This window comes from Diplotaxodon limnothrissa, linkage group LG14 (genome assembly GCF_057381915.1).
Source record: "Diplotaxodon limnothrissa isolate DT_005_m linkage group LG14, D_limnothrissa_male_GT1.1, whole genome shotgun sequence".
Lineage (NCBI taxonomy): Eukaryota > Metazoa > Chordata > Actinopteri > Cichliformes > Cichlidae > Diplotaxodon > Diplotaxodon limnothrissa.
The window spans coordinates 9,785,442-9,929,620 of record NC_140609.1 but is presented as its reverse complement, the minus strand read 5'-3'; the positions used below and the strand labels follow the sequence as shown (position 1 = coordinate 9,929,620).

The 144,179-nt window shown below is 42.8% G+C and overlaps 6 protein-coding genes across 6 annotated transcripts in view; 3 read left to right on the top strand and 3 right to left on the bottom strand.

The window, feature by feature from the left end:
- Nucleotides 1-8,966: 8,966 nt before the first annotated feature.
- On the top strand, nt 8,967-19,664 carry LOC146618385 (TRPM8 channel-associated factor homolog). The gene is made up of 11 exons (XM_085371500.1): nt 8,967-9,616; nt 14,777-14,993; nt 15,156-15,447; nt 15,703-16,004; nt 16,108-16,282; nt 16,665-16,759; nt 17,303-17,516; nt 17,964-18,200; nt 18,538-18,755; nt 19,008-19,121; nt 19,422-19,664. Exons 1-11 carry the CDS (start codon nt 8,967-8,969, stop codon nt 19,662-19,664), a joined length of 2,757 nt encoding a protein of 918 aa, XP_085227626.1.
- A 2,680-nt stretch (nt 19,665-22,344) lies between these two features.
- On the bottom strand, nt 22,345-24,141 carry LOC146618384 (endonuclease domain-containing 1 protein). The gene is made up of 6 exons (XM_085371304.1): nt 24,114-24,141; nt 23,848-23,960; nt 23,638-23,738; nt 23,328-23,442; nt 23,018-23,174; nt 22,345-22,736 (listed from the first exon to the last, which is right to left on the bottom strand). The coding sequence occupies exons 2-6, from the start codon at nt 23,923-23,925 to the stop codon at nt 22,345-22,347; spliced, it is 843 nt and encodes a 280-aa protein (XP_085227430.1). The 5' UTR covers nt 23,926-23,960; nt 24,114-24,141.
- A 36,925-nt stretch (nt 24,142-61,066) lies between these two features.
- dpf1 (double PHD fingers 1) lies at nt 61,067-112,329 on the bottom strand. Its single transcript, XM_085370259.1, has 12 exons — nt 112,124-112,329; nt 99,798-99,827; nt 99,090-99,250; nt 95,780-95,887; nt 95,173-95,300; nt 93,787-93,876; nt 92,858-92,936; nt 92,624-92,755; nt 71,528-71,647; nt 62,734-62,846; nt 62,022-62,103; nt 61,067-61,137 (listed from the first exon to the last, which is right to left on the bottom strand). Exons 1-12 carry the CDS (start codon nt 112,327-112,329, stop codon nt 61,067-61,069), a joined length of 1,320 nt encoding a protein of 439 aa, XP_085226385.1.
- Nucleotides 66,634-68,091, top strand: LOC146618383 (uncharacterized). Its single transcript, XM_085371396.1, has 2 exons — nt 66,634-67,115; nt 67,200-68,091. Exons 1-2 carry the CDS (start codon nt 66,634-66,636, stop codon nt 68,089-68,091), a joined length of 1,374 nt encoding a protein of 457 aa, XP_085227522.1.
- Nucleotides 112,330-113,769: 1,440 nt separating the features above from the next.
- On the top strand, nt 113,770-125,476 carry LOC146618381 (zinc finger FYVE domain-containing protein 1). Its single transcript, XM_085370000.1, has 12 exons — nt 113,770-113,952; nt 114,671-114,952; nt 115,177-115,399; nt 115,495-115,712; nt 115,856-115,962; nt 117,811-117,919; nt 118,000-118,097; nt 118,211-118,328; nt 119,127-119,297; nt 119,449-119,641; nt 121,620-121,718; nt 123,385-125,476. Exons 1-12 carry the CDS (start codon nt 113,833-113,835, stop codon nt 123,615-123,617), a joined length of 1,971 nt encoding a protein of 656 aa, XP_085226126.1. The 5' UTR covers nt 113,770-113,832; the 3' UTR covers nt 123,618-125,476.
- Nucleotides 125,477-137,983: 12,507 nt separating this feature from the next.
- Nucleotides 137,984-144,179, bottom strand: part of numbl (NUMB like endocytic adaptor protein) — a 17,375-nt gene continuing 11,179 nt past the window's right edge. The window contains exons 6-9 of the mRNA XM_085370714.1: nt 142,479-142,686; nt 142,100-142,369; nt 139,214-139,393; nt 137,984-139,122 (exon numbers count right to left, since the gene is read on the bottom strand). Of these exons, the coding sequence (XP_085226840.1) occupies nt 137,984-139,122; nt 139,214-139,393; nt 142,100-142,369; nt 142,479-142,686 (1,797 nt within the window). The remainder of the gene's footprint in view (nt 139,123-139,213; nt 139,394-142,099; nt 142,370-142,478; nt 142,687-144,179) is intronic.

Below are 144,179 nucleotides of genomic sequence, written 5' to 3'. Positions count from 1 at the left end.
ACTGGAGGAGGAGCTGGAGTTCGAGCAGGGGCTGTAGCTCCAGCTCCTCCTCAAACTCCAGCTCCAGAACAAAGGAAACCTCGAAGGGTTGTTAGACACCCTCCAGAGGTGGACTTTAAAGGGCTTATCGTGGGGTACCTCCTGTCAATTGACAAAAAGTTAGGGGAGGAGCTTCAGTCAGTCTCGAATCCTTCAGAGACTCTCCGGCTGAGCCTCAGCCTGCTGAGTCAGGACGACTGGTAAAATGATTTTCTACTGTTATCATTAATTATTTTCAATTTAATGTGAGGATATGAGTTTTAAAACTATTTGATCTTCCTACAGGCAGAAAAAGATAGAGGGGCTGCGATACATCCGCACCCTGGCGCGGCATCACCAAGAGGAGTTGAAGTTAAACCTCCGTAGAGTTTTGTTAAGGTTCAAATATTGAGGAGGAGAGTACAAACAACCATTGGTCCAGAAGAGCTTGGTCAAACAATTGATTTTAATGAATACACGCATGGGAAGACCACTCTGTATGCAGACAGGAATTGATCTTCGACTTAATCAAAGCATAAGCAGATATTTATACCATCAGGGTTTGAATTAATGACGCCCCTTCATACGTCACAGATCCATTTCATACATAGGTCACATCAAAACCACAATGACTTTTAACACAGTTTAAAAGAACATTATCTCTGTCTCGTCTGGAACACGAGCCCCACATCCTGCAAGACACTGTTCCTCTTTCTTGCAGAGACAAACATGACTAACCTCTCACCTATAAATGAGTCTAACTAATGTGTGTGTGTGTGTGTGTGTGTGTGTGTGTGTGTGTGTGTGTGTGTGTGTGTGTGTGTGTGTGTGTGTGTGTGTGTGTGTGTCGACCTTACATGCTCTCTCAATTCACCCGTTGCACTTCTGACCTTTTACCAGAACAGAGGCTCATCCTTATGTGTAACAACCTAACTGAAACTGTTTTACTATGTTGAATAAATGTTATAATCAAGAACCTCTACTAAAAGCTTAATAAAAGAATATAAAAGTATAACAGACGCTCTGCAACCCTGCAGTTTCCTGTCACTCTGACTTTGGACAGAGTGTACTCAGAATCAACATAATCATCACATACACACTTAAGATTATAACAAGCATTCAAAAGCATTTAAGATTATAGATTCAACTCAACAGTTTAAAGTGGTTATAACTGCACCTATAACAAAGGCCAATTGGGTACCAAGATGTTTAAACATCTGAATGCACTATCAATGCTGTAGATTATATTATTAATGCAATGGTAATGATGATGATTATTAACAATAGCAGCAAAATATCTCTCCAATCTCAACACTCCCTCTCTCGACCTCTGGAACACCAGAGGTCGCAATACATTGTGTCCTCGCTCTGACAATCTCTAGCTGTCCTTTTGGCTCAGCAAATCAGACAACCACCTCATGTCATCTAAGTGGTCCAGTAATAAACACCAGCTCCCCCTCGAGAACACTCCATGCGTAAGATTAGGTTTTTTCTGCGTCCCTCTCTTGTGGTCCATCAGGCCTCGGGCCTCCAGGATCCTCACCCCCCTGTGGTCGCCGAGATCTTCTGCAAAGGAAACAAAACACCTTTTCCTGCGCCTCCCTATCTTATCATGTTTGGGACTCTTTAATCAAGAGCATGATCCTAATTATGTTCTTTACTTGTTGACTTGTATTTATATAATTCTTCAGTGTTACTCATCATTTAAAACTTTTAAAGGTTTGCTTGGGGGTGACACAAGAGGTATACCAGCAGTTTTTCTCTCTACATCTGTGTTTTTGCCACCCTCTTCTGTCCATGTTTGCAAGCGTGCCCTGTCTCATGCAGTTTTGTAACAGGTTTGATTTCAAACTGCTGAAATTTCCTCTGATTCTTTAGATTAAAAACAATCCCTCTTGTGTGTCCTGTGCGGCACTGGACACTGTAATACACTGTAATACACTGTAATACTGTAATACACCTCAGAGAGCTCACTGTGTACACCTCAGAGAGAGGATGGACAAAGAAGCTGAATGGACCTGTGAGAGTTTACTCCAGGTGTTTGTAAGGGCAAATGCCAATATGCTCATTCAGCAGCATGCCAAGGAAGCTCTGACCGCTCTGGTTCACGGTTGCAGCCCGAGTTGCTTTCTAAACAGCCTGGTGACTATGGGTTTGAAGTAAGTTCACACCTGTGAAGAGTATCTGTGACCCCAGCATCACAATCAGATCAGGTGAAAATCAAACACACTGAGTGGATTTGTCTGTGTTTCCTTCCTCAGACATAAGAGCGTTCTTGTGAGAGCTGGTGCCGCACTGGGGCTCCTTATAATCAATAAATTCATGGAAGCGGAGAAAGTCCTGTCTGCAAGACGGATTTTCACCAAATGCTTCCTGTTGGCTGTCAGTGAACTGTGTCAGGATGCTTCCTCTGAAGTCAGGTCAGTGTGAACTTTTAACAATTATAGGCTGATATTTCTATTTTGACTTTCTTTTGATAAATTCTCTGCATTTACTTAGAAACTAAAGTGCTGATTAAAAATGCTTCTCTCTGCAGAGCTCATGGACAGGCCATCCTAAAAGACCTGGTCAAACACAGGAAATTCAGAAAGATGTGGAAAGAAAGAAAGAAAGAAAGAAAGAAAGAAAGAAAGAAAGAAAGAAAGAAAGAAAGAAAGAAAGAAAGAAAGAAAGAAAGAAAGAAAGAAAGAAAGAAAGAAAGAAAGAAAGAAAGAAAGGAAAATGTGAGATTTGATTTGTTTTCAGTGTGTTTCACCTCTGAGATTTTTGTAGGTCTGAAAGTTTAGATTTAAGATTTTCTGATATCTTAAAAAACAAAACAGTATTTATTGTAAATATATAACCAATGAAGTCTTTTCAAGGTCAATTTACTCAATTTACTTTATTTACAATTTACCTGAGAGTGTGAATCGACGTGCATTCGGTAGAACAATCGGTAGCACTCAAAGTTGCCTAAACTTAGTCTAATTCAAAACAAATGCAAATGCATGCATAAATGTTTTTCTGCATCTGTTGTAATTAAACCTTTCCAATCAGGTGGATCTTATTGTTTTAAACAAGTCAACCTGTGAATCTGAAATACTATAACCTGATATTTTGTATTTAGCTAAAGTTTTACTTAACTGCTGTTTGCATGTAAATTTTAGGTGGCAGGAGAACACTGTGGTGTTCAGTCTTCCAGAAAATCCAATTTAGTTGCAAGAAATATGTTAAAACTGACATTATTACATATGCTGTGTTAGAAAGGCTTTTTTCCGATGTGTATGAAATTTTGCAGTGTGCTGCTGAAGTCCAAGACAGCCTCACAGCAAAGAGAGTCTCTGCACGGCTATCAGAGAGGAGGAGAAAGCCTGGAGCCTGTAGACCGTGTCAGTGTTTCAAGGATGAGCAGGTTACACATCTGATTCTCATATGTTAAATGATAAAATACGTGAATATATTAGAAACGATGCTACTCTGCTTGTTTGATTCATTTACAACACTTGTTTACTTTCCATCAAATCATGAGTAGCAACATAGCACAGCTCATGTTTTAAATCTCTTCTTACATCTTAAGATCTGGCAAATTTTTGAGGGTGATCTCCTGTGAGAGTGGTCAATGTATCTGATGGAGATTTGTCTCTGCAGGATTGTTAAAGGATGTTCTTAAGGATGTTCTTGTGTCTTACTGCCTGTTTCCACTTACAGCACACTCAAGTGAAACGCCAGCGCTCTCCAAATGCAGTCATCCTTCCCCAGAAAAGGAGGAAAACCAAGGTTGTCTGTCTGTCCTAGACTTTCTAGTGTCCTAGTGGTTCTAAATTGATAACAAATAAATGATAGCTATATGTCTTCCACCCCTCAGGCCTCTACCTCAGATGCAGACGACACGTTCACAAGACCATCAGCCACCATCCCTGATTCTGAGCTGCCTCCGGTCTCAAATACAGCCCACAATCTTCGACCCTCTACTGTTGCACCTCGGCCAGACAGCCCTCTAAAGATCCACAACCGCTCAGTAGAAGAGTATCAGCAGGTGTACCATGAAGTGGTTGATGATATGCTGAGGTCAGTGTGGATCAAACCCCTTTTGTCCCCCGCCCGACAAAAAAAATGGCTTAAAACTTTCTATTTCTTCTGTTCCTCACAGAGACGAGAACGGACAGCTCCATCCATACAGTTTGGAGCTGGGACGCCTCATAAAGAAGAAGCTATGGGAGAGACTGAACCGTCCCACCATGATTATGTCTACTGATGAAGACGGCCGCCTTCACGTGGACGTGACTTACGGAGTTGAAGAGTGTCCTCCTGAATTTAATGTGGATACTACAAAAGAACCCGAGTGCTGAGCTGAACAGCTCAGAGAAACAGTGAAAGAAATGAGAACAGTTACTGAGTCTGTGTAAATAAGCTTTAAATAATCTGTAAATAAAACTTTTAAATAAATTCATTAGTGACAAAATCATCTGCAGGACTCAAATTGCTGAGGCACCACCCCTCAGCTCCACCTTCACACTTTGCATTCACCGTAATACTGTCTGCCCACTCGGATAAAAGCCTCTTGCTCCTACAGCCTCCATCCTCTTCTAGAAGTTCTTGCAAAAAACTAAAAAAAACTAAATGTAACCAGAGTAAAGCAATCTCTCTCTCTTCTTATCTCAGAAAGAGCTGTCGTAAAGCTTCTCACCTTTCAATTCATCTGTGCATCCAGCCTTTACATTACTCCCAAAATGTTGCCACAGTTGGCTATCACAGTCAATGAAAACTGTGCTTATGGTCAATCTCATAAAAAACTGTAGTTGTGTTCATATACAGGTGTGTCCCTCTACCCTTAACAATGACTTAAGCTGGGAAAGCTGAGAGGTCAGCAGGCATTTTCTGTTGAAAAGTTGAAAGTGATGCAAAAAATAAAGAAGAAGTTAGAGGAAAAATAAAGATATTTTGAATGCCAGTCACAGCATTTTAAAGAATCATTCCAGTCTTTTCAAAATCTTGTTTCTTCCCAGGTTTTCTCAGATTCTTGCTGCAGACAGACAAATGGACACCTGTCCATTCTTAAGATGAAGATATCACCATAAGATGAAGTAACACAAGATGTCATAGTTTGACTGTCTTCTCAAGATATGTCACTATACTCTGAGCTGACCCATTGATGTTAATGATTCATCAAACACATCCATCAACACCAACGCCCATGTGAACACTCATAGCTACAACTGGAAACCGTTGGTTGAGTCATTGGCCTGATAACCGCCTTCGTTTGACCTCTTAACCTGACAAATATTTGCTGAATTGATGATTTCCATGTCAGGTTTTGCACAATTGCCTTTACTTATACTTCTTTTCGTTTTGCACAGAAAGATTTGACCTTTAGTTGTTAAACATTGGACTGAGCACATACAGACATACACAGCAGAGTGTAAAGTGTCTGTGCATCTTTAGGTGTGTTTGCTGAAAAAGTAGTTTGACCAAATAACTGTAGTTCTGTGTTTCTGTCCTTCTGTGTATGTGCTTTCGTGTCTATTCCATTTATGTAGGAGACAAGAGGAAAAATGCCCATTAAGATTTTGCTACATGCACTAATGTCACGCAACACAGGGATGATGTGTAGTGTAAAACAGACTAACACTGGGTCTCATTTGTTTGGTGTCTCTTGGCTGTTCACAGGTCACTTTTTCTAAAGACTCTAAACTTGATACATGTAAGCTTTAGACTTTTAATACGTCAAAGAATTGCTTTTGTATTAACTTTGACGTGAGTCTAATTAGACTTAAGCAGGTTGTGTCTGATCTAATGAAAAGACAAACATCCTTTTTTTGTTTGTTTACTGATAAAGAATAAGGAGTATCCTCAGCTACAAGGAGTATTGGCAGGATAAGGTCAAAGGTCTCTCGATCACACAGTCACACAGTATTTCATTGTTTTGTCATATGAAGCAACACCAACACCTGTTCTAACTACATCATAGGTAGATTTGGAAACCCTGAGTTGCCTTAAAAACCTGATAACCACTTTCGTGTGACCTCTTGACCTGATCAGAATTGACTAAAATGATGATTTTCATGTATTCACTTTTATTTTGCACAGAAAGATTTGACCTTTAGTTGCTGGACCAAGCAGATTTACATTTTATACACAGACACACACACAGACAAGAACTGCTGTGTGTGAGTCTGATGTTGCTGTTGTAACTATGATGCTTACAGGGAACTAGTTTAAAGGGGCATTTTCAAGGCTAGTCATAAATCTTCAGTCAATAACAACCCACCAGGCTGTGCTGTGAGGTAGCAGTGAGAACAATGAGAACACCTGAGCGTAAAAAGGAAGTACTTTTTGTTTCTGTGAAATAGCTCCAAGCCAGTAGGACTCTGTCTTAACCTGCTTTGGTTTTATGTTTCATTCTGGAGGCATGTGGGTTTTAAACGGCATAAAGTACAGTCTTCCATGGAAAGCTGAACTGACTGACGAATGTCGGTTGGAAAGAATTTACACATCGGCCAACCTCACTGGGTGTCTCACTGCCTCCATCAGGATTTTGGTGGATGAGCCTAACAGAAAGAAGTTTAAACTCAAATAGCAAAGAAAAATAACACATCGGTCTGTGATGGATTGTAATTAATGATGTAATATAAAAGAGGTCACCTAAACACATGAGATATCAATGGAAAGCCCAGGATGTCCTGGACTTAGTACATCGGGACTTAGCAGGATAGCTTAAATAAGTCAAAAGATATAGACCAAAAACAAATGTCCATTACAGAGGACATAAATGGAAAAGTTGGTTCTTAGGAGGATATAACACATCAAAGTTCTCATTACCCATTCTCATATTTACATAACATTTATAATCTTTATAAACATTTGACTCTGTGGCCTCCTTTCAGTGGTCACTCCCCTTGTATGTTTGTCCTCTGTTTTGCGTATCTCCTGATATAAGCAGCACCTTTCCCTGCTCTGAATTGCATTCTTTCTCCTGTTCAGTCACGTAGAGCTCCTGGTGTTTCATCTCTACAGCCTAATACAACAGAAAGGCATCTTTCAGGTAACACAAAAACCCTAAAGTGTTGTGTTTTTAAGTTGTGTTTGGTTGTAATGAGATCAGTGAAGAACAGCTTTTTATTTTTGCAGAATACATCTTAGCTTTTGATTTTCAAGTAGTCAAAGACTTGCTTTTGTATAAACGTTGACTCCAGTGTTATAAAACTTAATCAGGTTCCTTTTGCCTTACTGAGTAGACAGACATCTCTTATGTGTTAAGGTTGACCTATGTACTCCTTCAGGAGAATGCACCTCAGAATATGGAGGAAGAAACATGTTTATTACATTAACACAGACTCACACACAACAATACACACAACTCTGTTCTTAATTTTGTAACTGTGGAAATAGTTTGGGAAGTATTTTATTTCCAAAGAGAGGCATTTTCAAGGCTATTCATAAATCTTGTGTAAATAACAATAGTGAGGTAAATAACAGTGAGGCAGCAGTGACAATCACCTGAGTCTGAAGGGGTACTTGTTTCTGTGAAAATGCTCCAAACCAGTAGGACCCTGTCTCAACTTTCATTGTGTGTTATATTCACAATTGCCACTGTAACCAAATAATAATGGATTGGATTTATATAGCGCTTTTCAAGGCACCCAAAGCGCTTTACAATACCACTATTCATTCACTCTCACATTCATACACTGGTGGAGGCAGCTACAGTTGTAGCCACAGCTGCCCTGGGGCAGACTGACAGAAGCGAGGCTGCCATATCGCGCCATCGGCCCCTCTGGCCAACACCAGTAGGCAAGTAGGGTAAAGTGTCTTGCCCAAGGACACAACGACCAGGACAGAGAGCCCAGGGATCGAACCGGCGACCTTCCGGTTACAGATGCGATTTCCAACCCCCTGAGTCGCCCACAAAATTAAACAAAATTAAAGTTAAAAACCAAAATGTCTCTTCCAGCGAACATTAAAAAAAAATCTTCGATGTAATGTTAAGTCTTTTGTGTGATTTGGTGCTTCTCAAATTAATTAATGAATAATCCAAAAAGTAGCGATATTAATGCTAAAAAAAAACAAAACAAGAAAAGAAAGAAAAATATTTCCTCCAAACAAAGCTTCTAAATTTTAAATGCGCAAATCAGTCCGTGCATGATTACATTGCTCCGCCCATCAAAAAGTCGACTGCGCGATATCGCCTCATTTATTGGAATGACGCATGTCGGTTGAAAACATTTACATATCGGCCAACCATACTGTCTGTCTCACTGCCTTTATCAAGATTTTGGTGGATGAGTGTAATAAAGTTTCTGGCCACACTCTTTACTCCCTCATCTAAAACTGGATGCTGGCCTTACAGAAAGAAGGCAGACACAAGTTGGAATATAATTAAGGACATTTAGACATCTAATGTATTTGGGTATGCAAAATGAGGTACTTTTACTGTTTTCATTGCACATTTGCAGCTTGGTCCAGAAACTGAACTCCTGGTCAGTTACTAGGACCATACTGCCAAATTCACCTGCTTCTTGGAAGATTTTCTTTCCTTCCCTGCTAACCCCGAAGTAGCTGTGACACACTTCCTTTCTTCATTTTTTCAGTGGAAATACATTTTAAAACAATGATCTTTGCCAATTTGCAGAGAACACGTCATATTCTGATTAAACATTCATTTATGGTCACTTTTTGCACCAGTGGTGATAAAAGGAGCTGTGTCTTATCAGTGGTCCCTCCCCTTGCTTTTTCCTCCTTAGCACATAACCTTGTATAACCAGCTCCATTCTCTGCTTTCATTTTTATTCTTTCTCCTGTCCTGTCACGTAGAGTGTGTTTCTCTTAAACTGTTGGGCCACAGCGTAATACCACAGAAGGAAACTTTCAGCTATTTGGCTGTAATGAGATTAAACCTGATGTGTTAACAACTTCCTCTTTCTGCATCCTAACCTTATTCATCAGTCTACAGAGTGTAAATCCTCTACACTATGTCATCTAACCAATCATTCAAAAACCAACATGAAGAGGCCTACGCCTCCCTGATGAAAGGCCTGAAGGAGCTGGACCTACAAGGACCCTATGTTCCCAGTGACCTGGTCCTGATCGGAGACCATGCCTTTCCTGTAGCAATGAACAGTCGAGGTCAGGTGCTGATGGCTGCCTCTCTGTACGGCAGTGGAAGGATTGTGGTCCTGGGTCATGAGGGCTACTTGACAACCTTTCCTGCTCTGGTAGAAAATGCTGTGACCTGGCTGAGAGGTGATGGATCTGATAACCTCTCTGTAAGGGTGCACAGAAAAGTCAGTGCAGTTGCTGATAACCTCCAAAAACCCAGCTTCCAAGTAGAAGTTGTGGGAGCTTTCAGTGACAGACTGGGAGTTGGTGTTTATGTGACCGATGCCTACAGTGTGGGCTCAGACCCAACAGAGCTGGTGGCGTTTCTGAAAGCTGGAGGAGGGGTGCTGATAGCTGGGCAGGCGTGGCATTGGGCTGCAACTCACCCCAAAGAGAACACACTGCATCAGTTTGATGGGAATAAAGTGGCAGGAGTGGCAGGAATCTACTTCACTGAGCGTTATGGTGAGGCGGAGAACCTGCCCGTCTACCCTCAGATCCCGTCCTCCTGGAAGTCATTAGCGTGAGTATTCTATATAGCTCTGTTTTACTGCACGTTTACAAAAGTTCCACTTTCCATATAATAACTTTAAATTTTGTGTGACCTTTTGAGCTTTTGAAAACAGTTTTTCTCTCATTGAAAGATTCTTCCTAAGGTTAAATTTGGGACTGATACCATTTCTTTATTAGCTAATTTAATTTATATTGGGATCTTCCCCTCCCAGCATTCCTGGATCTTGGATGAGGGGAGGATCATCCACAAAAGTCCATCAAAGGACTTAGTTTGTGTGTGTGTGTGTGTGTGTGTGTGTGTGTGTGTGTGTGTGTGTGTGTGTGTGTGTGTGTGTGTGTGTGTGTGTGACTCTATCTTTTCAGAAAAGTCAGTTTATGTCATGTTCCTGGGTCGAGCGACCCAGTGTTTGAGTTTTATGTATCTTTTGTATTCATTTGTGCCCTAGTTTAGCTCATCCAGTTTATTTTGAGATTGCTGTTTAGTCCTTTGTTCCTTAGTTGTTTATGTCATCTCCCCCTGTACTAAGTCTCCCTGGTTCATGCGTCATGTCTGCGTGGTTATGTTTACTTCATGTCATGTCTAATCTCCATGTTTCCTGTTTTTTCCTTTGAAAGTCTGTATTCAATGTCAGTGTATTCAGTTTCACTTCTCCTGTCCTGTCGTTTGGTTCATGTGTGTCATGCTGTGCTCCCATGTGTGGCCACTTCCCCTGATCATCCCTCATGTGTATTTAGTCTCTGGCTGTGTCCCAATTCAGGGTCTGTACGCTTGAAGTACGCATTTTAAATGCAGTTAAGTCACCGCCACGCAACGACGGCTGTCCCAACCCAAGTGTACTTCAAATGCATACTCCAAATGCTCCGTCGATTTCCCCAAATATCAAGCATGGTCCGGTGCACGCTTCGTGGTCCCATATATCCCACAATTCATAGCGCGGCGGTGGGTGTGGAGAAATTTGCCTCAAAATACGGCAGAATGGAGCGGTCGGAGAGGTTTTTTTTTTTTTTCCAAACTTCATTGAAATTATAAAGCGAACAGTCAGTCATTCCAGTTCAGTTTGTACAGTAGACATACAAGGCAAATAAGAGTAACAATATACAGTACAATGAAATAAGAAGGATAAATAAATAAAGGGAAAAAAAAGAAAAAAGACAAAAAGGGGGGGAATGTGACAGACTTCATAACAACTTTGTACTTGAAAGTTGTGACAGCTCATTCGTTAAACATTTCTGAATTAATTTCAATCAATAATAAACCTTTTTTATTGGAAGTTAGAGTAAGAGAGTTTAAGTAATATTCAATTTCAATCAAAAACAAATTAAATGATGGGGTTGAGTTTTGAAATTTACATTTATGTATATGGAATTTCCCTAATAAGATGGAGCGGCCGAAGAGTGAACTGTCAAAAGTACTGAATATGACATCACTTATTTATGTGCGAATGTTTAATAATTAAAGTCAGTCATATATCCACAAACACAACAAGCTGAAAGTCAGTGATATATGTATATGTGTGTATATATATATATATGTGTGTGTGTGTGTGTGTATATCTATATATATATATCTATATATATCTATATATAGATATATATAGATATATATATAAAAACACCCAGCACGCCCCTGCGGGCGGTTTATCCTTCAAGCTCGGGTCCTCTATCAGAGGCCTGGGAGCTTGAGGGTACTGCGCAGTATCTTAGCTGTTCCCAGGACTGCGCTCTTCTGGACAGAGATTTCCGATGTTGTTCCCGGGATCTGCTGGAGCCACTCGCCTAGCTTGGGAGTCACCGCACCTAGTGCTCCGATTACCACTGGGACCACCGTTACCTTCACCCTCCACATCCTCTCGAGCTCTTCTCTGAGCCCTTGGTATTTCTCCAGCTTCTCGTGTTCCTTCTTCCTGATATTGCTGTCATTCGGAACCGCTACATCGATCACTACGGCCGTCTTCTTCTGTTTGTCTACCACCACTATGTCCGGTTGGTTAGCCACCACCATTTTGTCCGTCTGTATCTGGAAGTCCCACAGGATCTTAGCTCGGTCATTCTCCACCACCCTTGGGGGCATCTCCCATTTTGACCTCGGGACTTCCAGGTTATACTCGGCACAGATGTTCCTGTACACTATGCCGGCCACTTGGTTATGGCGTTCCATGTATGCCTTGCCTGCTAGCATCTTGCACCCTGCTGTTATGTGCTGGATTGTCTCTGGGGCATCTTTACACAGCCTGCACCTGGGGTCTTGCCTGGTGTGATAGACCCCGGCCTCTATGGATCTTGTGCTCAGAGCTTGTTCTTGTGCTGCCATGATTAGTGCCTCTGTGCTGTCTTTCAGTCCAGCTTTGTCCAGCCACTGGTAGGATTTCTGGATATCAGCCACCTCCTCTATCTGCCGGTGGTACATACCATGCAGGGGTCTGTCCTTCCATGATGGTTCCTTGTCTCCCTCCTCTTTCTTGGGTTTCTGCTGCCTGAGGTATTCACTGAGCACTCGGTCAGTTGGGGCCATCTTCCCAATGTATTCTTGGATGTTCGTTGTCTCTTCCTGGACTGTGGTGCTGACACTCACCAGTCCCCGGCCCCCTTCCTTCCGCTTAGCGTACAGCCTCAGGGTGCTGGACTTGGGGTGAAACCCTCCATGCATGGTAAGGAGCTTTCTTGTCTTTATGTCAGTGGCTTCTATCTCCTCCTTTGGCCAGCCTATTACCCCAGCAGGGTACCTGATCACGGGCAGGGCGTACGTGTTGATGGCCTGGATCTTGTTCTTACCATTCAGCTGACTCCTCAGGACTTGCCTGACCCTCTGCAGGTACTTGGTGGTTGCAGCTTTTCTAGCGGCCTCTTCATGGTTCCCATTCGCCTGCGGGATCCCCAGGTACTTGTAACTGTCCTCTATGTCTGCAATGTTGCCTTCTGGTAGTTTGATCCCCTCAGTTCTGACTACCTTCCCTCTCTTTGTTACCATCCGACTACACTTCTCCAGTCCGAACGACATTCCAATGTCATTGCTGTATATCCTGGTAGTGTGGATCAGTGAATCGATGTCTCGTTCACTCTTGGCATACAGCTTGATGTCATCCATGTACAGGAGGTGGCTGACAACTGCTCCGTTCCGTAGTCGGTATCCGTAGCCAGTCTTGTTAATGATCTCACTGAGGGGGTTCAGGCCTATGCAGAACAGCAGTGGGGACAGAGCATCTCCTTGGTAGATCCCGCACTTGATGGTGACTTGTGATATGGGCTTGAGGTTGGCCTCTAGTGTTGTACGCCACATCCCCATTGAGTTCCTGATGAAGGCTCTTAGGGTCCCATTGATCTTGTACAATTCTAGGCATTCCAGTATCCAGCTGTGGGGCATTGAGTCATAGGCCTTCTTGTAATCAATCCAGGCAGTGCACAGGTTGGTCTTGCAGTCTCGGCTGATTGTTCTGTCTACCAGTAGCTGGTGGTATTCTTGCCAATTCCTTTCTGTGTCCCGCTCATGTATTGACCCATGTGCCTGTTCATCTTAGCCGATATGATGCCTGACAGGAGCTTCCATGTAGTACTGAGGCAGGTTATTGGTCGGTAGTTGGAGGGGACCGGTCCCTTCTTGGGGTCCTTGGGGATCAGGACCGTCCGACCTTCGGTTAGCCATTCCGGGTGTCTCTCGTTAACTAGCAGCTGGTTCATTTGTGCTGCCAGACGCTCGTGGAGTGCAGTCAGCTTCTTTAGCCAGTAGGCGTGAACCATGTCGGGCCCTGGTGCTGTCCAACTCTTCATACTGGAGACCCTTTCTTGGATATCTGCCATTGTGATGGTTACTGGACCCTGTTCAGGGAGGTCGCTGTGGTCTGCCCTCAGATCCACTAGCCACTGAGCATTGCCGTTATGGGTTGCGTCCTTCTCCCATATGCTCTTCCAGTATTGCTCCGTCTCCAGCCTTGGTGGTGCTGTTCTCTTATTATTATTGTTCCCTTGCCACTGAGAGTACACCTTTGCTGGTTCTGTGGAGAACAGCTGGTTTATTCTCCTGCCTTCTATCTCTCTGGTGTACCTCCTCAAGCGGCTGGCCAAGGCTGTGAGTCTTTGCTTGCCATATGCCATATATATATATATATATATATATATATATATATATATATATATATATATATGGATGGATGGATAGATAGATGTAGATAGATATATCATAATAATCTGACAATACTATAATATTGGCCATATTATTTTTACATTATCACAGTGAGATGACTTTAGTCTCATGAACAACATTAACTAATTGTTATTTACTAACTAATCTTAAATGACTGTTCAGCACAGAAGTGAAGCCCAACAATCATGTTTTACAGTCCCGTGGTCTCAGCCTCAGATACTCAACTAATCAAAGTGATGTCATGACAAAAATGAATGACCAACAAAACATTTTTCTCCTTCATTTCTGTCAAACAATGCTGTATGTCACGTGTCTCGCGGTTAGTAACATGGTTGCTAGGCAACCTGAACAGCGCGACGAAGCGTATACCGTCCCATTTCACAAGCCTCTCACTTCCGCACTTCTCGTACTTATAGTACGCACCGTACGTAGTACGCGTAGTGCGCGTACTTCAAGCGTGCAGACCCTGAATTGGGACACAGCCTCTGTGTTTCATACAGTCTGTGTCACGTCGTCTGTGTTCCCACCCTCCATGTCCTCCCGGCCAGTCTGTACATCATCGTCATTTGACCTTAGAACTGAAGAAGCTTCTCGGATGAGAGGTGAAACGTCTTCAAGTAACTTAAAGAAGTCCAGACGCTTTTCTTTGCAAGCTCCTTTGATCATCGTCATGGTTTTCTGAGTCTCCTTAGTTTATCAGTATCTGTTTCCCAGTTTAGTTTAGGTTCAGTTTAGTCACGGTGTTTCTGCTTTGTGTTGAGACCTGTCATCAGCCACAATAAAGGCTCGCTTTCAGTTTAAGTTTACTTCGGTCTACTCTCTTGTGTTCGCACCTGGGTCCACCACACACACCCCCGCACGGTCTGTCCCCTCAGATCGTGACAGTTTATTTTTACAGAGTTTATATAGTTTTCACAAATAGGTTAATTTACAAACCACTGATTTTTTTTTATATGAAGAAATGTGTACAATTATTCTTAAATCACTTTAATTCTGCACATGTCACTTTTCTATTCCACTTTTCAAATACAGGACAGGCAGGGATTTCAAGGATGACTTGGGGTTCTTACTCCAGGGGGTTTCAGAATTCAACCTCCCCTCTGAGTATCTGTGTTCTGAGGTTCTAGTCCACAGCCCACTAGCCTTTCCCATCGGGACTACAGAAGATGGACGACCATTCCTGGCAGGAGCCTACTATGGGCGAGGACGAGTCCTTGTGGTTACACATGAAAGATGTCTTGAAGTTGAGGTAGAGTCAACATTAAATGTTAGTCATAAAATTTCAAAGTCAAAATCTTAGTTAGGTATTAGACCTCAGGATGATTGAAGTGAAATGTGTGCTGATTGGACTTGTCTTTGATATATCACCAAATCCATGACTTCCTTTGCTGCTGCTTTCCTTTGATTTTAGAGTATGGCTCCATTTTGGAGAAACGCCATTCACTGGTTGGATGAAGGGCGCAGAGGGGTTGTTGGTGTCATGGTGGATCCTGCACTCAAAGTTCTGAGTGAGTCTGGGCTGAAGTGCGAGAAGACAAACTTCAGGAAAGACCTCAGCGTGTTTGTGTGTACAGCGTATATCACTGAGCATTTGGAGGAAATTCAAAACTTTGTGGCAGAGGGAGGAGGCCTGCTGATTGGAGGACATGCCTGGTACTGGGCGCAGACACATGCTGGGCAAAATCCACTTACAGATTTCTCAGGTATGAAAATGCACCACAAGGGTTTCAAAATATACAGAGTAGAAATACCGGTAGTGTTCTTATTTTCCACCTAATTGTCCATGTGTAAAATGTGTTGTATACATGCAGTGCTGTAACAGACTTATACATTATAAGGTGTGATATGTTGTGATAAGTCAAGGATCAAAAAGGAGTCTTCTCATTAGTGGACAAAAACAAAGTCAAGACATTTCCAACCACATGACTCAAAGTCAAACTGGCTTTACTTTTTTTCAGGGAACAAGATCCTGAACCAAATGGGATTGAGCCTGTTAGGAGAAACAATCCGTGCAGGAACATACAAAGCCTTTGTACCCAGCTGGCCGATTAAAGATACTTACCACTTCCGCCACCTTCTACACCGCTTTGCTGCCCATGTGACTACAGGTGTAGAACTTAGCAAGCATGAGGAGGGATGTCTTAAAAAGCTGGGCAATGACTGTGATGCTTATTTGCGCACAAAGGCACGTGGCTGCTTCTATTACACTCAAGTGTTGGCTGCACTCACTGATATGTTAAAGAGGTCAGGCCTGCCACAGGTGAGTAGAGAAAAAACATTTGAACAGCACAGACTAGTGCACTGATGATTATATGGCAGCTGTTAACCACTAAGATGTTACACTAATATGTTCTTCTTTCAAGGTGAGTGACAGCTGCCCTGCAAAGACGCCAAAAGACCATCTACTCCTCAGTTTGGGATCACCTGTATATGAGTTTTGCCTAAATCCTGAGGCCCTCCTGCCCTACCTCATCAAGGATAGGCCACTGATGCCAGACGTCTATAACCACAGGCTCAAGATCGATGTTACCACAGCAGGTCAGATTTCATGTTTGTGGACAAATGTGTCAACTGTGAATATGTCACAACCAGTGTGCAAGCCACACTTAAACACAAAACTTAGTGGGTCAGATTCAGTGAGTTTATTTACAGTCCAAGTGATTTGATAACTGCTTACAAAATCTTCAAGCAAGAGAAAATCCACAGTTTCTATCTACTAAGTCTGTAGGAACTCGTAGTGTTCACTAGTCAAATCCCTAACTTCCGATCCCACATGACACAGAAACGGATTCTCCCCCACAAATTTCTCTCTCTCAGAGATAGACGCCCAGTGACACCTTTTTTTTCAAATTTGTGTGTGTGTGTGTGTGTGTGTGTGTGTGTGTGTGTGTGTGTGTGTGTGTGTGTGTGTGTGTGTTAGATGGGGAAGAGTGGATCAGCACTGGTCTCTACCTCTCTCCTTGTATGAGTACCTACATGGTGATGCCAACTGAGATTATCAACAAGGAGTGGAAGGTGAAACCTACAAAATTGTATAATTTAAAGGTCTTTCTCCTTCTGATGACACTACATGTTCATGAAAACCTCAAGTGAGGTTTGCATGACTCCTTTTTACCCTTTGTAACTGTAACAAGGTCCATTTGTAGTTGCAGCCATTTCAAAGATTGATGTAACGACCATGACATCACCCACAGGTGAAGCTCTGTTTTGAAGCTTTTGGGAGTGTTGAGTTATGCTGTGTTGTGCTGCGTGGCGTGCCGCAACAGCCCCTTAGGTTCTGCCTGTTTGCAGCAAAGGTTCATTCAATCTAAAGGACCAGCCCCACTTGATTTTTTTCTGTCATTTAACAGCTCAAACCATCCCTGAAATCTCTTACTTGATTGGACGATATTGACACAGGAAACTAATAGCACACCACAAGAAAGAAAATGTAATCATGACAACTGCTTTGTAAATCATTCCTGAATGCACTCTGTATTCAGGAATGGGGCTGTTTGCAAAGGCGACGGGTGTTGTAATTTGACGCTAAATCCAATAGATTTTCCATTTTATCTACAGATTCAGATAGGCTGTCAAACTGATGACCTACATGACAAGGATGAGCTGAAGAGACCACCACGTGTTCATGAGCGATTTCCTGTTACATCAGAGATGATGCATGTGTCCAACCTGTGGGGGGGGCTCATCTACCTGGTGGCCCCACCCAACACACAAGTGAAGGGGTTGGAGATCATAGTGCAGAAAGCTGTAACTGTTCCATATTACAAGTCTGGTAAGTCTGTGGTTTATAACAGTGCTGTGTACTTTATGTCCATGGAGTTAATGGAAGATATCTGATAAGTCTTAATCTTATTCACTTGGATCACCTTCATTCTGATCCCAAGTGTTTTCAATGGACGATGCAGGTGAAACAATTTCAGTTCAACATGTTGAAAGTTAAGTAAAGAAAAGTAAACAAAAATCTAGTTAACAGCTTAACCCTCTCGTCTAAAACAGTGTACAAGGTTTGCTTAATTCTTATTATTCAAAGCCTTCAGCTTTACACAAAAGCCTGTTTTAAAACTTTAAAGGCTGTTTGAAGGGTGTAATCAAATGCATATGTGACGCTGAAAAATTACAGAAATACAAAATACAGATACTATAGAAAATGTTTATATTTTTTAAAATGCAGTAATTCAAAGCATTTTAATAGATCTGCTCCTCTCTTTGTTCTTTTCAGGTGCAACAACTGCAGCTGAATGGTTAAAGCTGCGCACGGCTCCTGGGCCCTGGACAGAGTTGGAGTTTGAAAACATCGTCCTCACCGTACCATCACATGTTGTTCGGGGTCTGGAGCACCCCGAGGAGGTGGCTGCTCTCTGGGATGAAATCATGAGGGCCATTGCGGATCTGGCTGCCAAATCACACAAATTTCCCCACAAGGAGCGCTTTGTGACAGATGTGCAGATTTCTGCTGGTAAGTGCACTTTGACTCCCAAGGACATGAAACTAGTCCCAACTCACTGTGGATGACAAACAATTTAACTAAAACATCATGTTCATGCTCAGTGTGATACATTTTTATATTTGTTTTTGACTCTGTTGATGAGAGGATGCAAAGATTTCTAGAAAACAAAATATATATACAAAGAAAGGATGAGGAATATCAACTAAAGTAGAGACTACTGGATTACTCACATACAACAAGATCAAGATGATCTGGCAAAGGGTGGGATTTGGGAACTGACATGTGTCAATTCTGGTAGGTGAAAGAGGCAGGAAAACAAAATGTCATGTATTTTTCTTCTGTTAAGGCTGGATGCATTCAGGTTATCCCATCATGGCACACCATGCCTCAGCTGCTGAAGTAGTTGATGTTAAAAAAGGTAAACAACTGTGGGGCCCCATCCATGAACTTGGACACAACCAACAGAGAAGCTGCTGGGAGTTCCGACCACACACCACAGAGTGTACATGCAACCTGTGGTCAGTGTATGTGAATGAAGAGGTGCTGGGCATCAACAGAGCACAGGTAGAGCAAATCAAGTGTTTTTGACAGTCTCATTTGTTTTATATTAGTCAACATCAAGAAAACTCTTTTTGTATCCTATCACAGCACATCACATACCTTTTTCGCTGTGATCACATGATTTCATAACTACATAACATAAATAGATTTAAAACTCTTCTTTGTTTTACATCAATCATCATCAGAAAACTCATGACTGAGTTTGCTGTGATCACATGATTTAGCAACTATCTCATTCCATGTTCTTTCGTGCAGGCTCATGGTGATTTGACTTTAGCTAAACGAAAGAGTCGAGTAGAGGAGTACATCAAGGGAGGAAGGAAACTCAGTGACTGGAGTGTGTGGGTTGCCCTGGAAACATATCTGCAGGTGAGAAATTATAGAGAAATTTTGCTTGATCCGTAGTAAAGAAAACACTTGATATGAATACAGAGGTGGGTAGTAACTAGTTACATTTACTTGAGCAAGTTTTTGAAAAAACTTTGCTTTTAAAGTATACTCGACCCACCTCTGTATGAATAAGACTGAAAGTCCATATAGACTTGCAGACTTATAGTGAAGCTAACATTAAATGGTAACAGGTTCTAATGCTTTGGTCAAGAGATTATTGCTCCTAACATAAAAGACAGCTAATAGTTTGGCTTGTTGTTATAATTACCTTCTCTGTAGCTCCAGGAAAAGTTTGGCTGGGATGCCTTTAAGAAGGTTTTTGCTGCGTACCACCACATGAGAGACTTTCCTGATGACAATGACACAAAGATGAACCTGTATGCTGAGACTTTCTCGCAGACTGTGGGGATGAACCTGACCGGCTTCTTCAAGGCCTGGGGCTGGCCCATCAAAACAGCCACTGAGAGGAAACTGTCCCAGCTGCCTTATTGGAATGATCACCCCATGATCCAGTACAGATGAACTAAACATGACTGCGGAATAAAGAAATGTAACGAGTGAAACTTTAGTTCATTAAACGCTTTATATTAATCTTTTTATAACATTTATTGCATGCAGAGGAACGTTGTAGCTTTTTTCACAGTATTTGCACTGATCATTTGCTCCAAATTAGTACCCCTCCAATTTAACTAGATTTCTTTGAGTAAACTTGGACATTAACATGTCCTCTGTGCTTATTTTTATATCTGGGATTGTAAGAGAGGAGGGGAAGAACTGTAAGTTGGGTTGCAGTGTAGAGGAGCTAAATATTATTATTGCTGTTCCTCAAAGTGAAGATCTGTTGCCATAATGTCAAAACGGCTTAGCTCTGTGAATTATAAAAAGGTAATTATTTAGCATACACACAGATTGCAGCTAGACTGTGAGCTGTGGTTATGCTGTTGCTTTTTGGTTTAATCAGTAATCATGTTTTTAATGCAGCAAGTAGCATTTCAGTAAGTCTGTAAAATTCTGTAACCCATAATTATCACTCTGTAATAACCATGTAATGCTTTCACTGAACTTTGAACTTGTCAATCGCTATGGGACAACCTGGACTAATTTTTTTGCCTCTAAATTGAGAACTGATGCACACAATAAACAATAGTTGTATAATTAAGTCTGTCGTTTTTTTTTTGTTTGTTTGTTTTTTACTATATACACCTTCCTGCAACACAGGCTGTTTGTTTTTACTTTTCAGACATAATTATGATGAAGAAGCCATCATTCACAGCCTTGCTCCCAGTACTTACTACTTTGCATTTATTTCCTCTCACGCCCACGTCAACGTACTCTTGCCTTCCTTCGACATTGCTAGGTTGTGGATATGATAGAGTCGCAACATATGCTCATTAATCAACTATCTAAATTGCCACATTCTTGTCTTAGCAGGATCAATTTCTTTGCAAAACTACTCACTGGTGCCCGATGCTCAACCTCAAATGAAACAACTGCAGTTCAGATTTTCAGTATGTTAATTACGGTTGAACAAAAATGTTGCATAACAAACACAATCCTTTCATTTCATGGGGTGAAAAGTAATTGGACAAATTAAAGAACTGAAAATAAAATGTTCATTTCTAATACTTGGTTGAAAATGCTTTGCTGGTAATAACAGCCCGAAGTCTTGAGCTCATGGACATCACCAGATGCTGGGTTTCCTCCTTTTTAATGCTCTGTAAGGCCTTTATGCAGTGGCCTTGATTTATTAAACTCCTGACTTCCTTTGACTGCATGTTTTTGTCATTGTCCATCTATATAGTAAAACAACACCCAATCAATTTGACTTTTTTCCTAAACTGTGCTGGCTTTTCTTGGCAACTTAAGGATGGCTTGTTTTTCTGCATGGAGAGCTCTTTGGATTGCATTTTCTCTGGTCACAGTGAACTCTTCCAAATGCAAGCACCACATCTCAAATCAGCTACAGGACTTTTGTCTGCTTAACTGATAATGACATAATGAAGGAACTGCCCACACCTGCATTTGAGTCAATTGTTCAACTACTACTGTTCCCTTCAAAAATAGGGCGGCACATGTTAAGGAGCTAAAACTCTTAAACCCTTCATCCAATCTGAATGTGGACGCTGAGAGTCTGTATATTATGTCCATTATATAACTATAATTGGCATATGTTGCAGTGAACAGGTAATAAAAAAAACTTGTGTCAGTGTCGAAAAATATATGTACCTAACAGTATGTATATGAAGAGCCTCAGCTGGGCTCAGGCAGTTTGAATCATTCATAAGTCTGTGATTGTATCATTATTTCCTCTTCTTTTTTGTCATAGTTTTTTCTTTTTTTTAAATGAGTACAGTCTCCCAAACAGAGGGTCATCCCTGACCTGACCTGAAGTATTTCAGCTGTGCAAGAAACTCAGTATTGGAACATGTGGGTGGCCCCAAAGACACATGAAGCCCAGTGAGCTGGGACTCGTGGATCCTCCAGGCATTCTGGTTCAGCTTGGGATTCTGAGGAACCACATTCGTCTGGGTGGCATTGAGGCTAGGGACTGCAGGTAAGAAGTAAAAGAGGGACAAGATTACAGTTTCTCAGTCCAAATAAAAGGTGAGAGTCTTCAAATATTGTAGAAAATTATTAAATACAAGCATGTCTAGAAAAAAACGTTGAAACATAATGCTGTAGTTCCGAGAGCTGTATTTACGTATGGTAAAGCTGAAGAAGCATTTTAAATGTCTTTAAATAAAAAATGTTAAGCTTTGCCTGGCCTTTCTCATAATGGTAGTCAATCTAAACTTTACTTTCCAAGTCTAAGCTGTAGGTTTATATGTAACATTTTATTATGTCAGCTTAAAGTGTAGCTAATATAACACCTCCTGAGAGTCAGTTTAATCACCAATTTCCAGCTTATTCACTGTATGACAGCATTTACAGTTTAATTACAGGTTTAAGACTCCTGTTGTTGCTCTGTCTTTATCACAGGCCCTCGATTGGGCCGAGTGTGTACATTGAATACAGTACTGTAGACTGCACAACCTTCTCGCCTTCCTTTGCGACACAGTTACTAATAAATAACCACATTATCCTTGTGCTTCTCATTTTTATTCATTTATTTAATATTTAATAGTAAGGATTCATTGGTTTAAAAGCTGTAAAACAACAATGTACAATTAAAAGATCCTTAAATTTACTGCCATCATTGCTTTTATGCTCTGCAATTGTTGTAAAACAACTCTCCCACTGGCTGTGCCGTGAACTGCTGCAAGAATGTTTCCAGTTTATCCAGAGAGAGCTGCTCCACCAAGTTGTCCTCTGTGTTTCTTGCTCTGGCAGCGCCGCTCTGAATGGGTCTGTCGTTGTTGTCCACACAGCAGTAGGCATTCCACAGGTAGTCTGGGATGTTGACACGCTTAACATTGTTTTTAACAATCCAGCTGTCTGCAGAAGGAATGGCACCGACCAGCACGTACGCCTTAGGGCACTTCTCCAGAAAAAGCTCAGTAAGCTGGGACTCGTGGATCCTCCAGGCATTCTGGTTCAGCTTGGGGTTCTGAGGAACCACATTAGTCAGGGTAAAAGTGGCGTTGCGACTAGGGACTGCAGGAGAGAAGGAGAAGAAGGACAAGCTTAAAGTCTCTCTGTCCAAAGAAAAGGTGAGAGCCACGATGAGTCAAGAAGTGGGTTAGTCATTTTCATTCAGCAATTAAAATATTCTAGAAAATTATAAATTTCGAGCATGTTTAGCAGAAAACATTGAAACATAAGGCTGGAGATGCTGCTCGTTAGTTAAGTCTATCTATCCTCAGCTGCTGCAGTCAAAAACAATTCCCCAGTCCTGTACTGCCATCTACTGTCTACCCTCCTGAAAAACATACAACCTGGATGGTGTCCATTGGGGTTGAGGTGACCACGGTCAAAGCCTGAATTTGTGTAGTCCTCATTCAGAGCTTGTCTCTCTCCAAGGTAGACACCAGGGTGATCCTGCCCCAGCCAGTATCCATCTTTCATCTCTCCCTGCCAAGACCGATCTACCAGCTAAGATGCATGGAAACAAGATAGCAAATAATTAATTCCTTACGATCTAAAAATGTCTAAAAGAACAGAAAATGTAAATTTTATGACTCTATATTCTTCATACTTTCTCTCTGACATAAATATATATGCAAAATAAGCTCGTGTGGAACAAACCTGTGGCTCTACAAACCACCTGTTCTCCCTGCCACCTCCATTACTGGGCTGGAATTGATAGGCAGAGTAGACAGCAATGCGATGGATGGTGTCATACAGTGTGGCAAAGTGATACCTGATGGTGCAAATATTAGCAATAGATCAGAAGTGCTACTATGATAAATAAAGAACAAAGAAAGTTTTCGTTCTAAAAGTGATAAGCAGCAGTTGGATTTTCAAAGATACCATAGAAAAACAGTATTCTGAGTACACATTACAATGCTGTGTATGCTGATTCAGTTTTAAAGTATTCTTTCTGCCGGTTTACTACCTGTTGACAAAGCGCTGACAGAGGCGGGCAGCACCAGGTGTGGATGCTCCCAACTCAGGCACCTTTTCTTTGTAAAAGTACTTCATGCATTCTGGTGCATCCTGGGGCAAAATGATAAAATACATAATAATTAATAGTAACAGAAGTGAAGCTATTTGATAAGACACATATTTAATTATTCTGATAATCTGGAATAAGAAACCAACAAACCTCAAAACGTTCCACAACATCTGCGTGGACAAAACAGAGGAGCGGGAGAAGAGCACACAACGTTATGAATGTTTGCATTCTGGATCAGAAGTGTGGTGTCTGAGATTATTGACCTGAATAAAACACAAAGCAATAACACTTTTGTTAACAAGGCGCTACGTTACAAAGTATATGCTGCCGTGTATGTATAGCTCAGGCCATCACGTACTAATAAGCTAATTGCTGCTTTGGACCATCTGTGTTGATATTTGTGTGTTTCCACTCACCTGCTGGTGCACCTGTCTGCTGCCACAGTTCACCCTGAAGAAACTGGCTTTTATATGTGACTTCTCACCACTCCCTTTCACTCTGTTTGTCCAGTTTTATCTGAGCACATGATATTTGTGTGGAATGAACCAGAATCTGCTTACCAAAGAGCGGGTGCGGCTGACTAGATGATGTAGAAAATGGTAAAATTAGCACTATGATAGTGAGAGTGTGAGTAAATCTTAGTCACTTGCTTGAGTACAAATGAGTACAGCGTTCTGTTTAAAAACAAAAGAAAGAAAGAAAGAAAGAAAGAAAGAAAGAAAGAAAGAAAGAAAGAAAACAAGAAAGAAAGAATATATCAGCAGTAATATAGTATTCCAAAATATGTTTTATGCTCTAAATATATTCTGACAAAATGACATTTTGATTAGAAAACTTTTACCTCAAAGTATTCAAAACCCTGCTGTGCATTTGATTTCTTGCCTAATACTCTATGAAATCAAGAATCACATCCAGTAAATATTTTAGCTACTGTCTGATTCCTTGGAAACAAGAACATTTCACTGCATGTCATTCAGAAAGTTGCATGTTTTTAATGATTGGTAGGCGAGACACTGTTTCCCTACTAATAGGCTCATACAACATAAAACACTCTTACTTCCAATGCAGTTATTTGCACTCCAGATCACCTCCTGGAATATTACTAGCATGCGGTTTTGACAGATTTACTTACACTCTCCAACAATCAGTTCTTGGTTGGGCAGCACAGTGCTATCTGTTCATATGCTGATTTTCCCACGATTACAACAGGAGCTACAGTTAAACCTCACATATGGACTCTTCACAGATATCCAATATATTTAGTTCAGCTGATTATTCTAACAACTTGTTTGCATTTTGACTTGTTCCATTTACTCAAATAGGCCAAGAGGTCATCACAGAAAGTTAATGCTGTTCATCTGGAAGCAGCGCTTCCAGAGGTGTGAGAGAAACATTTCATCACCAATCAAAGTGACTTCTTCGGACAGCTGAAACAAAAACTAGCATAATTTCCTAACAATGAGCCATAAACTCAGCTTCATGATCATTAATATGTAAACTGTCTTGACCATTGATTAAAGGCCATGATTACAGTTCAGAGAGTTGGGGAATAGACGCAATCAAAGTATTGTAAGCTTGTGAAAGATGGACTCTTAGGCCAGATTCTTGGTTCCAAAACGGTTGTTCCCTTTGCACATAAATGGCATCTATAGCCTCTTTTCCACATTACCTACTTGGGTTGGCTCAATTCAAGACAACTCTACTCTAGTCAGTTTCAGTTGTTTTCCATTACAATTGATCCATTACAACCAACTCAGTTCACTGAAGTAGGTGCTAAAAAAATAGGTGGTACCAGGTACTATCCAGAGATGAGCAGTAATACTCTTTAATTACTAATTGCTTTTTTCAAGTAACGAGTAAAGTAAGGGATTACTATTGCAAAAAAGTAATTAGATTACTATTACTTTCTCGTGAGATCGCTGCTTTACTGAGTTACTAAACCGTGATTTTTGTCTCATGACAATGAAATACGAGCATGCGATGTCTGTGGCAGCAACACGTGTGTAGATCAAAAATGTATAATAGGGATTAGATTAGATTAGATTAGATTAGTTGAAACTTTATTAATCCCTCGGGTGGGTTCCTCCAGGAAATTCGGTTTTCACAGCACGGACAGAAGTTACAGAATGTGAGCAGAAATATACCATATATACACATATATAAATACAGAGTATACAAAAGGGATAAATAGAATAAATAGGAATACAAGGGAATTGCACATTTCAAGTATGTGAGTCTATTGCACCGTTGGATATTAACAAAAAGTATTGCACAGTGAAGAGGCACTACAGCTTAGTTGTTCCCCACTCCTTTGTCCTCCTGTCTCTCCTCCCTCTCCCCTCCAGAGGGGAGTTAAACAGTTTGATGGCATGTGGGACAAAGGCGTTTTTAAGTCTGTTGGTTCTTGACTTTGGGAGAAGCAACCTGTCACTGAACAGACTCCTCTGGTTGTTTATGGCCGTGTGCAGAAGATGCCCAGCATTGTTCATAATGTCCAGCATTTTCTTTAGTGTCCTTTTCTCTGCCACTGTCACCAGAGTGTCCAGCTTCATGCCGACCACAGAGCTAGCCTTCCTGATCAGTTTCTCCAGCCTGGATGAGTCCTTCTTTGCTGTGCTGCTCCCCCAGCACACCACAGCATAGAACAGTACTCCAGCAACCACCGACTGGTAAAACATCCTCAGGAGCTTCCTGCAGATGTTAAAAGACCTCAGCCTCCTGAGGAAGTACAGTCTGCTTTGGCCTTTTTTATACAGGTGCTGAGTGTTGCATTACCAGTCCAGTTTGTTGTCCACCCACAGCCCAAGGTACTTGTATGTGTTGACCATCTCCGGCTCCTCTCCTCTATCTGAATTGGCAGTATACCTGCTCTGGACATCCCGAAGTCCACAACCAGTTCCAGGTGGTTTGTGTGACTCCATGTGACAAAGTTCATCACCAGACTCCTGTATCCCTCTTCCTGATCATCCAAGATACACCCCATAATGACCGTGTCGTCTGCAAACTTCTGAATTCAATTCAATTCAATTTTATTTATACAGCGCCAAATCACAACAAAAGTCGCCTCAAGGCGCTTTATATTGTACAGTATATCCTATAACAATATGTAACCCACATAAAATGGGGGTACCACTTTAAGGACTGATATGAGGAGAGATGGACAGCCTGCCCAACCAATCGAAATGCACAGGTCCCAGTATGTTTTGACCAATGGGAGAGCAGTCTGCCGCTGTATGTCCCACCTACGTGCTCTGTGTTTGCTGCTATGTGTGGAGGTAGTCGCGTGCTGGCAGGAGAAAAGAGAGACTGAAGCTTTTGAGCTGGAAAAAAAGTATTAGATATAAGTTGCAACCAACTGTGTTGCACATAAGTTCACTGGTTATCAGCTACCTTTCATGTTAAAAGTAGCCACAGTGAGTAAGCAGGCAAATGCTGCATTTTTCTGGTGACTTTAAAAAGTACCGCGTGGAGCTAAACTGTTAGCCTTTGTTAGCTCTGGTTGCTATCAACTGCCTGGAAGTTCATCTCAATCTGCTTCCAGAAGTAAGGTAACACTTGAAGCGCAACTTATGTTTATTTTTCCTTCATGTCGTATTACGGTTATTAAAGAGAAAACATGTCCTGTTACGTTATTTAGAGCCCTGCATTTTCCGACCGAGAGACACTATGCCATTGTCTTCGGCCGTGATGCGCTGAGATCGGTGAGCACATGTTGTATGTCTCAGTTAGTTCATGTCTGTTTCACATTTTATCGTTGAGAAACTGAATTAATCTCAATTGTTTGATTAATAATTGTCGCATATGCGACATATATGCATATGCACTGACTTTACTTGGTTTAATGCATAGTTTATGTAAGAGAGATGTTTTATTTTTGCAAAATTGAGTATTTTTATTGCAAATTTATGTTGAATGTGATTTAAACAAAATCCTAAGTTGTGAATTATAGCTAGAACAGCATAATTAATATTTGAATTGCTCTTCTGATCCTGTCTGTTGACAGGTCAGGTTTTTTTTGTATGCTGAATTGTTCCTGAGGTGGATTCCTCCAGTGAAATAGGATTCCTCCAGTGAAATAGATGGCGAGCCTTCCCACCTGGACTTAGAGAGACTGAGATTCGCTTCTTTTCCACTTGATGATCTGCTGCACCTTGCGGTGTGGTAGGACTGTATCACTCACACTTTCACGCACAGCTGGTTATACATAAGACCACTGACTGACATTCTCTCATCCCTATTCTCTTTCACACCCTGGGAATTTTTTGGACTTTACCCCTTGGACATTTTTTATTTGGGACTTTAAATAATGAGCTGTTGTGTAGAGCATTCTCCACATGTGAAAAGAGTGTGAAATTTTCATTTGAATGTGCATTGGATTTGTGTAATCTGTTTCTATAAGAGTTAAGGAGTCAGGTTACTAGGGTGCACCCGAGCATTGAAACCCGAACATTGAAAACCAAAAATAACACTTGGCCAAGTCATTGCTTTAGTAGTTTGTGTTTTACTTTTCTTTTAATTTTTGTAAGTTTCCTTTCTACCATTGTAAAGTGTCTTTAACCTGTGCTTGTCAACCTTATGGTTTATGTCACTAGAGTTGGCTGGTTCTTTTGAGTTACATTCTTGTCTCTGTGTCTCATTTGAACACACCCCTGTGCTCCTATAGTCGAGCCTATTGGCCCATTGATATATTCTTTTCAACAATTCCCCTTACTGTGTTACAGTGAGAGCTTTGGCGAGCCAGCCAGGAGCATGGTTGTGTGTGTTTAAGTGCTAGACAATTTGTGTGTGGTGTTTAAAAGTGCTTAATCTGAGCTATAACTTCTAGAGAGAAAATGGATGTTGTGCTAAGTGAATCCGTCAGAATTCCCAATTCTGTAGTTGTTAGTGGGATCACAGGATCAGAGACTGATGAGGAAGTGTCCACTTTCCTCCAAAAATATGGTTCCATCAACCGTTACTTTCGTCTAGACGATCCTGAGTCAGATTACCATAAGCACATGATCATCGAGTTTACACATGAGACTGCCATGCACACATTGGAGCCACTGTTACCTCTGCGGCTTCCAAGTACAACCCAAGCAGGCATCGTGTATGAGTTAAAGGCCTTAGGAAGTGTTTACTCCCTTGATGCCAGAAACAAAGCCACTAAAATGTACATGGAACAGCTCCGTGAAATTGCCAAACTGAGTGGAAATTCATTAGAGGAGATGTTAAAGGAAGAACTTAAAAATCTGGTTTCATCGGCAGGAAGTGCTATTTCCCAGTCATCTCAAACTGGTCCAGAATCCTCAACTGTACAGAGCCCACTTCCACAGAAAGACTTAACCAGCAAGGGAGACGTTTCATTTTCTGAGGACCCTCAATCAGGTGTACCTCTAGACTCCACAGTTTTGACATCACCAAATAACGCAAGTAAATCTCTTACCTCTCCCAATTTCAGTGAAAACCTGACTGATTTCAGCCCCTCACAGACTCTTCCAGCTTCTTCTGGGGCCGCTTCTAGCCCCATAATTGATGTTAATCCAACTGCTGTTCAGCGAGTAGTTGTTGAGCATGTAGTGCGCAGCAATGAGAGCTCACCCCAGTTCGCATCATCTGGTAGACTCAGGGCTTATTCGGGCAAGAGCCCACGTCCTAGCCATGAGGCAGATTATGATACGTGGCGAGCTAGTGTTGAAATCCTTATTAGAGATCCTTCTGTGTCTGATCTGCACTGCACACATCGTATACTTGACAGTCTGCTTCCTCCTGCTTCCGAGATGATTAAACATCTGAGTCCACAGTCTAGACCCTCTGCCTATCTTGAGTTGCTTGACTCTGCCTACGGAACAGTCGAAGATGGTGATGAGCTGCATGCTAGGTTCATGAGCACATTTCAAAATGATGGAGAGAGAGCTTCTGTTTTCCTGCAGAGGCTGCACACTGCATTAAGTAGAGCCATGAGACGTGGTGGTGTGTCCGCTCATGATTTTAACCAACAGCTCTTAAAGCAGTTCATTCGAGGTTGTTGGGAGAATGCACTAATAATCGATCTTCAGCTAGAACAAAAAAAAGAAAACCCACCTTCCTTTGCAGAGCTGCTGCTTCTTCTTAGGACAGAAGAAGATAAACAGGCTGCAAAACTGAGCCGCATGAGGCAGCATTTTAGTCATGCTAAGTCTGCCCAAAACTCTAGAAAGCAGCACGCCACGTCACACGTGCAACTCGCACACACCACCAATAATCTGGTGGACAAATCTGATCTTGAGACGCTAAAGCAACAAGTTGCTGACCTCAGCATTCAGCTTAACAGTCTTGTATCTGAGAATCATAAGACGAAACAACCTAAGCAGCAAAAAGCGAGGTCCGTCACACCTGACACCCACGGTGTGAAACCAAAAGTGGCCAGTCAGCATCCCTCCACATTTAAAGCTAACAGTAGACCACGTCCATGGTACTGTTTCCAGTGTGGGGAGGATGGCCATGTCATCTCAGTTTGTGATAAAGCGCCAAACCCTTCCCTTGTAGCAGCTAAGAAAAGACAGCTGAAAGAAAAACAGGCTGCTTGGGAAGCCTCTAATGCTTCTCGAAGTGAGGCACATTTAAACTGAAGCCTACTCCCATAGAGGGACATATGGGAGTGGAGTCTCGCAATGTCAGTCCCAAAATCCTGAAACCTGCCATTAAAAACGTTAAAGTGGAAGGATCAAAATTTCCACATGGCCTTGTAGGAACTAAGACCACAGCTCAAGTAACTATTGCAGGAAGAGACACAAACTGTCTTTTGGACACGGGTTCACAAGTCACAACTGTACCCCAGTCTTTTTATGAAGAACATCTTGCAGATCTGACCATTCATCCCTTAAATGAGTTGCTTGAAGTGGAGGGTGCCAATGGCCAGTCTGTCCCTTACTTAGGATATGTTGAGCTTACCATCACCTTTCCTAAAGAGTTTGTAGGCTCTGATATTGATGTTCACACTCTGGCCTTGGTTATCCCCCATCTCCGCTCTACAGCCCATGAGCAGGTACTCATAGGCACAAACACCCTTGATGCCCTCTATGCTAATTACCAGAAGCTTTCACCCTTTCAGCCTTTGTTTAATGGGTATCAAGCAGTTCTCCAAATACTTGAGATGCGACAAAGAAACTTTAACTCTGGTAGCCTTGGTTGTGCAAAACTGACAGGTAAGATGCCTGCAGTCGTTCCTGCAGGACAGACTGTTGTCCTGGAGGCCTCTGTCAATGTAAATCCCGCGAACATGCAAAGAGATGTTGTCCTTGAACATCCTTTAGCCTCTTCACTACCAAATGGCTTGCTAGTTTCAGCAATTGCAGTCACTTTACCACGCAAACGTCAGTGTCTTCTCCCTGTCGTAGTGAGAAATGAAACCAACCATGACATTGTCATACCCCCCAAAACACCTTTGGCAGATGTTAATGCTATCTTGCAAGTGCTACACAAAGAGCAAACTGTCAGAGAACCAGACTGCTCTAAATTTCAAGCTAAGTCTTCCTCAGAACTGAGCTTTGATTTTGGAGATTCGCCCTTACCCACTGAATGGAAGGAACGAGTTACAAACATGTTAAACGACATGCCAAATGTCTTCTCTCAGAACGAATTGGACTTTGGACACACTGACAAAGTCAAACACCATATCAAACTCAGTGATAAGACACCCTTTAAACAAAGAGCACGTCCCATACACCCCAATGATGTGGATGCTGTGAGACAACATCTACAGGAACTCCTTGATTCTGGTGTTATACGAGAATCTGAGTCCCCGTTTGCTTCCCCCATTGTTGTCGTTCGTAAAAAGAATGGCTCTGTTCGTCTGTGTGTAGACTACAGAAAGCTGAACCTGCAGACCATCAAAGATGCTTATGCCCTTCCAAAATTGGAAGATGCATTCAGTGCTCTTGCGGGTTCTAAGTGGTTTTCGGTCCTAGACCTCAAGTCTGGATACTACCAGGTTGAGATGGAGGAAGCAGACAAGAATAAGACCGCATTTGTTTGCCCACTTGGATTTTGGGAATTTAATAGGATGCCCCAGGGGATCACAAATGCGCCTTCGACGTTCCAGAGATTGATGGAGAAGTGTGTAGGAGATATGAATCTCAAAGAGGTTCTGGTGTTCATTGATGACCTGATTGTCTTCTCATCATCCCTGGAGGAACATGAACAGCGTTTGAAACATGTCCTGCAACGACTGATGTCATATGGCTTGAAACTGGCACCAGAAAAGTGCAAATTCTTTCAGACCTCGGTAAAATACCTTGGTCACATTGTTTCCGCAAGAGGAGTAGAGACTGACCCTGACAAAGTTGAGGCCTTAAAGACCTGGCCTATCCCCACAAATCTTAAGGAACTTCAGTCCTTTTTAGGATTTGCTGGATATTATCGAAGGTTTATTCAGGGCTACTCTATCATTGTCAGACCACTTAACGAACTAACCTCGGGCTACCCACCAATTAGGAAGCGGAACAACAAGCCAAGGACACACGCAAATTCAGAGTATCGCAACCCAAAGGAACCTTTTGGTCAGCGTTGGACACCTCAATGTCAGGAGGCCTTTGACCAAATAATAGCAAAGCTAACCTCCGCTCCAATCTTGGGATTTGCAGACCCCCAGCTTCCATATGTTTTACATACGGACGCCAGTACCATTGGCCTTGGTGCTGCCTTATATCAGGTACAAGATGGACAGTCCAGGGTCATAGCTTTTGCAAGTCGTGGTCTTTCAAAGAGTGAGAGGAAGTACCCAGCCCATAAGCTGGAGTTTTTGGCCCTTAAGTGGGCAGTCACGGAAAAATTCTCTGACTACCTATATGGTACAGACTTTGTAGTAGTGACTGACAGCAACCCTCTTACATACATCTTGACCTCTGCAAAGCTTGATGCAACAGGGTATAGGTGGCTGTCCAGTCTTTCCACCTATTCATTTAGTCTTCAGTACAGAGCGGGAAAACAAAATATGGATGCTGATGCGCTCTCGCGTCGTCCTCACAGTCCACCAGAGGATGATTATGCATCTAAGAAGGAGAGTGAGAGAATCCGGCAGTTCACACTGTACCATCTGAGCAACCCTGAGAGTCCAGAGACTGTTCCCTTGGATGTAATTCAGGCTATTTGTGAGCGCCATATGGTCACCTCAGCCGTAGCTAATGTTGGATCCACCACTTCTGGGTTGACCTTAGTTGAATCCCTCACTCACCAGTCCACAGCTATTCCCGACTGCTTCCAACAGGAGCAAGTGGATGGGCTTCCCATTGTCCACTCAATTTCTGAGAAGGAGTTGAGGCAAAAGCAGACATTGGACCCTGCTATCAATGCAGTGATTGTACTCTTGGAGACTGGCGAAACTCCACCTCCCAGCCTTAGGTTAGAGCTACCAGAACTTCCCCTGTTACTCAGAGAGTTAAATCGGCTTGAAATACAGAACGGGGTGCTCTACCGTAAGCGGCAAGATGGTCCCAACACCTCATATCAGCTTGTGCTCCCTGAGGAGCTAAGAGCCACAGCACTTACAAGCCTTCATCATGATATGGGCCATCTTGGAGTCGAACGAACAGTAGACTTGGCAAGGGCCAGATTTTATTGGCCGAAAATGCACATGACCATAGAAAAAATGGTCAAATCTTGTGAGCGATGTATTCGTCGAAAAACACCTCCAGAGAAAGCTGCTCCATTGATAAACATTAAGACCTGCAGACCTCTCGAACTAGTGTGCATGGACTTTTTATCAATAGAGCCAGATCGCTCAAACACGAAAGATGTATTGGTCATAACTGACCATTTCACAAAGTATGCTGTGGCAGTGCCAACTCCAAATCAACGAGCACAGACTGTAGCAAAGTGTCTCTGGGACAACTTCATTGTCCATTATGGTTTTCCCGAAAAGCTTCTTAGTGATCAGGGTCCTGACTTTGAATCAAAGACCATCAAGGAACTCTGTGAACTTACTGGCATGAAGAAAGTGCGTACAACCCCCTACCACCCTAGAGGGAATCCGGTTGAGAGATTCAACCGCACTCTTCTCCAGATGCTTGGGACACTGGATCGGTCAGATAAACTCCACTGGAGAGACTTTGTCAAGTCTCTGGTACATGCTTATAATTGTACGAAGAGTGACGTGACTGGATTTTCCCCCTATGAATTGATGTTTGGGAGGCAACCAAGACTGCCCATTGACTTAATCTTTAGGTTGCCCACTAATGCTACTAAGCAGACTCATTCCCAGTACGTCGGTAACCTAAAATCTCGTTTGGAAGAAAGCTACCGGATTGCCACCAATAATGCACAAAAGAATGCAGGTCGCAACAAAGCCAGATTTGACCGACGAGTGGTTGAATCAACATTGCAGAGTGGAGACAGAGTTCTTGTACGAAATGTGAAGCTGCGTGGAAAGCATAAGCTGGCAGATAAGTGGGAAACGGATGTTTACATTGTCCTTAAGCGAGCTGGAGAAATGCCGGTCTACACAGTTAAACCTGAGGGTAAAGATGGACCTGTGCGGACTCTACATCGTGACTTGCTTCTCCCATGTGGATTTCTGTCAGCAGCTGCAGAACCCGAGACAGTCAAAACCCATCCAAACAGGAGACCCAGAACAAGGCAGTGTTCCGTTGTCGAGGGTGAAGATGAAATTCCCTCTGATATGGATGATGTATCTGATTGGACATTTCGCCCTCTCATTACATCAAAGTCCGACGTATATGTCCCAGTACATGAAACTCACAAGTTGAGTAAACCTCCTTGTGTGGTCAGACAATCAGCAGAACCAGAGGTGCCTACAGTTTCACTTCCACCTGATCCTCCTGCCACTAAATCCCTTGTAGAGGAAGGTGAAGGAATGATTCAGGATGTACCTGACCGTGACAACTCACCTGAACGTGACAACTCACCTGACCGTGACAACTCACCTGACCGTGACAACTCACCTGAAGCAAACATACTGCATGGGCTTGACTCAGCCAAAGGACTTCCTCAAAGTTCAGAATTGCAGCAGTCTGAGGAAGCTCCTCAAGATGATGGGATGAGCTCTGATGCAGCATGTGAAGAAGGATTAAGTGATGTGAACAGACCTGTTACTGAACAGCCTGAACCTGTGATGACCCAGAATAATGGACTTCAAGATACTGAGCCATCTCTTCGTCGTTCTAACAGATTGCAAGCAAAGCCCAAGAGACTGCATTATGTGACACTTGGGAATCCTCTGATAACGGTGGTGAATTCTCTTTTTCAAGGCCTAAGTGAGGCATTGACTAGCTCTTTAAATGGATTTGAAGATCCAACTAGTAATTATGTTGGAAAGGTCAAAGCAGTGTAACTCAGTGCCACCCTGCAGATGCCCAGGGACGGGCATACCATCAAGAGGGGAGGGTGTAACCCACATAAAATGGGGGTACCACTTTAAGGACTGATATGAGGAGAGATGGACAGCCTGCCCAACCAATCGAAATGCACAGGTCCCAGTATGTTTTGACCAATGGGAGAGCAGTCTGCCGCTGTATGTCCCACCTACGTGCTCTGTGTTTGCTGCTATGTGTGGAGGTAGTCGCGTGCTGGCAGGAGAAAAGAGAGACTGAAGCTTTTGAGCTGGAAAAAAAGTATTAGATATAAGTTGCAACCAACTGTGTTGCACATAAGTTCACTGGTTATCAGCTACCTTTCATGTTAAAAGTAGCCACAGTGAGTAAGCAGGCAAATGCTGCATTTTTCTGGTGACTTTAAAAAGTACCGCGTGGAGCTAAACTGTTAGCCTTTGTTAGCTCTGGTTGCTATCAACTGCCTGGAAGTTCATCTCAATCTGCTTCCAGAAGTAAGGTAACACTTGAAGCGCAACTTATGTTTATTTTTCCTTCATGTCGTATTACGGTTATTAAAGAGAAAACATGTCCTGTTACGTTATTTAGAGCCCTGCATTTTCCGACCGAGAGACACTATGCCATTGTCTTCGGCCGTGATGCGCTGAGATCGGTGAGCACATGTTGTATGTCTCAGTTAGTTCATGTCTGTTTCACATTTTATCGTTGAGAAACTGAATTAATCTCAATTGTTTGATTAATAATTGTCGCATATGCGACATATATGCATATGCACTGACTTTACTTGGTTTAATGCATAGTTTATGTAAGAGAGATGTTTTATTTTTGCAAAATTGAGTATTTTTATTGCAAATTTATGTTGAATGTGATTTAAACAAAATCCTAAGTTGTGAATTATAGCTAGAACAGCATAATTAATATTTGAATTGCTCTTCTGATCCTGTCTGTTGACAGGTCAGGTTTTTTTTGTATGCTGAATTGTTCCTGAGGTGGATTCCTCCAGTGAAATAGGATTCCTCCAGTGAAATAGATGGCGAGCCTTCCCACCTGGACTTAGAGAGACTGAGATTCGCTTCTTTTCCACTTGATGATCTGCTGCACCTTGCGGTGTGGTAGGACTGTATCACTCACACTTTCACGCACAGCTGGTTATACATAAGACCACTGACTGACATTCTCTCATCCCTATTCTCTTTCACACCCTGGGAATTTTTTGGACTTTACCCCTTGGACATTTTTTATTTGGGACTTTAAATAATGAGCTGTTGTGTAGAGCATTCTCCACATGTGAAAAGAGTGTGAAATTTTCATTTGAATGTGCATTGGATTTGTGTAATCTGTTTCTATAAGAGTTAAGGAGTCAGGTTACTAGGGTGCACCCGAGCATTGAAACCCGAACATTGAAAACCAAAAATAACACTTGGCCAAGTCATTGCTTTAGTAGTTTGTGTTTTACTTTTCTTTTAATTTTTGTAAGTTTCCTTTCTACCATTGTAAAGTGTCTTTAACCTGTGCTTGTCAACCTTATGGTTTATGTCACTAGAGTTGGCTGGTTCTTTTGAGTTACATTCTTGTCTCTGTGTCTCATTTGAACACACCCCTGTGCTCCTATAGTCGAGCCTATTGGCCCATTGATATATTCTTTTCAACAATTCCCCTTACTGTGTTACAAATAGATACAGAGAAAAACCCAACAATCATATGACCCCCTATGAGCAAGCACTTTGGCGACAGTTGGAAGGAAAAACTCCCTTCTAACAGGAAGAAACCTCCGGCAGAACCAGGCTCAGGGAAGGGCGGCCTCCCTGAGAGCTGCTCCATCCAAAGTGGAGGAAACATCTGGTGAAGTCAGACAACCATATAGGGCAGAATGTTGTTGAACATGGAAACTTGTTTAACTGTCATTAATTAAAACCTGTGCATGTGATATTCTTTCCGACGCGAGAAGGGGCGTGAACCCTGACATAATAAAACCATTTTGAATTTATGCTGTGACGGAGATCTGTGTTGACGATATAGAGCTGTGTATCTTCCCACACATGTGTTTAATAAAATCATTGTTTTGAAGCACTTGGACCAGTGGTCGTTTGTCTCACACCTCAATCACTTATCGGGACAATGGAAAGCTACAGTTCATCACAAGGCTTCATCTCACCATCACTAGTGTGCAGGTAGGAGTGGTGAAATGGAGGACCCAAAGTGCTCCAGAGACAAACGTGAACTCAAACAGCTTTAATGCTGAACTCAAACAGAACAAAACTAAGACTACGTTCACACTGCAGGCGAAAGCGCATCAAATCTGACATTTTTGACCCTGTGCAACCCATACCCAATCATGGTATGACAGTGTGAACAGCACAAATCCGATATTTTCAAATCCGACCTGGGTCACTTTCGTATGTGGTACTGAATCTGATACACATCTATTGTTTGAATGGTCATGTCGCATTAAAGCTGTCTTTTACATCACTGACACAAGACAGACGCCAATTATCAGCGCCCGAGAAGACATCACGAACGCTTCCTGGGCACCCAGTGTAGATGTTAGTGAAACTGTTGGGAAGACAATGTTGAAACATAAACATTTTATTTGTACTTCATAATCTGCAGATTCTGTCAGAAATCTGCAACTATCCTTTGAAGCACCGATCCTCTCTAAAACAGCAATAAGGATATTTATTAGGCCATATATAAATAACACAATAACTTTATAATTTAAAGCAAAATTGGGAAACGTAAAGTCCAAAAGTCTTTATATTAAGGCCATCAGTCAAACAACACTGTTTGGTCTGGGTCTAAACAGAGCGCACCAACGGTGATGAGACAGCTTACAGGGAGGAGGTCAGCGCCCTGACCCACTGGTGTCAAGACAACCATCTCACCCTCAACGTCGCAAAGACAAAGGAGTTGATAGTGGACTTCCGGCGGTGCAGAGAAGTACACACCCCCATCACCATCAACGGCGCTGCTGTGGAGAGAGTGAGCAGCTTCCGGTTCCTTGGTGCACATCTGGCTGAGGATCTTACGTGGTCAGGACACATAAACAATACAGTGAAGAAGGCGCAGCAGCGCCTCTTCTTTCTCAGGAGACTGAAAAGATTTGGCATGAGCCCCCGCATCCTCAGGACCTGCTATCGCTGTGCCATTGAGAGCATCCTCACTGGATGCATCACCACCTGGTATGGCAACAGCACCGCTTACAACCGCAAAGCTCTCCAGAGAGTAGTGCGGTGCTCTGAACGGATAATTGGAGGTGAGCTTCCCTCCCTCCAAGACATCTACAGGAAGCGGTGCCTGAGGAAAGCGGGGAGGATCATCAAGGACTCCAGTCACCCCAGCCATAAACTGTTCAGACTACTTCCATCAGGAAGGAGGTTCTGCAGCATCCGGTCCCGTACCAGCAGACTGAGAGACAGCTTCTTCCACCAGGCCATCAGACTGCTGAACACCTCATAGACACCTCACCTTTACTACTGGAACTTCAACACATGCACTCCACACTGTATATAAATGCCACTTGTTTTGCACATGTCCAACTACCAACGTCTGTAAATTTCATATATTTTATTTTATTGTTTACTCTATTTAATTTGTAAAATATGTGTACACACACACACACACACACACACACACACACACACACACACACACACACACACACACACGTAGAAAAACATATTTAGTATATACATCCAGTAATGCATACACTCTTATATTGTACATATATTTATTACTCTCAGATTTAGCCATTCTTATATTTTGCTTGTTTTATACTGTTGTATTTTTGCACACCTCTGTTGCTTGTGAAGCTCGCACACAAGAATTTCCCTCACATGTACCAGTGTACCTGCGCATGTGATGTGACAATATAAGTGAAGTGAAGTGATTTGATTTGAGATCACGACACAGACACAGAAACACAGGGCTTAAATACACAGGGGAGCAATCAAGGAATGGGAAACAGGAGGGAAACACAGCTGGGGTGTGGGTGAGAAGACCATTTGTCTATGTTCTTAGTTAACATTCAGCTCTTTCTGGGACAGTGGCGCGGCTGCCCCTCTGTTGGTCTTCCTTGGTCTCTTGTGTTCTGGGGGCCTCTGGATGTCTGGAGTTTTGATCTCCTCCACACCTGCTTCAGGCCCTGGAGGACGGGGCTGTGACACCCCCCCCCCCACACACACACACACACCCTCTAGCAGATCATTACATGAAGGAACCTTTAAAAAAAAACAAAAAAAACAAGCGCGTCCATGCTCACAGGTGTACACACGGGTGCTCACACCCACAAACTACACCCTTTTTGGCTCCTACCGCAAAGCACACTGTGTTCTGTTGATCTTATGAGCTGCACAATAATGTTTAATATTTAGTATTTACTGTCATATTCCCATATATCATTGTGATGTTGTTTATTCTATTACTCTTGTTCTCTTCTGCTTGTTTTCTTTTTTCTTTCTCAGCAGGTGATCCAGGTGATTGATATATGCATTTTTTTTTCCTGACCATTCTGTTGGTTTTTGTTTTTTGCCCTTCTCCCCTGTCCCTCTTCTCAGCTGTTTCTCTTTCCCTCTTTCTTTCTCCCCTTCTTTCCTCCAGTCAAGTCTGTCCCGTATTCAGCAAGTGAAAATAAAATAAACAATGAAAGGTGAATCAAATGGACCATTATGGCAAGGCTGGGATGGTCAATTTGGTAAAGTAAATCCGTTGGGCATCTTTCTTTGCCTTTAGACAATAATTCTGATGGCAAAAGAGCCAAACAGGACAGGCAAAAAAAAAAAAAGTTAACATTCTTGTTTTATTTAACCATATTTCATATATAGTCTGCAATAGGCAAACATCTACTATCCTGGGTTTGTTTAGGTTTTGCACTTTTACAGATTATATAATATAACATCTTGGTTTAAATCAATTCCTTCAAGTTTGTTAAGTTAAGGCAAACCCGCTCTCTGTCAAGGAAAAAGCTGTTCCATTGAACAATGTTGGTGGCATCTGGATCCAACCTTCGCAGCTGCTCCAGGATGAAAATTTCCTTTTTTGCCTGTTGCAGAATATCAGAGCGGTTCTTGTTTACTTTATTAGCCACAGCTCGGTTGGTCTCGGTATCACGGCATTTGGCTACAATACCAAAGCCCCCTTCTCCGAGGAAAGCCTCTACCTTGTAGTGGTTTCCCAAAATGCTCCCTTCAACTATTTCAAGCTCATCTGAGCTGAAGGATGGGCTGGCTGACGTGTGGCTGAATACTTGCTGAGACAATTCAACCAAGTTTTGGAAACTGCAGTTGATTTTCTCTGATGTCTTGCATTTCAAGTTTGAAGGGTGCTGAAAGACCACCGGGATTTGTGATCTTTCAGCACTCATGTCAATGCAAGGGGAACTCTTGGGGTTGAAAAAGGGATGCCGGAGAACCTCAGAGGGTGTTATGCGCTTTTGTCCATCCTTGGCCAACATTTGTTTAATTAAGCTGACAAACAAACGTTGACCATTTTCAGGTCCTCGTCTAAAGATCATTAGTTGTTCGAGGTCATCCAGACGCGTCAGTTTTACGTATCTTGTCTCCAGGGACTTATACCCTGTCTCACACTGAAATTGTTGGTCAGTCTTAAATGTCCAGCGCTGTTGGTTGTCGTTGTCTTCAATGAAATATTCTTCAGTGTACACGCCAGAGTCTAGAACATGATTTGGTGGCTGACCCTGAGTCTCTATGATGAATTTTAAAACATCATAGTCTTCATTTCCAGGGTAGAGTGGCACCCCTGTAACAAGCTCAACAGCCACCAGCCCCAGAGACCACATGTCAATTGCTTAGTTATAAGGAAGGCCAAGCATAACCTCAGGTGCACTATAACCAACCATCCCCACACGGTCACCAGGCATCACTGCAGACGCAGGACATGCGAGGCCAAAGTCTATAAGTTTGACTTTGATGGGAGACTCATGGCGGTTCACAACCATGATGTTTCCAGGTTTGAGGTCAGCGTGCACTATTCCCACAGAACCCAGGTGGGACAGAGCATTTGTTAGTTGACCTAAAATTGGCCTGACTTCACTTATGGGGAGACCCTGGTTTTTCCGGTCCCGTATGTAGTCCCACAGGCATTGATCTAGGAGTTCGAACTTCAGGCAAACCCGCTCTCCGTCGTGGAAAAAGCCGTTCCATTGAACAATGTTGAAACACTGAAAAAAACAATGTTTCAACAGGGCAGGCTGTATTTTCTGCTGCAACATCTCAACAGGAGGGTTGAGATGTTGCAGCAGGAAGACCAGGAAGACTGGTGATCTATCCATATCAGTAACATCGGCAGTTTTCTAGTGCAGGAAGTAATAAATTCAGCCCTCGTGTTTGCACTATAGGTTGCTTTCATGAGTATTTCTGTTTTTGTGGTGGTGGAATTTTTCCTTGTTCCAACGATGTAAACAAAAACATTCACTGTGCTTTCTACAATGACTAGTAATCTTTTTGTCCTACTGTTCATTTACAGTACAGGAAAGGTTTTGTTTGGTTATGATTGTTTTGCAAGAAATACTTCGATCACAGTGGGGTAGTCTTGATTAAAATGTTATATGAGAACTGTGGCGCCATGTGTGACCAGATATTGGCATGTAGTCGTCGCCAGACTGTCATCAAACGTGAAGTTTGGGACAGACTGGACAAAGTACACTTTTAGAGATGAAAATCTTATGTCCAGTGGTAAATGATCAAAATTCCACCACAAACATGGCTTTGACCAAGATGTCCCTTTCTGAAGTAACCCCAACAAGTTCCTGAAGTAACCAAATGGAATTTAACCAGTGACCTCTCACTTTGCAGGCGAATGTGTAAACCAGCGATGCCTGGAAAACACTAAAACTGTGCCAAAATGTCATTTTACATTCAAAATGACGAACTTCCAGACTTCCTCTTTGGATTTGGTTCACTGAATCTGTGTGTAATAAATGTTATACACGTATTTCAAGCTGTAAATAAGCTGTTAGAAGTTCATGAAAGTTTCTTAAGTGGTGTTGTAGATCCATTTCCGCAGTGCCAGTGGCTTAAAAAAAAAAAAAAGTTACATTTTACAGTACATTTTGACCTGATGTGAAGAATGCAAAAAATTTCATTAGTTTGGAAGCATGTTTGATATATAATATATTTGCCTGACTAATAATAAGTTGTTGTTGTTGTTGTTGTTGTTGTTGATGAATGGGGCTTTTCCCCTGTGAGTGTCCAGCTCCCAGCTAAAATGTGGATTTTGTGCCATCTGGCGGTCAGGATTTATAAGGTCAGTGCTTTATCATAACTGTGCAGGGTAAAGGCCTCAGTTGCTGGGAAAAGCACAGGTGTATTACAGTTTTTCTGAACTGTTAAAACACTAAACCCCATTGTAAAAACTAAACTGTCAACTATGAAAACTCTTTCATCAAATCAATCCCACAGTTGCCAAAATCTTAAACACTATTCATCTGGTTAGGACACCATTTGCAAATCTCAGTCTCCCATTTACCAAAACTCTAAACACAAAACACACTTAGCAGTGTGGTGCACTTGTTGTCGTGTGAAGGCTGTGTGCAGGCAGGAGTGGTGAAATGGAGGACCCAAAGTGCAGACTCCGGAGACAAACGTGAACTCAAACAGCTTTAATGCTGAACTCAAACAGAACAAAACTAAGAATCCAAATAACTTACACTGGCAGACAGAACACACAGCATATATGATGGTAGATCACAACACAGAGACAGAGAAGCTTCAGTTCATCACAAGGCTTCATCTCACCATCACTAGGGACACCACAGTTCCCTGTGGGGCTCCTTTGCTGCTGACCACAGTGTCAGACGTGATGTCCTTCAGCCTGACGTACTGTGGTCTGTCGGTGAGGTAGTTTGAGATCCAAGCGACCAGGCAGGGGTCCACCTGCCCTGTGCAGGTGGAGTGCAGGAGAGAGTGCAACCATGCAGCGTTTAAAGCTTGGAAGTACTGACATTACTTTGAGCTTGATTGTGTAAAAAGTGACAAAGACATTAGTGTCTGCTGTACACTCTGCGTGGGAAGAAAACCTCTTTCTACAGTGAAAAATTAAACTTCAAATCTGAGCAAACACCTAGCTCGCTGCCACAGGTATGTGAAATTCACAGAGAAACCCCCAGATCCCCCCACTGACATGACCACTGTGACACCGAGCAAACCTCCACTTGCCCCACTCCTGCTAAACAGGTAAAAAATAGACTTAAGGACGACAGGACTTATTGCTGCTAAATCTTTGATTTGATTTATTTTTTGCTGTGTTTTACTTGCATCTATTTGTGAGTGTAAACACAAAAACATTATTTTATTTTATATGCTGGAATATGAAGAAAAAGGGTTAAAAGTTAAACAAATTTCTTCAAGTCAAAGACTGTTGCAAATAATTGTAATTTTTCTTGATGCAATGTGCATAAAGTTAAAAGATTAAAACTAATAGAACAAGTTTTAAAAAGAAACTTTTTCCATTTGATTCCATTTTATATAGTAACTAAGTAATAAAGTCACCAATTACTTTTGAAAATAAGTAATGAGTGAAGTAAAAACTGCAAACTGCTGCAAACTCTGTGTCTGTGTCTATGTGCACGAGCACGTGAGTGCCTGTGTGTGCACGTACCCGTATGCCTATGTGAGTGCATGTGAGTGAATGTATGTGCGTACCTGTATGTATGTGTGAGTGCACGTGAGTGAGTGTGCGTGTGGATGTGTGAATGTTTAAGCACTGTGTGTGTGTGTGTGTGTGTGTGTGTGTGTCTCTGCGTACGTGACTTCCTGGGAGTCATAAAAGTAACCTCTCCCAAGCTACACCAAATTCCTTTAAACCACATACAAAACAGAGTTAACATATTACAAATATTGAGACCACCACTCTGCATCCACTGGGTCGTTGGCCTCTTGTTGTCTTACATTTACAGATCAGGTGGAGAGTCTCCTGCAAACCTACTTCTAAGTTATAACAATTAGGAGTTTTTATTAAAGGTACAAGCATCAGCATCAGCAACCCCCAACTGTAGCTTCCTGACTCCTTTTATTTATGACACCAGACCCCCAGTGTCCATAAATTCCTTTCTCTCTAAACAATTAAACACACTCTCAGGCCACAGCTAAATCAAACTGAAATACAGACCAATCCTTCCTTATTACTGTGATCTAAACTAATTTAACACATTACATTCTAATACCGTATTTTCACGACCATAAGACGCACTGTGCTAAAAGGCGCAGTCTCAGTTATGTGTGCCATTACTGTATTTAACACACACATAAGGCGCACTGGATCATAGGGCGCATACAAGTACCGTATGCGTATTTAAAAATAAAGCGGGAGCAAACCTGAGTTCGGTACCTTACTCACATTTTTATTACCAGTAATCGTCATCATCAACAACACACAAGCATACAAGTGTGCGTATTTAAAAATAAAGCAGGAGCAAAACAAAGTTTGGTACTCACATTTTTATCATCAATCAAACCCATCGAAGTCCTCATCCTCTGTGTCTGAATTGAACAGCTGCGCTAAATCTTCATCAAACATGCCAGGTTCACTTTCTTCACTGTCAGAGTCACTTTCCGTGCCGTGCGGCTCCTCGGAAATGATGCCGGCTTTTGCGAAAGCTCGAACAACAGTGCCAGCAGACATGTTAGCCCAAGCATCTACAATCCATTGGCAAATTGTGGCGTAACTCGCCCGGCGCTGGTTTCCACTCTTGGTTAAACTGTGGTCTCCATCGGTCATCCATCGCTGGATGTGTTTGTCGCCGATAAGTTTGCTGCAGTAGGAGCGGAAGATGGCCAGCTTTTCCTTATAATCCGCTGGAAGTTGCTGCGCTACCGTAGTCCTGGTCCGGATGGAAAAATGGCACCGTTTCATAAAAAGTGAAAGTGAAACTGCTTTTAGCCGAATGGTGACCGTCGAAACGCTTCTCCCGCTCGTTCTTTGCTCGATGATCGCCTTATGTCCGCGGAAACTCAGCTGCGTCTTCTTGACCTGCCGGAGCTTGTTTTCCAGCTTCCTCCACTTGCGAACCATCGATTCATTAATCTTAAATTCTCTCGCCGCTGCTCGATTTCCATGTTCCTCCGCGTAGCTGATGGCCTTCAGTTTAAACTGTGCTTCGTAAGCGTGTCTCTTTGCCATTTTCAGGGTTGTTAAAACAACGATGTCCTGCATAACGCACATACCTGTTCTTTTATACAGGTATGTGCAATAAAGTCAACGCACACACTTCACCCTTTAGCGTTCTCATGGTGTTCTCTACTACGTCCTCCTTACAACACACAGGGCGCACTGCGCTATAGGGCGCGCCGCACTTTTTGAAGAAAATCTAAGACTTTTAAGTGCGCCTTATGGTTGTGAAAATACGGTAATTATTTTCTTGTACTCACAGTAACTAATTACTATTTTCAAGTAACTTGACCAACACTAGTACTATCACCTAATGGAAAACCCTAAAAAACCATGTCAAGCCGTGCTGAGCTGACGTGAGTAGGGAGAGTAGGTACTAAAGGAAAAAAGCTGACCACTGCCCAGTAGATGTACATGCTTGAGAAGGTAGCTCTTTGGCGTCGTCTTTCATTGGTTTTTTGTTTTGCCCCAGTGATCACTGGAGTGCTTTCAGTACTTGATACAATATTGCTCTGTTTGTCCCTAAGGGACCTGATCCTTGGGTGGACCAACGTTTGGTTTAGCATGTTTTGGAGTAACAGAGAAAAACTGTGTCCCTGCTGTTCCTATACTCATTACACATTAAGGATCACCAGTGTTTTTCATTTAGGCAGCGACTGTCCTTCTTCTCTCACCTGGAGAATTCTTTAGGCATCTTCCCGCCTTTGATAAATGCCTATCTGAGATAACCACATTTATTCAGGGTTTCTTTAATATGATGTTCTTCAGCTTCTCTGCCTGCTGTCTATGTGTTCACTCTTTGTTGCAGTGACCCGATGCCACCTAATTTGCGCTCCAATGGATGATTAGAGGTAAATGTTTAAGAGTTAACCTTAAATACATTGGTTTATAGTACACTTCAACTGTGATTGCAACCATTTCCCATTTCTGTGAAAAGCATGCATGGCAATTGATCAGTAGCCATGAACTTGCATGTTAATGATGATGAAAGTGAGCTGGTAACTCAGTGATAGCCAAAGGTTTACAAGGCTTTCACTGTCTTACAATGCTGTGATTGCAGCCATTCCCCAACTCTCTGTGCAGAGTACTCATGACCAGTGGTCATGATGACAATTTGCATATCACAAGATAAATGTGTTTGTCGGTGGTGCTAGTTTCTGTGATTATGCAAATGCACTGTTTATAAGGTTAGTGAAACCTGCAGCCAGCTGAGACTGAAGAAGTCACTTGGAGGAGTGTTAAAATGTTTATCCCACTGAAAATGCAGGAACAGAGGAACAGAATCAACTTTCTGTGATTTCCTTACCGGGATGATTGAGTATGCATCAACACTTTCAATACTAATATAATTTCCCTTATTATACATTATATCCACTCATCTTTGCACAATTGTTGTAATTCAGTTAAAACAATTGCAGGGATTTCGGGCATGAACCGCCTTTTTAAAGTTATGCAACATAATCTCAATCAGGTTCAGGTCAGGACTTTGACTAGGCCACTCCAAAGTCTTCATTTGATTTCCTTAAGCTATTTAGAGGTGGACTTGCTGGTGTTTTCAGCATCATTCTTCTGCTGCAGAACCCTACTGCACTTCAGCTTGAGGTCACAAACATTTTCTTTCTGATATGTTTTGGTGATTGGCAGAATTCATGGTTCTGTTTACCACAGCAAGCCTTCCAGGTCGTGAGGCATCAAAACAGCCCAAGACCTTCACACTACCACCACCATGTTCCACACACACCTTCCAAAAATTTCAGCTTTTGTCTTGTCAGTCCACAGAGTATTTTCCCAAAAGTCTTTGGGATCATCAAGATGTTTTTTTTGCAAAACTGAGACCTTTATGCCTTTATGTTCCTTTTGCTCAGCAGTGGTTTTCATCTTGGAACTCTGCCATACAGGCCATTTTTGCCCAGTCTCTTTCTTATGGTGGAATCATTGACACTGACCTTAACTGAGGCAAGTGAGGCTTGCAGTTCTTTGGATGTTGTTCTGGAGTCTTTCGTGACCTCTTGGATGAGTCGTTGCTGAGCTCTTAGGGTAATTTTGGTCAGTTGGTCATTCCCGGGAAGGTTCACTACAGTTCCATGTTTTCCCTATTTGTGGATAACGGATCTCAATGTTGTTTGCTTGAGTTCCACAGCTTTAGAAGTGGCTTTATAACATTCTTCAGACTGACATATCTCAATTACTTTCTCATTGTGTACCACACAATGATGAGCGTCCGTTCTCAGACTTGGAGGCCGGGGTTCAAATCCCGCTTATGGCAACATTTCTTTCAGTTAACACTTAAACTTTTTTAACTCTTTTCAACACAAATTTCAGCTTTGTCTCCCCTTTTCAGCACAATTTTCAGTTTTTTCACCACTTTTCAGCACAAATACCAGCTTTTTCTGCTGTTTTCAGCAAAAACCTCTTTTCAGCAGAATTCTGCTCATTGAACTCTTTTCAGCAGAAAATCTGCTAATTGAACTCTTTTCTGCAGAAATTCTGCTGATTGAACTCTTTTCAGCAGAAATTCTGCTGATTCAACTCTTTTCAGCAGACTTTTCAGAATTTTCACCTCTTTTCTGCCCAAATTCTGCTGATTCACCTCTTTTCTGCAAAATTTTCAGCCTTTCCACCTCTTATCAGCACAATTCTCAGCAGCTTCTGCTCATTTCAGCACAATTGTCAATATCTCCACCTCTTCTTTGTGAGAATGAGTTTGGCTCATTGAGCTAAATACCTGCCCTTAGACCAGAAGGGCCAGATTCGAATCCTGCTCAGGGCAACATTTTTTTGTTTTTGTTTCAACTTTTTCAGCTTTTTTCAGCAGACATCTTCAGCGTTAAGGCATCCACACTGCATTTTCGCAGGAAATGCAAATTTTTTCTAGTTGTTCCTGAATTTCCTTGGATTGTGGCACAATGTCTTTTAAAGCTTTCAAGGATCTTTTGGTTTACTCCACTTTGTCAGGCAGGTCCTATTTAAATCATTTCTTTCCACCTGATTATCATCATTATTTCTTTTGCTGTTTTCTGGGACATCCTGCCATACCACCTGCATACATGGGCAGCCACAGATAGAGAGCAGCAGAAACACCCCCACAGCAGGCATTGGTGACAATAAGATATTAATGACATTAATTACGTCAGCCCATTTCCGCCTTCCTCCAAAGGGTAGCTCCCTTAGAGATAGGGTGAGGAGTTCAGCCATCCGGGAGGGGCTCAGAGTAGAGTCGCTGCTCCTCCACATCGAAAGGAGCCAGCTGAGGTGGTTCGGGCATCTGACAAGGTGTTCCAGGCATGTCGCACTAGGAAGAAGCCTTGGGTAGATCCAGGACACGCTGGGGGAGGTGGCCAGGAAGAAGGAGGTCTGGGCTTCAGTGGTTAGACTGCTGCCCCCATGACCCGGACCCAGATAAATGAAAGAAGATGGATGGATGGATGGATGGATATGGATGAATGGATGGATGGATGGATGGATGGATATGGATGAATGGATGGATGGATGGATGGATGGATGGATATGGATGAATGGATGGATGGATATGGATGGATGGATGGATGGATATGGATGAATGGATGGATAATTACATCAGACACAGAATGAAGGGCAGCTGAGGTGGAGGTGGGTTGCAAAGCAGTTTGCAAATTACTGGTAAAACTGCTTGAATAGGGTCCAATATATGAGATCAGGGGCTTGCAATGAGATCCGCTGATCCATTGAAATACAACTGAGCTAATGAATTTAAAAGAAGCATAAAGTAGCATTAAAGAGAAATACTACAGTAACATTCAGTTCAAAGTGATGTTTGTCCACTTGTATAAATGTATAAGAACAGTATGCAGTATAATAAAATGCTCAGTTATACTGCAGTCGACAGAAAAGCAACAAATACATGTCTGGGAAGAAGTTAGGGGGAAAATACATAAATATTTAATATCAGTGCCAGCGTTTTTGAAGAATGATTCTAGTCTTTTCACAAACTTGTTTCTGCTCAGTACTATAGAGAACTGCCACAGCCTTGCTCCTAGGCTTAGTTAGGTTCTCCCTGTAGGTTATTTGCAGAGGTGTGGACTCGAGTCACATGACTTGGACTCGAGTCAGACTCGAGTCATTAATTTTATGACTTTAGACTTGACTTGAAAAAATGTTCTAAGACTTGTGACTTGACTTGGACTTTTACACCAATGACTTGGGACTTGAATTGGACTTGAACCGGTTTACTTGAAAAGACTTGATATTTTACCCAAAATATAAAATTTAACATGCATATTATATAGAGATTGAAAATGTGACGTCATTCACGGGTAGAACCGCAAAGGATTCTGGGAACTCGTGGCAAGCGGTACTAGCGCACGCAGGCTTTCAATTAAAATCAGTTATACAGCGATAAAAAGAAACACAAAAATGTCAAGAAGCCGTTGTATTATTAACTGCAATAGCCGGTCGCATGACAGCCACGGGAAGCCGACGGGTAAAGAGATCGGTTGTTATCGGATTACGTCGTTGAAGAGAAATTGTTCAAGCCATGTTTCCGAAGTAACAAAGAGGCGACGGATGGCCTGGATTGCAGCCATTCAAAGATCAAATATAACGTCCCAGAACACTCCAGCTCACAGGTTAGTCTGCTCCAAGCATTTACACGAAGGTCAGTATTTTTTAGTAGTTAATACGTCATTTTCATAACATAATTAGTGATATAGGTTACAAGCAAGTCTGGCGCTGAACAGAAATTGTCGCGCTATGCTCCTTTATTTATTGTGCATAAATAGTGAATTGTCCTGACACAATATTGTGTTTCGCTTCTGTTATTATGGTACATTAACAAAAACATATACTTTTATTCACAGGATAAAACAGGTTTTTTGTATCACTAATTGCCCAGTACGATTACAGCATACAGTATTATTGTCACTGCTACATTTCTGTGATGCTACCAGAAATGATTTCCACTACTAATTAATTACCGTTGAGCTCAAAGGTCCTATTAATAAACGGTTAAGGAATGTATATTTATGACGACAATTTGTGAGACTGGTAAACTTATGATAGGTACGATGGTCTTTCGTTCTACACGGTGCATTTCAAGGTCCTGTACCCATCCGTCGGTAAACTGTACCTGGGCTTGTTGCAGTGACCTGAAGTTACTAAACTTCACGAGTGTATGCACTCACTCCAAGAACCGTATGATTATAAATATGCATATAAATATGCTACAATGAGATAGCTGACTTCATCTAACTAGCAAATGTTGTCCAGGCTACGTTGGTGATGCAGTTCTTTTTAATGTGTATGATATTTTTGTCATGCGATTTTAAAGCCGGTCCTACAACCGCATCCAAGAATAACATGCAGCTTATCTCAGAACTGTCGGTGAAAATTATTCTTGGAGCTAGGTTTAATTGAGCTGCATTTTAAAGAGGTGCAATTTCACAATTTGTGTATATTTTCTAAGTTCACTATTTTGTCATGTGTTGAGAAAAACACAGATTTTAAAATTACATGGTCTAATATTTACATTTAGCATAACTGCAACATTATTTTTTCGTTTTTTTTTTAAAGACTCGAAAGGACTTGAAATTCAAAGTTTCAGACTTGTGACTTGACTCGGACTTTTACACCAGTGACTTGAGACTCGACTCTGACTTGCCTGACATTACTTGAGACTTGACTTGAGACTTGAGGATAAAGACTTGAGACTTACTTGAGACTTGCAAAACAATGACTTGGTCCCACCTCTGGTTATTTGCATAAATGTCCTCCAGCCCTCAGAGGTACTGTATTATATTAATTTCACAATATTTCACGGGTGCCGGACTGCGGCTGCCGGAGGGAGAAAAGGTGAAATATTGACAATGGCTTTATGGAGTAAAGCCACAGGGGCTGATGGGTGCCAAAGAAAACACACAACACATGGACAACATAAAGAGTCAGCTTCATGCGTTCTCCTTTCTCTGCTATAAACACAATAAACAATCTCACAGAACATGACTGCAAGACGGTACATGACAGTATGCAGTGTTAGAACTGCGTTTGCTCAGTGTAATTGGTTTATTAGTAAGGGAAACAAATGAATGTAGTAATTAATGATCCATCCTGTTTGGCTTTCCACTAATTTCAGATGTAAATAGTGTAGACATCAGAGATGAGAAAACACAGTTAAACTCAGTTATTAAAGACAAAAAAGGGACAGAAAACAAAGAATTTGACTCATAAAGCTTAATTAGCTGATTATTAAAGTGTGAAATTTCAGACTGCAGTGAATTAAATTAATAAACCACACACAAAACATTAAGACATGTGCACTTTGGAGTCATTATTAGCATTATTATTATTAATAATAACAATTCCTTTATTCTTTATTCTCTTTGTTTAAGAGTGGATGATAAATTAGTGATGCTTTTTGTTTTTGTTGCCTGGCTGAACAGTGGCTGTTGCACAGGTAGTGAAGCTTTACGGTTTCTTTCGATTTACTGCTGAACAGCTGCTGTTGCTTGGCTCTGCCTCTAGGTTGCAGTGTTGAATTATGATTTCAAGTTGAAGTAATCCCCCCTTTTTGCACACTGTTCTGATTATTCGAATGTTTACCCACCTTGAAAATACCCATTCTGCAAACTGCTGATCCACTCATTGATTAGCTGTTTTATCAGCACCCACACACAAGTAAATTACAGATTTGTCTCAATAGATGGCTTCAAAGCCATAAACATCTTCAAAGTGAGGCCTGTGGATGATAAGCATTGAAGATGGCACTCTGAAAGACAAGAGGACCTATTAAACTGCAGCCATGATGGATTTTAGTTGTGCCTTTTATGTTTTTGATTTTGCCTAGAAGTTAATTTTAGTGGACTGGATCTTTAATTGACATGAATGGTGCTTTGTCGCTGGGAAAGATCACAGGGAGTTGGGTTCCCCAGATGCAGATTTAGCCTAATCCTTGGCTCTAAAGCATCTTCAGACGCTCTCTATAAATGAGAGGAAATTGAGTGTGGTTCGACAGGAATAATGTATGTGTGAGAGTATAAATCAGACAAAAATAACTGTTTCAAAGAACTGGGATAGATGAGCAGGTGCTTTCACTGTTAGCGCCTCATGAGTTAAGTAAATTATATGATTTTATTCATATTGATCTTCACATCACTGATTAACCAGTTACACTGTTACAATAAGTTCAGCTGTTCGCATTAAAACGGAGTTCCTTGTGACTTTTGAGACTTCAATGAGAAATGCTTAGAAACACAGTCTTGTTTAAAGAAATCAGCTTAGAGAAAAAAAAAATAAAAGGCAGCAAAAAACAAAAATGATGGGTTTTCTTAACAAGCTCTTTATTCAGGGCAATAATTTCTGTGCAGCATTATCCTCTCAAATCCTCCAAAACATCTCTTTATTTTTTGCAGTTAGAGGTTTTGAATAGTTTATTCATTATAGGCCTAACAGGGGTTTGACCTCTCTGTAGTCTAGTCCAGTGATTCTCAAATAGGGGGTCATCACACCCACAAGACAATGGAAGACAAGTACTTAAGGCGCACTCAGTAGATGTTCAGAATAATTCCATCCCATAAAATTACTGATTAGCGGATTTACTGATTAAACCAGTGCTGTATGCATGAAAAGTCATGCACTGAGCAAAATTAGAAAAAACTACATTTGCTAAAGAAAAGATTCTTATTTTGTATTATTTGTTAAGTTATGAGTCTGAAAAGTTGTGAATTGTGACATTTTCACCTCTTTATGTGAAAGACTTCATGTCAGACTAAATGGATTTACATTGTAGATGATTACAAAGAGCCTAAAGTATATATTTCTGAATTTTGTCACCTTCAGATCTTGAACATCAGTGCTAAAGTTGACATTTTTTACTTTAAACATGCAGCACTGAAGTCCATGTAGTCCCAAACAGGAGATGTAATAACAGTAAGACACAAAAAGGTATCAAGACTTAATTCTGTAACAAAAAATAAAATGCCTGTAATCGCATTGTGATTTTTCCACCTCAAGCTTTTTGCACAAGCAACAAAAAATTTGTTATCGCTTGTCAGAACACGTGCAACTTTCCAATTCCATCTGACTTGTTGGAGTTGCATCATGTTGGCCCCCTGATATCATACTTTAAGTTGGTGCAGGTGGATGTGGAAGCACAGAGGTAGCTCCTGCATGAACTGACTGCAGTGCTGCTGAGGAGGCAAAAAGGTGAGACTGCATCTTTCCACACACTTACGTCTCTGACTGCTCCAAGGACAGATGGCCAGACACACGTCTCAGCCCAGACAGAAGAAGGAAAGAGATGAATTCAGTCTCTCACACACACACACACACACACACACACACACACACACCCCCAACCCAATTTTCCCAACCCCCCACCACCCCCTCCACTCCTCCACCACCCTCCCTTTATCATTTTTCTCTCATTCTTTTTCATCTTTTTAAGTCGCTTCATTTCAGATGCATTCATACATTACCAATATCTTTATGTATGAGTCTGTCTGCCTCCCTCCCTCCTCACCTCCCCCATTTTCTCTCTCTCTCTTCCTCCCATTCTCACCTCCTCCTCCTTCTCTTGTACCTCCCTCCACTTCCTCCAGCTCCCTATCTTCCTCCCTCCTTCTCTCCTTCCATCCCATTACTGTAATCCATCACTCTTCCATCAGCCACCATGCAAACAGGCCTCCTGGTTACCATAGCAACCACCTCCAGCCCGGCAGTGCGCAGCCCCTCTCCGATTGGCTGGCAAGGCCTAGGCAGTCTCAGTCTGTCTGGGAGATGTGGTAATTGGCTGGGAAGGCATACACACATGCACAGATGTACACACACACACACACACACACACACACACACACACACACACACACAGTTACACTCAGTACAGTATTCATACAGTATGCACATACTCGCACAGGCACACAAATACACACACATATAAAACACACTTGTACTTTCTTTGGGCCTAAATAATTATACATACTGATAATCTATTGGATATTGGAAAGCACATGCACAAGCACACACACACACACACACACACACACACACACTCACTCACAAACGTCCTCAGAGATATGAAAGGGAGACTGGGGTCAGAGTAATGAACCTTATAAGAAGATGAGGGCTCTAGGCTGTGTGTGTGTGCGCGCACACACACAAAAACACACTGTTGGTGTACACACGTCTGAATTTTTTTGTGTGTGTGACACACAAGTGTTTTTGTGTGGGTTTCTGTATGCACAGGATGGTGCTGTGCAGGATTTTGGATAATGTTGGAGCTGTTCCAAAAAGGATGGATGGATGGAGGAATTTTTTTTCAGAGCATATTGTTAAAAATACCTATATCCCCCCTCAGCCCCCTCTCACCAAAAACCCCCAAGGAATCGAGTATGCACCAGTTTTTTGGTTTTCTGTGTTCTGGTAGGAAGCAAAAAATGGAACTGTTGATCGGCTTGACTTCACCCCGCTGCTGTTGCTCAGCCAGGTCTGGCCAACACTGCAGCTATGATGAATGTCTCATCTCCAGGAATACATCACAAATAGCAAAACTGTACCTGCCCTGAATAGCAAAGTGTATTTTCTTCTGCAGTGTTGCTGGAAAACAATTGTGGACAACAGGGCTCCTTTGTCCCCATTCCCAGGTTTTCCAGGATCCGCTATTCATTCCAAACAATGGCATCCCTTAATTTCTTTTTTATCTTCAAAGGCATTTTTACCCCTTTTTGAAACACATGAAAAGGCACCTTATATTTTTTTTTAAAAAGAGACACGTGTTTTCTAGCTAAAACTATGCAATTACATTCTCTTCTGAAGACTGAAAAAGGAAAGGAAGAAATAGGAGCGGGAGAAAAAAATGGTCAACATTGGCCTCAGCTTCAAGCCCATAAGTATGTGCATGTGAGAGAAGAAGTCCGTGGACTAGTCCTCCCCACCTAAGGAAAAAAAAAAAGACAGACTTGTAAGCTGCCCTAGTTGGCAGCAATACAGACGAGCAGACAGACAGACTGACTACTGTCCAAGAACACACAAATATTCAGCGATTTACACCACAGGAACTGGAGCAAATAATGCAAACACACACACGGCACACACAAAAGGTACAGCTCATTTTTCAATCTCATCTTTTTAATGGAAAAAAATGAGTCGAGGGAAGAGAGAAAAAACTGGGTAAATTGAGAAAGCCGAATGAATTCACAGAAAATGACTGACAGCAGTGATGACAGCAATGCGGTCACGGTCCACATTTCAAAGCATTCCCAGGTACCAGACGGAAGAGGAGGAGAAGAAAGAGAGGGAGGAAAAGAGGAGGGCGGTTAAAAAAATGTCCAAGAAGATTGCATCTTCCTCTCGAGGTAAAAAATACAAATTAAAAACTTGTCTTTATCCAGTGTTGTTTACAACAGACAGTCACATTGGAAAACAAAAAATGCAAAGATTGAAAATGAAAAGTGCACCCGCACTCACACGCATACATACTTACAATTAGTTTCTTATTTTTGGGAAAACAAAAACAAAAACAAATAAAACAACAAAAAAAGTGCAAGCAAGATCACAGAACAACAATTTACAACAGAGGCCTAGAGTTGCCCAAAGGCTCAACCCTCTGACTGAGCCACCAACAGCCTGAAATGATGGTGGAAGGAGGAGATGGGGGTAATGGCATCAACTTGAGACCTGGAGGCTCCTGGTGTGGCTTTGTTGGACCCCACATCCCCACCCTTACACCACCATCGCTTTGCTTCATCCATTTGTACAGAGAGAAGGCTCAAGTTTCATTAAACTTTCCAAAGACCCAACAGGGCTTCCCCACCCACCCCAGATAGTACAATCAAAGTTAGTTTGACTCCACCATGCTTCTCCTTTTAAGTGCCAGCAAAGCTCCAAATATAAAGGCTTTTCAGTCACAATGACATCATCATTATCATCCAAATCCCAAACATTTCCATTATATTTAATCTAACAATCACCATTAAATATTTCCACTTCATCATCAAACTATTTCCACACAGACATGCTTCAAGTCTAGGTGTTAGCTCTGATTTGTAAATGGAAATAAACATTTCTTTTTATTGGTTGCTAGTGATTTTGTCGGCAAATGTAACACTAATTTAACACACCATAAAGTCATACAGTATAATCCGAGTGCCTTGCGTGAAATGTGTACACTCAAGTGCACTTTAGTTATAATCTGTACTCAACATTACAATCCTCAAGCAGTGTTGTGCCATGCAACTGGTTCCACTGAGAAGAAAATGTCTGCAGAATAATAAATAACACACTATTTTGGTTCGATTTGCTTCTTTCTTTTTTTTTCTTCACTGACCTTCTGTGGATATACGCTTACACTCATACACACACATGTACTCACATATATAGAAACACGCACTCACACACAGAGGCATAAACGCACTTGGAGAGCAAATGTAGCCACGCTGTGCAAAATGTAAAATTATTTTTTTTAAAGGTACAGAACCAAACAAGCAAACAAACAGGAACTGAACATAAGTTAAAGGTTTTAGTCGTCGTTATTTAAAAATGCATTACCGACTTTATCAAAATATGAGTCATTCATGCAAAGTTGAATTGAATTGAGGGGGTAGTACAGTATTTGCACCTACTGCCCGTCTGCATCAGATGGCAAACACGAGTACAGTTCAGATACATTCTAGCGAGCCATCTGATCCTGTGAATTTCCTTTCAGAGACATGATGCAGCATTAAAATGAGACGTTCATTCAAGCCGAAGCTGGCTGAGTCTGAGCCGTTTCATACTCTTACCTGTACACAAAAATATGAAACACTGTGTAAAATGGCAATTTGTTGCCCTTAATTCAATCCCCATATTTACAGGTATTGTCTCCAAACTCAAACCTCACATCCGCACTAATAAATCATTTAGAAATGTCCCCATAAATCAGCACTCGTACTTCACCTGTCTTCTAAAAATGCTTGTTAAGTTGCCATGAGAAACCCAGTTAAACTGGTTGAGGACACTATAACGGGTCATTTCAATAAGAGAAAAATAAAAGATATCTTTTCAGTGAAAGCCCATAAAGATGCATGCTGGCTGACCATTTAAACCCACGTTTCTCCACACTTACACCAGATTCTTTAGCGCAGACTAGCAGTGTTAGCATAACTTCTACAACAACATATTTTTCTTATCAACCCCAAAAAACAGAAAAAGAAACAAATCAGATGGCTTCACAGAGGCTGTCATATGTCATTTGAATGTATACATGTTAACAAATGTCCAATACAGTTTAATTTATTTATATTTTGGTGACACTGTCTCTCTTTTAGACAGGTTTGATCTTGAAAGAGCAACCTGATTGAGTATTGCTCTATGCTAGCAACACAGAGCTTAGCATATCCGCTAATGTAAAATCAATGACCCCTTAACATTATTCTCTGGTGATCATTGTGCTGATAATGGCAAAGACTGTGAGAGAATTAAGTACTCACATAAAAATCTATTTATGCGAAGCTAAAGGTGGAATACAGTTTTATAAAGACAACACCTCTTAAGGGGTGTAGTCTGTAATCAGGATTGCAACTATTATTTATTACAAATTTTTACTTATCTGATAAAAGAGAAGTTAGAGTGATGGGAACAATGACTGTAGAAACGTTTTCTGTAGTCATTGGATGGGACAGTTAGCTTAATCTCAAGACTGGGGAAACTATGGGGGCCCTGAGAGGTCAAATAAACTGCAACTTAAGAAAACACCAGAAAACAGAAAAATGTTTCAAAAGCACACAAAATACAATGGCAGTGTTTTGGGGGAGACATTAACCAAAACCTGTAAAGGACTCCACAAAGAGACAGACACTTAAATGAAGCTAAGGATTCATCTGTGTTACGTTTCGTTCAGGAGAAAAAGATACAAAATTTGTTTTAATTGTGTGACTTACCAAATACTGTAGATACACACAAAAAATACTTGTGTTTCGTTCATTATATCTTGTTTGGTTTTTTTTTTTAGTTTTTTCTTTTTTTTCTTTTAACTGTATTCTATTTAACCTTTGTTGTATTTTTTGAAAAACACTTTCAAAATATTGAAATATATTTTGAAAAAGGGTGGAGTGCCCACTCCAGGTCAGGGACTAGACCCTGCCCCAAGTGGAGGAGTTTAAGTATCTCGGGGTCTTGTTCACGAGTGATGGGAGAAGGGAGCGGGAGATCGACAGACGGATTGGTGCAGCAGCTGCAGTGATGCGGACGCTGTACCACAGCGGTCCCCAACCCCCGGGCCTCGGACCGGTAACGGTCCGTGAGTCGTTTGGTACCGGGCCGCGAGAGTTGAGGCTCAGATGTGAAATGTCTGGTTTTCAGGGTTTTTATCGGTTTTCAGCGTTATTTTGTTATCGTTTTTATTGTTAACTCGGTTTTCCTGGGTCTTTTCACGTGTGTTATGAATAAATCTTCTTTTTTCGGTACCGGTACTAGTTTTATTTTGTTGTATTTATCCGCGACACCTTAAAGGCCGGTCCGTGAAAATATTGTCGGGCATAAACCGGTCCGTGGCACAAAAAAAGTTGGGGACTGCTGCTGTACTGGTCTGTTGTGGTGAAGAGAGAGCTGAGTGTAAAAGCGAAGCTCTCAATTTACCGTACAATCTACGTCCCTACCCTCACCTATGGTCACAAGCTGTGGGTAGTGACCGAAAAAACGAGATCACAAATACAAGGCCAGCCACCCTTCGGAGGAAGGGTGGCTCAGAGTAGAGCCGCTGCTCCTCCACATCGAAAGGAGCCAGTTGAGGTGGTTCGGGCATCTGACAAGGATGCCCCCTGGGCACCTCCTGGGTAAGGTTTTCCAGGCATGTCCCACCAGGAAGAGGCCCCGGGGCAGACCCAGGACACACTGGAGAGATTATATCTCTCGGCTGGCCTGGGAACGCTTTGGTGTTCATAAGCCATAGGAGGTGGCTGGGGAGAGGGAGGTCTGGGCTTCTCTGCTTGGGCTGCTGCCCCCGCGACCCGACCTTGGATAAGCGGAAGAAAATGGATGGATGTATTTTTCTATTTCTATTGTGTTTTATTCATCATCAGTTTTGTTTTGTGTGCTATTACAGCATTTTAGTATTTGTTGGTGTTATTTTTCTTAGCTACAGTGCATTTGACCTCTCAGGGCCACTGTAAGAAACAGTTTTCCTGGCCGTATGTCTGTGTAGGGTTTCACTCAAACAGGTAATGTTAGTCTAAGACCCTTGAATCAAGGGTGGCTGGACTTCTTTACGTTTTTTGAAGATGTTTCACCTCTCATCCTGGCTACCAGCACCTCTAATGTTTATGGATTAACGTGTAATATAAAACAAAAGGTTGTAAATGATAAAAATGATGATCTTCAGTGTGGGTTATGTGCCATACTATTCATTTCTTCCATACTTTCCAGAGTCACTACAAGATGAACTCTGGCATATAAGCCACGGTGAAATGATGAAACAATTCCTTTAACACTTTCTTTTTGTCTTCACTCTGTCAGAATACCTGGACGAGAAAATGCCGACTTTCCTTACATCCACTTGACCTCTGCTACTCAGATCCTCGCACAGATCCTGCCTAGCTTGGAAATGGCTACAATTATTGTAGTTTTCAAATAAAGTCCCACAAACAGACATGCACACACACACATACACACTAACACACACCCAGTTTGGCCAAAAGAGTTCATATTACAAACACATTATTGCGAATTAAGTGTGCTTTCTCTTCGATTTCAATTACAAGTTTTGAAAAAACAACTGAAACAACAACATGCGAATGAAAAAGAAATTAAAAAAAGGAATCATTAAAAAATACGTTTTTTTGGCCTCCGCATAGGCCAGACAAAGATCTGCATTGTCCACACATTGATCCTACATTCTTAACACACAGATAATACACACCAAGCACCAGGAGCGTTTTAGTCTCGCATTGGCTTCACAGTCATTGTTTCATCGAGGGAAAGGGCGAACAAAGGTCAGGTAAAGGATTTGTGAGGGACGCTAAGCCTAAATTGTATTTTTAAATACATCGTTTGATCAGAGATAGTTGATTAAGAGAAAAATCCTTCTCTCCTTTAATCAGAGGATCACATCCGCACACTAAAAACCACCGGTGTCAATCCCAAAATGCATCATTAATTTTGTGGAAAAACCCCATGCAACGAGAGAGGACAGGGTGAGGTCAAAGATGGTCTGAGTTCCTGACCAGAGACTCCGACGTGTCCGGCGAGGGTGAGGTTTTATGAGCGCGTAGATGGAGAATCAGTCGAAATTCTGTACAATTCACTCTGCCTTTAAAAAACTGCATGGAGCAGGAAACCCTGCAGACAAATAATGGAGCAGAGTTCAGTGTCTCAGCTCTGCCGTGCACGGTAAAGGACAGAGGGAGTAAATGAAATTTTGATTGGGTGTATATTTCACAGTTGACTAACACTGAAACATACTGCTCCATGGTTATCAAGGGTCTTCAATGCCCTGTCCTCTGCCTAACACCTATCCATCTTATTAATTCTCGCTCACTACTTGACTGAGTTGCAGCTGAAGATCATTAGGGCTCATCCGAGGGCCCTTATGAGGGTTCCTGTGGAGTAGTATGCCTCAGAAGTGCCCTTGGCAGGCTGAAGTGTGTGTCTTGCTAGCAAACTTATTGCCAGCTGATGAATTCCTCTGTTGAGACAGAGAGAGAATGAAGGGAGGGGGGATTCAGGTCAAGCACAACAGGGAATTCGAGTGACCAAAATAAATAAATAAACGGGGCGGAGGTTGGCTCGCCACTGGAAAGACGTTTCGGGAATATGCATCGCCGTGGTTGCTGTGTGCTCAGTCGTGTCAAAGGTCGCGGGGACAGAACGTAGAGAGAGTAGCGGCGAGCAGATCAGAAGAGGAGAGGGGGGGTAGCCTCTGAGGCACAGTGAGGGGGGTTACGGAGAAGTGGTTTTGGGAGAGGATGAAGGGCCAAGAGGAAGAGGCGCAGCTCAGCAGATTAAGTGAGGGTGATGTAGGCTGAGGCCTTCTCCTTCAGTTGTCTTAGACACAGATGACAGCTCCAGCTCCCTGTACAACACACACACACACAGATTGGGAGTTCAATCACTGCTATTGTAAAGCCTTGTGGATTAATCCCTCATTTCACACAGAGCGTTAAGTAACACTGTAAATTAAAGCTCCGTGTTTAAACACCACACGCTGTGCCTGTGGTTTGTGGGTGCAGAGGATCTGACAAGTAGTTTGGTTTGGATTCCGGCTCAGGATTTGTGACATTAATTAAACATAAAGTCGAGACAGATGCTGAAATGTTCTCCTCAACCTTAACGCTTCAAAGTGAACCCAGACTAAAGGTGGTACACAAATATAAGTTTATCATCGACGCGTGTGCGGAGACCCGAAATTAACTGACTGCTGCTGAATTTTAAAAAATATTTTCCTGTAAATCGAAAGCATCGCATGTGTGGGCAGAGCTTGACACTGTTAGTGCGTGTTGAACACAAGTGGCACCGCTACTGTATGTTCAGCCAAGTGACACTTTTGCCATGGAAACAGATTATCTTTCTACTACTCATTTCCATGACAACGCCATCAAACATTTTGAGGCAGCCATCTTATGTGGCAAATGACAGTTTGATTTAAACAGAAGTACCTTCTCCATTTCTGTAATCGCAGTCACGGTATTTTAGACCGCCGTATTCAGATTAAAACATTCATTCAAAAAAGAAAAAGAAAAAAAAGAAAAGAGTCCTGAGGGTCATATTCTTTAAAAATGCCTTAAAAATCAGCACGACTGCTCTGACTGCAGGTTTCACTCTCCTCATTCTACCTACAGCACAGATAGTTCCATGTCTCTGTAATGATAAAAATGTTGTCGTGGTTGTGGAAAGTTGTGAAGTCTGATAAAAATGAGGATGCGGTACATTGTGTAGCTTTGCGGCGTGCATGCGTACCCTCTGGCGGCTCAGACATCGGAGGGCTCAGACAGTACATGTGATAGCCTCTGTCACAATCGTCACAGAACAACAGCTGGTCCTGCAAAAGAAGAGAATTAGTGTCGTTAATCACACGTGCGCACGGTCTTGAAATCAAAGCCGAGGACTGCAGCGGCAAAACATAGTGTGTGTAGTGCTTTAACAATGATTTTGTATTTATATAATCAAGCGACTGGGGTGTGATGAATATGTCCCTGGTTGTTTTTTTTAATTTCATATTCATAACTTCAACCTTTGTTGTGGCAGGCGGTAAAAAGCTCAACAGGATCAACAACTCTCTTTCTTTGTTGTATGTACACTAGATGCTTTAACCAGCACTTTGAGTCCTGCATTGCAGTCTGTGTAAATTTAAGCACCTTCAAAAAAATCTGCACTTCTGGAAGGGTTTTCAGTAAAATTTGTTTGATCTCAGTAAATTGTGGGCAGCACTATAACACCATCCTTCAGCCGTGCACCGTCTTCATGCACTCAAGTATTTGAGCCAGACATCGGCCTCGGATAACTACAAAAATAAATATCAGCAGTATTCACTTATACCTGCTCTGCCTAAGTTTTTCTGGCATTATGTATGAGCTGTACATGTGTGTGTGTGTATGTTTGTGTGTGTGTGTGTGTGTGTGTGCAGCCACATGTGCTTAGATTTAACGTGTAGTAGAAAGTAAGAGCCTACGTCGTTCTCAGAGGTGCCACACAGGCTGCAGGACTTGCACTCGATGCACTGCCAGCGATAAGTCCTCACCGCAGCTGTCATGTTCACTGTGAACTGCAGACAGGACGGGTGGCCTGGGTGCACACACACAAACACACACACACACACACGCGCGCGCACACAGGCACACAGGCACACAGACACGCGTTCACTATTTCTGTCTGTATTTTGAGGACAGTCATCCAGCTGTTTCTTCCAGCTGTAAATTCATTTGCTTCATTCAGGTGATCTGTTTGAGGAGAACTTAGCAGGTATTTTGCAAGCGACTGAATGCTTGCTTGGTTGCCGCTCCCCCCTGCATATTTATGAAGAATGTAAATACGGTCTTGATAATAACCACAATTATTGGCATGTGAATTAATCCATATAGTTGCTTTAACTTGGTCTTAGACATAGACTGTATATAAAAGATGGGCAGAGCTTTTGGGTCTGAAAAATGAAGCTAGAAGTGCCTTAAACCTGCATTATTTCTAACTGTCAGCAAGAAGGACGTCAACTCCATAGAAGTCTATGAGAAAATGAGCCGACTTCTCAGTTGATTTTGACCACATGATCTTCTCAGCCACTAATTTCAAGTCTTCATCAGTACTGTTTAGAGTAAACTTGTTGATAAACCTTCAGGTTTTCAGTTATACTCCTTGCTTGTTCCAAGTGTGGTTGTCCTAAAACACATATATAAAGGCAGTTTTTCAGGAAGTACAATTTAGTTCAAGTAGTTTAGTTTAGTTTCTGTGTTTTTTAACTCGCCACAGCTAACAATGTCTTGGTGCTTTATGGATGCACCTTGCTAACCAAGATTGCCAGCTAGCCTTAGATGATCAGCTCTTTGTGTTGGTAAGATTATCAGGATATACCCAGTGGCTACATTCAGCTTTTATATAGAACCCGCTGCCCTAGTTAAATAAAATGACAGGGAAGTAATAACAGTTTTCATAAACTGAAGTCCACATTTCAGTCATTTGGAAAACAAACTATCTCTTCTTTTCTGCAGTTATTTGAATTTTTCCTGATATTTACTGTTACATGATTATGAAAATATAAATGTTATGTCATCCACACTTTCTGACCTTCCAGTTATGAAGGACCATACCAGTGTCTTGCATGCACTAGCCCAATCACTACAAATCACATAAACCCTTTTTTTCTGTCCTTTTTATTTTTCAAACATAAATGTGAGAAGAAAAAAATATGTAGTACATGCAGTCAAATTATAAGTACACATTCTGCACCACTGCACCATCTGCTTTTATACAGATAACCGAAATGTACAAACACATCTCACACCAAAAAAATGAGCCTTATAATAAGAAAACAAAAATACAAGCACAATTAAACAAATACGTTCTCTACTCTCTCCACTAAAATAAACGCTCCTTGCTATTCACAGTCAAAATACATGCTAGGAGGGGGGTCGTTCTCTCATCAAATCAGATTCTTCGTATCAAAGGAAAGAGGAAACAGACAATCATTATAATATCACACTTGGATGATGCACAAAAAGCTAGTGTTGAAGGCAGAACATAATATTCTAAACACTTTTGTGTTTTCTTGCCAGACAAGAAGGTCACATTGAGATGACATTTTATTGGTTCCATTCATATTTCAGTGCCAGCAAAATATCTGCATGAACCGCAGAGCAGAGTGTTGTGATCAGCAGAAATGACCACATTAAATTTGTAGAATAAGAGCTTCAGTTATACACAACATTGTCTCTCATAATGCACATCAACTTTCCACGCCTTTATACAAAAGTTTCCTCTATTTCTGGTTATGGACGTCAGCAAAAACCTTTTACCAACCATATTTGTTGCTCATTATAACCCATGAAGAATCAGTTTCTTTAAAAAATCCAATCATTATTAGGTTTTGTTGTTTTAATGAATACATTTGAATTGCATGAATGCAGTTAGCCCTGATTTGTAAGTCGGGATAAAAATGTGATTAGGAATGAGAAACTGTCTGAGAACAATTTACATTACAGCCACCATTTCCCAAAACACATCATGTTGCTTAAGTTGTTTGCTTTCAATGTATTTTCTGGTTTCCAGAGAGCCACTCTTTTCCATCAATTTGCATACAGCGTTCAACTTCCAGTGACTTATAATCATGAGATATTACATCAAAGAGAAAGGCAATAATCTGCTATTATTTAACCACAGTTAGTTTTGGCTAGTGATGCTGTTGTTTTCTCATTGCATCATTGTTTACCATCATTATAAGAGGTAATGTGCTCTTTTCACAGCTAAACTTGTGGTCAGAAGCATGAATGTGATGGTTATTTAGGTCTTTTTGTCACGGACCCAGTTCCAGGGATTCGGGGTCCGTGAGCAGTGTGGACTACTATTGTAGTTATTATTATTATTATTATTATTATTATTATCATTATTGTGGTTGTTGTTATTATGGTTGTGTCTGCTGTCCTGTTTTTCCGTGTTGGTGTACTGTCAGGTGTTTAGGGGTGTGTGCTTGTGTATGTGAGGGTGCGGTCGTGGCAGGCACTTTTAGGCCTGGTGGGTGTGGCCCTGCCAGCTGACCGGTCCCACCCAGGAATCCACACACACCTGGCGCCGATCAAGCCTCGTCAGAGGAGCTTCAAAACAGTGTGGCTGAGAGCTCCTCGACGCTGGATCGTTGAGTGACTTCCCGTCAGTCTTAAGTGTATTGTGCAAGGTTAGTGCAAGTCTACTGTTAGGTTTTGTACTCACGGCTGCCTTTGGTATGCGTGTTTCCTCAGGAGGAATTGTGGCGACCAGGAGGCAGCACACGGAGAGTACACAGGGAACGGGATAAAGGAGAAGACACGGAACGGGAGTTGGGATCGCACGGGGGGATTTATTGTTGTTCGGATTGTCACCACTGTAAATAAACACTGTTGCACTGTAGAGTCCTGCATTTTGGGTCCTCCTTTCCCCACATCCCCACGGTCTGCCAGCGAGACCGTGACAGAACGATCCAGCCATTATGGGCCCAGCGGACTCAAGGACCGTCTCACAGGAGGAATTGCTCGCCCAGCTCTGGAAATACTGTCGGAGCATTATCCAGGCGGCGGATCCACATCAGAGACACATGCAGGTCGTATTTTTTGATGCCTTCCTGTCTTCAACCACCTGTTCCATGAGCTTTTTGGACATTAAGAGACTAATTTCGATTATAACCACGCTGAGGGAAAGTTCCTGTTTTGAGCTGTTTGGTTTGGGCTGTCCGGGCGAGGAGGATATGGCAACCTCCCTGGGAGCCCTTGCTGCCTATTTCTTTTTTCATAGGCTGATAGCCTCCCCGCCGTCGCTTGCAGCTCGCTTGTTGGACCCTCCATTGCGGGGGAAACGTTTCACACGCCCTCTGCACCTCACCACATCTCCACTCACCTCTGCGGCACCTGCTGAGTCAGCAGACCAAGGACCGGCAGCTCAAAATCACACAGCTGCTCTCCTGTCCGGCCGGCTGGTGGAACCTCAGCCTGATACGCTGGCCCCGGCATCGTTAAAGAAGTGACGCTTGCGCCGCCGGCGTGCCTCACCGCAGTCAGACTCTAAAACTTTCCAACAGCCGGCTGTGGTGAGTCATATGGACAATTCATCTTCATTCACCTCATCTGTTTATTCACGGGACTGTGTGAAAGCTAACCTCGTAGCACAGCCAGCTGCCCAGCCTGTAGCCGTAGCACAGCCAGCTGCCCAGCCCGTAGCCGTAGCACAGCCAGCTGCCCAGCCCGTAGCCGTAGCACAGCCAGCTGCCCAGCCCGTAGCCGTAGCACAGCCAGCTGCCCAGCCTGTAGCCGTAGCACAGCCAGCTGCCCAGCCTGTAGCCGTAGCACAGCCAGTCCAGTCAGCCTCTCGTCTTCATCCTCAGTTGGAGGCTGATATGCCTGCTGGAACTACCCTGCCATTATGTCACCCGCCTGTTGTTTCTACATCGCTGTCCAGTCTACCACGAGTAGCTGCCGCACCATTATCACCTCCGCCCTTTGCAGCTACTTCTCCACCAGCGTCCCATCAGACTGCAGCGACCGCAGAACTCTCGACTTCACCATCCACATCACCCGCTCGACCGTCATCTTCGCCACCTGCAGCTTCCGCATCGCCATCTTCACCTCCGGATCAACGACCATCTATACCCGCGTCGCAGCCGGAGGAGCGGCTCAGCGAGCGGGAGGAGCCCGCGTCGCCAGCTGTGGAGCTCAGCGAGCCGGAGGAGCTCAGCATGCCCGAGCGGGAGCTCAGCGAGCGGGAGGAGCCCGCGTCGCCAGCTGTGGAGCTCAGCGAGCCGAAGGAGCTCAGCGAGCCGAAGGAGCTCAGCGAGCCGAAGGAGCTCAGCGAGCCGGAGGAGCTCAGCGAGCCGGAGGAGCTCAGCGAGCAGGAGGAGCTCAGCATGCCCGAGCGGGAGCTCAGCGAGCGGGAGGAGCCCGCGTCGCCAGCTGTGGAGCTCAGCATGCCCGAGCCGGAGGAGCTCAGCGAGCCACCAGCAGAGGAGCTCAGCGAGCCACCAGCAGAGGAGCTCAGCGAGCCACCAGCAGAGGAGCTCAGCGAGCCACCAGCAGAGGAGCTCAGCGAGCCACCAGCAGAGGAGCTCGGCGAGCGGAAGGAACAACCGGCGCTGCCAGCCGCGGAGGGGCTCTCTCTGCCAGCCGCGGAGGGGCTCTCGCTGCCAGCCGCGGCTGGCTCGCTGCCAGCCGCGGAGGGGCTCTCGCTGCCAGCCGAGGAGGGGCTCTCGCTGCCAGCCGAGGAGGGACCCGCTCAGCCGGAGGTCAGCGAACCGGAGGGACCTCCACGTCTAGCGCGGCCTCCACGCCATCCACGTCCAGTGCGTCCACGTCAGCGACCGGCGCGTCATAGACCATGTGCCACGCCTCGCTGTTGCTCACCGGAGCAGCGACGTTGCCATCGGACCCGTGGCAGGCCACCAGAACTGTTCCGCCGCCACCGGACCCGTGGCAGGCCGCCGGAGGAGCAGCGCCGCCGCCACCGGACCCGTGGCAGGCCACCAGAACCGTTCCGCCGCCACCGGACCCATGGCAGGCCGCCGGAGGAGCAGCGCCGCCGCCACTGGATCCGTGGCAGGCCGCCTGAAGCGTTCCGCTTCCATCATGGGGTTGGAGGTAGGCCGCCCGAACTGTTTTCCCACCACTGCCTGACCCGTAGCGAGTTTTGCCTGCTTGCGGTCCACTGGGTCGGCCGCAAGAACTGTTGTTCCCACCATGGCAGTGGTTGGACATTTGAACTGGGGTTTTGGATTTTTCTCCAATCCACATGGGGTCAAAATTATACATACACTCAATTAAATCTTTTAATAAGTGCTGCTAAAGGTTCTACGCTCTTTTAACTTGACAAGGCCCATTATCTTATTAACTCAATAGTCATCATGATTGTCTACAACTGGTAGTTTCTCTTCACCAGCATAAGACGAATTTGTCTGACAGCACTCACTGTGAATACTCAGATACTTAATACTCAGAACAAAGGGAAAATCCAAGGAACTCATTAAAGAGTTAAGAAGGAAAACTGTTGTTTTACATAGCTTGGAAAGGTGTCTTGGAGTCTAAACAACTGAAGGCTCCAGGATCATCAGTTCAAACAATTGTATGCAAGTACAAGTTATTTGGATGTGTCATCGCTTTGCTAAATTCTGGAAGAAGACTCAAACTGTCACCATCAGATGAGAGGAAACTGATTACGATGTTCAGGAACAACCTATGAACACCAAGGCTCAGCCCTGACACACGAACTAGAAACTGCTGGAACACCAGTGTCATGGTCCACAGTGAAACAAGTTTTACATCACCATGGACTCAAAATGGACCAAGCAAGATGCCCCTGCTACAAAACCTAAGAACACTATACCAGTTGTTGGGCATGATAGTGGTACCATCATGCTCTGGGGCTGTTAGTATAATCGACTCACCACGGATCACCACGACTCGACTCGGATCAACTGTTTTTTTTATTACAATCTAATATTACCTAACATGCATGGTTGTCGTCATAGCAACGTGTCAGAGCGTCCCGCTTTGACACCTTTTGTTGTAGCAACACAAATGCTACAACAAAGGGTGGACGTCAAGGCGACAATATACCTGCTGCTCAGTCTGTGGCTTTTCGTCAGACTCAGGGATCACGGCGTTGTTTTTTGTAGCCATTTCCCTCATAGCCAGGTTTTAAAAAATGCCGTTTTTCATTTCCGTGAACGAGTCATCAAGTGATGCTACTGACCAGCCAATCAGTGGCATGCAGACTAGAGATGGACCGATCCAATATTACGTATCGGTATCGGTCCGATACTGACATAAATTACTGGATCGGATATCGGAGAGAAATAAAAAATTTAATCCGATCCATTAAATATCGAAAAAGCACCTCACAAAACTTGCGACATGGCATAACTCGGATCATAACCGTAGCACGTGGCAGCAGTATGCATCACGTGATAGAGCGGCTGTGTGTATTTGTAGCCTCGCTACCAATCCGGCATTTCATCTCCGAGGAAGTTATCCCAGAGAGAAGTAAAGCAAATGTGTAAGTTCATCTCTGAATGTTTGTAAAGCATTCCCGCGTTAAGCTTAACAACCGACATATGGAGCGACTGCCTCTTCTCTCTCCCTCCCTCTTCAATACTACTTCAATCATGAAACTGATCAATGATCAGCTGATCGGCTTTTCTGTCGTGAGTCCGTCTCTCTTGTTTGTTTATCGCCCACTTCGCGCCAGAAAGAGGAAACCAGCGGCTGAATAACAGCAGCACGTTTAAGCTTGATAATCTGTTGTTAGAATTTATTTAATATTACTTTCTACACCAGGATCTTTTTCTACGTAGCTGACGGCTGGTAACTGTGCAGGGGCGGATCTAGGAAAGTTTAGCCAAGGGGGCCGATAGGGCATGAACAGGGAAAAGGGGGCACAAAGACATACTTTTCTTTCTTATTCTCATTTAAAATGTCTATCTTTTAATAAATAATTACCCGAATCTTACACCCAAAGTTTTAATCTGATGTAAAATGTATAGAAGTCCATTACTGTATATAGTAACTATTAAGTCTAATATACCCTAGTAAGCTATAGTACTTTTTCCTTTGGGAAGGTACCATCTGTGCAGTCTGCAATTTTGTTGAAGAAAGATGTTGAATCTATTTAATTATTCTTCAAAAACAATTCTGTGCATTTTTTTTTTCACACTGCATCAAATTAAAGTTGATTACGTCAATTAAGCATCATGAGGTGGACAGTGGGTGGTTTCCTATTTTTTTATTTTTTTTATTTTTTTTGCTGGGTGTTTTAGAACCCTATTAGTTAGGTTGCTTACTCTTTAAAATACCAGAATAGGGAGGATGGAGTAGGTTTAAGTTTATTAGATTGATCAGTGTTGCTGAACTATGAAATATTTTGGGTGCAGTGTATTTTTTGCATACAGGTATAACAGAATGGCTTTAGTGGGGTTTTTTTTAACTTGAGTATGAACTTATACAAAAAGCAGCAAGATATTAGAAAAACAGTTTTATTGAATAAAAAACACTATATCGGATTCATATCGGTATTGGCAGATATCCAAATTTATGATATCGGTATCGGTATCGGACATGAAAAAGTGGTATCGTGCCATCTCTAATGCAGACTGATGACGTTAGATTTTAGTACCTGCTCAGATTGCTTGGAACCCCGGCCGAGTGGGTACTAAAAAAGTACCAGCTCCTATGGCCTAATGGAAAACCCTGAAAACCTGGGCAAACCGTGCCGAGTCGATAAGTAGATACTGATGGAAAAGGGGCTTTAAATTGATTAGTGTGGGTGTATTTATATATTTGAGCCTCTACCTATACTGTTGACCCTGTGTGGATTAGAGAAAATCCGAAAAACAATACAAGTTGTGCAACCAGCTCTTGTTTTTTAAAATTATAAAAAAACGTGTGCTGTATAATCATTCCCTGGAAAAAGCACGGTTCAAAGAAATCATGACATTCATGCTCATGATGAACATATGAAAACTTCTGATCTCTTTGAGTTTTGCAAGTAACTCTTTAAAAGAAAAGCCATCAGCTCACTGACAATCATGTTGTGATGATACCAGTATTAATGTTGTGTTCTTTGGTATTGTGACCACTTTAGTGTCTGGGCAACCACTACTTTAAGGTTTCAGTGTGGTTACTTTCCCTTAGCTATATCCAAGTCTGTGCAAACTGATTTTTAGGTAGTGTAATTAAAGATAATCACTTGCAGTTTGAAACACTGAAGCAAATGGCTAGTAAGGACTCTAGTTTTACTGTACATCATTTGTATTACATGGGCTAAAAACACTGGTATGGTCCATTTTAAGCATTAATGAAAAGAATCAAAACTTTATTTTACTTAAAATGGGCCTATTGTGCTTTTTTTGTTACTTTCTGTCATATAAAGTTATCCCTTATAAGGTCATTTGAAGCACAGAAGCCCCACCCACATCGTGATTAAAAAGTCTCTTAATAAGATGCAGCCAATCAGAAGAAAGTTCCCTTAAAGAGTTGGTGCCCTTAAAAGGGAGGGGAGTTGAAGTGGAGTGTATCAAACTATGAATGAACTTGGTCAGTACCGAGGTTCAGTATACGACAAGTAATGATTATTTTGAACTGCCAATCGTGCAAAGCTACAAAGTTCAAGAATAAAAATCTGGAAATTAGCAAAATAGGGCCACATTAAGTAGTAAACATGAAATCTTAAGCCAAGAAATTCAATGTATTAAAACTGTGCCTTAACAGCCATTCTGCCAATCATCCCCTTCAGTGGTGCCCTACCTGAGCGTCCACAGTCCGCACAGGAAATAAGGTCTTCAGGACAGCCGGTCTTCTTTGAGCCTCCGAGGCAAAAGTCGCAGTAGCCGTTGGCAATGACTGAGCCATCCGCTGCTTTCTTGGCTGAGAGAAGAAAAAGAAAAAGGGGGTAAGAAAAACTTTCTCCCAACTGGACTCCTGGGGAAAAGAGGATGAAGAGCAAGAGTGTAAATTCATAAGTCAGTGTTATGAAATGTTGCCTCGGGGTGAAGAGGCTGTATCAGTCTCTCGACAGTGAGACAGATTGAAGAGGGAAAACCTATAAAAGTCATATCAGGTGAACAAAGCAACCATCACTGAGGTGTGCTGGGAAGCATGGTCAATGGAGTATTACAGAATACGAGTGATTAGAGATAAAATGATGAGATAACAAAGCAAAAGAAAGTAGACGTGTAACTAAGTCTTGGTCACCACTCATTATTATATATTTACTTTGGTAAAATAAGCACCAACGCAGGCCTGCTCTGGAGCCTGGGACTCTCCAAACACTGGCTCACCCAGTGAGGGTGGGACCGAACAGAAGGGAACGTCCGCTGGGAGCCCCTGGGGTCTAGCAAATATTTTCAGGAGTGGAGGAGGAGGGAGAGCAGAGGAGACAGAAAGAGAGAGACCGTGTGTTCCCGTGTATGTGTGCGTGTGCTTGTGGATGTGTGCTTGTGTCCGTGCATGTGTTGGGGGGTGCCGGGACAGACCTGCCATCATGCTGAGCACGGAGAGGCAAGTGCTCCATGTGAAGCCGTTTCATAATAATTATTAACAAAGAGAAATTCCCCCTGCCTGCCTGAGTGCTGTGTATATACTGTAAGTATCACTGTATGTGTGTGTGTGTATGATCCACACGTACCCCTTATCTCTCTGTCTGACTGTTGGTCTTCCTGCCTGTCTGTCTGTCTGTCTCCTGCCTGTCTCACTACTGTTGATTGCATAATCATTTTAATGGAAGCAATCACATAACCACTGCAGACTATTTGTATGTGTGCTTTCGTCTCAAAGATGTAATGCAGCGGACGGGTCCTTCACAGTGAGTCACCAGGCTGGTGCACTGGTGAATATACAATAGAGTGGATTATACAGGTACACACTCACACACATACAAGCTCAAGTGGAAAACCATTCATCCCGCAGGAAAATAAAAGCACTATAAGCAATACTGTGGTTGTGCTCTTATCATTAATCCATCCATTTATAAGGGTGGAGTCTTGCTAGGCCGGAAAGGGGAGGAGAGGGTGAATTTGATGGAATTTGATGTTGGAAAGGGGAAGGTGGAGTGAGAGGAAGAGATTGGGTTTCTACTCGAAAGGGTACGTCTTTAATCCCCAATGAGAAATAAAAATAAAAAAAAAAGTCCTGATCAAGATGAGAGACTGGCAAACATAAAGACAGACACATGGGAGAGGAAAGGAATAATGCACTGTGTCTGCTACAGCAAAACCATAAGCAGTAGGCTCTATATCATGAGATCAGTGTAGTACTGTGCACCGTAACTCTGAGCCTGGTTATGCACTTTCATACTCTATATTGTAGAATCATGAATACTACCATCTATATTGGGTTATCGACTATCAACAGAGATAGCAATGACAGTAGATTTACTGTATGTGTAAAACAGTGTCTATCTAGTCCCCTAGCATTTCAATATAAATGGCTGCAACCTCACATTTCTCAATAATCTCTTCTGCCAGTGGTGATATAATGAGATCTGCTGGTGTCAGCTTTTTCAAATGATGATAGTTTAATTGAAGAAAAAAAATTACCTGCACATCATCAGGCTGGTGTGCTGGCAAAGGTTAGACAGATATGTCCTGCCCTATTTTTCCCCCTTAATTAAAAATCATCAGCCAGCCAGTGTGGTCTTTTTTGTGGATCCAATTAATGAAATGAAACGCCAACAAAAAAAATCATAATCACCAATATATTCATCTGTTTTTTTCTTACTATAGTATTGACCAAGTTGCAGTTAAATAGTGGTAAAATTACATTTTATCCAAAATTAAATAAATATTAAAAAATACAGTTCTTACATTTTCAAGTACATTACAGCAAGTCTAGCGGTGGAGGCAGTTATCTTGGCTTAATATTACAATCAGAAACCTATCATGTCTGTGTGCTAGCATGTTAGCATAATGTTTTAGCGCTTTTGTAGCTATTAATAATTCATCAATCATCATAAAATTCCCACCATGTCATTATACTTGCTGCTTACTGTAAACTGCTGGCTGTCTGTTACATAGGAAAAAAATCTGAACACAGCCCAGGCATACGAAAATTCCCTGTTTTAGCTATGCATGCCGGCATGCTAATATTTGCCACTTAGCAAAATAAAGTACGGCTGAGGCTAGCACTATCCTTGATCGCTGCTGATGACCAAAGGTATTTCATTCAGAAAAATTATCAGGGACAGACATCCCATTCAAAGAATCCTAAATTCATATATTGGAGATAAAGTATCTGAATTTCAGGAGCGGGACCACGCCTCCAGTTCTACAAGCTGTTCGTTCTCATTCACGTGCCCCACCCTCCCTCTCCTTTTCAGTTCTTTAACGTCTTCACTTCTATTTAGTACATGGGGAACTGCCAGGCCTGAGAGCTGCCGCCAGTCCCCTTCGTGGCCTTCCCCAAACTGCAAATCAATTCATGTCTAAGCCTCACCTTATCTACTAAAATGCTATCAAACCTAAAATGAGGACATGGGCCCAGCGAGTAAATATGCATTTAATACATATAACATTCATATAATGAAAATCACAGCAAGAGCAAAGATGGTGGTAAAATTTCCCTTGCTTGGGAAAAAAAAGCTTTAGAAAACCTTTTATCGAACAAACACGGCAAACTTTTTTAGTGGATCAGAACTGACTGGAGATTCTTAAAATGTAATTTTTATGTCCAAAACAAATAGACAGTACTTCACAATAATTGTCCAAATAGCTCCCAGAGGTATTCAGAATAGCAGCAGAGTGGTGAGGCTTGCTTCAGCTCATCTAAATGTTTGTACAAGTGTTTTCAACCCACAGATGTATAGTGATAAGTCATTGTCCTGCTATGTCTCAAATCCATCCATCCATTCATTTTCTTCCACTTATCCAGTTCAAGGTGGCTGGAGTCTGTCCCAGCTGCCGCAGAATGATAGACAGGTGCACCCTGGACAGGTTGCCAGTCTGTCGTAGGACTAACAGAGAGAGACAACCATTCCCACTCACGTTCACATCAATGGGTAATTTTAAATGAATAAATAACTCCACTACCTGCAAGTCTTTGCCCAGAGAGAACCCACACAAACACGGGGTGAACATGCAAACTCCACACAGAAAGGCTACAACCAAATGGTGGGCATTCTTGATTCCCGTGAGACAACAGTGCTAGCCACCGCACCACGGTGCTGCCCTGTTACGAATTCACTGTAAATAAAAATGTCAAGCATGGTATGGTAAGACTGGAGGAAAAGTCAGAAGGTGTTAGCACCATACTTATAGAGACCTTCCAGTCTGAACCAATGCGCTGGACCAATTAATTCAAGCTGCCACATGCTAGCGTTGATCCTGGGCCACATGTGCAAACCGTGTGACGATTTGTTGCTCCATCAAAATGAAGCACAGGACACAGTCGATCAAGAGCGCAATGATCCTGGATGAGGATGCCGCAGCTATTTAAGTGTATTTACTTCTAAAGAAACCAGTGCAGCCAGATGTTTACTGCAGGAGGATGTATAAAGCTGTAGAGACATATGCGGCTCGCAGGCCTGGAGCCAATGCAAACATGTTTTTGTCTTCTTGTTCTGGTCAAATAAATTGCTTTTATCTTCACTCCTTTTATTTGGGCTCACCGCTGCTGACTGGACCTCACAATTCCTGGCGGGATAAACTAGACAGACACACATGTGGATACACACACAACACATTCAAACTGTATTTCATCTGTGTCTCTGTAGTTGGGTGTGCACGTGCAGATCTTTGTTTGCCTTTGAATTTCTGCGTGTGTGTGTGTGTGTGTGTGTGTGCTAGGAGGCCCCTGAGAGTGAATCAGCAGGTCCTGATGCATGTGAGTGAGTCGGGGCTGCCCGCTGGCCTGCCTGCGTAGACAAAAAAACTCATCAATGATTAAACGCCTGTGGCCATGTTTCAGAAGCTGCCTGCAACCACAGACACGCCATTGCCGGCAAATGGTGGGAGGGAAGGAGGGAGAGAATGGTGATAGAGAGAGCGAGACAATAAAGAGGGCTGAGCTAATGAGCAAAAATAAAAGAGATATATACCAAAGACTGAAAAGACTGGCAATCATCAGGTACCTTTCCTTCTCCTTCTCTTCCTCCTCCAGAACCCCTCAGTGCGGTTGGCTCTTCCCCACCTGTTCCCTTTTTTCCCTTCACCTCCATCTCCAAAATTTTAACCTGCCTCAACCATCCTTTCCTTTCCTTTCTTTCTTACCTCCATATCTCATTCCTATACCTGACTGTCCTTTCCCTCGCTCCCTCCCTCCCACCCTCCCCTCCTCTTCCAATTACCAGGAGGAGTATGAGCAGAACCGCACACTTCACAGCTTTCAAGTGTTGGAGAAAGATCCTCCTGGGAATTATCCAGCAAGAGATGAATCCTCAAATGCTCCTCACCCCCACCTCCTCTCCCCTGCTACAATACCTACCCTTCCCCATTCTTCCCCATCCCCGTGCTTATAATTTCTCTCTCCCACCCAGTCTCGTTTTCTCTCTCCTTTCCTCCTTCACGCTGCTCCTCGGTAACCTTGTGTTTTTTCGCCCTCCAAGCAACCTCACGCCGTTGTGTCTGCACAGCTGAGGTGTGTCACATTACTTTTTGCAGACTAACTGTATTCGCTCAAAGTTATTTTTGTCATGTTTGCTTTTTTAAAATTATTGTTATTAATACTATTATTAATGGTTTCATGAAACTGAGGATTTCTCACAAAGAAAGAGGAGAAGGTGTTATTTTAAAGTTGCTTTTTCATGTTTTGCTTCCTCACCAGAGCATGCATTACCAAGAAAAGCAGCATCTTTTTAGATGCACATCACTGCCCATTGAAAAAACAAGCTAAAAAGGTTATTTAGTCATAAAAGATCTTGTTTTCACCTTTGTGGTAATGTATTTCTCAGATAATCTGAGCCTTTTGATTTGACTACTTAAAGAAGAAAGAGAAAATAAATGTTAGTAACAAAGAGAATACATTTCAATAAATCATTTTGTTGCTGCTGTTTATTGCAGTCACATGCAATGGAAATAGTATAAAGAAATCTATGCTCTTTAACTCCTTATTTAAAGATCATATGGATGGTGGAAGGAAATAAAAAATACAAAGGTGCCATGAAGAAATCATGACTTCTGTGTCTGTGAGCGCTGCTCAAATTAACCCTGAATTCTTCTCCCCAGCATTGCTCTTTTTCTCTCTTACTTACACCTCCAGCGTCTCTTCCTCCTCCTTCACCCCTCTTTCCCATTTCCCTCCAACGCTAACATGAAACCAGCGCTTCAGCCTGACTGACTGGTTGATAATCTCCTCCTTTGGCTGACCACAGTGGAAGCCTCATTAATTTAGCGCTTTCATCCGAAAGGGAATTACCCTGGCCTCCCCACACACAAGCTAACAGGCCTACCTGTTGACTTTTCGCACTCTCTTTTCCACCTCACTTTTTCCTTTAAATTTTCTCATAATTTCACTCCTTTTTCCTTCCTCTTTGTTTTTTTATTCAGCACATTCAAGCATGGTATTGGCATGACATCTGCTCGAACTGACTGAATTTAATATGATGTTTCATCTTCTTCTGTCCTACCCCCGTTATGTGCAGATACACAAAAAGGTAAGCTCGGCCATTGAGAAAGAAATGCGCGTTTCCATGGATACCACTGTCACAAAAATACAAAACTTGATTAATCAAGGTTGAGGTTTAGACGGGAATTAACAAGTGATGTCTGAATGCTCTCATCCCAGCGTCTGTCTGGTCTCTACGATCACCGAACGCAGCAAACGCCCCTGTAGGGCAGGTGCAGATGGGAAGAAGACATGAGGATCAGGTACAAAGGTGAGGGAAGAGAGGAGCAGGGGAGGATTTTGGGAACAGATGAGGCAAAAAGAAAGAGAAAAGAGGATGAGAAGGAGGAGGAGGAAGCACAAAGGAGAGAGGAGGAATGGAGGTAAAATAGAAAAAAGAAGAAGTGTCTCTTGTTGTATCGGAGCAGCGGCGTGTGAAAACACACACTCTGCACTCCTGTCGTCTCGCTGCTTAATGAGGAGAGCTTCTCGGGAGAAGCGCATGCACGCACATACACAACGCGGGAAAAGACACCCGCGACCGCACGCATACAGTAGAGCGCACGCGCGCGCACACCGAGATTTACAACCAAGCCTTTTTAATAATAACTTTTGCCGTCCAGTTTCAGTCCCATCCCCCTCTTGCTCTCTTTAATGTGATGAATGAGAGTCTCTGTAACCCCTTGCAGCCACACACACAGACGCGCACACACATGCAATTACAATCTGAGATATTGTACAGTTTTTCCATGAAACAAAGGGAAAAGAAACAAGCAACATATAGGGCACAAATCACGTCAGACTACATTCACATAGATGCAAAATCCCAAATGCTCAAGAAGACATTTTCAGAGGTTTTTTTATGCAGACAACGAGGCAGAGATGCAGTCAGATGGAAACCGTCAGTCACAGATGAAAAGTCACTAGCTTCCTTCCTCTCTCGCTCTCTCTCGCTCTCTCTCCATCTTCCTACTTTCCCTCCTTCTTCCATCCTCTCCCCCTGTCTTCCTCCTTGCACTTTCATGCGTTCTCATTATTGCTGCTGCTCCCTCTGCCTCTGATTCGATCTCTTCACTCTGCTTCATTGTGCTTCTTCTTCTTCTGTTTTTTTTTGTTTCCCTCTTCCTTATTTGGCCTCTCTATTTTTCCCCCCTCTGCTTTACTCTCAAAGAGGAAATTGGAACTCTTTCCTGCAATCCATCTGTTGTCACACTGGTGCCTGCATCGGTGCCATCATGCTCTGTTCTTATTCTGTTTTCTCCCCCCATTTTTTTTTGTTGCTTTTTTGCACCCCACTCTTATACAACCACACATACACAAGCACCACTTTTACTCATGTCCAGTCAGCAGGTTGCGTAACTCCCAATCCATTGTGGGACTGGATGCATGCATTTCTGTGTGTGTGCAATGTGAGCGTGTGCGCTCAGAGATGACATTGCAAAGTAAAGAGGACAGAGACAGTTTTGGTGCATAATAAAACTTGATCTATGGCTGCTTTGTAATCACACTGACCCACAGGAACAAAGATACACACACACACACACACAGGCACACAGGCACACGTACACACAAGCGTACAATCCGTCAGGCTCTGCAGTATTCTGATATGTGCACATTTAGCAAATAGACACACACAGACGCACACTACCACCCCATAAATCATGCATGTAAAGAAATCACACACAAACGCGCACACGCAGGAAATGCCGATGCGTGCAAAACTTTGTGCACACACACACGCACGGTCTTACAAAGAATCGCTCCGTGGCTTGTGTCCCTGTCCGCAAAGAGTTAAAATGCAAATTATTAATCCTATTTTGTTCCAGGGACAGAGCCAGCTGGGAATGTGACTGTGAAATCCTGTTTGAATTGGGCCCTACTTCACATGGTCCACTATGTTAGCCCTGCGCTCTCACACGGAAATGTCAAAAATGACCAACCGGGGGTAAAAAAAAGAAAAGAAAAAAGAAAAAAAAGAATAGATATGCATACAAAAGCAAAAATTTGACAAAACAAGTAGAGCACAGATTGTATTTTGTTGTGCCACCGCAACACTGAAATTAAGAGTGTGAGTTTCTGTAAGTGGTGACATTATCTTTGCATTTAATGCTGCTTGTGCTAACTTCTAATTGGAATTTTATTCTGCACAAACAAGAGCTGCAAGTGGCTTCGCTACTGTACGTGGGGGCTTGGCAGCTTCCCAGGAGCAACAACGCTGTAGTTTAGACCAAGTGCAAAAAGTTTGCATCCCTCAAACCTTTTACTTCTCGCTCTTTCCAATGTTTGCATTGTTCCGTCAATAATTTACAAGCGTGACGTGGCGCTCAAGTTTTACGGCTGCGGTAAATCCATTCACTGACAGAAAACTAGACAGCAGGAGATGGATGGAGGGTGAGCGTGGATTTGGCACGGTGGTAGGGGAGGGGTTGTGGTGTGGTAGTGTGGGAGGCTTATCCAAACATGGCCAAGACAACTGAGGGACCACAGAACAACCATCCAGCAAGCCACAACACCACATCTTAAGACAGAATACCAAATGAAGCAGACTCCAATATTACCCTGCCTTCACCACTCCAACTGTCTGGGGGGATCTATATGATGAATCATGAAGAGGGTTTTTTTTTTCTTCGTCTTCTTTTTCTCTCAGTCTGTTTAACTCTCTGCTTCTCGCTCTGCTTCTCTCTTTGTCTGTTGTCTCTCTCCCATTCTTTATGTTATTTTTAATGAACTCTGCACCCCCTCCTGCTCCTTCTCCCTCCACTTCAACTTCTTCCACCCTGCCTTCTTTCATTCTCTCTCCCCCTCTCCCTCCTTCCATCCTTTTTCTTCTTCTGTCCATAGCTCTCCTTCCCTCCTCCTCTACCACCTATCTCTCACTCTCTTTCTCTCTCTCTCTCTCTCTTTTCAATGTACATAACAGTGTACTCTTTAGGAGGGAGCCCTGGCGGTATCCATGGCAACCGGATTGCTAGGCAACAGCCGTTTCTCCCTTCCTTTTTCCTGCGCCGTGCAGCAGCGGCAACAATCAACCAATCAAAAGCTGAGAAGGAACGTTCGAGTACATGAAAAGTTCAGAACACATCCAGAAAGCAGTGAATGCTGGTTCCACATGTGAAAATACACACAATGTACTGATGGATGCACCAGCAACACAAAAATATATACCAGCCTTTCCAGTTTAATGAAGTTGTCTGCACTGCGGTGAATATTCAGCTACTTTTGAAGATGTTTTTTTATCATTTGTCTTATAATCAGATCTTTTTTTTTTTCATTTTTATGTCTTTGCTGTTTCAATGTAGCAAATTTAACGTAAATGTTTCCTGCATATTAAATCAAACTGAAAGGACATGACTCAAGTTTAATTAGTCTTTGGATTGAAACTTAAAATCAGCAATGTGTTTAGGCCAGCATGATCTTATTCCAAAACATGAGATAATCAGGAGAAATTATCTATTTGTTCATGTAAATGGAGAATATATTTCCCGTTTTACCTGTCACAGGATTCATATCTTTGATGTAGTAGGATGTAGGTTTTTGGCTGTACCACATGTGTTCTCTAAACTCCACAGAGAGGACAGGTCAACCAAGGGAACACAGTGTTAAGATCATCTGTTGTATCTGCGCAAAAAATAAAATTTTCTAATCCTAAACAAGTAGCATCATTGCCTAAACCCAACAGAGTCGCTCTGGTTCCTAAGCTTGAGAAGTTTTTAGTGCCTAAATTTAACAAAACAACAAACGAAGTGTCAAAGTAACGGCAGATAATGTCTATAAATGATTCCAGGGGACTCAAGTTGTGGTTCCTGGGGACAGATGAAATGACTTAATAAGCCACCAACCGGTACAGTCTCCAGATGCAGACTTTTTTGCCCCTTTCAAGCTAATAAAACATCACTTCCTGTGAATGCACGTAAATCAATAGATATGCATGCAATACACTGAACGGGCTGAGATATGAGACAAAAAAAAATTAATTAATTAAAAAAAAAACTGGGGTTAACTGTGTCCATGAAGATGAATCACAAGTATGCATTTTCAGAGTATGTCAAAAAATGTCATGAGACTGTTAAAATAAAAACTATTAAAAAATCTTGGAAAAACATGGAAAATGTCTTTTTTTTTTACAAAAATTTATGGGCATTTCTTTAAACTGTAAAATTCTATGTGTAGTTAAAAGAAGGGGGAAAAAATATCCGGAAAAAAGTAACACGAAAAATTTTAAAACTGTGTTCTTAAGCTGGAGGGTTTGTTTTTGTTTTTTTGACCGTGTATGCAATTAAACCTCTGGCCATGAATGAAATTTAGGAGACATGCTTCAAAATCTTATAAGATGAAGCTAACAGTAATCAGAAGTCTATTAAACACAAAGGGCATTTAAACATAGACAAAATGAGTGCATGAAACATTAAGCCATTGCTCCACTTTGTCCCTAGGACTTACAGTCAGGTTTTGGTAGCAAACAGCATTTAGTGCAAAGACTTCCCATCTAGTCCCAGTAGAGACACACATCTGTATCTGCCCAGTGACATTGCTATAAATGTCAGCGCAACAAACACGAGAGCTGCCGGAGTCTTCCAACACCTCAAATCACCTTTTCCGATATTCCGAAGACAAAGACAGATGGAAGTAGAAGGGGGGGGGGCACTGCTGAGCACAGCTGAATGACAACAGACACAAAGTGGGTAGTGGCCATTTCAGGTTCTCAGTGTTTGGTTGATCAAAATTCCTGCTTCGCTTCAGCCTGCAGAGAGCAGGAGGAGAGCGGGGAGGCCATTTTGAAACACAAGAAAAAAAATGTAAGTGGGGAAAAAAACCACAACAACCAACAATGGTGAGTAGGAACAGAGGGATACTGACCTTCAAAGAGCTCAATTACATGTCTCACTCACACACACACACACACAAACACGCACACAGACAAATTTGGAGTTGGGCGTGATTGGCCATACAGCACTCTCACGCAGCTCAGTGTCACAGAGAGGCGTGCGCACATTCATGGGCATGCATGTGCGTGAGTTAGGTGCATTTTTTTAATAACACACACACACACACACAGACACACACATTCTGTGTCCCTGCTGCTCTACACCGTAGGACCGTCTGTCCGTCCAGATAAAGTGGCCTCTGAATCTCAGTTCTGATTTGAGAGAGGAGGCTTTAATGACAACTACATCCCCGTCCCCCTCTCCTCCCTCCCCCACTCCCTCCCACACATCCCCCCCCCCCTTCTCTTTTTGTGTTTTCTTTTATTTCACTCAGTCATCCATTCCCATATTCACAGGTGCTGTTTTGCTCTGTTTGGGTAATTCTCATTTTATCTACCCATCTTATATCCCGACTCTTCTCCCATTATTTTACTCTTCCTCGCTCTCTGTCTCGCTCTTCTTTTTCCTGCTTTTCTCTATTGAAGTCCACAAAACCAATTTTCAGGTGGACAGTGCAGGGCCGACCTCTAAAGTAAACATCCCCCCTTACTTCTCCCCCCTCAGCCTCCTCCCTCTCATCTCCGTCTCCTACCCCCAGCCCTCCAACCATCACACCAATGCCAAAAAAAGACCCCCACCTCTCAATATTCTGCTCTCCCTCCCTCTAACCTCCAGCCTCTTCTACTACTTCTCCTGTTTGGAGAAAGAGAAACATAGTATGTTGTGCGGTCATGAATTTTAATGGCGCAGCTCATTTTTGAGTAAACAGTATATCAGCTAGGATCCAGGAATACGTGGAGGGTTAGTAACGGTGGTTGATTTTAGCGATGGTACACACAAACAAAAAAATTAATTATAAGGAAAGCCAAAGCAGATGGATGGAGAGAATGGAAAGCGGGGGGGGGGGGGGGATGCAGAGCAAGATGAGGAAAAGAAAAGTGGTGAAAGATGGACTCGGAGAGCAAGAGGGAAGGAAAAGCTCATCTCCTCGTGGAGTAATCTGTCGTTTATCACGCTGATGGAAAAACAGAGAGAGCAGAGAGGGGCGAGGCTCCAAAAAAAACCCCAAACAGACTTTTATAGTTTCTCTAATAAGTTTGTGTGTTTTTCGGCTCACCCTTGTGTGTCAGGGATGCTGCATACATGCTATAGTGTCTAGACAGCGAGAATATAGCATGAATTATGCATGCGGGGTTGCTCTCATTCAAGGGAAGCCGTATTAATATTATTACATATGTGGCAATATACCAAAAGATGGAGGGTGGAGGGTGGTGGAGCCTCTTCCATGGCACTTGGCAGACTGGTTAAATGTAAAATGTTGCGCACACACACACACACACACACACACACACGTGCACATATATAGACACACACAAACACGCACATCAATGCATTTACACTCACAGAGTCTTGCAAATGCATATGCACTTGTGCATTTGGAGTCTCTCTCTCTCACACACACACACACACACACACACACACACACAAGCACACACACACACACCAACCAAAAGGCTAAGCTTTCTTTTTCATTTCAGCAGAGAAGATTGGGTTTTCTGGAGCCGCGTGTGCGTGTGCGTGCATGCGTGTTTGACTGTGTGTGTGTGTGTGTGTGTGTGTGTTCACGTGACCATGTGTGTGATTTCTGACTGCTTGGGAGGGAGTAATGGGGGATATTAAACAATTCAAATGCTGTCTCTCTTGCTCTCCTCCACTGGAGAGACCTAATACTGCAGCCTGGCCACACACACACACAAACACACACATTTTACAAACACACACAAAGATATATATAGAGAGAAATGTATATATATTAGGGGTGCAACGATACACAAAATTCACGGTTCGGTTCGGTTCGATACTTTGGTGTCACGGTTCGATATTTTTTCGATACAAAAAAAATGTTCATGCATTTTTAATTTGTCATTTATTAAAATTATAAATATATATTTTAACTCAAAAGTACAGTTTTTAAATTTAACCCTAACCCTAACCCTTGTGCGCGTTTTTTATTTTGACAGCGAATGCGCACCTGCCGTCCACTTATGTGCAGCCCTGGTTATATAGCTCGTCATATTGCAGCCACAGAAATTATTTTGTCCATGAAACCATAAAGCTGCACTTTCTTTTTGCCTTATAGTCTGATTTGTCATAACTTCTCCGTTTTGTGGTAAGCTTTTCTTTGGCTGTCACTTCTTCACCCTGACCTGTCTTATTTGGCTCAGCAGAACTGAAATGCTTTTACACACTCACTCACATAAGCTCAGCGATTCTCTGCGCGATCAACCTCTCACATGTTTAAGCTGCGGGAGATTTCACTTGTCATGTTTGCATAGTAAGCTAACGATTAATAAGACGATGTCAGAGGAATTGGTGCACAAATTATCATCACTCACAGATCAGTGCTGTCGCTCTCTATACACAGTTCGCACGATTGCAAAGTGAAAGCAAAAAAAACAAGCGCAAATTCAAACGCGACTTCAATATGTCACATATTGACAGTGGCTCACCGATGCCAATGACATAATTACCCAGCTACATTTCTGAAAGAATGCAAAAGCATTGACATATATTTTTCCTTCCTACAATAGCCCGACGGGCAGGGAAGAGATAGATTTTGGTAGCCCGACTGAAAAAATCGCTAGCTCCGGGACGTCGGGCTAGCGATATTGCAAGCCCTGTATCTGATTGAGGAATCACTCATCTTTGGAAAAGAGAGTTTATTACAGAGAAATGGCTCTTTCCAAAATAAAAGCTATACTATCCGCTTCTTCTGGGCTATATTCTCAGCAGCATAAGGAGAATCCTGTGCTAACAGCGGTCTAAATGACTCGGCTAAAGTTAGTAGCATGCTTGTTGTTTTTGTCTTTGCACTAGGATGATGTCGGCGTAAATGTGCAGTCATATTCGTTGTGTTCCCACTAGTGCTTTCAGGTTAATCTCGTTGAAATGACCTTAACGCCACAACACGGCAAATCTCCGTTAACGAGCTACTGCCGATCGCTCCGTGCATGGGGCTAGACGGCCAACACGTTAACGAGCTAACTGCGCTAACACACTAGTTCACACCAATGTAATTGAGCATTGCATGGCACATCCAACATACTGTTTTACTTTAGTCCATGACTCGCTTACCTTCAGGGTCATACGTCACATGAAAACCAAAATAATTCTAAACGCCAGATCTGAATGAGGGTCAATTTGCCTGTTGCAAGGAGAGCTTAACTTCTGTCTCGCTAGCTTGCCCTGCGCTCTTCCTTCTGACTATGCTGTCTGTGTTGAGCGCTCAGTGGATCTGCGCTCAACAGTGCAGCCTAGGCGGAGTAGTCGAACACAGATTCACTGAGCGCTCCACACAGACAGCATCGTCAGAAGGAAAATTGATAAAATAAATTACAAATGTTGTATTGTTCGATACATATGCGTACCGAACCGAAAGCACTGTATCGAACGGTTCAATATCGATACGAATATCGTTGCACCCCTAATATATATATATATATATAAAGGACTGTTGTGTCCTGTCAGACAAACGGCCAGTTTAAAAACACAAAATACACACTGCCAATTAATTGAGGCAGCGTGGTTTCACTGTGGACATTGTTGCAGTGCAGATAACGTGGATGTGTGTGTTTTGTGTGTTTATCTGTGTGCTCTATTCTGAGCAAATTGCTTGTTTTAAGACCAGGAGGAACAAAGAAAGAGGATGATTCGTCTGTGCTCTTCTTTCAAATGTCCACAGCTATTTCTTTTTCCTTTTTTTTGTGAACAACTGTAGCCAATTTACTCATGGTTACTGACCAAAACACAATCTCCCATAGGATAAATGCATGCTATTGTCCTTAAAAGAAGTCTTCAAAAAACAAACAAATCACACACACACACAGAAGACAACACTGAACGCCGAACACGGCAATAGAAAACTGGTCCGGGGGATGAGAACAAATAGCCAAAGAAAAAAAAGCAGAGCAATTTTGATGCTGCAGCTGACAGGATCAAGAGTCGAGGCCTGATTCCCAACCTGTTCATAGAAACCTAAATATTTGCTTTACTTGTTGTTCATTGGCACTTATTGCTCTCTTATCGTACCCATGATACGTTTAGCAGAGCCGTTGTAGCCTTGTGCTAAGTGCAGGCTTGGGATCCCAAACACCAACAGCAGCGTTCTGCATATACTACAGTACCATTCAGTGAATCACACTGCAAAAGTGATCTCTGGACAGTCTCATGCTATATAATGTCTGTACAAACCTGTGCCCCTCCAGATTTTGCAAAAGGCCCCTTTATAGCTTTGGGAAATCTGCCAGTTTTCAATAATTTTCACACTTACTTCTCACAGTTCATTTTATTTAATAGGTAAAAATAACACAGGGAATAATGTGGCATGAGAGGAAACCAAGGTGAGTTTTAAAGAGAATAAATGTCCACAGAGGTGTGACTTTTTTCATGATGCACAATAATGTGTTCAAGACAGTTGTAAGCAATTACATATATATTGACTGCAGTCTAATAAACTGCTTCATGTAGTGCCTGGGCCTGGGCTCCATTTCCCAAAGGCATCTTTTTTACTAAGACTGTCGTCAGCAGACTTACAATGGGCCTTAAAATGCTTTAGGGAAACAGGGCTCTGTTTTGTATGTGCAACCTCACTGGAAAACCAACAGGAAACTGACTATTATTTACGTTTGTTACACCTGTGTCATTCCTGTTTAAATGGTTTCTATGAAAAATTAGTGAAAACTCAGTGACAGTGAACATGATTTCTCTGAAGTTATCAAATGTGATGGGCCTGTTTACATTGCGTGCAAATGTTTCTAAACTACAGTTTACTGCATTTGCCAAACCAGGTGTGCAGCCGTATCATTTTAAAAAATCAGTTTGGCTGAGTCAACAGTGATTAAAGTATGGCATGAGGCATAAAAAAATATTCCTTCATTAAAGTCGAATAATCAGCTTGTTTAATGTGTGCTTTGCTGGACTCACTGGTCCCTGCACTGGAAGGAAGCATTTGCATTGCATCTGAACTCACAAGGTGTCTAATTAATCCAAAATGAATATAATTCTGAGAATTGTGATCTGGACGCTTCAGCAGGAGCTAAAATAAACTTTATAACACCTTACATACTTTACAACTTTGCTTCAGTTTGTAACAGTACTACAAGTCTGGATTTCAAGCACACCACAGCACTGAAACTGTGCTTTTAAAAGTTTTACATGACCTCCTAACAATAAAAATTACTGACCTAGAAGATTCTGTCATTTTAGTATTCATTCATGTAATTTTTTAAAACCTTAGCCCTGATTTTAATATTGTATTTCATGGTATTCTTATCTCTCAGCTTCTTCAGAATCAAAAGAATTGTGCTGAAAATGGTTTAAATGTTATTTAACCAACAAAGGTTTTACAGTTAGACTACCCAGATAGCAAAATTGGTATGGCCCAGATCTGGCCCACACAATGTGCTTACACATGGCCCACATACCACAAAGAATGACGGCCCTTTGGTGGCCCAGATCTGGTTTGCCAGATGTGGCCCACACATGGGCCAGCACAAGGCCAGTTGCAGACACACTGTTGGCCCTGTGCTGGCCCAGAACAGTTTCAGCTCTGGCCCCAGATGTCAGCCTAATGTGTACCTTAATCAAGCCATGTAATAACAACATCCGCCGGAACATAATAGTGCAAAAGTAATATGACGAAACTCTGTATGGACTGATTCTTATATAGTGCTTTTCTACTCTTCCAGATTACTCAAAGTGCTCTATACAACATGCCACATTCATACACTTCCTCGAAATTGAGCGCTTCTTAACTACAGGCACACACATTCTCACTCTTGACATGCAGACTAGAGGAGCCAGGGATCGAACCACTAACCTTCCAATTAGTAGGTGACCTGCTGTACCTCCTGAGCTACAGCCACCCACTGGCTGAGTAAACCGTCACTAGGTAGTGGATAAAGTGTACACTCACAAACCTGTCAAACCTGCATTTGAACCGTTGGCTACCATAGCAGTATAGTATTGCAACATGGCACTTGGGTCTTCTAACTAAAATAGGAAAATAGGAACATAAATAGTGCCATCATTGCCAGACCTGGCCAACATCTGGTTGACATACACTCTGTCATGACACCAGTTAGTCAGAAGTGCCAGCTTGATGCCAGATCTGGGCCAGACCTGTTTTCTATTAGCCTGGGCCACATAAACCAAACCACAATCGGGCCAGATATGGCATGCCATCACATAGACAGTGCCATCTATGGCAGGCCTGGCCCATATCTGGATGACATACCACTTACCACACCAGAAGACAGCCAGCAGTGCCGACTTGATACCAGATCTAGGCTAGACCAGCTTGCTATGTGGGTAGGGGTTACATCTTCCTCAATAACCCTGTGCTTATATGGGGTCCCCCAGGGGTCCATTCTTGGCCCAGTCCTTTTTCATACTCATACAGGAAACAGAGGTCATTGTGTTTTAACCTTTACAACATTGTCCCTATAAGGAATTATAAAAACCATTTGCGAGGAACCTGGAATTGATTTTTAACAATAATCTAACTTGTGACAAATAGATTAACACAGTCATTAAAACTAGATTCTTCCATCTATGATACTAGCAAAAGTGAAGCAATTTCTCTGATTCGGAGACGTTAAGAGAGCGATCCAGCTTCGCTATTATAATAATCATTATTCAGGTGTCAATTTGTCAGTGCTTAGCCGACTGCAGTTAGTCCAAAACGCTGCAGCACGGTTATAAACTGCCACAAGCAAGCAAGACTACATATCTCCCATATTCAAGCCCCAACTGGTCATGGCAGACGGCTGCTGCTCTCTGAGCTCAGTTCTGCTGGACGTTCCTTCCTGTTAAAAGGGGAGTTTTTCCTTCCCACTGGTGCCAAGTGCTTGCTCACAGGGAGTTCTCTGATTGTTGGGGGGGGGGTTGTATTATTGTAGGGTGTTTCTATTTGTTTCCTATGCAAATAAAAATTAATTGAACTAAAATGAATTAAATATTTGCATTTCAAGTTCTTTTAACTGTGTTGTGTTTACGCGGGTTTAGTCACTTTATATTTCCTTTCTTAAACCCTGACATTTTAACAGCATTTGGCCACACTTGTGCTTTAAGCTTAATTGTAACATCATTATGGAAAGGCGCTGCTAATGCGGGTGTAATGTTTGTTAAGCGCACCACCTTAAACGTTTGTGTTACTATACACACACCATACAAACAGAGAATGGGAATGCATACATCCATTGCAAAATTTTGAATACTAATGTTAAAAAGAATAATTTGGAAGATGCCAGTGCAGCTACCCATATTTTTTCATTTTGTTTTTATTGTTATTACTTCCTTTTTGTTCAGTCAGAACTACAAATATGAATGTTGTGAGATTGGGAAAAAAATCACTATATACACTAGAGTTCATATTTTGGAGCTAATGAATGTCACAAAACGCTAGTTAATGTTTTAGATACTTTAGTCAGTCTGAAAAAACATTTCATCTGTAACCCAGCATAGCTGTCGACATTCTCTTCAAGAAGAGCTGAAGGCATTAGCGAGCGCTATCATCATTACTACCTCATGATATTATGGACCACTGCATTAAGAGATTCTCATTAGGCCCTTGATAGCTGCAGCCATATTGCATCCTGTAAAAAAACAAATGTACATACACTAGAAGTTGATGTCTAAAGAGTGTGATGGAAATGTTCCTTACTGTAGTATGACTTGTAAACTAGCACTTCTTTAAAATTGATCAGCGCCAGTTAAAAGCTCATTAACAACTGATATGCATTCACAGCAAAGGCTGAGGTATACAATTAAGTAAAATAGATGATGGTTGGGTAGAAGAACCTTTACAGTCTGGGTAATTTCATTTCTCTAACTTTCAGTATCCTGGTCAGATCTCCCAATGCCCCTTAGAAATGGATGCATGACTTAGACCTTTTTTGACTAAGTACTAATTTTTAGTTGGTGAATTTAATTAGATGAATTGCACCTTTAACTCTTGAAATCATAAAGAGAGATGGCATGGTGTAAGTCTATCACAAGTGTAAAGTTCTTTTTTTAATGTTGTCAGAAACACACAAAACAGTCTCTATGTGATAACATATCTAATTTGTCTTGATCTCACAATAAATGTGTTAAATGTGCTGTCATTATTACCATCTGGTCCCATTCTTCCCAATAAATCTTACACTGTTGAAAAGTCTGATTATTTCCATTTAAATAGTGCCATGTTTGTGAGGACAATTTGTGGGTTGAGCAGCAGAGTTGAGTATGTGAGTTGCTCTAATGAAAAAGTTGCCAAATCTTCTCTGTGGCTATGTTCAGTCTGTTCTGGATTGTCTGGGTAAAGAGCTGTCGGCCAAATCATCCTCCACACCTTGACTGTAAATCTGTAGAAGACTGCGGTTCCTAAATGTGGACAGGATGAGGAAACACAGTCTTCTTGGGACAGCCTATATCTGATATCAACTGTTATATGGAACTAGTGCTCGCTCCAAATAATGCTGCATCTTGGTTTTACAGAGCATCATCTTAAAGTTGCTCTATGCCACAGGCCCTATTCAGATCAGTCAAACTTGGCATGCTTGGAGCAGACACCAGCTGACCACTATCAGGCAGCAATCAGGCTCCTAATTGTCACCATCTTGGGTACCAGGAGTTCAAAACAAGAGTCAATAGGAGATAACTCATCTGAATTTCAGGATTGGGACCACACCTTCATACCCTTCCGGTTCTCTATATATTACGCCACCCTCCCTCCTCTTTTTCAGTTCATTCACTACTCATTAGTACATGCGGATCTACCCAGCCTGGGAGCCACCGCCACTGAAGCCTTCCTCTACCCACAGCCTCAATTCATGTTCAAGCCATCTGCCATTAACTACTAGAAATGCTGTCAAACCTAAAATGAGGATGTAGTCCCAGCTAGTGAATAGCAGAAGCTGTTTGACGTTGACAGAGAAGACCTGGCAAGTTGGCAACTCTGCTGCTCAACCCGCAAATTAATTTTCAAATCCGGCACCATGTAAGGGGAAATACACAGGCTTTCCAACAGTATAAGATTCATTGCATCGATTAGACAAGCATTGTTACAACAACAAAAGGATCGACCGAAAACAAATGTCCTCACTTTTTGTGCTAAGATTAGTCACAGTAAACACCCAGGCTCACAGTTATTCATAAAATCACAACTGCAAATAGTGATTGAGAATTTATGAACAATGTTTTGAACTTTACCGAAGACATCAACAGTTCACACGTCATGACCCATCCTTTCTATGTGTTGGAAATAATTAATAATTATGTTGAAAAATGAACATTGTCTCAGGTGCACGTATTGATCCTGCTGCTGCAGGAAACCCTACAAAGCTGCAGGAGTAAATAAAACATGTAAAAGCAACAACTTCAGCTCCTGCTAAAGTTTGTCAAACCCAGATTTGTGGCAGGAACCTCACAGCGACTGGTCTGTGTGTGCACGTTCTGAAAGCAGGTAGCAGGGCAGGCACAAATCACAGGCACACAATCAACATATACAAAAATGTATCTGTTGTTTTGCTTATATTAAACACTGTGGTTGTGCTTTATTTCAAATAGACATTCATCATTGCGACTGACATGACTGATGATCATGTGCTTGTTTTGGTGTTCCCTCAACCCGCCCTATGAATAGCAAGTATGCTACATTATAATGATGCATTTGTACATTCAGAAATAGCTATCTTGTCACTTCTGAAAAGTTTCTATACAGTATTGATACAGTGGTAATAGTAGAAGTTTGAATGAGGTCTGACAGTGACATTAGCTCAGGGCTACAGCAGCCAAATCCCTGAAAGGTTAAACATTGCAAGAAAAGAAAAAGAGCAAAATTACCCTAGGGCTAACTTTGCCTCAGGGCAGTCATGCTAATATTGAAGTGTCATGTGCCACGTTCTGTAGACTTGAAGTTAACAGAGAACAAAAGTGTGACAATCTGCGTCCATCAGACTCAAACTAGTGCAAACTTTCAGTCCCACTGCAGGGTGTGGTGTGTCCTATAATGCACGTTTAACCCCTTTTTCTTCTACTAAGGAAGCTCACATTGTTTGACCGGGGTTGAAAAAGGTTCTAAAATGTGAATAAGAGAGAGCTGAAAACTCAGCTTAAATCTTATTATAAAATGCACACAAGTGCACACTGGACTTGGCTTTGTCAGCACTGTACCCATCCCTAATGCCACTGGGGTAACTTCAAGGCAATCAGCTGTGATTATGAAGGATGGTTGGTATGACCCTGAAAATGTTTTATACTTAGTCTGTTTTGAATACAAATATTCTGAAAACTCTCCACAACAACCTGCAAATGGACAGACAGATAAGTGCAGACTCACGCTTGTGGTTGTTCTTGCGTTGGAAGGGTAGCGTGTGTCGCTCTGAGTCTTCTTCACCCTCCTCATCTGCCAGGTGTGTGTGAGTGTAGTGGTAACTCAGCCCTGGGCGGTTCTTATAGCGCTTCCCGCAGACTGGAACACACACGCAGTGTATAATATTAGATTTATCTACGTTTGCAAGAAGAAACGAGAAAGGAGAAACTTAAATGAATCCATAGAAAATGTGACGCTCACTGTCACAGACATAAGGCTTGTCTCTGTCTTCAATGGCAGGCAGCTCTTGTCTCTTTCTCATGCCCCCAACACCATAGGCCTGCAGAGAGCACACACACACACAGACACACACACACTTGTAAAAATACATGTAATATAATCATAAAAGTTTGAACTTCCACGCTTATTATGTACTAAGTTTTGTACACTCATACACAATAAAGACAGCATAGCAGCACACTCCTCACTCAGTGTTTCACAATACACACACACACACACACACACACACACACACACACGTTTGCATTCTAATCATCTGCTCTCAGTGTAAAGCTCCACTTCCAGCAGGAGGGGGCTGATGACACCTAGCAGGGGAGCAACAGTTCCAATTAGCAACCCTGGTGTATGTGTAAGCGTGTGTGTGTGTGTGTGTGTGTGTGTGTGTGTGAGAGAGAGAGAGAGAGAGAGAGAGAGAGAGAGAGAGAGTTTGTGTGTGGTGACTTTCAGAATGCATTGCTAACACTTGATTATCTTCCCATAGGATCCCCAAAAAGAGTGTGGGGGGAAAAAAAGACCTGTCTGATCTAATCAAAGATGTTATAAAAGAGGTCTTCCCAGCATGATTTTAATCACTGTATCTGTTTGCATTTATTTGCAATAACTTCTAGTTTTGTGTAATGACACTTCACTTCAAAGTCTGGTACACAGAAAAAGCACGAAAAGATTTCTAACTTATATTTTACATTTATGTGAAGTTTCCAGTAATCATTCCTTATACACTGTCACGTCTCCAGCACTGCGTGCCTTTATGTCTTACAGACAGGACACAGATTCAGAGCTGATAACTCTGAGCTCAGACTAGGTCATTTGTTTTTTCCTGATTCTGCTCTTCCACATTAACAAGTAAGTAATTTACTGTGGAAAAGACTGAAATGTCCCTGTTTCCTTACTCGTGCTTTGGTACGGTTCTTGCGCTTCGGAACATCTTCATCCATGTCATCCGCCTCCAGCTCATGAGGGAAATCCCCAACAAGCAGCTTCTGTTGGTGAGATATAGAAACAGAAAGGGAGAGATGGACTGTCATACAGGTTAGTTTCCTTTCCTTTTATCGCTTAAGTCATTTATTTTTCCTTTTACCCTGCATGAGCCCGTATGTTTAAATTAAATTGCGCACTTTCCTGCTGTTTTTAACTTGTTCGGATGATCCCAGCATGAAAGCACTATTAACACTGAACATAACCAATACTTTCACCGTTTTGCTGCAATAAAATATGACAACATTTGAATAACAATTTTCTCAATTAAACAGGTAGATAATAAAACTGGGCAAATCATGGGATGAGGGGGGCATAACAGAATGAGTAAAGGCAGGCAGAAGTGTCAGACATACTCTTCCTTTTGGGTCAGCCAACAAAAACATACTTCCACTTCCTATATTAAAACTTGATAGCTTGTTTTACCGAACTCCATTGTGTCCTAAATACCCCAAAAAGGTTCACTTGAGTATGCATTACAGCCTATTCATTAGAAACTTCACAGGCTGTGCAGAGTCCGTTGTGATGAATAAACTGAAGACTATGCGTAAAATCAGTGGAGTGCCCCTCTTGGATGAGAGGCTTTTAGCGTTCTATTAGCAAGAGCTTTAGTAGGACTAAACATCTATTTTAACAAAGACACCAGCTTTGTTCAAATATATTCATGTGTGGAATATCACAGACACTGAGCTCAAATATTGTAGTAAGAAAAGTGTAAAAAGCTGATAGTTGAGTGTTTGATGGGACACACGGTATAACGCCTGCCTGCTTAAGAGCAGGAGTTGGGGGAAGCCCCGGATTAGAGGCCCTAAACACGACTCCAGCTCTCAAAGGGCCACTGTGAGCGCTATTCACTCAACTGCTGATTGATTAGCTGTCCGTGAGAGTTCAACAGCGGCAGCCTCGAGCTCGTGAAATACTCCAGACAGATGAGCATTAAGTTTTTGCACATAAGTTATGTTTCCTTTTAATGTAAAGAAGATAAAAAGAAAACTATTTTCAAAGTCTGTGAAACAACTGAGCGGGATCCCCGTAAAACAACAAGCCGCAAGTGCAGTGATGGGAAACACGCACACGCTGTCAGGAGCCGCAGGAGCCCATGTCACCGCCAAAACGCACACTCCAAGAGAGAGAGAGAGAGATGCGCACACACAAAAAGGCATAGACAGACAAAGAAACGCAAACACAGATGGATAAAAAAAGACAGACAGCCTGACATGAGAAGAAAACAACAAGACGTGGAGAGCAACAAAGAACTACAGAGAGAGAAACGACCGAGGAAAGAGGAAGCAGCGTCTCACCTGACACTCGCTCATGGGCTCTTCTTCCTTGGTTTCTACCTTCTTGTCCAGGGTTTCCCCAGCAAGCAGCGACTCCAGCACGGGACCGTCTGGGATCCCCCCCTCCTTCTTTAAAGATGCCTCGTAGTCTGTGGAACGAGACGATTACAATCAGAAAGCAGCAGAGAGCACGACTTCACGCTGGCGTGCACAGCCGAGCTGACAGAGCCCCGAGGACACGACATTTGGCTTGTTCATGAAACTGCAGTGACTTTTAGCATCTCCACGGCACAGAGGCTGAAATGATCATGGCCATTTTAGCGTCATATGATTGTATAACACTTGTGGAAAATTGCTGTTTTTAAATTTTCTCAAAGCATTAACCAATTGCTGTAAAATGTTGGTAAAATAAGAAAATAAGAAAAGTTACTTAAGTATGAGGTTAAAGTTTTCTACAAATATGATCACTCCACTGAAGTTAGTTATACAATAACATCCATAAAGTTTTCAAAGAAAAGAGATATTCTGTGTGACTCTGAATTTATAAGCAATGTCTACCACACCTAACATAGTTGAGATATTCTGCAGTTTCTTTCAAGTGTTTCTGTTCATCCCATTTCCTACTCACCTATCTTGAACTCGATCGGTACAAGCCGCGGGTCCTCCAAGATGTTTAGCCGTCTCTTCTTGCGCCAGCAGCGAGCGGGGTATGTGTACAACTGGCCCGGAGCGTGACCTGAAATACAGAGGAACACACATACTGGCATGATTGATACATTAATTAGTACATGAAGGAAAGTAGGTTATTAAATAATCATAATTCTGGCATGTCAAAGTCTGATGTGCTGGAATAAATTACCAAGTAACTAATTTTGGTGTTTTACATCATTAACTAGACAGCCCACATCCAGAGACTGTGAGCGACTGTAGACACAGCGGTGCTAAACGCTAACACATTTTATATTTTACAACATTTCGCAGTTATTTATTCAGGTTTGTTATTTTAGTTTATCTCGAGAGCTCGTGTGCAGAGCAGTGGCCCGACACAGATGGTGTTACAGAAAAGGTAGCATTGCATAAGAACTAAACATTTATTCTTATTCTTCTGCTTGAAATAGTAGTGAAATAGGCATTACACCCTTTAAGTAAAAGTCTTCATCCTTAAATAACAGTGTAAAAGTTTTACTTAAAGTATTAATTATGCAGTGTTCTGTGTATTCTGTGTATATAATATTTATATTACAGCTAATTACTTATATACTGCTGTGTCACTTTATCTATAATACATTTATTGGAAGATTTATTTTTATATTCGGCAAAATAAGACCTAAAATAAATTGTACGAGTTGCAACTTGCAAATACATAGTGAAGTAGAAGGAGAAAACAGTATAACAAATAAATAAAGAGCAAATACATTATATAACATAACTGTACTTCAGTACATTCATCACTGGTACTATCATTACTGGGTGTTGTGAGCCTTTAGCCCAAATGGCCTTGTTGAGGAAACTCTAGAGGGACCACTGGCCATTGGTGTTACCTACTGTTACCATCTTGTGACCACCAGTGACCCCTGTGAAAGTACCCCTGCATTTATGTGTCAACCTGATCTCGTAGTAATTCATCCGAAAGTTGGTGTTCTTGGGAAACTGCTCTGAAACTGTTTTGAGGAGGGCTAGAGCAGCTCATCTCATGAGGTGGAGTAGGTCATCTAGTAATCCAAAGGTTAATGGTTCAATCCCTGGCTGCTCCAGTATAGTATACAGACAGATACTGAACCAAAGTTGCTTTCTGATCCATTCACCGGAGTGTGAATGTGAGACAGAAAGCACTTAGGCAAAAAAACATTTAAAAAAGTGCTTCTGTGACTGGGTGTGAATGGGTGCTTATAAAAAACGATATATGTACATGTGATATAACAAAAATATAATACTACAAAAGACCCTCAGCTAACTAACCTGGCCATGTCTTCAGAGCGGACAGGATAAAATCAGGAGAGGCCATAACTAGTGAAAGTGATGTACTTAGAGTGGAAACTTGCAAATGGTCAAATTAAAGCTGAAAATAAAAAAATCTCCTGTTTTCTTTTATGACCCAAGTTGTGCTTTCAGTAGTTAGATTACTTTTGACTGTTTTGTGTGTTTCTAAAGATGACATGAAACACTAATTTACACCATGGAGCCCTGCTCTCAAAAACCGGCATGGATGCAACTCTGTCTGTGAAGCTGGATTTAAGAAATAGGTGCTTAAAGTTTTAAAAACATGTTTAGCGCCATCTTCTGTCAGTACGGAACGTGACGTCATGTGGTTGGTTGATGATAATAGACTTATATTAGCTTATGTTAGCTAGCTCAGTGTTTCCCAACCACTGTGCGCATAGGAGTGCCGTGAGAAATGATCAGGTGTCCCTTGGAAGAATATATGGTTTCACCTGATTGGTACGCTAAGCGACCAGCGTAACGGGCAAAACAATTACTACATTCTCTTCCACTAGAGGGCAGTACAACTTCTTGCTCCAATTAAACGGGTTGCCAACTGCCAATTAAACAGAAGAAGATGAAGAAGAAATTACATTGTCATGCGACAATGCAGGGTGTAACAGCAATAGATAAATATTTGAAAAGCAAAAGTAGTCAATCTGACCTGGGTCCTGGAGAAAAGTCCAACCCAGAGGAAGGTCCTAGCATGAGTAGTAGTCAGAAGAAAGCAAAAATGGTATATTGGGAACAAACTATAGCCGCTATAGCTGGTGCATGTTTTTTGTCAACATGTTTTTTGTGAAATTTTTTGTTTGGTGGTGTGCTGTATGCTATGTGCCATGGCTCCAAAAGGTTGGGAAACACTGCTTTAATGTAAGGCTATTAACCACAACCAACCAACCACATGATGTCAGAAGATGGTGCTAAACATTTTTTTAAAACCTTAAGCACTTGTTTTTTTAAATCCAGCTTCACGGAGTTATATCTACAGTATATCAGTTTTGAGGAGGGCTCAGTGGTGTAAATTAGCCTTTATATGTTTAGTGTTTCATGTTGTCTTTAACTACTTGAACTACCACTAAACTACAAAAATGTAGCTTATTTAACTGTCATTCACCACTCTACAGCCCTGATGCCAGCTAATGTGGCCACAAATGTTGGTATGGGTATGTGACACTACAGGAAAAATCATATTGTGTCCTCTGTGCACCATTGGATGCTATAATAGTAGTTATTGGATCTCAGTGTGACGAAACCACTCCAAAGAAAAGTGTGATGGTGCTGTGTTGGGTTAATGTGCGTGTGTAAAATATCCAATGAACAATGAAGTTTTGTTTGGTGGTTTTAGAAAATGTGGCAATTTTGTTCAAAGTTATTTGGCCGGTAACAAAAAGTAGTGAAATTAAACAAAGAAAAACAACTTTAAATCTACAAACACGAAATAAAAATTAAAAATTATTTTAAAAATTCAATAAGTGAGTTCAATTCTAATTTGGGTTACACTGAAAATAAAGTTTTATCTGAAAGTGACTCACACAGAAAGCAAAAAATAAATAAATAAATTGTACAAACCAAAATGGTTAATGCATCAGGCATTACACAAAACTACACGCACATAAGTGTGTTGTCTCTGGAATAGCTGGTGCCAGCGGCGTAACATCGCCTACAGGGCTGTCTGATTCAGTGCCAAAATACACTGATGTTACAGAGAAGGAAAAAGCAATGAGGAAACACCCTTTGGGGGAAAAAAGTTGAGGTGTGAGAGGTAGGAGGCATGAAAAGGAAAGACAGAAACAAGCAGAGCAGAGGATGGAAGGAAGGAAGAAGCGTGATGAGCGACTGGAGAGAACAGTTCGTGTAGCACAACAGCTGGCATACACACACACCAACATAGGAGAAGAAGAGGAAGAACACTCTGATGGGTAAAAACACTAAAAAACACACACACATACACAAACCTGGTCCACGGTGGTTCTTCTCCATCCAGATGTAGCAGTTGCTCTGGGCCACCCCGGTCTGGGAGTCCAGGAAAGGGAGCCGCATGGAGCGCTCTGCACACAGACGGGCATTGTAGCTGCGACAGTGTTCGATGGCCTCCTTATAAAACTCCTCTCCAAGACTGAGTCAGAGCAAAGGGGAAGAACAAGGATGGAGGTTATAGGGAGGGGTTAAAGGTGAAGGACAAGAGGAGGTCCAGTGTGGCGTGTGAGTCAAAAGAGGAAGGCTTTAAGTAGAACAAGGAGCAACGTGAAGCTTGCACACACCCAAACCATCAAAAGGGGCAGTGGGTGAACAGTCATGGACAGCTACAGTCTTTGTGTGTGTGTGTGTGTGTGTGTGTGTGTGTGTGTGTGTGTGTGTGTGTGTGTGTGTGTGTGTGTGTGTGTAGGTAGGAGTGGAGATGCACAGTCCTAATAACCTGGGTCACAGCAGACAAGCTGGCGACCACTCACTGTTAACACCACACACCCATACACACAGACACACACATCCTGTACAGTAAGAGAGTATATAACACTTTATTCTCACTGCAAGAACAATGTATGCACAGTATTTTCCCACCTGTACAAGTGTGAGTTTGATTAACATGCAGTGGGATATTCTTCCCTTTGTCCCTCCCTCCACTCAACCTCACCACCCCACCCCTCTCCCACACCCCTTCGTACCTGTTCTTGATGACTGCACCTCCAGATTGCCTGCAGGGAGAAGAAGAAGAAGAAGAAGAAGAAAAAAGTGAGTAGATGTGCGGTGAGTCATTCCTCCACCCCACCCTAATTTGCCCCCCCCCCGTTCATTTGGCTTCTCATTCTTTCACAACTCGTTTCCCTCGCTCTGTCTCTCTCGCTCTCTCACTTGTTTCCAAGACTGTTTTTCTTTCCTATCTTTTTTTACTTGCGTGTTTAACTTTCCCACTCCCCCTGTTCTCCTGCTGTTCTTTTTTTTCTCCTCCCTTTGTGTTTTACGTTTTCATCTTTCTTTGCACTTCTCTCTCTCCTCTTTTTGTCTCTCTCTTGTTAATCACTCCTCTCTAGCGTCTTCCTGCTGAGCACAGACATCAAGGTCACTCTACTATACAGACGATAGATACACGACACACAAAACTGCGCGAGCGCGCGCACACGCATGCACTCATCGAGGGCCAACAGCGAGCTCACAAAGACAGTGCAGGGTAGTGGCTGGTAGCGATTTCTTGACTTTTTTTTTTCTTGTTTCTGTCCAACCACTGAAGGGGCGTGGCCTATTAACTGAACGATTAGATGTAGATTTGTGTGTTATTCGGTTGTATCTCCACAATGCAGTTTTCCTCCACTGATTTAGCGTTGCCTTCTTTTACCACTGCCAGACTCATAAAGGCTTTTTAAAAAGAAAAATCATCAGAATTCATGGAGCAGAGCCAGAAATACTCTTTTTTTTAATTCCACATGTAATTCTGTCTTGTCACAACCTGGCACCCACATTTTCCACAATGCAATTTGACCTTCGGCAGCTCACTTCAGACATTGTTATGCTAGTAATGGCTAATGCAGCCTTGAGGGTCTAGCCTGAAGTGGAGAGGAGGACCAGACCACAAGGAATAGTAAGTTCATTTCAACACCCACAACGGTTTTTTTTTTATCACTTTCAGGTTTCTTTTAGTCTGCAGCCCCACCTGATGCTGACTCAAAGGAGTTGAGGGACTTGAGTCCCTTTGGAGATGCATAAGACTTTAAACGCCACACACACACATATTCCGCAAACACCTGTCAACAGACTTTGGTGTGTAAAGCTGATGAAGCTTCACTTTAAACAGGCAACACGCACCTTTCAACAATTCACTAAATTAAACAATGTCCTTCAGAAGAACTCACACAAACGTTTATGGAAATTTTGCAGCGTGGCATAAAAGGTCCACTTTTATCCTCTTTTTTTCCCCTTACTTTTAAGAGGTTGAAGAACCCCTCTCATCACTGGTTATAACAGTAAACACAAGGTGAAGCTCAGGGAACAATGATGGCCATGAAAAATATTATGTCGACTATGTTTTAGATGTGGAAAAATTGTGTTAAAGTTTGATATTTTGATAATCATCCATCCGGCTCAGCCTGCTCCATATTTGGACTTTGTTTGACATTTATCACAGCAGCCACATTATTTGAGGCTGGGACCTAAATAGAGCAGAAGCATTAGCTAATGGCATTAGCATCACCTATATTTACCTCCTGTTTATGTCAAAATCAATGCTTTAATAAAGGAGTATGTCTCATTACTTCCCCCTCTCATCCCACAGAAAATACTGTGGTCACTAGGGTGTGTCTGATAGCCCTGCGTTGGTGTTGTTCCTGGATCATCATAATTGATCTTGGTCCAGGGTCACGTAGGCATACCACAACTTTAACTGCATGGAAGGTTGTGGCATGGATAGACGTGTAGATAAAAGAGTTTCCGGTTAAAAATCTAAATCATTATATACCAGGTAGTCCAACTTCAGTGACCCTGCAAACGCCACTGCTGTTTAGTTTTCTGTCTTCATTTATGTTGGAAGTGGTAGCAGAGCTGTACGTTTTAATTAGTTTCAAAAATCTCTCAGTCAGAACATGGTATGAAATGTTTAGGTGTAAACTAGCGAGCTAACTTCCTGTTAACTTCTAACTCTGTTAAATTTAATAAATCCTGTTTTCATGGATGTAAAACTTAATTGTTACACCCGATAAAGCAGCAACGCTGATGACTTAATTAAAGATGAAAGAATTTAGACCGTTTTTAACTCTTAGTGTTGTTTGACTTTGGGACCTGACGCCGACGGAGTTTTGGACTCAGATTACTCTGCGAAGCCCCTCAGCCGTAATGCTCTGACAATCCATCAAGCAGTGCAGCTTACCAAAGTTGTACTAAAACCTTTTTTAACAGATTTCTGCATGCCAAAATCGGTTCAAGGTCAGTAAGCACAACCAGAATTCATACATAAGGCACACTCTCGATTTTTGAGAAAATTAAAGGATTTTAAGTGCGCCTTATAGTGTGGAAAATGCGTTATACAGAAGAAAAGAATATATCGTGATATATATCATTACCGCACATGCTTCAAATTATATCGCGATATAAATTTTAGGCCATATCACCCAGCCCTACTGTTAAATCATTTTAACAAACCTACTAACTGGCAGACAAAAAGTAAACCAGCTCACGGGAATAAAAAACTCACCAGCCTGGCTCATTAATAAAAAGCTGGATTAACGTCACACTACGCTACAGCTCAATATGGACGCACAAACAGAGCATATTACCCCAATCAACACAGAATGAAAGCAGAATTAGGTCTGAAAGACGAGGGAAAACCCTCTTGTGACAATGTCAAGTAGAATCAGCTGTCCTGTTTGGAAATAAGAACAAACTCAGCACTGCCATCGGACCCAGCAGATGCTTGTGATGACTGACAGCTTGTGTACTGAATCTTCAAAACCTCCTAAACCAGCTCTGCAACCATTCGGGCCAACGTATGACATTTAAAGGATGCGACTGGGGCATCAATGCTGCGCTCATGTCTGTTTGCATGTCTTTGGAAAGGAGCTGCTGCTCCTCTTCTGCTGAGGAGAATACGCTCCTTTCAGCTCTGTCCCTTCAGGCGGCCATGCATATCTGACCATCAAAGTATTTCACGGCCGTGTAAAAGGTGCGTCAGCAGAACTTTTCCTCACCTTATTTCACTTTTTTTCTTTTAGAGCTGTGCCCATGCTCCTCCCTGCAGTTTACAATAAACAACTGGAAAAGAAAAAAACGAATTGCACTAGAGGCCTGTCCAGAAAATAACAGGTTAGATCCACAGAGCCACTCAGACACCACTCACTCATTAGGAGGTGCTACGGATAAAAGCAATACCTAAATGCCTGAATTTTAAATGGGCCGGGAGAAGCTTGGCCAAAATAGAGAAATCCATTCCCTCAGAGACAAATATCCAGTACCTGCTGTTTGTATAAATAGTCATGAGGACGGAGAATAAACACTCACACTTGATGAGAGGCGCTCAAACGGGCGCATACGTTCACAGGCCTAGAAAGCCTTACACGGTGCTGTTTAAAATATTAACAAGAACATGGTGAATAAAAGACCCGGACTTCAAGGCTGTGCTAGTGACCAAACTGAAATACCAGAGAGACTGGGAGAGAGCGGAAAAAGAAAAATGTTAAATGTAAAACAGCTCCCCACATTCCTCCCCCTCCATTTTTCAAAACCTGCTCCCTTCGATCTCTCCATCACCTCCATCCCTCTCTCTCCTCTGCTGCCTTTAGAGGCGCCAGAATAAGTCGGTCCCTCCTCGATAATAAGTTGACAGCTGTAGAAAATGGCTTCTTTCAATTTGGGCGCTTGCAATCTCATTATATTGTGATAGGAGAGCCGCATGACTGTTTGCCAGTTTGAAGGCTCGTACAGCAGTAGAGCTGTACGAGGAGGAAGATACCCGCAGAGAAAGCTGGGAGACGCCACTTGAAGAAAGAGAGGACGCAGGGTGAGATGGGCTGAGGAGAGAGCAAGAGGCAGAAGAAAGTGACATCCGGGAAGAGATGGGGAATGAAAGTTTGGGAGAAAAAGAGCAGATCCCCACAGTAGCAGAGCGGGGGCAGGGGATGTGTGGAAAGCTTATTTCGGACACTTTTTTTTTTTAATTTTTGAGCTCTCACAAACATTTCTCTGGAGAGTAAAACCCCCAATTCAGCTGCAAATAGCAACGAGCGTTGGTCCGACATTCAACATCGATTTGAAAAGTAATAATCGCTGGTTCTTAGATTTGATTCAGAAATCACATTGAGTGGGTGGCAACAGCAGGAAAAAGTGTGATCACCAAATATTGCCTTAAATTCTGTCTGCCTTTGTGCTGGCCAGCTTGCTAAAAAGAATATTAAATCTGAATAGCAGTGAAATTGAAAAAGAAAAAAAGAGAAGCTGTTCTCAATTCACCAGAGGACACCCTGTGCTCCCTTGTGGATCTGCAGGTGCGACACAGTCGCCGCTTTAAAAGCCGCTCATGACAGACGCAACTGTTTGTTGTATTAAGTTGTAGCCAGGTGATTGTCAGCTTATCTTAGACTGAAAACAAGTAGCATGGCTCCATTGTAAAGGTATCAAGAGGGAAGGAGACATTTCCCAAAATGCTGAACTAGTTTTTTTAAAACGTCAATAAGGAAGAAAGCAGACCAGGGTGTCGCCTTTTAGTTTGTGGCCATATATTCTGGACAAACCACATTTAAATGGGCCATAGCTAAAAATTGTGAAACCATTACCCCTCTTTAGTGTCATCTGTCCACCGCCTTGTCCCTGACCACCTCCTCCAGCTCTACTCAGCCGAGACACATAGCCCAAGCCTCTGTCCCTGCTGGACATGCCAGAAACACCTCAAATAGGAGCTGTCCAGGAGGCATGCAAGTCAAATACCACAAGTGGCTCTTTTCGATGCGGAGGCACGGCAGTTCAATTCTGAGCCACTCAGCACTGAAATCAGAGATAGGATCATTGCTGAGGGAAACAGAGAGCCCCAAAACCTCTCGGAGGAAGCTCATTTCCTCTGCTCGGATCTGCGATCTCGTCCCAGAGTAATGTATTATTTGTTCTTAAATTATTTTATCATTTCATGATTTAACTGAACAAAAACAGACCATAAACGTTCCAAGATATCTTAAATAAAAATTAAGTGCAATTTCAACTCTGCGTCTATAGTATTCCACATTCCTTGTGTTTGCTGTCACTACATGTCTTCATATGTAGAATTCCTGTAACTGAACAACAATATTATTTTTATGTTTTTATCATTCAAGCAACTTCTAGAAATACTTTTAACATTGTCCTTTGAATTTTTGCTCCTGTGCAGTAAGGCTGGCCCCACCACACCAGACAAGTGGCAGGTATGACTTGGCTGCACATTTCACACTTTGCAAAGCCATGCAGTGGGACAAATGTGACCCTTTGGCAGGCCAGATCTGGGCCCCTCTCCCTATGTTTGACACCCCTACTCCACACAGATGTTTAGCACAGACAGGGAAACATCTGCACCTCTCTGGCTTGTGGCCACTGTGGTCCTATACCAGCCAAGCAGTTGGTGAAAACACAGACCACAGGGGAACACACAGAGAAACCAAACTGCCTATCATCAAACCACACAGCCGATTAAGAAAAGCCGAAACCTGATTCCACATCAGTGAACGCACACACACACACACAGACACATGAAGACAGGGGTTATGTGCCTCAATCAGCATGAAAACTAATTTTACAATTCCAATCGTTTTCATCTGTGATATTTTTCAACATGTATTTCTATTTCAGGTTTATTTCAGCTATATTTTACACTAATGGATGCAAACAGACTCGCAAGAGCAGGGAGAAATAGTAGCCGCTTTAGTAATGAACTGGCATGGAGCCAGCTCTCCAACAAACTGGAGCTGACTACCAAAAATGTCCATGCAGACATGACAGAAATGACAATCAAGCAGATCCGCACTATGCAAGGGCACAAAAACTGGAAAGGACACCTGTGCAAGGGTGCCTGCACACAGAAATACTTAAAGTAACACCACCAATGGCGCTATATGCATTTGTATGGGTAATATTTAGCCACAAAAACAAAGAGGAGGCATGCAGACGGAGGAGATGCTTGCATGCACAGGCAGTAATAATATGAACCTTTAGCCACACATACAAACACAGGCTCGAGATTAGATAAGAAAAGAGAATGAGAGTGCCTGGAGCATGCAGACTGTGTGTTTGTGAATGTGTGTGTGTATATGTGTGTATGAATCCTAAGCCCACACTGAGCTGTCTGCCTCAGCCTGCACTAAGCAAACAGCAGGGAGGGAGAGGCCTCCATGAAAACACTGAAGTAACTGGTATCACTGGGAGCACGCACACAAATAAACAGACTGGTGCAGCTGACAGGCAGTAGATACAGAAGCATCCTTAAAAAAAGCACAGCCACCCCACCAGGACCACCCTGGGTAAGCCATTGTCTGACTCTCTCCGTGATCCCTCAAGTCCCATCCAGCAGAAGTCCACTTCAGCGCACACTGAGCCTCGGCCCAGGGTTGCACTGGCGCTTAAACGCACGTAGACTGCCGCCAGCATTTTTCTATTATGGTGCAATTAACCACACCAATTAGCTGGTTCCCCAACCGATAGGGAAACAGAGGGCTCCCCCTAGAGGTGAAGTCATATTATTGGGTGGGGAAAATATGAGGGAATCAGAAATTACAAGAAACGTCCATTCCAACAAAGGATTTCATTTCAGTGGTGGTTTCCAACTGGGTGGAATTAGGTAATTAAACTGTAAGGAAATGAAGTAGTTCACTTGTAAATGGCTTTTTGAGGACTGAGGGCAGATTGTGTTCTGCACTTAAGATTTGTTAGCAAATGCTGCCGACAGCGTGGCTGGTAGCTGTGTGCACGTCTCGGTTGAGTTTGGAGCCTGTAGAAACACTTGTGCCTACATACTCAAGCCTGTACACCTGTCCACACACCTGTCCTATCCACCATTGTCCATCTGTACCCACACACACACACACACAAATGCCAGCCCACAGTGTGTGTGTGTGTGTGTGTGTGTGTGTGTGTGTGTGTGTGTGTGTGTGTGTGTGTGCTCGCAGAGGAGAACTAATATCAGGCGGCCTACCACTGTTCCGTGCCTCCCCTTCCCCCACCCCAGCCCCTCCATGGCTGAACTCAACAGATTAAACTATGCAATATCACCCTTACCAATTCACCCCTCCTCCTCCTCCTCATGCCCCTCCACCCTCACCATCCCCAATTCAATTTCTTTTCCACTCTCCTCCTCTCTCTCTCTCTCTCTCTCTCTCAGTCGAATGATTTGTCTTTTTCTCTCTCTCTCTCTCTCTCTTCTTTCTGTGTGTGCATGTGCACTTGTTCACAGCAACACATTTTTCTGTTCTTCTGAAGACTGCAAGGCTGCAGTAGTAGGAATATATAGATATTTGTATGTGTATATAGTATATCTAGGCTGGGCTACTGAAATATGTGTGGATGGCTGCCCGTGAACACACACTAGCAGATATTGCATGCATATTGATGAAGTATTGTAGAGAGATGTGATCAAGAGTAAAAAAAAATTGGGTTGAAGAGTGAGACACATACATTTGGAGTGCATGCACTAATGCAGTCCTACTCCTGTATGCAGGTTAATGAAAACGTGTGTGTGTGTGTGTGTGTGTGTGTGTGTGTGTGTGTGTGTGTGTGTGTGTGTGTGTGTGACTGAGAGCGTGCACGCCAGTCAGAAAAAGACAAAGAGGCCGCACATTCAGTTTGACAGTGACAGACAGACAGATGGACAGACAGGAGTGTGGCTGTGTCTGTGCAGGAGCGGACGTCTGCCACGCTACCAGCTGGAAAGCGTCAGTTTCCTCGAATGGCTGTCACAGCACTGGGTATGGCCATGTGTGTATGTGCACGAGTGTTTGTGTGTGTGTCTGCAACTGACTGTTTGCATATTTGAACATGACGAGAGATCTGACGGAGGGAGGCAGAAACAGGCAGGGCCGTGCAACAGATCGTGTCGTTTCTGTCAGCGCTTTGTGTTACCTGCTGCATGCGATTTTAATGAAGAGTTGTGCGTCTGCCTGCTTGTCCGCTGGGTGTGGTTCTCCGAGAAACCCTCTAAATCTGTGAATCACAGGCCCACCATGTCCATGTGTCTGTTCACGATTGCCGCTTGCGTTTGTTTGTCTCTACATATGCGTGCGGCTATCGCTCGTGCGTGCCTGTTTATGCGCGCTGATTGTTTGTGTTTGCGTGCGCATACATCCCCGCGCGTGGGTGGGTGTATATAGCCTATAACTGGCTGCAGTGTGCATTGAGGGCAGTACATCAGGGTAAGGCAATCTGCCTGTGAACAGCTCCTTCAGGTGAGATTTATCACCACTGCACTTGGCCTCTTATTAAGGCGATGGATTCCCTACCTCTGTATCTGGGTGCGCACGTGTGTCTGCATGTGTGGCTACGTGTGTGTGTTTATTAGTGGCCCCCAGCCCACCCCACCAAACCTACAGACCCCCACTTCCCCACACCACTGTGCATCCTTATTAAAGTGCTGCAGAGGAAAGCAGGCACTGGGGTTTTTTGTTGACTCCTCCCTCAACAACTCCTGATAGGGAACCAGTGGACGCGCACAGACACTGGGAATAATATAAATGGGGACTGACAAGAGAGAAGAAATAATGTTGAGGAGACTAGAGGCTTAATATATTCTGTTCCTTTCCTACCACGCCTTTAGTTTGGACTTCAAGTTCCAACCAAACAGAACTACAAATTCCAAATTTCCTAGCTGGAAATCACGCAAAGTCCCAAAGCAGTGCAGCTGACTGACAGTCAGTTAGGTAGCACTGGAGAAATAGGTCATAGAGCTAAAAATACTTATCTATGTCTCTCTCTTTCTCGCTCTCTCTCTCACACACTCTGTGTGTGTGTTTCTCTCTCTCCTGTCTTCATAAAAAAAGTAAAACAGATAGAAAGTCTAAATAAGGGGATGATGAAAGGAATAAGTCGGAAAAAGAAATACCCTTAAAAACATCAGACCTCAGGCTTACTCCCATACGGGTGAAGAAAAAAACTGAGAGTAAGAGAGGAAATGAGAGAGTGCAACAGTGTGTGCGTGTTTGTGTGCCTTCCTGTCTACCTCCGTACACACGTGCAATGCCACACAAATGAGCGAGTGAGGGAATGAAAGGGAGAGATTGAAAGGAGAGGGAAAGATCTAGAAATGGATGCTCAGGCTGTGGCTTCAGCCATCACGCGGGGCTGTTTGCACACAGAGCCGGTTATTACACGGAACTCATTTAGCTCAGTCAGGCAGGGCAGAAATAATATCATATAGGGCCCTGCCACCACGACTGCTGCCAGTGCCACAGCGCGCAACTATCTACATCTCCCTCTCTAACCAGCACGGGGAAGTAATATCGTGGAAATGCACACGCCATCCACTGTCATTTTGATCAGTTCTGCCACCTGTGCCTTTAAGTGATTGCTGCAAAGTCTGAAATTTCATTTAATTGCGCTCTCCTCCCGAAAGACTTTCATCTGCAGAGGATTTTAAAGATGACTTATAAGCAGACATCCAGAAGCCCAAATATTCAGGGTGTCTTTTGTAAACACCATAACTCTTATGAAACATTATATAATGTGGTGACAGTATACTAAAAGCCCTTTCTTGGCAGTGGATGGCCCAAATATACAGTAGATACATCTTAAGGAACTCTTAGCTGTAAGCTATATAACGGAGTTTCGAGGGATCTGAGAGAATGCGTAGGAATTTCTCATCGATGTAGTTTATTAAAAGAGTGGCCATGCCTTGATTCACAATGTAAAGAAGAGTGGTGGGAGGGGAGAGGGCTCAGATGGTTTGAGGCCAAAAAGAAGGAAAATGGACAACAAAAAGAGAGAGAGGGAGAGAGAGAAAGGAGATGGCTGAATAAAAACGAGAGATGGCAAAACTAGTGATGGATGGGGAAAGCGGCGAAGAAGGAGGGAGGCATATAGTGGAAGAGAGGGCAGCAGGGTGATGGGAGGACAGAGAGGAAGTAAAAGGGAGGGAGAAAGAGAGATTATAAACGAGTCTAATCCAGCAGAGAGAGAGAGAGAGAGTGATAGACAGGGAGAAGGGCTGGTAGGGAAATGCCCAGCAGATTGAATGGAGCTCGGTGTTCTCCTCCCCTCATTTGCTGTTGCACATCAACCCTCCACCATACCTCCACTCACGTAGACTGGCTGTCACAGTGTCCCGCTCACACTCAGCTGGACAGTGGGGACCAGCAGCTTCCCAAAGATTTATATACACTGAATTAAAGCTAATTCGCCGCAGAGATCCAGCAAGGTCTGGGGACATTCATGGGCACAACAGGCATCGTCTCCAGGCGCGCAGGGCTCAGCCACCCTATTAGGGCTGACTTTGAACCCAATTTTGCTGGTTGTTTGGCCCATTTTACTGGATGGGCCCCTAATTTGTAAGCCTCTAATAGCAAGTTTGTTTGTAGACATGCTAATTACAAGGGCTTGTTTAAAAGCCCATTGCAGAGCGGTAACTGGAACACAGTTAAACCCACACTGCGTAATGATGGCATTTATGCAGTTGGTGAGATATTAAAGGCCGCTTTGATTGCTGTGGCCTTGTGTAATAAATAAATAAATACATCCAGCTTTGTCCTCTTCTCACGTGCTTTAAGGGAATCCAGCATCCCTGCAGGGTTGATACTGGCTAACAATATGGAGGTTCTGGTCTAACTTGAAGCACTTAAAAAGAAATCAGTGTAAGTCCACTCAAAATTGGGCTGTAGTTCATTAGTCACTCTTTCTAACCACTTACTTTGCTGTCTTTTGTACACTCCCCCCACCCCTCATTCTATTCTCCTCCTTGTACCAAAACCCTGTGTTCTCTGTTTGTGTGTCTTGGTGTGTACTCCATGCAAATGAGTCAATTTAATCCCCTGACATGGTGCCACTGAGGGCCTCTGGGAACAATCTGGACACACTTTTTCTTTGCTTGGATCCTGTGGAGGAGAGAAGAGGAGCCTTCATCCTTTTCCACCCATCCATTCTCGTCCCGTCATCGGCATTGCCACATACCTGCCCTTTAGAGCATATATAAACCAAAAATAAATGATTCATCTCCTGCGTGTTTGCGTTATATCTGTGGTCCCTGCGTTGCGTTGTAGTTCAAGTACTTTGAACCAAAACACCCCCAAAATACCATCACAGTCAATCAGGGCTTGCTGACCAATCAGCACCGTTACAAATCCAGTTCCCTCTCTCCTGTGAGGAGCTTTTCACAGCAGGCACGTACAGGGCAGTCGTTCATGGAAATGCGCGAAATGTCGCCTCTCGGAGAAGCTGACAGACAGACACTATATCCCATCTCCCTGCTCAGGTAAAAACCTGCACAGCATCCGATGTGCCTCCCCCCTCCCTCCTTCCTTTGGCACATAGGTCTTGTGACTTTTCTTTGTTTCAAACTGCCTGAGCTGGAGCGTTTGTATGCTCAAACACTCCAAGGTACTCGAGCTATTGTTTTTTGTTTTTTTGGCTGAACGTGCGTACCCGCTGACAGACGCACATCAGCCACCTTTTTGGCCGGGAGCTGAGGCGGGCAGCAGGCGTCTGCATTCCGCTGAAACCAGTCTCAGAACAAAAAACAAAAAAACAAAAAAAAGACATTCCACTCCCACCACCCCCACCACCCAAAAAAAAAAACTGCACAAAGGGGATCATCGCGGAAGAAACTTCACGGGGAAACCCGCCGCTTTAACGTCTGTCAGTGGAGATAAATGTCCGCTGTGATGTAGCTGCACTAAATGTAAAGCGCCGGGCTTTGGGTTGGATTCCAGGCTTTATTCTAAGCGCCGAAGATGAAAGCAAGTCTTCGAGGAGCGTTATTTACCTCGCACTATACGTTTCCAAGAGGTCCGGCGGTAAAGGTAACACTGCAGCCTAAAAACCCGGGAACGGAGCACTTCGTTCAGTCTACTTGTTTACCTCCTCTCAGCCCCCCTTCAACAAAATATACACACAGGTACTGTAAAGCCATCTAAACCATCCCCCTTCCTCCCGGACAGCCTTGCCACTCCAGCCCGGCTTTGGCCGTGATCTTGGCTGGCTACACTGGCAAGGGACATACCGGGTCACCCAAATCTACCTCCAGCATTCCTCCATATCCCTGCACACACGCTGCTGTCGGCTCAGAGAAATGATTATATGAATTGCATCGGAGCGCGCAATAATCCCCCCACCACTCATGCCCGAAAAAACCTCCCAGAAACCTCCATCAGCTTTAAATCTAACTTTTCTCCGGGGCTGATTCGCCTCTCCTGACGTTATCTCATTCTCCGCTGTATGCACTGCATGCATATAGACGCGTTGGTAATCATGCTGGGGAAATATGTGGGAAATTGAGGGGCTTAAATTGACAGTGACAGCATGCACAATGACCGAAAAAAGCGCAAACACTCAGGAAACGTGTTGTACTTACGATTTGAGGGGGTTCTGTACCGCTGTGGCCATTTTGATATAGTATGATAGAATGCAACACTGCAGAGCCCGGTATTGTACATGTAATGTAGCAGCTATTTCAATTTCATTCATTCTCTGGGGCTGCGGCTGGAGCGGCCAGCCAATGGGAGGCGGGAGCGCTCTGTGACAGCTTTGGGGAAGTGTAGTTTTTATGCATGTCAACATGAGACGCGCCGAGGAGCACAGTACTACAAGTTCCAGCGGGGGTAGCGGTTTAAGTGGACCACGGTCCCGCCTCGGACTTGTTAGGGCAATGCCCCCCATACCCCCCATCCGAATTTATAGAAAAGAAAGAAGAAGAAGAAGAAAATCCACCACAGTTATGTTGAGGTTGGGTTGCAGGACTTTCTGTCAGTCTCTCCTATAAGCATCGTTCCCTTGTCTGGGTGATGATGATGACTCTGGCTCTTATAGCAGCTAAACACTAAATTGTGTTTGTTTACAGAGGTATGATTGTGGATATGGGTGCAAATTTGGGTCAGATATCATATTAAATGCACTGTAAAGGGAATAACTGGATACTCGAGTAGCAAAAAGCACAAACTGCATACAAAGATGTTTACCTGTTTTGTTAAGGAAACTGAGGACAGGTCTGTATAGTCATTTGTTGAAAATCAAGAGAAGTTGTTTCTGCGTAATCTTAGCGGCTTCATGGCCTCATGGATGTTAGATAGCCCTGCAATGAGAAGCTTTAATTATTCATTAATCAGGGGTGATGGGTTGGGAGTAGGCCTATAATTGATTCTTTCAGACATTTGTCTCTCATAGTTGAGCCCGGAGAAAGGCCGGGACCCTCTCTAAATCCTTAACCACGCCATCCTTTATTGCATCCTTCCCCCTCTCGCTCGTTTTCTTGCCCTTACTACATCTTTTGCTGGATCTGTCCCAGGTGGCGATTTTATTTGACTCAGGCTAGAGACAAGGGTGTTAAAGCGACTATGCCAAAGCCTGGGCTGGCATTTTCCACTCCCTAGACATTGGAAGGAAGGGAGGGAGGAGATGAGGGAGGAAGGAAGGAAGGACTCAGAGCCGTTAGAGCAGCAATGCTGGAATTTCTTTCTCCATGTCATGTTAGCAGCAGTGGCGCCGCTCTGAAGCCAGTGACATGTGATATTTATAGATCTGTGCTAACAAATATTTAATGAACATTAGCAAGCAGCTCTAGCATGGAAGCACCGCTCCGATAAAATACTCTCTGTCAGTTAAGGAAACTTTGATTTTGTGCGTTATTCTTTAGTTGTGAAGAATAATAAATGTGTTATTTTGTATTAACGTAGCAAGAAATGTTAGATGAACGTTATTTGTGTTTGGTTCACATCATTAATCCTAAATAAGAAAAAAATATAATAATAATATATATTAGGGGCCACAAAAGACCGGTCACATGGGTCCACTCGGTTTTATTTTATGCTTTCTCATTCCCTGATGAAGGAAGTTTGTTGAATGGCATGTGAGGTGCTGTATTGCGGCTGACCACACGGTGGTGCTCATGTTTAGACCAAAGTCAAACAAGCGCGTCTTACGTTGCTGCCCTGCGTGGCCCCATCTGGCTCCTCCTACAGTCCACGCGCTGTTGTTGTGATTGATCGACAGGTAGGCGTCATGTTAAACTTTCGCTTTGCTCTTTGGTGCTGCTGCCACAAATGCGTTTCAATTAAGTGAACAACGATGTCCGATATACTGATGAAAGAAATGGATAGTTTGTCGATCAGTCCATTGAAGCCAGAGGACCGTCCCAACGGCGGCGGCCGGAGCTTCCTGCTCGTGGACGAGCAAGAAAACCTGCAGGTAAAGTTAGCTAACATCAGCTGAGCTAACGGCGGCTAACAGTTAGCCGCTAGGCTAGAAAGGGGAAGACTCCTGTTACGGAAGGCCCTTAACTATCTTTTGTCACGAAAAGAAAAAAAATGTTGGATGAGCCAAATCTGCTTTCAGCGCTAAATCGATCTTTTTGTCTTGAAGCTAATAAAGCAAGTTTGTTGAGGCTTTAGCTACTTCACGACGCTTTGCTAATGCGACGTTAAACAGCGTGTTTGGATGTTCGTCGTGTTTAGCCTCTTGTCTTTTTAGCCTTTGTCTGTATGCAGCCCGTGGCTTTAACGTGTGGATGGTGTCTTGCTTATAATACTGTGAAAAAACATTAAATTTAAGTTGTAAATAAGAGCAGCACAACAGCAGACAGGGTTGCTATTAGGAAAGTCCCTGGTGAGTCATACAGCACAGTTGACCCACATGGAAGGCACCCTCACAGTGTTACAAAGTACAAGAGATAATGTTTTCTTGTGTACTTAAGGTAATCTGTATGAACAACCAGCGTTAAGATTGAAGTGACTAATCCCCCGCAGTTCTTTTTTTGTTTTGTTTTTGGTTTCTTTGTTTAAAATAAATAATACCGTTCATAAAGAATCAGTAAAAGTAATTTGCCCAATTGTATCACGGTGCCACAAAATAGCTCATCTCTGTAACCAGCCTGTCTCTTGGTGCTCTTTCTCCTCTTATCCTATAGGTCCGGGATGAGGCAGAGTTCGTGGAGCGACTTGGCTGTGCCGACGTAGCGGGCGTCAAGGTCCTCTCCATCTTTGGAAACACCGGTGATGGCAAGTCCCACACGCTTAACCACGTCCTGTTTGATGGCGAGACTGTTTTCTACACCTCCAAGTCCCCCAGCTCCTGTACTGTGGGAGTTTGGGCTGCTTACAACCCCACTCTCAGCCTCATTGCGCTGGATACAGAGGGCCTCTTGGGAGCCGCAGCCAATCAGAACCAGAGAATGCGGCTGCTGCTGAAGGTAAATTTAGCGGTTGCTGCTTGGTTTGGGTGGAATAATTGGAGGAGTCTGTGATTTTGTGTGCTGACTTCTAGTATTGTCTTCTTTGCTTGTTCTGCTGAGGTAATGGTCACATCCTAATCATGTAAACAGAACAGTGAAACTCACTTTATTTCTCATTTCCAATGTTTTCATGATATAAGCAAGTCATCTTATTTCCAGATACATTTTTATTTCAATTTCAGGTGCTGGCAGTGTCGGATATAGTGTTGTATCGCACACGGGCAGAGCGTCTTCACAATGACATGTTCCAGTTCCTGAGTAGTGCCTCAGGGGCATACCTGAAGCATTTCACCCCAGAGCTAAGGGCCCTGTCCACCCGCTGTGGTCTGGATGTACCCCTGTCCTCTTTGGGGCCTGCAGTCATCATCTTCCAGGAAACAACACACACGCAACTCCTGGGCCAAGGTACTTCCAAGCAGAACTTTAGGATAATTATTTCCCTTGGTTGTAATTTCCTGTGTCACAGATTTCAATGTTATTGTCTTTCCTTCCTGTTGTAGACTCAAAGATGGCCGGCTATGCAGACACACTCCTCCAGAAGCGTTTTCATGACCTGGGTTTGGGGACAGAGGCCTTCAGCTCAGTGCAGTACGTAGGCACTCAGACGATCACACCGCCCACAGACTATAGCGGGCTGCTAGAGGCCATCAAGCAGCAAGTGAAGAACACTCATACACGGTCCCCCCGCCAGCCTGGGATAGTGTTTCATGCACTAGAAGTAAGTGAAGAAGCACCATATTAGAGGCCTTTTAAGAAAAAGCATATGATTCTTTTTAATCCTTCCTTTGTGTCTCCTCAGCCTTTTTTCAGCTCCCATCTAGTTCTCTGTCTTCTAATCCCTTCTGTTTTTGTTTCAACAAGGCTCTGAGTGAGCGTTTCTGTGGAGAACTATCAGATGAAAAGATGACACTGTACTCCTTCTTCCCAGATGAATACTTCACCTGCTCAGCTCTCTGTCTCAGCTGCAAGTAAGTCAGTAACGCTGTCTACACACAAGAGCTAGAACTGGTCCTTAAAATTTGAACGTATGGTTAGTCGAACCTCGGATACAGGAGGAACAATGCGGTTTTCGTCCTGGTCGCGGAACACTGGACCAGCTCTTTATCCTCTCCAGGATACTTGAGGGTGCATGGGAGTTTGCCCAACCAGTCTACATGTGTTTCGTGGACTTGGAGAAGGCATTCGACCGTGTCCCTCGGGGTGTCCTGTGGGAGGTGTTGCGGGAATATGGGGTGTCTGGCCCATTGCTACGGGCCATTCGATCCCTATACAACCGTTGCAAGAGCTTGGTTCGCATTGCCGGCAATAAGTCGGACTCGTTCCCGGTGGGTGATGGGCTCCGCCAGGGCTGCCCTTTGTCTCCGGTTCTGTTCATAATTTTTATGGACAGGATTTCTAGGCGCAGCCAAGTGGCGGAGGGCTTTCGCTTTGGTGGCCTCAGAATCTCATCTCTGATTTTTGCAGATGATGTGGTTCTGTTGGCTTCATCGGGTGAGGGCCTCCAGCTCGCACTGGAACGGTTCGCAGCCGAGTGTGAAGCAGCGGGAATGAGGATCAGCACCTCCAAATCTGAGGCCATGGTTCTCAGCCGGAAAAGGGTGGAGTGCCCACTCCGGGTCGAGGATGAGTTCCTGCCCCAAGTGGAGGAGTTCAAGTATCTCGGGGTCTTGTTTGCGAGTGATGGGAGAAGGGAGCCGGAGATCGACAGACGGATTGGGGCTGCAGCTGCAGTAATGCGGACGTTGCACCGGTCCGTCGTGGTGAAGAGGGAGCTGAGTGTAAAAGCGAAGCTCTCAATTTACCGGTCGATCTACGTCCCTACCCTCACCTATGGCCACGAGCTGTGGGTAGTGACCGAAAGAACGAGATCGTGGATACAAGCGGCAGAAATGAGCTTCCTCCGAAGGGTGGCTGGCCTCTCCCTTAGAGATAGGGTGAGAAGTTCGGCCATCCGGGAGGGGCTCAGAGTAGAGCAGCTGCTGCTCCACATCGAAAGGAGCCAACTGAGGTGGTTCGGGCATCTGACAAGGATGCCCCCTGGGCGCCTCCTGGGTGAGGTGTTCCAGGCATGTCCCACCGGGAGGAGGCCCCGGGGCAGACCCAGGACACGCTGGAGAGATTATATCTCTCGGCTGGCCTGGGAACGCCTTGGTATTCCCCCGGATAAGCTGGAGGAGGTGGCTGGGGAGAGGGAGGTCTGGGCCTCTTTGCTTAGGCTGCTGCCCCCGCGACCCGGCCCCGGATAAAGCGGATGAAGATGGATGGATGGATGGATGGTCAACCTAAACCTGAAATATTTAGATTGCATAGTTGGGAATGTGTGAGAAGTGTGTATTATTATTGTTGATCTGGAAACTGTACTCATCTCCAGCGCTGGGTGTTTGCAGATTACCTAATCACCTTGGATGGACTGTTATTATAACCACACCTTTCCTGAGTTTTTTCTCATTTAGTTTGATCCAAATAGTTCTAGTTTTCCATCTCAGAACAACAGCCTTTTACTGTCTCTGTGACTGAATCACAGTAGAGAACAGTATTCTTTAAAAATGGGAATCCTCTGCTTTTCTTGTGGATGTTAACTATCTCCTCAGTGGGATGCATAAGTGCTAATTCTTTTTCCATGTTTTGGTTTTGGTGAAGAGAAACCTACTTTGCTTCTTAGCTACTCTTCTTCCTTGTTCTTTCCTAAAACCTGAGAGCAGCGTGTGTGTGAGAAATTATAACACTTGTTCAGAATGAGTGCACTGTAACCATAGGTTTCTTACAAATCCCCCTCTCCTTCACCAACTCTAATATCTGTCATGTCGACTCTCCAGCATTCGCTGTAAAAATGGAATGAACCACCTGAGAGACAGAGTTCCCCACATGGCAGATGGACTCTGCCAGTATGCACACCAGTACAACAACAAGGTCCTCATCTGTAAGGTAAGAACAGAATTTCACTGCTAGTTTTGGTGAACCTGTATGTTGTTGTTGTTTACATCTGTTTTGTGTTGCATGTCCAGAGGTGCTATGAAGCTGGCAGAGAGGTGATTGTTGTGCCCAAAACATCAGCTTCGTCTGATAACCCCTGGTTTGGACTGGCCAAATACGCCTGGTCAGGGTATGGAAACTCACATATACACACTTAGGCGGACGCTCACACTCCTCTTTGCCTTTCAGCCAATAATCTCACTTCCACTGTCTGCTGCCTTGTTCCTCTCGTCCCTCTTTCAGATATGTGTTGGAGTGTGCTAGCTGTGGGGTAATCTACCGCAGCAGACAGTACTGGATGGGAAACCAGGACCCAGAGAGTGGTGTGGTGCGATCAGAGGTCAAGCACGTCTGGGAGGATGTGAGTACTAAAACATGCTTAACTCATGTTTATATTTAATAATGTTTATTTCACAAAAAACATCAAAAGAATTTGTGGAGAGTGTAAAAAATAGCACCTGTTGGTTTTATGTTGCATATTTTTAGTCTTTGTAAAATAAGCACGCAGTACTGAAATACTGTTTTGGATTTTTGTTGCCTGTAATTAAAGCAGAGGCAAATTGTTTTAGTGATTGTTGTCCTGACACTCAGTAAGGTACTGTCATATTTTGTCACTGCCCTAGAGAAAAAATATTCTGTAATGGTTAAATTCATTTCTTTAGGCTGTCTCGTTATGGGTTGGGGTGTTATTTAATATATTTACTTTTAGTTCTGCTAATCTAAATAAGTAGCAACTAAACGTTTGAGGTGTGGTGGAGTACACCCTGTGCCATCAGTTTGGATTCATCCCTGCATGCTGCAGGCATTGCTGCTATAGAGAGAGCCTGCAGCTAAGCTTTCTCTGCACACAGACAAAACAGGATGCTCGCATGTTTTGTCAGATGTAAATTTAAGTGAAACACTTGGACTGTTGAGCCATGCTATAACACCATCATTGCCTTCCTCCCTGCAACTGGGAGTTCCCAGTTATTGGCCTCATACGGTAATTCTGATATTAAATGCTAAACTGCAAGAAATTCTGGGGGTTAAGATGATTCACTTCAGCTGATTTGCACTTGTGACTGTAGAAATGATGGTGGAATCACTAATGGGCACTTAATTTGCCCATCATCCTCTTTATCAAGCTTTTAATTGAGATCACACTCTTGTCTTTCTTCAGTCTGACGCTTTTCTAACCAGCCACCAAAATGCTGCCCAGAGGGTCTTGGATGGGATGAACTATGTGATTCAGTCAGTGTCAGAGTACGGTACTGGCCCCACCAAAGCCGTCACTGCCTGGATTACTGACCAGGTGGCACCTCCATACTGGAGACCTAATACAGAGATCACTGTGAGTATGAAGGGCTAACATTTAGAAACACAACATAAGGCACTAGAATAACTATAGCAGTTATAAGTGGTTAAATTTTTGGTCTTCATTGACTTGTGTCTGTCGGTGTGATATCTGCCATCACTGTATCCCCCTCCCTCTTTCCCCTCAGGCCTGTCATGGATGTCAAAAGGAGTTCAAGGAGGCTGAAAGGAAGCATCACTGTCGATCATGTGGGGAGGGTTTCTGCCATCCTTGTTCCAGCCGCAGGATGCCGGTGCCAGAGAGGGGCTGGGGCAACAGTCCTGTCAGGGTGTGTGAGGCCTGCTACCGCCAGGGAGGTCCTCCTGACACCAACAGCCAGGGTAAGACAGAAACAAGCTGTCAGTTAAACTGCTGGACGAGCCTAAACCTAGAGTTACATTAGACAAATGTCTTTCGTCATTGTAGTCGCTAAGCACTCAATTACAGGTGAGCCCACATTTACACTTAATGTTATGTGACACGCACACCTGTGTATACAATGCTGTTAATTTTAATATTAGACGATGATAACCTGAGTAAATTTTTAAAAATGCAGTTTTTATTTGTTATTTTAGTTATTGAAGGACGAAAGTTATCCAGATCTCCATGGTCACTTGTGAAAAAGTAATTGCCTCTAAACCTGATAACTGGTTGTGCCACCCTTGGCATCAAGAACTTTTGTCCGACTCTTCGCTGCAGAATTGTTTTAATTCAGCATTGGTGGTTTATTTATGTGACTGTCACTCACATTGTTGCCATTTTTGTCCAGTCTCTTTCTTAATGTTGAGTCATGAACTCCACAATAAGACTCAATGTGAACTCTGACCTTAAGCGAGACAAGTTGACCTGAAGTACTTTAGATGTTGTTCTGGGTCTTTTGTTACCTCCTGCATGACTCATTGATGCGCTCTTGGAGTAATATGGCTGGCTGGCCACATTTGGGAAGGTTCACCACGCTTCCAAGTTTTCTCCATTTGTGGATAATGGCTCTCACCATGGTTCACTGGAGTCTGAAGCCTTAGAAGTGGATTTGTAACCCTTTTCAGACTGATAGATGTCAGTGAGTTTGTTTCTCGTGTGCTCTTGAGTTTCTTTCGGTTGTGGCATGATGTGCTGCTTTTTGAGATCTTTTAGGCTACTTCACTTTGTCAGACAGGTTCTATTTAAGAGATTTCTTGATTAAACAGGTCTGTCAGTAATCAGGCCTGGGTGTAGCTAGTAAAGTCAAAGTCAGTCTACACAAATATGTGGTTAATTCATGATTTATAAAGATGGGGCAATTACTTTTTTACATAGGGCCAGTTAGGTTTGTATAACCCTTATTAGATGAAATCATGAGTTAAAAACTGCATTTTGTATTTAACCCTCTGGGGTCGACGGACGCACTGGCGCGTCAAAATCACATGACCAATTCAAGACGACACAGCTACAAGATGCAGCGACTCAGAGTCTCCATTTAAACCTGGGTCGAAAGTACGGACTTCAAACTATATACCAGTTTTTGAATTGTGTCGATGGGCCACAGGCAGATTCCAGTGTAAACGCTGTTCCCACATGGAAAACAGGACCTCCTGCTGTCAGACCTGCAGGGTTTAGGCCTGTGGTGTTCTCCTCTGTCTTATACTGAACACAAACTATTTTTTTGGACTGACACAAATAATTAGTGTGCCTTCTTATTTGATGCAGCACACCTGATTGTTCTGTAAATAGATTTAAATGGTTATATAAAAAACGCCCGAGGCCTTGGCTGCATTTTTAAATAGTACCAGATAACTTTGTTGTTTGCAAAACTTGTGCATAATTTTTAGACATGTACAATTTCTATTTGCATTTCAAGTTATGAAAATGATTCGTTAAATATGTTTGTGGGTTTTACAGTAAAAAATATAACTTTTTTTTACTCGGATTTAGAATTTTTTGTCTAAATTTAGATCAATTGTGCTAATATAGTATATAAAAATGAAAAAATAACTCAAATTCCAGTTATTTGAGGTTGTGCTGAAAATAATGATACCAAACAAGGCAAGATAAACAGTTTTTAAAGGTGAAATATAGACCCAGAGGGTTAAGCAGGTTATCTTTGTCTAATAATAAATGTCTGGTCTGAAAGATTTAAGTGTGACAAATATACAAAAAAACAAAAAACACGGTATCACGAGGGGAGCAAATACTGTGTCATGGATTTGCAGCGTGCATACCGAACAGTGAGACTGTGTGTTTTCATGCATTTGATGCTGGTCGTCGCGGCTCCTGACTTGTTGTTATTACTGCTTTTGTGTTTTGATTTCTTTGTCTCTCACACACACCTTGTTTGTTTAGTCTGTAAGGTGGAGCCTCGTGGTCTGATAGCTCGCAGGGTGACGGAGGTGGCACAGTCGACACTGGACATGGTCACCACAGCTGTGGACTACCCTCTCTGTGAGCACTGCTTTTTTCTTTTACCATTACATGGTCTGTTGGTGCTCTGCAGCTTGTTTTATATTGTCTCCTCACCACTCAGATATTTGTTGGTAATTCTAATACCTGGTTTTAGCACAACCACTCCATGAGTGTGTTAGGATAGGCTAATCTACAGGCGTAGGTACATCTGGGACATGATCGGATGGTTGGTTTCAGAGTGATTTTGCATACTGGTGTTTGTCATCCACCAAGAACTGAGTGCATGTCTGTGCAATACCACTAAAATTATATATTATCCACCAGTATCAGTTTAAATTAACGTATAATTAAAGTCAAACTAGTTTGATGAACTGTGATGAAATTCCAGACTGCTAAGCTTCAACATCAGTGCAACAAGAGCCAGTTTACCTGTGACAGTGGCAACAAATTCAGTTAGTCAGTGATTTTAAGTTAAAGCTGGTACCAAAGTCTCAATAGGCTTCTGATCATAAGCAGAAACACAGCTGCAGATCGAAACAGCGCCTACCTTTTTTCAAACTTTGATTTTATATGTATTTGTAAAGATATGATGTGAAATGTCCCGTTTTTGTCTCAACTCCTTTAATAATAAAAAAATAAAGATCCTTTCAAAAATTCGTGAATCCAGATCAAAAATATAATAACTTCTAAGTTCTGTCAAACTCTACGTGTAGTAAATATTAAATGCATATATTTTTATATCATGCTGCTTTCAGACAGACAAATCCAACCTGTCACATGACCTCATCGGTGGAGGTAATAATAGAACGCTTTGGCACAATTTGGGATTTGCTCGACCTTGCTCTAAAACACAGATGAGTAAAAGCCTCAGACTTGGCACAAGAGTTTATTGTGGAAACTGATGTTTGAGTGGCTGAGTGCTCCTGCAGAGTGAAGGACATAGCGTGAAGTCAGCCTCAATGAACGGTTTCCAGGAAGGAAAAACCAAATATATAGGATGTTGGGCAAAGGGATTAAAATAAATGATTCTGAATCACCAACCTGACCAGCACTGCAATGGTGACCACATAGGTTCTCAGATGATAGCTGGATATATCGTCTGTCCTCTGATGACAGCAGCGGGGTTTGGTGCTTCTAGTGTAGCGAATAGCCTTGTGAATAATGGATAACTGGTATTGGGTGTAAGGCTGGTGGTTATAGTTTGCTAGTCCAGATCAGTTTAAAAAACTAATTAACAGGCAAAAATGTCAGGTTTAGGTTTGTGTTTCAGAAAACGCAGTCCCTCTTTGTCCCTCCACGCAAGCTGTTTACTGGAATACAAGCCTCAACTGTGACTGATCAAGACTACAAACCTAAACCTGAAAGCTTCTTGTACAAGAAAAATAATCTTCTTCTCTAAGAAACACAGAGAGAAACGATAGAGTTTTCTTTAGTGGAGCTGAAAGGGGTTTGAATGGGCTGTAATGGAGATGCTGTTAGATGGGTACATATTACATGTTGCCATCTTAGGTGGTGAATGTAACTTTGTTAACACTGGACAAAAAGAAGACTTCCACTTTGAAGTAGTCAAAGCTTTGAAAAGTTCCCCCTCCCAACACACACACAATGAACAATGCATTTATGTTCTAAGACAATAAAAAATAAAAAGCCAATCTCCGATTTAAAATCTTAAACTCACTCTTCTCTGTTTGCCCGTCCGCTTCAGGTTTCGTGAAGGACGTGGCTCGGCCAGACTACTGGGTGCCAGACCAGGACATCACCAAGTGCAACCAGTGCTCCAAACCTTTCACTCCAGCCATGTCGAAGCACCACTGCAGGGCCTGTGGGCAGGGCGTTTGCGGGCCCTGCTCCACACACAACAAGCCCGTGCCCTCTCGAGGTTGGGACCACCCGGTCAGAGTGTGTGACAGCTGTCACGCCCGCACAGACAGCCTGTGACCTTTTCCACCAGGCAAACTTCTCAAAGTGCTCTCAGTTTTTCTCAGATGGGCTACAAAACACTGTGAATCTTGGCACTGCTGCTCCTTGGAAACCAGGAAGGGGACTAAATGGCAGGTCTGGAATCAGCCTTTGTTTTATGTGAAACGGGAGCTGCTCAGATATGTAGAAGGATGACCATCTGGATTCCACCGCTCAGCCGGGATTTGCTTTCGGTCTCTTTTGCCTTCTTGAGCGACTGATTTCCTGTCAGCCGTGAGATGATTGACAGCATCTACTGACCAATCGAAATGCTTTAACTGGAGAAATGGGAAGCTGGACATGTGTTTTGAACTGACTGCTTTTAAGAATGAAGACTTTCATCTCGACCAGTTATCATTATAACAGCAGAGCTTGAACTCTTAACTGCACTCGAGGGTGGTCTTCCATGCTCATTAATTTCTCTTTGCACAGGCCAGCACCATGGTTCTCAGTTTGAATATGCTCTTAGTTAAATATGACAGGAGGACGAGTAAAAGGGACGTACTGGGAATAGTGGGAGATTTTAAAAGTTTGAATGGTCTTTTAAAACGTAGCCACTCACTGCAACTACTTACACGGTGACAAGTCCTGGTTAAGGAGTATGTATAATCATGATAGTGGGGGGGGGATGCTCCTACAGTACTCAGGGCAGAATGCAATGCAAATTGGAGAAACACAAACTGCAGCAGTGTGTGCCTTCATGGGAATCTTAACACCCACTTATTTAACCTCTTGGGTTTGCTTTTGGAGATTTCTCTGTACGTTCAAATTCTGAGCTCATTTGTGCCTAATTATAGAGCCACGATTATAGCCTCCATCCTCTCGTGAAGTTGTATCTGCAGTATAAAATATGTAGCTGTTGTCATGTTAGACATTCCATTATATAGAAGTACCTGTGTACTAATGTAGATTTGCCTTTCTGGGGTTTTATAAGAAGTGAAGCACTGATGTTTCCAGGTAGCTCTCTCAAGCCCTTTTCAGACATCGCTGCTCTCATCAATCTATCAGAGTGACGGCGTTCTGTCGCTCAGTCATAGTCATCTCAAAGGCTTCAATCAAAAATGCCAACAATAATGACTGGAAGAGCAACACATGATTTTTTTAATTTCTTTTTTGTGCAACAGGAGTTGTCAACATAGGTACTTTAAAGCATTAGGTTCTATCTGGCAGTGTCACTAAGAGCAGTGTGTGTGTTTGTTTGTGTGAGAGAGAGCTGAGCTCACCCCTCCAGCACAGGCTCGGAGAGTAAGATCTCCTTTCTGGTTTAAATTTTCTTAAAAGAAACTACGATTAAATGACGTTATGTGCAGGTTATTTCTGGTCAGGGAATTCTCTAATGAGGGGAGTGGCTCACTGAGCAGCAGACATCACCAGCTGTCTTGTGTGCATGTCCGTAGTTGTAACTCGGTGCATTTAGACTCATTTCTTGGTCTGAAATACCAAGACTGCTGCTGTTTCCGATGAATTGATGGGAGTTGGTGTCTTTGAAGGGCTTTAAAACAAAGAACACACCTGATAGAGTTGCTCTCATGGTGAATGACATGCAAATGATATAAACACTGATGGAAGAAAAACGACATTTTCTCTCTCTCTCGAGAGAGAGAGAGAGACGTTTTCTGTGTATCATACTGGACTCTTTAGTGCTTTATCCCAGTTTTCAAAATAACCACTTATCAAATTTTCTGTTAAATCTAGCTACTGACAATCTCAGTTTTTGATGAGGCTCATCCAAATAAATAAATAAAACAAAGGAGAGATTTGTGTCTATAAATATGTGAGCGGGAGTAGCTTGACGGCTGACTTTGTTCTGAATGAGCGCGAGCGCACAAGTTGTGAGGCGACGGCGAGCACTGCAACTGGAACGAGTCGCTCTTCTCTTTGACTATCTCTGGTTTTTCCTCAGATAGCATCAGTAGAGAGCGTGCGATGTGGAGGTGGAAAGCAAAGCGATAACACACAGCAGGCTTTGTCCTTTGCTGCAGTCAAGTAGAAGTAATCTGCATCCATTCATCTCCATCTTTAACTCCGCTGGCTTTAAAACCGTCATCCCATCCAAACCGACTATAGCGTTGCGTTTCCCCATTTTCATCAGTTCAGGGTGACATTTTGGCTCGATCAGCATTGTGTTCTCACCGCCTGTAATTAGTTGTTTGTTTTATTCCTGTTCTGCCAGTATTCACAAAACGTTTTATGAGTAGTGTTGGTTTGTGAGCCAGCTGCTGCTGGAGTCAATCCATCTCCTGTTTTTGTGTAGGGAAAAAAAAAGCTTCATATCGCTAATGAGTGTGGTTCGATTTGGCTCCGCGGTTTAACAGCTCTCTCCTCACAGTAGCAGTAAATTTCTTTGTAGTACACACCGAGTCAGACAAATTGAAATTTTATCTGTCTTCTGTTTGGTAAAATAAGATTATATTCTGTTTTTCCATTTCCATTTAAGATCTCTTTGTAGTTGGGCTTATGGGTCACACACTGCCCACATGAGCTCATCGTGTGTGTGTGTGTGTTTTGTCTGTTTAAAATCTACTCTCCTCTATTTTGCTCTTATTGATAAGCCTCTGTCCTCAGAGGTATTCTCAGCTTGCTGCTGCTGTGCTTGGCTCTTTTTTTCCCTCCGTGTTCCTTATTGTGAGCCTGGTCGATGCAGCAGTGCAGATTAGATCTTGGCTGCATTCTTTGGTTGTTCATCTTTTTTTCTTTGTGTTCGTCTCTCTTTGGAGGATAATTAGTCTACCCTGAAAATCCTAGATAATTCTGTTTATAGAGTGGCAGGTGACCTTTCCACCCAAACTCTAAACGTGTTAATGTGACAGAAGCAGAGGCTGGGATGTCTGTACAGTCTGTCTCGTTACATAAAGAGTTGCCATTTCTGTAGTTATCGTGCAGAAGTTCTGTGCGAGGAGGTAAAAGTGATAAAGTCTAATATTTGAATCCATATAATGAATGCAGTGCATAAAAACAAAACATGCATTTGTGTTCCTCTGAAGTCATCCTGCTGCTGTGATTATCTCCTCCATCATCAGTGCAGGTGAGTCATGCACATCCAGGCCATGAATTGACCTCCTGTCTGTTTCACTGATGAGCTGGAACAGTGTGGATTGTGGACACTTCACACTTACTCTTCTTTTTTATTTGTCAGCACAAAAACATTAATCTTGTACAAGAACGCCTCGTCCCAGATTTAGCTGTTAGCTCATTTCCACCTGCAGTCCCTGGGTGAACAGTCATAACATTAAATGAGCTATAAACTGCAATAACAGAGGTACAAGATACTGATAAATTCATATAATTGAATAAAAACCCTCACGTAATATTAGGTACTCGGAGTATTACATACGATACAAAACGCGTCTTTTCCAAACTTAATTCAAAGCTTTGCTCCAAGTTTGTTGTTTTTTTTTGTTTTGTTTTTTTAAACTAGTGTCTTGTGTTGTCTAGCGTTTCGATTCTTGCTACTGCATCTTTGTTCGCTTTGATACTTTTATCTCTGTTCTCTCCAGAGTGGAAGTGATGTTTTGTTGAGTTCTTCAAAGGACGCGGTCGATTTCTGTGGGTGACCTGTCCTGCGTTGATTTTGAATTCCAATAGTTTCTTTTCAACCTGAAAGCTTTCCACTCTGCTGTACCTGTCCTCATCGCCTCTCCTCTGTTTCTGTTTATTGGCTTTTGTATTCTGGTGTTCATGTTACCTTGGAGTCAACTGCAGTCTCCACAGATGAAATCCAGTCTAAACTAATGGCCCTGCACTGTTGTGTGTGAACAATTCATAGAAAAGGACGCAGCTGGACTAGACTCACTCCTGTTAGTCAGTCAGCAGCTCGCTGTTGTACACATGAAAATGGAGGCAAAGATGTTGCTGTAAAAGACTAAAATACACTTGAATTAATCTTACTGTAAATACACACATATTCCCAAGTAATTTTCTCTCTCTCTCGCTCTCATTCAAGGTCATTTGAAGTTCATTGTCCCTGGTGTTCAATGACACCATCCATACAGTATAGATAGATACAGTAAATCCATGCAGTAGTCCTCATGTCCTTCAAAAACCAATTCCACATTGCACCAGCATGGACACGAGATCTGGAGAGGGATGTCTGTGAATAGATTGTCGATGCCACAGCAAATCAAAGTAAATGACTTTAAAACATGATGGACAAATCTGAGGTATCTGCACAAAATGTGAGTTTTCCGATTTTTGTTTTTTTATTTCTGCCGTTGTGGGTGTGTGTGTATATAGATCATAAGCTCCTTATGGTTTACTTCCCAAGCACACATTTGGTCCTTGGCAAGGCAGTTCTGCTCAAAAACTGACTGGTTCAGTACAAACAGGTTCTGTAGGTGCAAAACACGTGGAAACTTGGGAGAAACACTTTAGTGGTGCTGGTGGTCTCAGCTGAGTGACTGGTTTGCACTGCCCCGTGTATTTGTCCTGGGGGGGTTTTCTCCAAAGCACTGTGGAAAAATCCAAGAGCACTAAGTCTGAACAAGACACTCTGCTGAAAAAGCCACCAGCCTCTTGAGTTTTTATTCTGTCTCAGTGCCAGGTCCTGGATCAGAGCGTGACTGCTGAAACGTGATGATGCACTTAAAGTGGGTGTTACATGGTTACTATATATGAGTATCCCGAAGTAGGTTTTGTCACGGGAAGGTATGATTTAAAGATATCGAGACTTTTTAAACACTCAGACGATGACTTTTAAATCCACTGTTGTAAAGCCCAAACGGTTTAGGACCGAATGGCGTGATTGCATAGGCCGTGCAGGTGCGTCCATCTCCCCTGCAGCAGCACCGCAGACCATGCCCCGCCACACCAGTATTTTATGAGCAGATTTCCAGTGAATTTTGCACATTAATTATTAATTATAGCCCAATCCGGTGGAGAGGTGTGGTCTTACTTCTCTCTGTCACCTTTTTATCCCTTTGAAGACGTGAGGCTCCATAAATGTCAAAGAGGTAAGTATTATTTCTTAGTTGCAGTGAATAGATAGAAGAAAATAAACTGCAGAAAACCAAACAGAAGAAAGAAGAAGAGAAATACCAATTCAACATAAACCAGTGACACACTCCGGGCCTGATCAACCCTGGCAGGGCCTCCTTAGATGAGGGTGTCTAGTGATAATGGCCGAAACACCCGATGAATCCAAGGTCCACTACTGACGATGTGTCCCAAACTGCTAAAGTTTCTGGGCTGCCTTTCCTTATAACAGCCATCCCGCTTTCTCCATTTAAAGCAATGCATTATCAGGGATTGTAACATCCAGTAATAATGTGGCACAGTGGGAAATGAGTATTGGTAGTTTCCTTCTCTTCAGATTCAAGGTTCTGTTCTTGTGGATACAGATATTTATCAACCATTGTTAATGATATTTCAGCCAGAACTAAAACAGGTAAAAGAAGGTTTAAATTTCGATTTTCAGCTTTCATTTTTAGGGCCTTGGCTGCTTTTATGAGATCCCCCTGCTCTTCTTTTCAAACATGGAAAACCAGTGGAAGCTTAGCATAGCAACATTGAAACCCACTGCACAGAATAGAGCAGGCAATCAATGACTACAGATTTCATTTAGTCAGAGGACTGCCTGAGAGAAGCAGGTGTGCGGGAGATGGGTTCCAAAGCAGCTTGCAGATGCAGCAATTCTAGGCTGTGTAAAGAAGTTTAAAAAGGACATTTTTCGTGAGTTGGACATTTAGATGCATGGGTGGGCGTTGAGATACTGGTATCAGCTGAATTTTAAGCGTTGGCTTTAAAGGCTGTAAAGACATGCACATACATACTTAATCAAAGACATTACAGAGCTCCAACAGAACTGGCATGAGCAAATCTTGTAGCAGCATGAAATAAGTTGTCGGGCCCATGTTGTAATTCCTCGTGTTTTCACAGGAGGGCGCCAGATGAGCATAAATAATGCGGCTGGAGCTTAGTAAATTTTGTATGAGACCACCTACTGGTAAGTGTCCTGAATGAGTCCCAGCAGGGGATTTTACAATGAAGCTGTCCTATTTGGAAGTTAGAAATGTGCATTTTCTCAGCTAGTGAGTTATTCGTGATTTCAAGAAGCTCAGAACTCGACTCCCACTGCTTCACAAACAGAGCTAGATGCTGTAGGGAGATGGATACATGCTCCTCAGTAGAGTCACATGAGAGTGATTTGATCACTATATTATTTGTTATGTCCCCTGCACCTTCATTGGCCTTGCAGTGGCAGTGCATAGGTCTATGGGCTTCATTGTCTGAATTGTCCACACTTTCTCAGGTATGCCCAGGGAGGCATGCATTGTCATCACTCTTTTACTGCTAGACCTCTCATGACTGCTTATTCTTTTCTACTTTAGCCTCTAAAGGTATTTATTCAGTGAAATAAAAGCCTTTTCCCCCCAAGTTGTAGCATTTTACAAAAACAGAAAAGCTCTGCATGGCAAACTTAGAGCAAATAAAATGATATTCAGGGCTCGTGTTGCATGATATCATTTACACAGAAGACATAAATATCAGAGGATTTACTCATATTGACAATCTGTCACCCAAATGATTAAGCTTGTGACTAAGCACTGAGGAGATGGCTCCATTTTAAAGAGTTGTAAACTCCGTCTGCTATAGGCTTATTAGGTATTGCAGCACACAGGAAAGTCCCCTCTGGTTTACTGGCATAGTAAATAGACGATTTACTTCACTGCTTGGGCGATTTGATGAGAGCAAACAATGGGCGAGAGCTGACTCGCTCTGGTCTTCTCTGGCACCCAGTGCTGATGAGTGACAGCTGCTGGCAGGGGGTGGTAGGAGCCGGCACTCTCTCACTGCCCGTGCTCATTTTGTGTTTGTGCACAGTGAGGCAGCACTCCCCGGTCCAAGGCCTTCTGGTCTGTACCCAGAGGGAAATTCTGCCTGCACAATACTCTTCTTTGTCTCCTTACACATAAATCATCATCTAATTCCAGGATTATTGAATTTTGATCTGTATCGCGCAACAAATTACCCTGTTCAGTTTGAGAATAGCAGGGGAAATACACACAAGAAGGTCAGGAGGACACAGAGACTCATGGATGCACCGAGCTGAGGGCTCTGAGACAAATTCCTACTCGTGATGATGTGCAGAAGCCGGTCAAGCTCTCCTTTGGATCCGTTATCTCAAGAGCTGATTGTTTGAGGCAATACAATTTAAGATCTTATATCGGCGGGCAGGAGGAAGGCTGTTATCAGGAGCCCAAAAGAGAAAGTGGTTAGTCTTATTTGATTTTAAACTGAGCTCTGTTAGGAGAGCCAGGCCCCTGCTCTTGCCTTGGTATTTGAAGTTGGCTTAATCCCTGAGGGCTTAATGTGTTTTTGTTGCTTTTTTGTTTTGACAAGTGCATATTACTGCACCCCCTTAGTAGAAGCTTGTGTACATATTAAATAAGCCATGACAAGTACAAAAATGGATCACTGCTTTGCTTTGTTTAAGACCCGTCCTTAATGTATACATTACTATGTCGTGCTGGTGGAGCCAGCTGTGTGCCAAACAGTAGACACAGATGCTGTGCTAATCAATAGGAACCACATCCAATTAATCAATGTAATTACTTCCTTCAAGCTTCAAGGACTGCGAGGTCACACTGCAAACAGTATATCTAATAAATGTGGCCGTATCGCACAAGTGTGCAGAGAATGAGTCCTGGAGTGCGAGAAACACTTGACGAGATTTCTGACGTGCAGGAAATATCAGTATGCATGTGAGCGTGTTTGTGCCTTTTTGTGCGATCAAGTAGCGATAAGAAGGATAAATGAGTGTGTGCATGTAGCATGGATACATTATCCGGTGCAGAGCTGACAGTCCGGCCATGGTCCATTACACAAAAACCATTACCAAGTCTGTGCTTATACAGCTATCGCACAGATGCGCGGGTATCACACATACTCAGTCGCATCCTTCCTCACAGGCCCTATTTAATTATATGCACATACACAGTGATGCAAAGGGCTGAAAGAGACAACAGCCTTCCTTTTGTACACATCCACTAAAGGCAGTGAAGAGAGAGAGAGAGAGAGAGAGAGAGATTTGGTTTAATGTAATCTGTTCTGAGTGATCTCACACTGCTGCTAGGTGTGCAACAAATAGGCAGAGAAATGCACACACACACACTTGTCTGACCCACCTTGAGAATCCATTAGGATTATATTGTATTTTCAGCAACCTTAATTTATTTCGGCGCTGTAATGTATACGTATAGGAAGCCTTTTCTGCGGATTCCAGTGGTTTTTCAGATGTTACTGAATCTTTAACTACGTCACCATGGCAACCAAGCATTTCCATCTCCTATGTAGACCAACTTCATTATGCAGCAGCCTACAATGTAACGAGTACGGGTAGGTAGATAGGTAGGTGGAGGTGCTGCAGCTGGTTGAATTTAAATGATAGTTCTGAACCCCTAAAAGTAAAAAACGTATCTGTGACCAGTTTTTACAGATTGATTTAAAGAAGTGAATACACACACGGCTACTTAATTTGGTATATCTTGCTAGAACTGGGTTGCCTAGATTCAACGAGCTGCTGAAAACACTCCTCGACAGATTTCGGTCAGCAGGTCTGCACAGCCGTGATGAGAATCTCCCGTTCCACCACATCTCAAAGATGCTCTATTGGATGGAGATCTGGCGACTGTACAGTGAACTCACCGTCATGTTCAAGAAGCCAGTTTTGGATGATTTAAGCTTTGCAACGTATTATTCTTGCAGAAGCAGCCATCAAAAGATGAGTACACTGTGGTCTTAAAGGGATATACATGGTCTGCACTGCAACCTAAGAAAATACCAGCAAATAGCTACAAAAGCATAAATGGAAGACAACAGTGTTTTGGGGGAACATTAACCTGACTGAAGTGCTGTGGAAGGGATAGAAACCAAAGCCCAAGTCGGACTATACTGAGACATGCTTAAAAGAGAGGAGGATTCATCAGTATTTGAAGGGGTTGTGAAGGAGAAAAAGATGTAATGTAAAGCTGTTCGGTCAAATTACTAAACTTTTGATACAGTGCAGGATGAATTGATGTTTTCATGTTAACACCAAATTCTGAATATCACAGCAGAAATTAATGGTAAATGGTAAATGGCCTGTATTTATATAGCGCTTTACTAGTCCCTAAGGACCCCAAAGCGCTTTACATATCCAGTCATCCACCCATTCACACACACATTCACACACTGGTGATGGCAAGCTACATTGTAGCCACAGCCACCCTGGGGCGCACTGACAGAGGCGAGGCTGCCGGACACTGGCGCCACCGGGCCCTCTGACCACCACCAGTAGGCAACGGGTGAAGTGTCTTGCCCAAGGACACAACGACCAAGGCTGTCCAAGCCGGGGCTCAAACCGGCAACCTTCCGATTACAAGGCGAACTCCCAACTCTTGAGCCACAATCGCAGAAATTAAGACTTGTGTGGCCCAGCTTCGGTGAGCCTGCTCCTAGCTGGCAGGAGTGGCACCTGGTGTGGTCTTCTGTTGCTGTAGCCCATCTGCTTCAAGGTTGTGCATTCAGAGTGGATCTTCTGCCTACCTTGGTTGTAACGAGTGGTCACTTAAGCCTTCCAATCACCACAAAGCAGTCTGGCTGTTCTCGTGAATGGACTGGTACTTAAATAGTGCTTTTCTACAATAACGGTGAATTCAAAGTGCTTTTTTTTTTTTTTTGTAATGCCTAGGGCTTTGTCTAATATTCACTTTGAACTTCAGCAGGTCGTCTTGAACATGGCAACGTGCCTAAATGCATTGAGCTTCTGCCATCTGATCGGCTATGTACCTATTAAAGTGAGAGTATATGGACAAACTAGGCGCACTAGCTGATAGCTACTGCTACCAGTGCTAGTGTTGGGTCCATAGGGTGCACAGGTATAACACAAAGACACACACACACCTGCAAATTAACATTAATTCTCAGAGGGGCAACTCTAATTCTTTTAAAACATCCAACAAAGAAACAGAATTGCTGCCTTTGGCAATTCAATGCTGGCCTTACTTTTCAGCCCTGGAGTCCACAAATAACTAAAAGCTAACATCAGTATTCCAAAAAGGCAATGTTTGCCATGTTCGTTATTGTCTTTGTAGAGTGTTGTAATGTATAAACCAAAAGTAAAACTGATAAATAACCCAGATTTAACCCGAGGGAGCACAAATGTCACAGACCACACTGCTACCATGGCTGCAACAATGAAGGCTGTCCTAATTAACAAAGCCTTAGCCTGCTTTTTGAGAACAACTAATAATGGCTTCTTTAACGTTGGCTATTAAATCATTTTGACATGCATGAAACATGATGCACATCCAGAATGACTGGAAGACAAGCTTCACAAGCTACTGAGCACAGCTGATCTGTCCTCTTTTCCTTGTCTGCAGCACAAACTCATCAACTGGTGAGAGTTACTGCAACCGCTGCTCAAGCGCTGTGTGTGTGTGTTTGTGTGTGTTTGTGTGTGTGTGCGCGCACGCGCGCATTCACTCAGTTTCTCACGGTCCTTAAGAAGAAAAGAGGCCTTGTCTGGTTCCATTAGTGACCTGAGGAGCGGCAGCACTCGGTCCTGGCTGCATGGAGGACAGCGCTTATTAGACAGCAGTTTAGTCACGAGTAGGATGTTTAGTTAGAGAGGAAAGTAACAAAAAAGGAGATTAATGGAAGTATAATAAGGCTATGTGCTGTCAGCTGTTTCAACCTGTCGGCAGCCACATTCCTTTTTGTCCGTCTTTGGGACTAAGTATTATATTACCCTTCAAACCGCTTTCGCTCATGTCTGCCAAACATGAAGCTACAGCCAGAAGTTGCTGCTGACTGTGGTTTGCACAGCACAAAGACGGGCAGGGAAGAGGGAGCCCACCTTTATCCAATGTTCAAAAAGAAAAAAAAATTTTTCTTAAAATTCTTAGTTATCCAGCGGTGATTTCCCACCTTAAAACCAAAAATTCACTTTTTTACGGTTCCTTTTCTCTACAGAGTGGACCTTGCAAGTATCCTTAATATGGCCATCTTGGGCACATAGCTCTGACTATAAACACAAGCTCCACCCACCTGATGTTCAAGCCTGCTTGCAAGGGCCATCCAATCAGAACAAAGCTGGCTTGAAAGCTTCAGTTCATCCATTGTGGTTCAGACGGTGGGACGAACTGAAGGGCAGCATGAAAGCCTCGTGTAAAATAAATATGGATTATTTCAATCTGTGAATTATGCAATGCTGCTGTGTGGAGCTGTAAATGACCATAATCTTTGCTTTAAACAAGCAAGACATAACATTTTATTTAGTTACATATAAAGGTGTTTTTCACTCTTCGTCTGCAGCACTGCACTACCAATCTCCTGACTGTTACATATATAGCCAGCAGATATGAGAGCCGTAATGATCTTCCCAGATAAATGCCGGTGAGGACTATCCAACATGTCAGCATAACTGCTCTAAATCGGCTCGCTTGAAGGGTTTCTACTGTGGTTTAAGAACATCCAGGGAAAAGTGTTTAACCCATTTAAATCCAGCTGATGAAAAAGCACAGCAACGAAGCCGACAAGTATGAGCCAGAATGATAATAACAGAAGAAAGAGAACGCAGCTTTGCTTGGGGTTAAGCATAAAAGATCAGCTGAAGGATGGGAAATGTCTGAAAAGAAATGAGTCAAAAAATGGGGTAAAAAGAAAACCACAATCACTACCCAGAAATCACAAGCAGGTGTAATATTATATTACTTTATTTATCTTTTGTACAATGTAATTACAATACAAATATGTTGGTTTAAATACAAAAATTCTGTAAATAAAGATTAAAAATAAACTCCACTGGTTTTGCTTTGTTACCATCACTAAACTATGGTTTTACAATCAAGTTTATGAGGTCATTTAGTTTGCTTTAACGCGGAACACAATTAACCTACATTTACCATTTTTGGGGGGGAGCGTGCAAACAAGAGTTGAGGGCAAAAAAACCCCAAACGATTTTAAACAAAATAAAAGCATCGATCTCATGAGGGAATCGGATTTGTTTTTGTAGAGAGAGGGAGCGGATTGGATTTTTTTTCTGTGGGGAAGATATATCAAGTCATCAGAAAACAAAGGGGTAAAACCTGGGAGGAGCCGAGGTGGTGTAAATTAGGCCAGTGGCATGTAAATTTAGGTTCTCTGAAAAGCCGGCCACAGGAAGAGACCAAACAAGCTAATTAAGCTCGAGGGAGTTAATGAGCAGGAAATCTAATCAGTGGCAGTCCATATATCCAAACACAATTCAGTTCCTAAGGAACATAGCAGGAGCATCTGTGGTCAGATTGTAGTTTAAATAACATAGAGAAGTAACCCATGGAAAAGCCCTTCATTACACAGGCCTGCTTGAACTTTTAGTAAGGTTGCATCTTTTGGACAAACACTGAAGGCTCTGCTGACAGTACTGGAGTTTTAGCTATATAAGGAGTTGCGCACAGTTTGAGAAAAACCTTGTTTATGAGGCTGCAGTTATAATAATAAGCAACATTGTTTTCATAAATTCACATGATTAAGAAGTGTTGTTTTCTTGAGGTTTTAAGAGACGAGGAATAGGATGCTGAAATGAAAGCGGCTTGACCTTGAGGAACACAAAGATGGCAGACAGTGCTTGTGTCGTGGGTGATGAATGTGTCTTTGTTCGACGTGTTTTCACGCAAACTGCCTCTTGCTTTTATCTTGGGTTGTTTTGTTTAGTTTTTTTTACGCACATCTGATTTTCCTTCCTTCAGACTTCCTCCATCCCATTCTTTAAAAGGTATACAGTAGCAACATCCTCTCACATACAGCTTATCCTTCATCTTTCCTCTCCGCTGTTTTTTCCCCCCTCTGGTAATCAACTGAATCTTTGTTGTCCCTAATATTTCGACATCAGAAACCCTTCCAGTTTTGTTTTTCTTTTTTTTCAGCCCACACGCCTGAATCGATATCTGCTCGTGTTTCTCTTCTCCTACAGTCCAGAAATCAGTTGTGAGTGTAGCCCTGCTGCGTCACAGCAGTGCAGTAGAGGTGAATACACAATCATACTGTACATGATGAGACTTTACCCTGTGTTTGAACACATAAAAGGACTTCTGAATGTTAGAATGTAGTGCATCTTTTTCCACCAACCAGTTGCACAGTGTTGCAGAGTTTTACTTTTTTAAATCCACTGAGTTATTAAAGTTCCTTGGGTTTGTCCGGTGAAGATGGAGTCCAAAGGACTGTTGTGCTGTATTGTCCAGAGTGTCTGTGTGCTGGATATCCTGAAGACATTTTTCAAGTCCCAATGCCCTTTAAATTAGGCATTAGCAACAGAAATGGGCAACAATGCCAAAGTGAAGCCATACAGACTCAGCTGGCCTCGGCAGCAGCAGTGGAGCATATTTATTTGACGGCTAACGGGTGGAAGAAACATGCCGCTATATACACACTTGTCTCACATGTCACATTACTGTATGCCCTGGTTATTTGGTTCCTGTTACATGATTCAGTTTCCCACAGTGCTTACCTTCAACTGTTTACAACCTGCTACCTGTAGTTTTACCTACTCTTTATGATTCAACAAAAATAAATATAGGGGATAGAAATAAAAAAACAACATGCTCCTGAAACACTGCTTTGAGATTTAGATTTTTAAGTACATATAACCTGTTAAAATAAAAAATAAAATACAATAAATAAAATACTTTTGGCCATAAATCTCTACTATTGGTCAGTAACTCCTTTTGGATTCGTAGGGTTGAGTCTCACGTCATTGACTAGTCCTTTCAGGTGTCTGAACTTCTGCTGTGCTTTGCTAAGATCAGCGTCAGTCTGTTCATCGGTCAACAGGTCACTGCTCTGCTTCTCCACGTATCTTGTCACATAACCACATTTGCTAAAGTCTCCACCAAAATCAAGTAAAATTGCCAAGAAACATGGGATTGGAATGCATCTGAGTGGAGTCCCCTTTTCAAAGAAAAAAAGTACTAAACTGCATTTCATCCCCTCAACACTGTACTTGGAGGGGGCACGTGCAGTACATCTGGGGACTTCCAGCAGGTAAATTAAAGCCAGAAGTGAGAAGAGAAAGCATGGAGGAGAGGCAGGTAGCAGGTGGAGTGAAAGGATTTAGTCCATCAAGTCTAGAGAGCTAGAGACCTGATCCTCAGATTACAGTCCAGCAAGCTGCTAAGTTACTCTATGTTTCATTGGAGCATGAAGAAAGCAAGATCATTGTAGGCTCCTATGAGGGCATTCAGCAAGTTGCTAGGCTGCCACAGGTTGGATCCTAGGCTAAATGTAAGGACCTCCATCCCATTCTAAGCAAAGATGCTGGAATTAGTGCCTGGCGTCCCGAGGCTTTAACTCCAGGATGAGTGCTACAGCTTTGGGAGGCCAAGTCTGTCTTAGAGCTCAATCTCAAAAGTCTTTTGCAGATTGTTGGAAAATGGGTTGGCTGTCGCAGCTGATGCCTTGTTCCCAGGCTGCTGAGCTGCTGGTTTTGTCTCCAAGGCTGCCCACTTGGCCTCAAAACGGTCATCCTCTTGGGAATCAACCACCGGAGCTGTTAGCTGGCTGCCCTCTGGCGGCCAGCTGCTACTAGTGCCACAATTTCCACTAGTGCTGGAGGTCCCATTTTGGAGGGCCACTGTGGTGCTGCTGTGCGGTGCAAGGCCATTAATGGCTGTTGATAAAGGTGGAGTGGATGAAAATGGAGGTGTTGAAAAACCTGCAGAGTGGCCAACGGCACTAGGTGGGACTGGATAGGAATGGGCTTGCCCGACTGCTCCAAGCGTCCCCACCTTGGGTCCTCCTCCTCCAGCCGAGCCCATAGTGCTGCCTGTGCCCGACGAGCCTGTGGCAGTGCAGAAGACGTTGGCCACCATTTGCGATGGTGTGATGCCTACCACAGGCACACTGGCATTGGGATAGGTCATACTGCTTGCTAGACCTGGCATGTAGGTCTGCATGGGCACAAAAGCAGGTTGGACAGGCTGACTGGCAAACATTCCCACAGGGGCTGGAGTGTTATCAAAAGCCAAAGGGAACGGTTGCATGGAGCTTGGAAGTGAGCCTGGAGGTCCAGGGAGGGAGGGCTGGATCATGGGGGCTCCAGACATGCTTGGCCCTGACATGGTGGGTATGGACATGGACGGAAGAGACATAGGGGGACCTGAAACTGGAGGTCCAGGTATTAGAGGAACTGATGATATCGACATTGGTGGGAGGGGCATCGGAGCCTGACCTGAAAGAGCAGAGGGGCCGGAAATAAGAGGTTTGGACATGGGCACAGTGGACACTGGGGCAGCTGACATGGCTGCCTGACTGGACATCTGATGACTGGAGATGGAGGGAGGTCCGGGGATGGTGGGGATGGCGGGGCCGGGAGGAGGTGTCTGTTGGGCCTTCACAGCCTTGGAGACCTCCTCCAACCATCTCTCAGCCTCAGATGGCGTGCGTTTGTGGCCACTTTGCATTTGCATCGCCACAGAAACCGGAGGAGGAGAGTGGAGAGGAGCTTCCGCCTGTACCCATGAGGAGGTGGCTAGAAGTGATGGAGTAAAAGTTTTACTTAAACTTGCCCACCACTTGTTATAATTCAAAACTAATATTGATCTATTATAGTCTCATCTTACCTTGCATTGGCGCAGGTGGAGGAGGCAGAACAGGGGGCACGGTGCCGGTTGGCGGGCCATTTGCAGACAAGGAAGGGTTGGAGAAGAGCTCGTCTGATGGTTTGGTGAACGAGGTGTTGATCTGGCTACACAGAGCATTTATACTGCTGTCTCCCTCACCAGGCAATCCCATATCCATCTCTGGTATTAGCAAGATAAGGACACACGAGGGGGAGGTGGGGAAAGAGAGAGAAAGAAATGAGACAAAGAGTAAAGCATGAAAAGAAGAGATGGAATACACAATTGTTGAACAGACCTAGTTAGCATCAAAAGCATAAAACTAGAGCATTTAAATACTTTGATGCTCGCCACTGTTTGACCTAAAAAGCAACAAAATACAAGTTTCTTACATCAACCATGGGTTAAACCACTGACTGCAGATATAAATAGATAAAATTCCTTCCTCATAGTCTCCTGAGCCTCCCTCACAACCTCAGAGAAATGATGCTTGTGTTTTTTCCTCGTCCTTCCTGTTAGAGTTCTTTCACATTGTACTTTCATAATATGAATACATAGACAGATTCAAGAATACAGGAGTGGGATTCAAGTAAAGAGAAATACATGTTTACAACAGATGGGCCCATTGTGTAGCAAATCGCACTGGTGTGCCATTCAAATCCATTCTTCTAATACATGTATATCTCTCTTAACTGTCTGCATTGTATGGCTACAAGCCTTGAATTATACTGGAGGGCGCAGAGGGCGCTGGAGGCATGTGTAAGGTCTCCCTTCAAAGATTTCTCTGTCCTTTGTTCCACAAAGACCAGCCCTGTGATCCCTTTCCCCCCCTGCTCTTGTCAGTGCCTCTCAGAGTTCAGAGGTACTTTAAGCACTTCACATGTGTGCCTATTCTCTGTGTTTTCCTCAGTGCAGTGGCAGGTTCAAGGGCTGGTAGAATAGTAGCTGAAGGCTAAACAGGACAGCTGATTGACCGCATAAATCAATACGCACATTGTACAGGGAGTCACAAGGGAGAAGGCAAGCAGACGAATTGGCTGAGACCATTTAGGTTTTATCTGCGTGTGTGTGTGTGTACCTGTCTATATGTCTATGTGGGGACTAGTTTGTGCCTCCAAGACCACTGAAATGAGGACACTTTGGGAAATTGAGGACCTTTTAGCTGGTCCACTTTTACTTCATGACACGCCTCCAAAAAGCTTTAAAGCTTCAAACAACAACATATCCACCAACCTGGATACGGTAACAGTCACTGGCGAATGGGAAATGGAAATAAAAGGATGGACTATATAGTGAATGAGAGTGGCTGTTGTGGTTTAGTATTCCAGTCATATCAAAAACTCTCTCTCATCTCTTCTAATGACTGTAATCAGCCTTGCTACTGAGCACTCTGATCCTGTGGCACCACAGAGAATGGGTGGGGGGTGGGGGGACTGTGTATTTCTTTTTATGCAACCTGTCTGGGCTAAATCAGTTATGTTTAATTGCCCTTAAAAAAAGCCAAGAGCTCCCAAAGTTGCACAGGCAGCAGCTGTCAGCGTTGTCACTTATCGCAATAATAACAGCACTTCACATAACTGCTTCTTTTTTTCCTTGTCAAGTATTCAGTGGAAGGTAAGCATTAAAATGAAAAAAGCAGGATTACACCTGCTCCACCACGAAAACATGAATGTAAATTCACCTAAGATCTGCGGATGATTTATTCTGTAATATGATTACTCAGACGTGTACAGTCAGGGGTCAGTGATGTCACGCTCAAGCCAAATGGAAAATGTAATAACCCTCCAACAAACAACCATGACGCAAGTGGAATACAGCCCCGTGTGCAGATAGTTTGTAGAGGCAGTAGTCATGTTCTTTGACTTCTTTGGAATAACAAATAATTACTTGGAAATGTGGGGTTTGCAGTACCTTTAAAAAAAAAGATACCATTCCTTCTTGAAGAGTGACATCCCGCCTGATTTTCCTGTGAGTATCTGAGAGGTATTTTGATGCCATGTGTAAATTAAGTGTGGTTAAATCATCTCCAGAAAAATGAAGTGTGAATGAAGTTAGCCTAATATTAGTCTTTAGCATCTACATGTTAATATCATAAATCCTTCTGCTATAAACATAGTTTATTGTCTATTACCACTACAAAATATTTATTTTGTTGCCATTATTTTTTTCAATGTTGTATCCTTAACTGCCTGTGAAACCTCCATCCTGCTACTGATCCATTAGTAAGTATATTAGTAGCTTTAATACTGATTTAAAGAAAACTAATGGTGAAACGAATTCATGGTTATTCCACATCATACAGAGAATAGCTTAAATAGTTAACTTTCTATGTATCCTAAAACATTAGTGTACTTTTGGATCTTCCCCTTTCACACAAAAGCTCTAAATTAGACACCTTTGTTACTATAATTGGTGCACTTTCAGTAATGGTGCAGTCAGTCTAACAATTAAAAAGGTGGTGCTTAACATGCTGCTCAGCTAATAGGAGACAAAGCAACAGATGATGGCCATCACTGAATGTCATCTAAATTAATGATATGTCAGCATGAAAAATATAGTTTGTGTGACTGCGGAACAATCATTTTGATTACCAAATTACACATCCAACACACATTTAGACATTTCTAAACCTACTAACCTATCAAAACACGTGCTACCTTCTCATAGTCTTTATTATTCAGTCACTAAAACCAAATTTATTATTATGACGAAAGTGTGAATTGGGCACAGATATAAACTCATGCTTCGAAGGAACAGCGCTGTAGTTTTTGTCGCCCTACCCCACATTCCAATGTTGTGAACTTCAGCCTCTATCAAAACAGGACTGGGGTCAGGAGGTCAGCAGATGTCAACATTTGTCAGTATAACATCAAAAACGTTTCCACTCACCAGGGTTCTTGGTCTCGAAATCTGTCTTGCGTTGTAGTGTGGATGGCAGATCATTGAGACGGAGTGACAGCTGCCTCTTGAAGGGAGAATTCTTCTGACTGAGGGCCGGAAATCCTCGGAATGAGCCTTGACGCACCAGCTGTTCAATGGGCGCGTGGCGGCGGGGGATGGCATGAGGCCCGCCTGGTTCTGGTCGCTCCATAGGGGAGGCCGCACCCTCGGGTGGGGAGGCGGTGCCAGGTGGAGGGGCCGGCATGATAGAGGGCTGGTCTGGAAGAAGAAGGGATTACGATAATTACTGCTGTTCAGGACAGTTTTTATGTAAATATCATGGTGCTATTGTTGCCTATGCAGCTAAAAAAGAAAAAAAAACTTCTACCTTTCCTTTTCTCTTGCAGCTTGTCCTCTCGCTCACTACTGCTGCCCTGCTGGCTGCAGGAGGAATTGGCGCGGAAGGAGCCCTCTCGCACAAACGAGGTGCGACTAGCATCAAACGAAGCCGTCACACCACACTCCTTCTCTCTGCGCTGCTTCCTCTCCAGGCAAGCAGCAAAGGCACAACCCACTGCATGGCTCAGTCTCTCCCCCTGATGCAAAAACAAATAGAGAGGGGGGAAAAACAGCATTAAAACACATTTGCACACTTTCCCTTGTCCCAAAACATCATGATTTATCATATATATTTTGAAATGCCTTTTTCTGTATTTGTGCATAATAGAGTTTCTTTAGGATTGCAAAGAAACTTTTATATCAATAAAAGTCAAAGTAAGTTATCCCTCTGAAAGCAAATCATTTCAGAGGGCATTTTACACTGAGCCATTAATATTTTCCATCCCTGGTACACTGGCTGCTTGTCTTAGCTTCTTTCTTATACAAAGACAGCCACGGCAATTACAGAACAGAGAGTCCAGTTTAAGATGAGCACACAGTTATGGATATTGTATGGTGGAAATGGAGAGAGACACAAATGGGCAGATAACTCCACTGGCTTCTATCTAATCCCTTCTCCTAATCCCCCAGGTCTGTGCTGCGTCCTCTTCCATCCACATTAATAATCCAACTCGCCGTCTAACTTGATGAAACCACTGTGGGGTTTAGAACCACATTATACTATGCCAGCACTCGTTCTATCGCAGATGTCTTTAAATTTCAGTCGGCTTATCCCAAGGTCATTCCAGTGACACTATTTTAGCGACAGGTAGAGAAAATTCATAAACAATCATTTAATTGGCTACAGCTGTATTTTGAGACACCTGTCACAGAGTGGGTTGTGTTTATGTTTACCTTTTTGACAGTGATAGGTTTGTAGCTTAAACCTATTCGCTGGAACGTTCAAGATAATTTAATTACACAGCAAAGCAAGACACGAGTAGGCAAAGTTCTTTATGTTTCTCGTGCACGGGAGAGAACTGGACAAACGCCTTTCCTTCGCTCGACCCCAGTTGCTCTCATCTACTCCCCCGTAACACTGCTCTTTTATTGAGGTACATGAATATACATAGGTTCATTAACATATGACGTCTACATACAAACAAAGAGTACCTTGCTTGTGCGTTGTGTAAGTATGTGTGTGTGTGTGTGTGGGGTCAGAGTGTGACCCCATAAATGACTTCCCTAAACCTGCTGATCTGGAAGTCCAGCAGTTCATCTAAACAAAAGGCACTTAGACTAAAACAGATATAGCTTTGTTTATCCTACCATAAAACAATAAGAGAAGGTACAACCTCTCCCATGCTCCCAGGATGTTGGTGTGAATGCCAGAACATTCTGGAATGCACACAAAGTCTTTGCAGACTAATAAGGATCACACATCCTATCACTACACAATCGACTACACACCTCTAAGCATATATGGTTAAATATTTCTAAGCATAAATGACAATAAACAATACAAATCTAACAGACAGATTGCAATGCGTGTTAATATATGAAAAACAACTGAAGATGTATTTTCAGTAAAATGTCTGTTTATTTTTATTCGGTGATTTGTTATTTTAAAAAAAAGAGCTACGAAAACCCCCCTCCAGACATTTTAACAACGTAAATAAATTACATTTAGAATTGGGATCCAAGTATCTTG

Coding starts and splice junctions, on each gene's coding strand:
- LOC146618381 (XM_085370000.1), top strand. CDS start 113,833: ATGTCCGATATACTGATGAAAGAAATGGATAGTTTGTCGATCAGTCCA. Junction 113,953..114,670: donor ACGAGCAAGAAAACCTGCAG/GTAAAGTTAGCT, acceptor CTTATCCTATAG/GTCCGGGATGAGGCAGAGTT. Junction 118,329..119,126: donor TCAAGCACGTCTGGGAGGAT/GTGAGTACTAAA, acceptor GTCTTTCTTCAG/TCTGACGCTTTTCTAACCAG.
- LOC146618385 (XM_085371500.1), top strand. CDS start 8,967: ATGTCATCTAACCAATCATTCAAAAACCAACATGAAGAGGCCTACGCC. Junction 16,005..16,107: donor AGAGGTCAGGCCTGCCACAG/GTGAGTAGAGAA, acceptor TCTTCTTTCAAG/GTGAGTGACAGCTGCCCTGC. Junction 17,517..17,963: donor TGTTCCATATTACAAGTCTG/GTAAGTCTGTGG, acceptor TGTTCTTTTCAG/GTGCAACAACTGCAGCTGAA.
- dpf1 (XM_085370259.1), bottom strand. CDS start 112,329: ATGTTGACATGCATAAAAACTACACTTCCCCAAAGCTGTCACAGAGCG. Junction 95,301..95,779: donor ACCGATCGAGTTCAAGATAG/GTGAGTAGGAAA, acceptor CTCGTTCCACAG/ACTACGAGGCATCTTTAAAG. Junction 62,847..71,527: donor TGCGGACTGTGGACGCTCAG/GTAGGGCACCAC, acceptor GTGTGCACCCAG/GCCACCCGTCCTGTCTGCAG.
- LOC146618384 (XM_085371304.1), bottom strand. CDS start 23,925: ATGCAAACATTCATAACGTTGTGTGCTCTTCTCCCGCTCCTCTGTTTT. Junction 23,739..23,847: donor ATGTTGTGGAACGTTTTGAG/GTTTGTTGGTTT, acceptor ATTTTGCCCCAG/GATGCACCAGAATGCATGAA. Junction 23,175..23,327: donor GGTGGTTTGTAGAGCCACAG/GTTTGTTCCACA, acceptor CATGCATCTTAG/CTGGTAGATCGGTCTTGGCA.
- LOC146618383 (XM_085371396.1), top strand. CDS start 66,634: ATGCCTGCTGGAACTACCCTGCCATTATGTCACCCGCCTGTTGTTTCT. Junction 67,116..67,199: donor GAGCTCAGCGAGCCGGAGGA/GCTCAGCGAGCA, acceptor TGTGGAGCTCAG/CATGCCCGAGCCGGAGGAGC.